A 124053-nucleotide genomic window follows, 5' to 3' on the forward strand; every position below is an offset into this window, starting at 1 on the left:
AAAGTTATCTTTTATTATTTATAAAATAAAAATATACTAATATTTTAATACGAATTGTCTGGCTTATTCAGTTTAAGGGTGAAGATGCACTTGGGTAGTTATTGATCACTTGAGTAGTTACTATTCATTACATGCAGTTATATATTCAGTTTACTACATTTCAAGCCTTAGCGAGAAATTTAATCCCAAATGAGCCGGAAAATGAGGCTAGATCCACTACCGGGGCTAGCAACTTCCTTTCTTGGGTAGCATAAAATCGGTGTCACTTCCCTGCCCAGGTCCCCACCGCATCCCAGGTTCGACTCCACCATAGCACGATATTGTCCGCTTTAGGCCCCGACCATGCCTTCACGGTTTTGTTTCTGGGAACTCACACGAGAACTTTCCAATGGGTCACCTATCCTAGGATTGTTCTTGCGCGAACTTGCTTAACTTCGGAGTTTCTACGGAACCCGAAGCCAGTGAGCTCCCAAAAGGCCTCGTGCTAAGTAGAGATGAGAATATATGTATAAGGCTTACAGGATCCACTCCCTTGGGCGATGTGGGATGTTACAATCCACCCTCTTAGGGGCCCGACGTCCTTGTCGGCACACTTCCAACCAGGGATTGGCTCTGATACCAAATTATCACATCCCAGCCCGGGCCCCCACCACATCCCGAGCTTGACTCCATCATAGCACGATATTGTCTGCTTTGGGCCCCGACCACGCCCTCACGGTTTTGTTTCTGGGAACTCACACGAGAACTTTTCAGCGGGTCACCCATCCTAGGATTGCTCTCGCGCGAACTTGCTTAACTTCAGAGTTCCTACGGAACCCGAAGCCAATGGGCTCCCAAAAGGTCTCGTGCTAGGTAGAGATGAGAATATACATATAAGACTTACAAGATCCACTCCCCTGAGCGATGTGGGATGTTACAATCGGACTACATCTAGCCCCAAAAAATAGTGGGTCCTACAAAAAAAGTAGCAACCCATATGAGCAAAATTTTATCACTCCCTCCTCTTACGAATACACTTATACTCTCCTTTTATTATTATTTTTAATTCTTTTTTCTTACTTATTTTCTTGCAATTTGGCTAATTAATGATTGTTTTAAATTCCATAAGAATTTCAATTTCAAATTGATTTAACGGTCATGGACCTTGGTGGATGAAATTGTGGATGAAATTTTCAAATAATTTTTTTCAAAATTGTATGATACTAATTTACCAATTGGTGCTAGGTAAATTGTTGTGTTATACGTGAAAAATTAAATTATTTTAGAGGGCGAAGTTGGGGTTTGTTTCTTTCAACGAATGAAATTGAGATAAGAGAATCTAATTCAATGAACAATTCATAAGTGATTAAATCTAACTTTGTCACATTTTCAACTTTTTAGGTTGAAAGGTCCGTAAAAAAAAATTAAGATAGCACATCCAAAAATCAACTTAAGAAAAGTTAACACAAAAAAAAAAAAAAAAAAAAATCATCGCTTAATCAAATTACTACATAAATATATATAGCCCCATATAGAGCCTGAAATATATAGCCTCTTATTATGAGAGATTCTTTTATAAAGCCTCAAAGATTCCTCGGAGCTTTAAAATGGGCTATATCCACCACTTTTTCAACCCCATATAAAGCCCCTCACTGGGGATGCTCTAAGAAAATGCTCTTATAAAAAGAAAATTGATTCTTGAACCCCTTCACACTCATGTTACGTCGAGATACTATAGAAGAAAAAACTGCAAAATTTGATCCAACTTATCGTAATCGATTAGTTAACATGTTGGTTAACCGTATCCTGAAACACGAAAAAACAATCATTGGCTCATCAAAATAGGTCGGTACCATTAATTGATGATGTCATTAATGTTAAGTATTGTGTGAACAAACACTAAAGTTGTTTTCTACTAAAACATCATTTATAAATCACCATATGGACCCTTCTTAGCCAAGTTAAACGCTAACTTTGTCTAGTAAAAAGGGATCAACTTAAAGATTTAGAGTTCCGTAAATGACATGGCTGTGAAAGCTCACTTTAATACTTGTCTATGTCATCACTTAACGCTGGTGATCTAACAAGTGCCTATTTTTCGTAATGTTATATAGTTATTAGAAATGTTTTGAAAGGATGAGACAACTTGGAATCACCTCTAAAGATTGGTGCTATGACTAAATTATACAGAGGGCTCTAATTTACGAGTCCTAAACAAACGAACGACACTACTGAAATTGCATTGTGAAATGAGTCGCAGATCTTTGTATTACGTACTCGTGTATGCTTGATACTTCCTCACAAGATTTCTTATTATGACATGTACTCTTTCCCAAACTAGCTAAGACTCACAACTCCAAAAGTAATATAGACCAAGTAAAAAACACAAATTTATAGAAAATTAAATGGAAACTTAAACCTCCTTCAAGAGTATTCTATACATGCGCTCATACACATCAATAGCCAACGCCTAAACGGAGTAGAAAGTTTGAGGTGGCTAGAAAAGTGATTTCCACACGTCTATTTGTTCTTCATTCACATTTTATTTAGTTTCTGTCATTAAATTAAATAAATAAATAATAAACAAAAATGTACAGCAAAATAAAAAGGGTACAAATAAATAATTTAAATATTTAAAGTATTCTTCAAATGGCCAAGTTAAAATCGTGCACGGATCGAGCCTGCATGAATCTGAAGGGAGAAGATTGGTTATCAGAGATCTTTTTGCAAAGGTTAACTGGGATTGTAAATCTATATAGCTCAATCGAATTGAAGCACACACCCGGCGACAAGATAACAATAAGAATTAAGAAGCAGAAAGAAAAGGCAAGGTGAAAAAGTATTTCAACTTTCCTAGCTAGCTACCAAAGAAACGAAATATATATTTCAACTTGGATTACGAAGTTTGACGTCTTTCGAGGCTTTCCCATAAAACTCATGCATGCTGCGAAAGGCCAAGCTCAAATGACTTGGCACCAACTTTTCAAAGGTAAAAATTAGACAAGGAATTCAGGAATGAAGAGAGAGAGAGAGAGAGAGTGTGTGTGTGAAAGCCCAATCCTAGCAAGCTAGTTGAAACATTGCAATATTATCTACTTAAATTTGAAAGCAACTGGCGGCAAGGTCCACCTACGTGCTGCGAACCTTTAAATGAATTGATGAATGAATATTTAATTGTGATGAGAAATTTGAAAAAAAATAACCAAAATTTGCATCTCATATAGAATTATGGTCACCTTTTATATTTATGATAGTTATAACCAAAAGTTGATATGAAAGTGGCAAGCAAGATGTTGTTGGCTGGGGAAAGAACAGCTCTTCATCGATGCCATCTTAGGCTTCTTGATCGTCCTCAGCCTCTTTCAGCAATATTCCGGTGATGGCTGCCTTCTTCGGCGGTGAAGATTTTCTTTGTGACATTTTAGCGACCCAGGTACTAATGTTGTTCCTCCCGTATTCAAGTCCACTGCTTACTCCCATATTGCTCCTGAGAAGAGCCATATATGTGCTATTAGAGGGTACGAATTTGGAACAATAGATTGTTAGGAAATTTTGGAAACTTTGAATAAAAGTTTGAGTTCAAAATAGAGCAATCTGTTTTATGACCAGGCAATTGCCAATCTTGTGTCCAAAAGGGTTGTTTATGGTGAAGGTTTAGCTGTGAGGGTGTTAGAGATGGTTATTAGTCATTAACGGTATATTAGTATTTTTATATTAACTTTTAGTTATAATTATCATAAACTTTAAAGGATGACTATAATTCTATATGGAGTACAAATTTTGGTTATTTTTATATAATTGTAATGTGTTAAGAGGATGAATCTCACATTGTGAAGTTAAATAAGTTTATAAATAGGGTTATAAATAGAAATTGTACTTACCACTCCAAAATTCTTATTGTGCACTCCAAACTTTTTATATTTGTGGACCCTAAAAATTACATGGACTAGGTCGAAGTAATTTACGAGGTAACTACATTCTTCTATGAATGATTGCTGATGCAGGCATGCCAATTTGCTACCAAGCTTAGTCGGGCGAATAAGATGGATGTGATAGTGTGATGATGAAACGCACTGCCGACTTCTACACCAAGTGACTTCGGCCGAGGAAGGAACACTCTCAGCCTTGAGTCCTAAAACCTAAAGACAAGGTTATACCTTTTGTTATGAAGTTCAATCTTCTGCGCCAGGTTCGGCCATCTCAACTATATTTGTGAGAATATAGGTGCACCAAATCGGTATCAAGCTGTAGGGGCAAATATATTCAAAGGAAATGAACATCTTTACGGATAAAGTTGTTCGGCTGTCAAAATGTTGAACTTTGAAGAATACTTTTGAATAACTGATCGTAGAACACCTCACTTCGCCAAGAGAGCTAATGAAGTGACCTACATCGGCAGAAGAATTAAAGACTCTTCGCCAACTAAGACTTGGTGTAGATAGTCAGTCAAACGAGGAGTAAGTGATGTTTAACCAAATTAAAGAAACTCCTAGACCAAGCTGATTATATGAGTCCATTGATGTTTAACCAAACTGAATTTGGTGCCAGTTTGTCAACCTAGTGATGTTTAACTAAACTAAATATGTGCTGACATGTTAGTGGATCCGTTAGTCTTTCTCAAGGTATGAGAAAGTTTCGCTAAGGCAAAGATTTCACGTAGAACGTTGATTTGTGTGGAGTTGAAGGTCCTCTCTACGTTGCAAAACACTTACAGTAGTTATATATTTGCTTGGCATGGCCTGATACTTGTGTGGTATCTAATTCAATTTTTAACTTGGAGAACAACATCCTGATGACTCAACCTCTGCTAAAGTGACTTGAATGTGATCCATCACTTTGTGTGCCATATCCTTTAGCCACCTACCTAGGAATTTTTTCAAGATAGGACAAAGCCTATCACTCAGCATATTCTTTGCGTTGAAGCCTATATATCACTTTGTGTTGCTACTCATATCGCCGCCATATGCCGACTCCAAAATCAATTTGAACTATACTGCTTACTGCCAGTCAACATCCCAATTATCTTTCGTAGAAAATGTCAAAATAATTCCAATAAACTCTCACAGATATTATCTGTTAACAATAATTGAAATTATCTTAAGACTTAACAATCATTCACGGGTCTAGAACACAAAAGTTGATAATGCAAAAGCGGATCCAAATAATATTTAAAAGAAAAATACGATTATGATGAGTGCACAATGAGATTTTTGGAGAATCAATAACATTTTTCTTATAAATAATTAGTTCACTCTCTCATGGTATCAGAGCATTCATTCAGCTTAACAGTTCACGTGCTTCCATTGTCAACATGTTAGTCTTCAAAAACCTTACATGATGACGTGCTAAGAAAAATAAAATACATCGGCAAACTAAAAAATCATGCATAAACTTATAAGAAGTTGAGTTGCTGTCTTATTGTCATTTAATTTTAGACTGCAATTTCAAATTCCTTAGCAATGCACCTTGAAACTTCATTTGTAGGGTATCCTATCCAAATTTAACAACTTTGATTTTTATTTTTTAAGAAGTATCATACCCCAAGCTTTCGTAGAAAACAACATGCAGAATCATGTAAAACCTAACAAAAAACTCCAGGACATGGTTTACACCTAGCAACCCATATGTATTCAACTGAAAATGGATGTGATTGATAGTTGTTGATCTATGAATCGGATTGATGATGATTTGCTTCATGTTAAATCATGAACATTGTAATACAATTCAGCCAATTCATCGAAAACCAAGCCTTATATTTATACAAGTGAATGAAAACCGAGAATAAATAGATGAGAAAATTAAGACATGATAAAAAAGATGGATTGTTATTGATTCTAAAAACTCATCTTACATTCTTTCAAGTGAATCCTCATACTTGTACACAAACCGAGTTAAAAGTAATTATTTAGAGTGTCAAGAACATATCTCTAGAAAATCATTTTTATAACCTAATTACATAAAGCATACTAGAAAATCAATTTGTGGACTTAGCGCAAAATCGTGTACGGTAGCGCTCTAGGATTCATACAGCTAACCCGACCTAATGGGATAAGGAGTGATTGTTGTTACACTAATCCTCCACATCTAATCACATTTGTTTAGATTATTAAAGACATAATGGAGACAATTAGCACATCGAACAAAATTTCAGGTGTGCAATGGATGCCAGCAAACAAAACTGTGAATGATTTTGCTTTTCCTTGGTAGCTAGTGGAATGCATGGACTAGGTTTTGTCTCATTTATCAGTCCTTGAACACATTATTATAATGTGAAGGTAATATTGGAGGCCTATATATAAAGAAATCTATATGTTCAATCATTCCCGGCTCATAGGATCTCAACTCTCTACAGACTGAGCAATTTTGAAGACACATTGCCTCCACAATGGTTGCTAGTGCTAGCCTCAAATTCTCCTCCTGCCTTTTCCTGGTGTTGCTTACATTTTCCAACTCTGAGTCTCGTTCTCCACCTCTTCCATTATTAAACAAGATTACCACAGAGCGGGCATTGATGAAGGATGCCAAACAGGTCTTGAAGGCTAGCATTGCAAGACAAGCTGCAGCTGCTGGAAGTCGATTACCGGAGTCTAAGCGAGTCAGCCCGGGTGGACCTGACGGCAAGCATCATTAATGAGTCGGAGGCAGATTCTCTGCCCTCCCGCTTCCCGTGCCCTCCTATTTTGTGTGGTCACGGTTAAGCCACATCAATATTTTATATTGTTTTTTTATAAAGATAATAAGACAAAAAGGAATAGTAATATAAAATGTTGACGTAACTTAACTATGACCACACAAACAAGAGGGCACGGGAAGTGGGAGGGTTGAGAATCTGCCTCCTAACGTGTCATTGGGAAATATTCTTGCAAAGGTAATGTTAGGGAGACTAAATTTGGAGACAAAATTTGCAAACTAAATGATGTGTCACTAATAAAAATGAGTACGTTTATCAACGATTAAGTAATAAACCAATCATCAATTTCCATATTCTTTAGTTTCTAAAGTTTTGTCTATAAATTTAATCTTTCGAGCATTACCTTTCTTGCAAGGTGACTTGCATAGAGAGGTTTTTTACCCTTGATTTTGTTTCATATTATGATTCCACAAGTCTCGTTACTTCTGTCGACAGAATGGATGTTGACCGAATAGTGATTCCTACTTTCAAACCTTCTGTGACCACTAAATTTGGTACCTGAAACTTGTATCTATCAACACTAAGTTGAGTCATTTCTTATTTGCATGAGATGCACAAACTTTTAGCTTTAGTCACTTATTGAATTCTTTCTCCAAATTTAAATATTGAAACTTGTGGAATCTAATCCTAACATGAATATCCATTCATGGGGTAGATAAAAGTTAAAAAAAGTAGGAGGAAAATTAATATAAAATGGCTGTTATATGAAATTGTACGGATGATGTACCTATATATAACCAACTATTATACATATATATAGTTTATCCATCAATCATAAGCAAGCCCCTCGACCATTCAGAATTTTAATTAGTTGTGCGGCTAGTGCTACGGATAGGATTAATCTATTGTTTACAAAAGGGGGTCATTATTGGACTCATCAATTAATCAATCTTGAAAAGTGATTAATTAATTAAACTACCATCAATCGTGACAAGTAATTAACACTAGTGCCTTGTCAACATAGCAAGGTGATTATATACCTATTATGTGGGTTTTTAATCACAAATGATCTCTGAAATTTACGTAAATTATTATTTTGGTTCTGAAGTTGAAGGCCGATTAATGTAATCCTTGAACTTACTATTGCACATCAATGCCATCGATACCATCCAATTCTGTTAATTTTTCTTGTTCGTTTGATGAAGTGACAAGCCATTGGGCTCACATCCAAATATCCTACCATCCAATTTCATAAATTGTTTTTTTTGTTAGTTTGACGACATGGCACAAAGTTGGACTTACACATCTAATTATAAGGTGCGACTTGAATCAGACTTTTTTTAATCATAATAAGTGGTGGATTGGCTTGGTTGATAGAGTCTTCCCATCAGCTTACTTTGTAAGGTGTTCAAACCATCTTTTTTCCCTTAGTATAGTTTAAATTAGTAATATTGCTAGTAATAATAAAAACATGGTCACATAATAAATTTATATGTAGATTGGCAGGTATAGACTATGCCAGCTAACCAAGAAAGTGTGTCCATAATAGTTTAGATTATATATAAATATATTATATGATATATATATAAATATATTATATGATATATATATATATATATATATATATATTTCAAAATTGCCTATAACTTGGTAAAAATCATTTCAAGGATGAAAAACCGAAATAGAGATTGACATTGATGGGAATCATTTAATGGGTAACTAAATTTAAAACTTAAAACATGAATAGATAAGCTTCTTGACTATCTCCATAAAAATGGAATGAGATGGATGGAATCATATTAACTTATATTTAAAAAGATTATTATTATTAAGGGATGGGGAGGATATAAACTATAACAATAATTTAGGAGATGGAGAAATTTTGAATCCATGACACATAGATGAAAACCCCACACCCAATCCACTAAAATATTGGAGAACGTGCATTAAACAAGAAACCATTGATGTTTCAATGTATTATTAATGCATGGTGCTCTAGTACTTATCCAATACTCATATCCAAATTGGACGGGAACTTAATTAGGTGAATGCATGAGTCCCTTGATTATCATATCAAAGTTGGTAACTTAGCTATATTATCCATCTTTCTAGACAAAATGTGATTATCTCAACTCCTAAAATGATGTGACCTTTCTGCCTTCTTGTGTCATCCTTTTATATTTTGCTTGCCATTCCCCTAATAGTTCTACAACTATTTGAAGAACGTTTAGTTTTTTATTTTTTATAAACGAAGTTGGCTCTTTGTATTTTTAGTTTGTTTACTTTTGTTAAAGAGAACTTCATTAAAAAGGCACAGCAATTAGAGAGGAAAAGATTCATGTAGGAACAAAAATATTAATGCAATTGGATTATAGAATATAGGTTCACATGACACATTGGTTATGTGTGTAAAACTCTAATTAACATACATAAGCAAGACCTAAGAATCTATACGTACACTAAGCTAAGCAATATGCGAGGCAGCCTTGGCATAGTTAATACGTAACCACGGGCAGGGTGAAATTTCTCATAGTTTCTTTGGGCCCAAAAATGGTGAATAACCGTGATTTGTCACCAGTTGTCTCCCTTTTTCTAGAAGAAAAAAAAAATCCATAGACTACGTAGGCCAGGGAAAGGGCATCGGCGCTTCGCCCCGTCAAACGATAATCCTTAAAATGCAGTGTCAGCAAGATCCACTTGCTTGTGGCTATCCGGACGTGCGAAAAGCCGAAAGGGTTATGTCTTTGTGATTTTTCTAGGGTCATTCTTATGATGACCTAAGAGATAAGGGAAAGAGTAGATGTGACGAAAAAACGAAGTGCTGACAATCAGTGAGAGGAGAAAGACTGATCTGTGGGATTTATAAAACTTTATATCAGACAAGACAGCTATTTCTTGCACTATTCAATTACACATGAGAGCTTTAAATAATCTAATCAAACAACTCTAAGAAAAATTCTCCCACTTTTTCTCTGTGCTTCAATCTATATCTATTTATAAGGGGAAACTTGTTATGCTCAAAGCTACTTACCTTTCTGTGCTTTAATATTAGTTGTCATACAATTTTAAACCTTTCACTGATCAGCATGCCTAGTGTTCTAAGGGCAAGCTGCTTGTTGCTACCATTCTTGGTCATTCTTTCGATGCTTGTAGTGAGCTCAGAGGCGCGTCTTTCTCTCGTTTTCTCAACTCTTCCAAATAAAACTGATAGCCATCTCTTTTTTCGTAAACTTGTGTTTCATGTACCCAAAAATGAGTTTTATCGGAGGTTTCTTGTCGAGGTGAACAGAACTGCACCCGGAGGACCAGATCCCCAACATCATTAGCAACTTAGGATTTTTTATTGCCAGAAATTACACTTGAGTTGCCAAAACTTTTCTCGAAGTTTAGTCGCCAAATTATGTAGCAGATGACATGGTTGTGTTCTTACGGCTTGGGATGCAAAGTTTTGGGATTTGTTTTGCTAAGTTCTGGCAAAACCCTTTGTTCGTTTGAGCATTCAAAGATATCATCCCTAGTACTATTCTTGTTTCGAAAATCTGAATTCGCCGTGCCATGACCTTGCTGCCGGTGATCTGATCTCACTCCAAGCCTCCAATTGTCTTTTTGTTTTGTTTTGATTTTGATTTTTAACTATTTACTTAATGAATTCTGTTTATCAGCTAGGAAAATGTTGTATTGTTATAAGTAAGTAATGCAATCACTTCTTTCTTAAATTTCTGCTTTACTAGAAACCCAACCTGATAAACTCTTTGAGTGCAACATGACCCACCGCTAACATTACCGATATTATTCTTAACTTACCACTTGATAAGTGTGGAATTTTATCATGAAAGGCCTCCGTAATATTAGTGAACTTCCTGCGTATACACTGTAAAATATTTTGTTATATCTCGAGGGATACTACTCTCCATATTCTTTACCAGTTTGTAAGTGTTTTATTATTAACCACAGTACGAAAGTAAGAGCCTGATGAGTACTTCAAACATCCTGAAATATGACATTCAACAGTGTGTAAGACATTAACTGGAAATGGTTTTTCAATTCCTTTTTTTCGTTAAAAATTAGAGCTGGCAAATTAACCAATTGAATTCTTAAAACCCAATGGGTTGATTTGCAAGATCTGATGCAAATATAATCTGCCTAAGCAGCATGCTGAAAATAACATTATGTACCTAGCCTAGGTTGCACTCTCTATCGGAGATACTAATCAAGTAATAATCAGAAACCGAAAAATTAGTATTCTAGTTGCGATTTATGAATTAAAATCAATGTGGTGATGGGAGGTCTGTTTCCTTTTGGTTTGATAAATGGTTGGATGAATCTATTAGTAAGCCTTGTTTATCTTCGGTCATTTCACCTAAGGTTCTTCCTCGGGTTTCAGATGTTATTGAAGCACAAAGTTGGTCTTTCCCATATTATTTTATAAATTTATTCTCTTCTAGGTCCAACAAATTTTACGTCTACCTTTGCCCTTAAATGTCGAGGATGATAAATTGATTTGGGAGCCCTCACCTACCGGGAAGTTTACATTTTCTTCTGGTTATCAGCTTATTTGAAGGAAACGTAGTGACTGTGCTTGGGCTAAGGTTATTTGGCGACATTTTATTCCGCCATGGCTATCTATTTTGGCTTGGCGGCTTTTTCATGACAAACTTGCTACTGAGGGTGCGCTTCAACGACGTGGTATTTCTTTGGCATCCATTTGTTGTTTATGTCGTAATTCTAAAGAATCTACTGCTCATTTTTCAACGGTTGTCAGATATCTAGGCAGCTTTGGAGGTGGTTAGCATGCCATTTTGGTACCTCTTTGCCTCTTTCAGATTCTTTGGATGTTTTTTGGGATATCTATGTGCGTAAGCCCTTTTCCCAAAAGTTGCACAATCTCTGAATTTTTGCGGGTCTTTCTACTATTGCAGTTATTTGGAAGGCTCGAAATAAGTTTATTTTTGATGGCCGATCACTCAGTTTTCATCGTCTCTGCATATCTAATCAATTCTACGATTGTTCATGGTGGAAAGGTTATTCCTAGTTACTCTCAGGATTTTGACACTTGAATCATCTCTTCAATGGGGATCCGACCTATCTCTCGCAAGGCGCCTACTATTCTTCCAGTCCTTTGGTCTCCTCCTTGATTTCCTTGGATTAAACTTAATACAGATGGTTTATCTAAAGGAAATCCCGGTCCTGCTGCTTGTGGAGGAGTTTTCAGGAATTGCCATGGTCATTTTCTTGGTGGTTTCTGCCAATGGATTGGTTATCGCAACTCTTTTTTTGCAGAATTATCTGCAATTATTATTGGTGTAAAGTTTGCATATCAACTGGGTTGGCATTGTCTTTGGTTGGAAAGTGACAGCTCTAGTGTTATTTATACTCTTCAATCGTCTGATTTTGATCCTCCATGGCCTCTTCGTACGCAATGATCTATTTATTTGGACCGCATTCAGAAAATGACTTTCTACTCATCTCACATATATCGGGAGGGAAATTTTGTTGCAAACAATTTTGCTAACATGGGCTTGTCTTCTCCAACTTTAACTTGGCATAATTCTCCTCCGTCAGCGGCTTGTGTTGCATTGTTTTCGGACTATGTTGGCTTGCCTGGTTACCGCTTCTCAAATTAATGTACATCTTGGCATCCAGGTTTGTCTTACTTTTTCTTTTTTTTTCCCCCTAACTTTGTGGTGTTGCTCAACTTGTTTTGCAGGTTTAGACCTTTAGGTTTGGTTTCAGAAGGGTTAGGTTTCATGTCCCCCTTCTTTTCTTTGTATCTTTCTTGTTTTCGTTTCTAGAAGGGTACAGTTTATGTCCCCTCTTCTTTTTCATGTATTGTTTTTGTTATCTCTGTTTTATGAGGGGTAAGATTTATGTTCCCCCTCCTCTGACTAGGTGTAACGTCTTTTTTCGTTATCAATAAAATTTCCCTCGTACCTTCGAGGTTTCCCAAACCAAAAAAAAAAAAAAAAAAAAAAAGATTTAAAGACAATTGAAACAAGGAAAATGTTGGAAAGACCACAATCTTTCTGCCTTTACTTTTGCAAAAGGGCTAACAAAATTCATTATATAACTACGTCAGATTACTGAGTTTTTTTTATTTTGACTTGGTTTTATAGTGAAATTTTAATTTTTTATGGTATTAGAGTAGGTTGGTCCAAGTGTGAAGTCCAACAGCTACATATGCCCCACATCACACCGTTTATGTTGTCCACTTGTTATACTTGAAAATTCACGACACCTAAGGGGACGTGTGAGAATGTGAGAACGAAATTCTAGGGACATAAAATGCCTTTCCAATTGGGCATTACATATAAAATGGCTTTGTAATTGGACATTTCATGCAATTTTCCATATAAAATGGCTTTCTAATTGGGCACTTTATACTTTCTTCCTTACAAAATGGCTTTCTAATTGGGCATTATGTATTCTTCTCTGTAAATACTTTTGGAACATTAAATGGCTAGAATTCCCATCTTTACGGGGGCTTCTGCATAGCTACAGCACAAGTATAATACACTAAATATAAAGACCCTAATGAGCCGGATGACTTTGAGGAAAAATATTGGCCAAATGGTGCAGATCGAACATGAGGTTGCTTCGGCTGAGGTGATGAACAAGAACAAGTACTTCATGGGTAAGCATCACTATTCTTTTTATCTTCTATGTGAAGAAAATATATATACATGTAAATGTAGAAAGAATGGAATGTGACACATCTGCATCTGTATGGAGATAAGTTGGAATTAAGGGAAAAATAAACCCTTTTTTTTTGGACAGGGAGTATATTAAGCGGGGGCGGGCGGTCTCCAGCACGATCGAAAGGCTTCTGCAGAAACTTGGATTAACATGGTGAATGATTTTCAAAAGGGTTCTTTATCGACCCGGGTCTGAATTCCATTAATTTATGGTATTGATGATGTTCATGGCCACAACAATATCTTCAATGCAACAATATTTCCTCACAATGTTGGTCTTGGAGCTACCAGGCAAGTAGATCAATAGGACACTAACATTTCGATTAAATCGTCATCATCCTAGTCTCAGTGTCTTGATCATTGATTGAATTAAGATTAAAAAAATGCTTTGCACACGCTGCAACCTTTTTACTACGTACCAACAGAAACCACTAACAGTATGAACACAACATCGTGGTTAAAGGATCGCAATATTATTTGTTAATTTGGAATCCGACAATGATTAATGATCTTTCAGTAAACTATAGTGTCGTCCATTTAACTAGTATCTGTTCGAAAGCTAAAAGCATTTCGTTAAACCTTTGTCATCTCAGATTGGCAACGCATAGACTAGCTCACCTCTCCACCTCATGCGAACTAATCGTATTCGATTCTCGCCAAATGCGAGTTTGAATCATATTATTGTTAGCTTATTGTGAAGCTAAACTCACATTCTCCTCCTTAATGTAGATAATATCGCTTGTTTTCCAAAAAAAAAAAAAAAAAAAAAAAAAACATAAACTACTCGATAACCTTTTTCATCTTCTAACCCCTATTTAACCGCATGCTATTTTACAGGTCATGGTTCCATTTGACTATAGCATCGCATTAGGATGCATTTGTTGTATCGGACTATCTCGGACTGGACTAACTTCAGAGACTAAGCTAGACTGACTTAGACTAGACTAAGTTAGATTGATTTAGTGATACGTTTGGTACAATGTCGAACTAAAAAACAGAATAATTAATAAACTATAATATTATATTATACAATACACATCTACTAATATTTTATTACTAAATCAAGCTTTTTCTTTTTCATTTCTGAAGTAGACACTCCACCTCTCGCTCTGGAGAGTTCTTCCCTTTTCTTCCTCTTTAGTTTCGTTCCCCATCACTTCTTTTCTCCATCTTTTTTCCTGCAACACATCCTTCAAATCATTTTTCTTGCAAATCGTCCCCGTGCTACTCTCCCCTCCCTCTTTGTCTCTCCATTTCTCTTTGTCCCAAAGCTACTCTCTCCCCTTCTCTATCTATTCTTTTCAAAATTTTCTAGGGAAAAGGAAAAAAATTTGGAAATTTTCTGGGAATTTTTGGGAATAAGGAAGAATTTTGCTATTGGGATTGTTGTTGTTATCGTTTTGCATATATGTTTTTCAATTTTGGTGTTGAGATTTAGGCAGTGGGTGGTGTTGGGTTTTAGATCTGGACATGGGTTGGCAAACGGAGTTGCCCAAAAGCATTCTTGCAAATTTGCAGTTCACAAGACTTGCTGCATGTGATTGTCCTACGCAAGTTTGGAGACAGGATTAGCAATCCCATGGTTTTTGGGGAGCTTAGCTAAGACTGGCTAGGCCCTATTTTAGTCGGGACAAGTGAGAGCTAATCTCATTAACTCTAAGACCTATGGGGAACAAACAGGGGACTGGTCCAGTCTAGTGAACTTTAGTGAAGGAAAACAAACACCCCCTTAGGTTTTTAACTTGTTTTAGTTGGTTTAGAATTAAATCATCCCCCTAATAAAGGTAGGGAGCCCACATTTTGTATACCACATGTAAATCATCTCCCTAATCAAAGTAGGGTCCAAAATACAAGTGGGTCCCACCAGTGGCGAATCTAGGAAATAATATTAGGAGGGTCAGTACGCGCGCAAATTTTTTTTTACCAGAAATAGCATGCATATCACCATTTCATTGAGTTTTGGTAGGCCTAAAGTCATTTGGAAAAGCATAATGCACACTTGTTAATGCCTCATTTGCGAGGGTAACTAATATGTTCCAAGGTTGCTCCCATATGAATGCTTAATAAAGAAACACACTTATCTTGAACACACTAACATTGTTCAATCATTGCATCCCATTAATATGTTTGTCCAAGAATGATGATGTTTTATTATTCACTGAGATCATCATTTCATTCACTCTTCTTTTAGACATTTTATCAAACAGTTGAAAGGCATGTATGAGGCCAACTCTAATCTTCAAAAGTGCAGCACCCAAAGTATCCATGAACATTCACCGAAGTTCGGAGGGTCAGCTGACCCCCGTGCCCCTCAATGCATCTGCCACAAGGTCCCACCTTTATTAGAGCTATGGTTTAGATGTGATACACAAAATATACTATCTCTAACATTTTTTATAAAAGGAATAAATCAGTCAAGGATGTTAGGACCGTTTAGTGATATCAGATTGGAGTGCACCAATAAGGTAAATAATGGAGACAATTTACATGGTTCGGCAATGTGTGTGTATGTTCATGGGGGTAACGAGACAAGTAAGAGCCTAACGAATAGATCAAACAGCATGACATACGAAATTCAAGAAAACTAATGCAAAAGATTATTTTCTGGACAAATACATCATATATGTAAGTAAATATAAGATTCAAAAGGGTGCAAGTATTCATACACCAAAATTTTTCTTCGACTTTTGGACTCCGATGAACTTCTAACAATCTGTGGGAAGAGGGTACTGGCAATACCTTTCGTTCTTCATGCAGAGAAAGAAGCGTTCGTACGCTGATGCCATTTTCGTTGCAGTGAACATCGAAACCACATATTTCTTGCAAGCCAGGCCCTTCCTCTTTAGCACACTAGATCCGTCTCTAATCGCCAACTCCAATGTCTCTATGAAAGACCTGACATTGGGCGAAAATGTGTATCCGAATTGTTCATCCACAACCACTGTCCCAACAATGCTTGGATAATTCGGTGTCAAAACTGGCTTCCCAGTATGCATTGCTTCGATCAATGTAAGATCAAGCCCTTGAGGCCTCAATGTCGGATTCACAAACACATCAAGTGCACTGTAAAACTGAGACAGCTCCAACGGCTCCAATGCCTCCTAAAACCTTCACATTTGGGCCTAATTCGGCGTACCTTCTTCCCCAAGGACCTGCCCCTGCTACAAGTAAATAAACATTGGGATGGCGCCTCACAATCGAAGAAAATGCCTCATAGAGAAGCGGATGCCCTTTGTCCCTCACCAAACGCCCTGCAACTCCCATCACAACACTGGCAGTGGAAGGCACTCCATGTCTTTCGCGAAACTTTGCACCCGCTTTTTGGTGTGGGGTAAATTCTGTTTCGTCAACCCCGTTTAGTATGACATGTACATTTCTTTGGGGGAGTTGATAGATGTTCATTAGAACCTCACCGGCACTAGTGCTTATGCAGATGTGTTGCGTGTAGCTTCTAAAGAATCGAATTTCCTCTACGAGCCTCAGCATTGCTTCTTGAAGCTCTGCCAGCTGCCCCCCCCCGCCCCTCTTTCAGATTCGAAAGAAGTTCTTGCAGTGGAGTGCATAATTTCGTACGATATCCCATGCCAAGTGACAGCCACATTCGTCACCGTTTTCGCATGCCAATGCGGCAGCGAAACGCTCTCGGTGTGCACATAATCAAACTCTGTAATTGCATTGGCTTTATTGAAAATTTCAAATGCTAAAGATACGTTGACAGAGCCATGATCGTTGGCAGCAAAATACACATGAAGGTTACGTCCCACCGTGCCCTCCTATCAGAAGGCACGGTGAAGACATGGATTTCGTGGCCCCGGGCAGCAAGCTCATGGTACAAAGTCGAAGCATGGCGCTCCATGCCGCCTGGGGCAGCACCAACTGGCCACGTCTTGGAGAAGACGGCAAGCTTGAGCTTTTCGGATGTTGGTCCAAAACCAAGCTTGTTCCATGGGAACTTAGCATCTCTAAGATCACCATTGAACTGGGGAAAATCGGCCCGAAAAAACGGTTCTTGAACATTCCGAAGGGATGCAAGGAAGAGGAAGAAGGATGTAAAAAGTAGGATTAATGTGAAAATTGTTGAATATCTGAAGGAGAAGAATTTGGAGGAAGAGGTTTTGGGAGTTTGGTGCTTCAATCCCATTGCTACGAATCTCTCAAAGAAAGTTTGGTTAGTTTTTTTTTTTTGGTGATCAAGATTTAAGAATATGGTTTAATTATTGATTAATATTATATTAAGTAGGTATTGCAAGTTGTACGAAGACTTTTTGATAATATGGGATTTAATACAAAGTTTCAGCCCTTGATGCCGTCCACGAACTAGTTCCATTTGTATATAGTAACTGCAGCACATGATCCTTGCTGCTGAGATCTTGTCAGCTCTTCACTCTCCAAGTTTTTGGGCCGTTTGAAAGTGTTTTTAAAATGACTAAAAATACTTTTAGAGAAAATGTTTTTGAATTTCAAAAGCACTAGAAGTGCTTCGTGCAAGAAGCATCAGTTACGTGCTTTCAACCAACCCATTTTTTCTTATATAAATATATATATTTACACTTAGAGGTGGAGAGTAATATATTAGTTTTGAACTCATTATCTACAAGATTCGAATCTAATACCTCTCACTTACAAAAGATTCGAATCTATAACCTATCACTTACAAATAAAGAAAAACACTACTTGACTATTATACTAAGTTGCATTTCATTTACAAGTTTCTAGTTGGCAAGTAATTGGCCGCCAGTTGTCCCTTAGATTTTGCTTGACTACTGAGAAAACAAAATGCAGCAAGAAGAAAAGGGAGTGATTTCTACTCCCATATATTTTAAGAAAAACTAATGAAAAATGTTTGATAGCGTTGAGTTTTAATGATAAAGAAAAAATAAAGGGTAAAATGAATAGTATCATATTGACTTTTTAGTGTAAAAATATGATTTTTCGTTAAAATGAACAGTACCGTGGGTTTTTCGTTAAAACTCTCTATATTTTAGTGGCATTTAGGTTTAAATCCAAAAAGACAGATTGATATGTTTTTCATATTTGTTTGTGTCCATTTTACCCCTTGATGTACATAAAGGATTTTAATTAAAATCCCTAATTTCATGCATGAATAACTTTCTCCTAAATCAAAATTTGAACATTCAAATATCTCAAATCTACCAAATATTTAACTTTGAAAATGATTCTAAACAATTTTGTATATTACAAACTAGAGAATACAATCCTAACTACAAGGTAATTTATCAAACAGAAAATCAATCTATGTAACAGGTAGTCTGGAAAAACATATGTTATCTAATTTAAAGAACAAAACTAAAATTTTAGGAGTTAATTACATTAATTAATTTATTACTTACTTTATGGGTAATTTAAGTATCAAAAAGCTGATGTAGAATCCCTATCATTGAATATATTTCAATAAGTGGACTATTCCTAACAGTGGTTAACAAAATTAGATTTGAATCAAGTTTTCCCAATATTTTACTTACCGAATTTTTTGTTCTTACAATTGAAATTTGAGGATATACATGACTGCGACAAAGTGACATGATGAAAACGATTCTATTTTGTTATTTTTTGAGAAACCTTGGTATGAGAAAAATTTTATCCTTCTAAAAACAAAAATAATAATGATACGAAGAAAAGAACTCCCCGCGGGTGGTGGGGGGGGGGGGTTTTGGGCGGGCTGCCAAACTTGCAAAATAAGTCGAACAACACCATAAAGTTAGGAGGAAAAAAAAAAAAAAAGTGAGACAAATCTGGATGCCAACATACACATTAATTTGAGAAGTGGTAGTCAGGCAAGCCAACATAGTCTGAAAATACAATAGCACAAGCCACCTTCGGAGGAGAATCATGTCATATTAAAGATGGAGAAGACAAGCCCATGTTAGCAAAATTATCCACAACAAGATTTCCGTCGCGATATATGTGAGATGCATAGAAAGTTATTTTCCGAATGTGATCCAAACAAATAGATCATTGTGTACAAAAAGGCCAAGGAGGATTAAAATCAGACAATTAAAGAGCAGAAATAACTCTAGAACTGTCACTTTCTAACCAAAGACACTACTAACCTTGCTAATATGCAAAAAGCTCCTCCATAAGCAGCAGGACCGAGATTTCCTTTGGACAAACCATCTGTATTAAGCTTAACCTAAGAAAACCAATGAGTAGACCAAAGGAGACATGATGAAAACAATGATTGAGTTAAAGCGCATAACTTCTTTTTGTTGCTTCAATATCCCTTTAGCTACCCTCCATGTAGCGCATTAAAATGAATTAAAATATCCCTTAGCTAGTATTTTAAAAGATAAATATTTTGTTACGATAAAACTCTATGATTTTTTTTGTTCCATAAGTATTGTAATTATACATAAATTAGATTTCATATTCTCCTAAAAAAATCCTAATTCTTAAATCCCAAAACTTGTGATGTATATATAAAACGGTTTACCCTACGAATGAAATCAACTAATTCAATTCAATATTTCTACCCGCTATAAGTTTATTTTAAGTTTCTTTCTTCTCGTGTCTCATCCGAATGTTCTCCAATTTTACTTAGTCTCTCCTTATGGCTTCCACTTCTTCCTCTTCCCTTTCAACCCTAGTGTTGCCCACTTTTTCAAAATTTCTAAGATGAATTATCATTTTTGGAGGAACAAATGCGTCTCTTTCTTGTTGAACACAACATTTGGAATTATGTTCGTGACACCTCCGAGTCCCCCCGTCTAGATTATTGCAGCTTCTGACCATCAACCCGAAAGGGCTAATCATGAGTAAGCTAACTTGTTAACCTAGGTTATACATTTTTCATTTTTAGTTGAGCGACATGATTAGTAGGTTAGAATTTGATTATTAACGAAAAAAGAAGTCGGTAGAAATTAAATCTCTGCCAAGATGTATAAGCCTAAATACTTTTCATCATTGCGGTAAAGCCTCGTCCGCAGATTATACATCCTGATTAGCCATTTTTTCAACTCATATTTTTAGTGAACGTTTAAGTGATGACTAATTAATAATCCGCTAGTACTATTAGTTTAACTTGTTCAGTAAGAACAAATAATAATCTCAAAACGACAACAATTATGAACAATACGACACACATTGGGAACGCACTAGCATCAGTACCACTGCAGAGAGCCACTGTCTAGTTCCACGAACGTACGATAACCTCCCCTGCCTATGATCCCCAATTTCGCCAAACCCTAATAGGAAACCCTAAAAGTAGGAATCTTTGTCCCAAATTCCCAGCACAAATCGATTTCTATTTCTGGGTTTTTCATCAAATTTAGAAATTCAGGGTTTTTCAGCAAAAAATTTGGAAACTTAGGGTTTTTCATGTATTAACTTTTAGGGTTTTCTTCCCCAAAACCCTAGCTTTTATTCAATTCCCACTAGTGCAGACCAATCTTGAAGAAATCAAATTTAGGGCTTTTGAGAGCATTCCCTATTATTATGGTTTCAGGACCATTGGTGGGCGACGAAGCGAGCAACAAGGCTTATTCCAGAACGACCCAGAACAAGTCCAAGAATGCCAACCATGTCCTCCACCACTCATCACCGCGGCCTCAGGACCTGACGCAACTCCGCGGCGCGCTGGCATCCAACGATTCCACGAGCCACAATGGCCTGCTGCCGGGCTTTGCCGAACCGGTCGACGGTCCACGTGGGTACGCCAAGTTCGGGAACATGGTTCGGATTCGGTTGGGTTCTCAGTCCAAGGACGATAGGAGAGAGATCAAGGAGAAGCTGACGGGCGAGCTCGAGCAAGTTAGGTGCTTGATGAAGAATCTTGAAGCTAAGGAGGTTGAGCTTAGTGAAAGGTATGGTCAATCACTGGTGGCTAATCATGCAGTAGATAATGTTAAACCTACAATGAGGGCCAATTCGGAGGTGGGTTCTGTAGGACTCCGTGATTCTGGGAAGTATCGGGGTTTGAGTGTTTCGGTTGCGGAGAATAAGAATGGGGGTGGTCAGTTTGTGGAGAAGGAGAATGTGAAGAAGAGGCCCAAGACAAACCAAGGTTCGGAGTTTCTGATTGGGAAGGAAAAGTTACCTCCTTCAGAGAGTAGCAAGAAGTTGAAACCCACTCAAGGGGGGAGAGATGGGGGTGGGGGAGAGCCCTGGTTCAGGTCAGGTAAGAATCGGAGCAAAATGTATAAGAATTGTAGTGCTTTGCTTGAAAAGTTGATGAAGCATAAGTTTGGCTGGGTGTTTAATAAGCCTGTGGATGTGAAGATGCTTGGTCTTCATGATTACAATACAATTGTTAAGAGACCGATGGATTTGGGCACGGTGAGGACGAGGCTGAACGAGAATTGGTATAAGACGCCAGCGGAATTTGCAGAGGATGTGAGACTTACATTTAACAATGCAATGTTGTATAACCCGAAAGAGCAGGATGTTCATCTTATGGCGGACCAATTGTTGAAGTTGTTTGAAGTGAAATGGATGAATGTAGAGGCTGAGTATAATCTCAATCTGAGAAATGAATTGGGTAATAATTCAAATTTCACAACACCTGTTTCAAGAAAAGATGAAGCTCCCGCTCCTCCCCCTCCTTTGGCATCGAATATGAGGACTCTCGATAGAGCAGAATCCATGACAAAGCCTGTTGACCCCAAGTTGAAACCTGTGAGTTCTGGTCATCCAGGTAGGGTATCAGTTCCAAGGAAACCAAAAGCCAGGGACCCCGACAAAAGGGATATGACTTATGAGGAGAAGCAGAGGCTCAGTGCAGACCTCATGACTTTGCCTTCTGAGAAACTAGATAACGTTGTGAAGATTATTAGGAAAAGGAACCCAGGGCCTTTTCAGCAAGAGGATGAGATTGAGGTGGACATTGGTAGTGTTGATCCTGAAACTCTTTGGGAACTGGATAGGTTTGTGACTAATTACAAAAAAAGTTTGAGCAAAGTTAACAGAAACGTGGAGCTTGGTCCTCAATCAATAGCAGAGCCCTGTGATACCATCCAGGAGATGGTAAGACAATAAATTTGTTCCCTACCCTGCTTCTCACTTTTAAGTTTTTCTGCCTAATACATGATCAACTTATCATCTTTGCAGACTGTAGCACCAGCCACTACAATGGCGGCAAAAGAAGCCAACGCAGGTAATAAATTTTAACTCTTAAGCATCAGTGGCACTTTGGTTAAGGTCACTCTTGAATCCTATGACGTTCTACTTGTTTAACACTTCCTGTTTCATTTGTAGAAGTGGAAAACAACAGTAATGCATTTTCCCCAGTTCAAAGAGAAGAGCAAGGTGATAATGTGAGCAGATCAAGTGGTTCTAGCAGTGAATCTGAATCCTCTTCAAGTGGTAATTATCGATGTTTTTCCGTTACTATTTATGTAACGTCCTAGTTCTGTTTGATGTTGTTATGAGTTTATTTATTTTGCTATTTTCTATGCAGATTCTGACAATGAAAGTTCCTGCGGTGTTGAATCAGATTCAAATCATTGACCTAGGACTTGAATTGATTTACTTGAGGTAGGTGGCATTATCTTTCTCTTGGCTAACAATTTATTGTTATTTTTATTCAGAGCCAGCTTGTCGACTACTGAATTAATTTTGAATCATACATAGATAATAACAAGGCAATTGTAATATTCAATCTTTGGCGTTCCATGATTGTTTATAATCGAGTTTCTTTAATCTTGGCAACCCTAAAGAAGAAAATAGAATGGTAACTTTGTATTATGCCAGTTGTCATTTCAACAATTATGGTTGTTTTTATTCTCCCCGCCCAAATGGCTATTTGTCAATAAATAAATGCTGACAGTAGTTTACTCTAACTTTCGGTCAGACTTAGACCTGTAGGAAACTGTTTGTTTCTTCAAATTTTACATAATATGTTGAATATCTTTGTTCTGTGTTTCATACCATTTCCTGTTTGAGAAAACTTTCATCACTCTAGCACCAGTGAGGCTGTCGCCTTGAATTTTTGTTTTGCAGTGGCTGTCCACTGGATTCATGAATTTTCTCCAAATACCATGAAATTTTTCGAACTGTGAATGTCTGATGGCGTTTTAAATCTTACTTGCCTTCCTTTGTAAACAATGAACAGATATCGTGGTCATTTTTTTATTTACACTGCTTTTGCTTATCCATGGACATGCGTGTGTGAATGCAGTGTTTGTGAGTGCACGTCTGCACTCATGTGTCAAGAAAACTCTTGCTGGTTTGAGAGCAAGACATACGAGTCCTCTATAATATTCATTTTAAAAGATGGCCACAACCTCTAAATGTTAGTGCATGTGCATATAACAGGATTCTGAGTTTTTATTACATGAATCCCTCGGAAGCTTGTCTTGCACTAAACGTAGATAGCTTGCGTGCTAGTTACATCTTTAAATGCATGTATACATTTAAGATATTCGATTTTAGTGGACAGAGAGACATTTGCATTCTCCTTATCTGTTGTGTTATCAATAAATTTGGATGATGTTAAATCCCGATTCACGAGCATACTGAGTTTGCAGCAGTTTTCTAAAACTCAGGTTAAGTGATTCTGTACATGCATGAGATATTCAGTCATTCGCTACTTATTTTGCTTCATTTATGACGAAGACGTCTCACACAAGTTTTCTCCTATTTCTTGACATCTCAGATCTTTTGAGAAGTTTTTGTTTGGCCCGGGATATAGTTGGTGTAGATCAAAGCGTCCAACGAGGGTCATCATCTTAATTGCTGCTCCTGATCAGAGTTCGTCAGAGGTGTATATTGGCGTAGGAAAGTTAATTAAGGAGTGTGCTATTCACACATCTCTTTTTACTTCTCACACACCCTTTATTAATTTCTGTCATTTGATCTTCTTTAATTCAGTCGATCCGACGGCCGCAAATTAAGGTGTGTATGAAGTAAAAAATGGTGTGTGGATAGCACATCCCTTAATTAATTAGTAGTTGTCGCGTATGGAAGAATATGAAGTTAGTAGAAGGAACTATTCTGAGGGCAGGAAAAAGTTTGTATAAAAAATATTTAGAGTGCAAACAGCAAGCTACTTGCTTATCATTTCCTCTTAAAAAGTGATGTTAGAAGTTGTTTTTATGGTTGGGCTTCTGACTTGTCTTCCACCCCAGAACCTTCCTGCACTAGTTTTCGGCATCGTAGTGCACACCCTTCTGGTTTCTCTGGTTTTGGGGTTGCTCTAGTTATGTATTCCGTTGTCCAAGAACCAATTTTCATTTTCTAGTGGCGGAGCAAAGTAAAATTTTTGTCGATTTTGAGCTACAATTGTGAAAGCTTGTGCGCCAACGAAACTGATGAGTTTTTGAATGATCGAAAACATCAAAGAAAAACTATGTTTAGTTTTGTTTCTAAAACTTCTAACATTTAACCTTGTGCGCATGGACAGATTCTCTCTTGAGATCAAAATATCGTTGGGCGGTGTCACTTGTTCAATAAACGCTTGTCAGGTGTTTGTAAAGTGAATTACTTGTTCAATAGACACTTACCACATGACGAATTAGAAACAAGATGTCTACATTTAGGTGAAGTTGCGTTTAGTGTGGAGGTCACGCCGGCCTGGATGGAATCCACGTTGAAATGAGCAAATGGCGAGTCCAAGTGGGATCCTTGTTCTTTAGCACACAGCTTTGTCCATTTGCACCCAAAACTAAAAACTACTAAAACTTCACCACACAATTTTTAATCCTCCAGGTCACCACGAACAATCAGTTCCGGAAAGGAGGTTATCGAGAAGAGATTCTCCCTTGCAACCAATTCATATCCCCAGGCAACACTTGGCACGTTCAAGAAGCAAACCACTCATCCAATAGGGACTTGCAACGTGGTGATCACTGATCACAACGTGGGAATAAGAAATGTTCAAACGACATTACGATGATTCAAAGTTCAAACAACATAACCCCTCCCATAACATGTCATTGGGAATTATTTATAGAAACCTTTGTCTATTAGAGCTGCTTACTCCAATGAAAAAAGCAAAGCCGGTGCCCGTGCCTGTGCCGCTGGCAGCACTAAAAATACATCACTACTTGGACAAATGCAAAATTTGGATGGGTTACCATCGGGACGGGTGGATAACCCCCATTCCCCAAGGCATTAATACTACATTACACTAACTCTGGTTGGCAAACTTGATACCCTTCTCGATGGATGATTTGAGCTCAGGGATCAAGCTTTGCAGTCCTTCCTGTTCAAAGTCCGAGAGATTACCCAACCCCAAAACTTCCTCGACTCCATTCTTTCCAAGCCTCACCTGAAAAAACAATGCAGAGGATGCTTAATTGCTTATGACAAGAAAGGTGAAGAAAAATATAGCATCATCAACAATTTCAACCAACTAGACAAACAAGAGACGCAAGATTACAAATGGCAAGCATATGGATGAACCCATTACGGAGATATACAATGCAACGACCAACATATGCTATATCTATTGAGTGCTACCCTCCAATAGCACGTGTTACAGTTCAAGCTTCTAACTCATGTAACATGCATACAAGTATGCAACCGCAATGGTTGAGACACATCGAAGGCCACTATTAACTAATATATTTCAACCACCATATAGTGAAATCAGAACAGCCATCAATAGCCAAAACGGGAAGTGCACCGTCCAGCAAAAAGATGTATACAAAACTGTTTCTCGGTGGTAGACACTAGGAATCACAATCAAGGCACAGACTAGTAGGTATGACTACAAACATAATCACATTTGGAGACGTTAAGTAGCAGGCTGCAATACTCAAGCTGAATAGCACTCATCCGTATAGACAATTACCAGTATATTAAAAAACAAAAAATAGCTCGAGGAAAAAAGAAAGTTACAAACTAAATGTTTCAAAAAAAAAAAAAAAAAAAATCAAAGGTGAGGATATGAATCCCTAATTTGTTGATCTCACTAACCTTAGAAGCAAAGAAAGGAAGTTCAGTGATACTGGATTGCACAAACGAACATTCCACAACATCGGGCACTCCATTAAGTCCCTTCAGACAAGCATCAGCGAAAATAGCGCCAGCATAACTGCAAGATAAACGTAAGTTAGTCCAGCAAAATACATAAATTTCTTCTTTGTTTCCCGATGAAAATAGAAAATTGAAACAAAGAAATCAATGGAGGAATAAGAAAAGGGAAAAAACATTATGGAAGAAGCATGTAACACCTTGGAATAGCTATGGATCCACAATGTTTTAACACAGATAAAAGGGTATTACAAAACATTCGCCACATACATTTTCACATTTAACTTTGTACATTACATGAAATATAAATTTCAATTTGAAAATAGGCACATATAATGATGATATATAAAGTCGAAGCATCTGTGCAAACAAAGTGTGCACGCAATGGTTTTATCCTAACACTTACGCCATTGACAGTGTTGCAGATCCCTTTCCAGCCTTTGCTTCCACAACTTCCGTTCCTCCATCTTGTGTTCTCTTTGTCAAAGCCTTGATAACATCATGAGGCAAATTGGCTGTCGGGGTAGCCTAAAACATTACAAGACAAAACAGTACAAAATAGCCAACTCTGAGTCAAGACCAACCAAAGCAAATACCACACAAAGACCAATACATTAATCTCATACAATCAAACCGAAGGGATTAAACAATTTGAGTGATACCTGAGAAAATAGTGGCAGAATGGTGATGCCAGCATGGCCACCAACAACTGGTACATTAACCTCTGCAAACACAAACCCATGTTCTATATTTGGTACTGAAGAAAACCCAATCTTGCAAAAAAAATCAGCTCCTAAAAACCCTCAAATAGTACAATATATATGCTTTAATTACATCTAGCTAAGTTGGGATTTGAGAACATCAATCTTTTGCTAAAATCCGGAACAGAAGCACAAAAATAACACAAACATAGCTTAAAGGAAGGAGCTTTTAGAAGGCGGGTCAATAATGTATATACCAGCAACATTAGCATTGGCCTTTCCAGCATAGAAAGTCTTGGCCCTGACCACATCAAGAGTAGTGACACCAAACAACCTCTTCTCGTCGTACTTCCCGGCCTTCTTCAACACCTCGGCCGCAATCGGGACTGTAGAGTTGACTGGGTTGCTAATCATGTTGATCAGTGCCTACCCAAAACAATCACCCAACAACCCAATTCGATCAAAATTTCAAGATTTGGGAAATAAAATTCATAGAAATGAAGAGCACGAAATGGATACTCACATTGGGGCAGTACTTAGCGATGGCGGTAGTGAGACCCTTGACGATACCGGCATTAATGTTAAAGAGATCGTCTCGGGTCATCCCGGGCTTTCGGGGCACACCGGCGGGGATAATTACGACGTCGGCTCCCTCCAAGGCTTGTGCGAGCTGCTCTTCACCGGCATAACCCTTGACCTAATCATCGCAATCAATCAAATCCCCAAAATTAATATAAAAAAAAAGTTCAAAACTTAAGACCGAATCGGAGGCAATCCGATCGACGAAGAAAAAGCATTAGAGAGGGTTCGGAGAGTACCTCAGATCTGGTGTTGATGTGGCTAACGTCAGCGGCGACGCCGGGGGTTCCGGCGATATCGTAAAGGGAGAGGTGGGAGACGAGAGGGTTGAGCTTCATGAGGAGCGCCAGGGGCTGGCCGATGCCGCCGGCGGCGCCGAGGACGGCGACCTTCCGCTCGGGGACGGAGGCAGAGGAGTAGCTGCGGCGAGCGACTCGGTGTACGGATCTGGCGATGGAGATTGAAGGCCTCATTTTTTCTTTTTCTTTTTTTTTTTTTGCTTCGGGAGTGTCGAAAGCTCGCTGCTTTGAATTGCTAACACTGAAACAACAACTAATCTACAGAGTGAGAGATGCGTACTGTATATATTTATGGTTGGCTCATAGCGAAGCGTGTTATTGAATATTACTTTTTATTTAATTTTTAAGGGCTTTTCAGAAGGTAAATGCATTTTTCAGGCATGAAAAGCAAAAGTTTGTAGCATATTCTATTAATATTCCCTTTTTTTTTTGTTTATCTGCCTTTTGATCTGCAAAATAAAATAACATTTTTATGACAGTATTTTCATTTTTCAATTTTATTTTGGTTGGAAAATATTCACAGTTTCACGTGATTTTTTTACCATTTTTAATTTTTAAATTTTGAATTTAGTACATTTTTGCTCACCACCGTAATTATATTGTATGCTTTACATTTAATCATCTGTCCAGGGTCGTCTTTGAAATTTCAGAGATCCAGTGCGAAATTTATAAAATGAACCCTCCTTAAGATAGTATTAAAAAAAATGAAACAATGTATTGATGTTAGAAAACAATCACTTAAATCAAAATAAATTTTAGCATTCACTGATTGCAAATTTACAAATGTCATTAATTATAAGTAAAAAAACTAAAAATATAATCTTCACTAGATATTCAAAAACAATTCAATCTTAAACAACCGAACATGAAAAAAATACTTCAAAACTCTAACTTTAAAATTCACTTGAATACATAACCTTATTATATAATAAAACTGTAAAACCACCGTTTTTTAGGATGTTATTATATTGACAATCAGAATATCTCATTGTACTAGAAATTTTTATATTGGGTGATGCTAAGGATACTAAATTTGTAAACAAAATTTTGTAAATAAAATGACATGTAAGTTAATGATTAAATTATTATTTAAGCATTGATAACCGTAATCATTTCTTATTAGTGACTCATCATTTAATTCACAAATTTAGTCTCCCTAGCATTACCTTTTTATATTTAGAAAGGAAAAAAATTTACTTTTACAAGGAAAGCATAATGATATTTTAAAGTACTAACAAAAGCAATTTTCTAAATATATAACATTATTAAATAACACTAGATGGCAAAAATTTTGGGGACTTCTTTAAATTTGGGACCTTGTGCAACTACACACCTAAATAACACTAGATGGCAAAAATTTTGGAAGCTCCTTCAAATTTAAGATCCTATGCGACCGCCCACCCCCCACCCCTTTCCCTCTCCCCACCTCTGCATCTGTCCCCCCACCAGGCCCCCACTGCATCTGTCACTCCGAACTGTATACATCCGGTTATCGGGGGTTCTCGACTTTGCAGAGAGGGGAGAAGAATTTTAGGTGGTTGCCAAAGTTCCATGAAGCTGTGTGCAAACGAATAATCTCATTAACAATCACTTCATTTGAACGGTTGGTAAACGAAATTACAATCCATAAACTCAAATAACTTCACTTGAAGTATGAATTCTCACAATATGATTTCCGATACAGTCTTCGGGCAGCTGCAGTGATTCATCGGTGAACGCCTTCTTGGCACAAACAACCAGTTTAAGCCACCTTTCCGGCGTTGTTTGGTGAGATTTCTGATCACGTATACACAAACTGAACACCACTCCGGTGGAATAGCGGATGACCATGTAACATTGATTGGTTTGGCAAACAAGAAGCCTCAGTGAAGTGAATGATCAAGTTCCGATTTGCTGTTGGAGCATTGTGTTTCTCTTATCCAGTCTAGAATGTCTGAGCAATCTTCGCGTCTGATAAAATGCCTTCATGCATAAACAAAACTGTTTAGTATTTAGTTCTCTGTGTCAACAATTCACTTAACGGCAAGACTTCTTTGTTCGTAAATCATACCTATTTTTAGGTCGATAAGCCTTTAGTTCGGCAACTTCTCGATGGCTTGTTAGCTCTTTCTTCATTCTCAGTGATTCAGGCACAACCAAAATTTCACTGTTTTCATGGTATGCATCATAAATGAAGTCAAGCACCGTTTCCTGCAGGAATTATCCGTTATGCTAATAAGCACAAGGTTAAGCATCACACTTATAAAATTAAGCATTCACTAATTCATTGGGTTCGGGTAAATAAAAAGCCTTGCACAAAGCCAAATCTTTAATTGACATAGTACGCGAAAAATAATATACGAATAAGACCTGGGAGGGCGGAAAGCTACATCTTTCTCTTTCTGAAAAATACTGAAAACAAGATTGGAAGACATACCAAGGGTTGGGAAGCATCAAGCCAGTGATAGATATGCTCGTTGCGAAACCACGTTAACTGCCGTTTTGCAAAATTTCTGCACAAGAATTTTAAAAAATTCTGTGACTGAATGTAATGTGTGAGAATCTTGTAAACTCTACAAAGCCACAAGGAGTATTAAGCTCTCAATGTAACACCAGGTTTTCCACACAAACACGCACGGAAAGTTGGAAGTTCATTTTGGAAATGAATAGACCGTAAAATAATTCTATAATCATAACACAAAATTAGAATCTAATCCGAAACTTCCAACTGAGATATAAAGAAAAGATCAAGCAATGAATACCAGTACTGAGGATAGTTGTGCCGGTGATTTTCCTCCTTGTATCACCTAACCTTTTATTACGTAATTCCCATTTTACCACTCCTCTCTCTGAAAGTATTTACTAACTGAAATTTAGTTTCAATATATCCCGCCAACACGATTTGTTACAATGTACACTGAAAATGTCACTGAGTTTGGAAAAGAATATTATGCCGGCAGTTAAGCCTTTTGAATCTCTTTGATACATAAATTTGAAGAAAAATTGCATTACCTAGATGCTTTCTGAAATTCAGATAAAAAGTTGTAGAACTCTCTTGCAGAAGTTCCTCCTTGCTGCCTACACATCAAGAGATACTCCATAGCCTAAAATCGAACATTTCTTGCTGTTACTACTATCACACATAATAATAACATGACGGAAAAAAAGTGCCATGTGATTTTAATGAAACAAAATCAGACAACCATTGCTTAAATAATTAAAGAACATCATACTTGTCTGTAACCAATTGCTCTGGTTGCTGAATTTGAATTTGGAAGAAGGCCCGAATCAAGAAGCCAATTAGCTTCAGACAAGATACCATCACTTCCTGCAGAAATTGTAAAAAATATTAAAAGTAAAAGAGAGAAAAAAGAAGTACTTCGTCCACATTGAAATTGTAATCCTAACTGATCAAGTTGTGTAAAACAAATGAATTGCCTGATTTTGAAAACTCGAAGATGAATGATCAATTTGTACTGATGTGTTAAATATCATTTACCTGACAGCATATCTTCACATCGGTAGTCGATTGACTTATAAAGATCAACTCTCTTGCTTGAGAGGAAAAAGCAAATAAAATCATAGTCCAGTTCCTTTGATTTTACTTCCTCCACTACATCAGTAGAAGGACTAATGTCATTTGCGTCAACTGCACTAGAATCACACTGTTTCCGGAAAGAATCATACGGTACTTGAAATGCAGATGGAGGTGATCCGGTAGACTGTCATTGCAGGACATGCATACGTTATATGCATATAACATCAGTAAAGTGGAGGGGCATAAGCTTCTAAATGCAAAACAACTCAGCTTAAGATCAAATATTGAGGCAAAGATATGAACAATATATTGATGCGTGTCTGTGTCAAAGGAATGCATAATATTAGAAGCAGAAAACAAAAACCAACCTTAATAATCTCAAGGCTGCGTCTTAAGCGATACCAGTCATTGGCAGCCAAAAGTTGAGCCTTTGGGTCACCTGCTTTGACCACTAACTCCACAGCTGCATCCCAGTCATTATTTTTCTGTAGGACCTCTAACTCAGAATACACTTCTGATGCAATCTCTAAAGAGGCTTTGGGAACATCTGGTTTTCCGTATATGAGCCTTAAATGTACATCAAAAAACTAATGCTATCAGTACAACCACAAAGGAGACAAAAATAATTAAGCTTATTACTCTTAATTACAGAGATTTTGTTTTTCTTATTCAGCTTCAAGCAACCAATTTAAATGTTGCCAACATCATCAATCAACATGCAGATGCCATTGCAAAATATATTAGTTCACAACGCAGGGCAGTTATGTTAATGTGTACTCGTCATTCTAACTTTAAACATGCCAAAAACTTCCTAACATTAAAATGATAAGAAAGACAAAGATAAAAAGGGAAAACACATGTATATACAGATACACATATTTACGCAAGAAGATGCTGGCACATACCATCGCAAGTACAATCCAGTACCACCAGTAACTATGGGAACCCGGCCATTATCAAGAATACTTCTTGTAGCTTGCCTGGCATCCTCAAAAAACCGTCCAACAGAATAGTCTGAAGAATAAAACATGTATTGAATTGGCAGAACAGAAATACCCAAAGTTCCAAACCTAGCAAGAGAAAACTCGACATCATCCAAGCATCCCACAAGACCCAACTTTTCATTTTAGCCTCCAAATCCTAGATTAAAAAACATAACATATGCTACGATACAGTACTATCTGCCCTATATCCTACAGCCTCCAAAATCAGTAGGCAACACACCTTCAGATGGGTGCAATATATCAACAAGATGATGCGGCACCTCCTGCATCAAATGAAAGAAAACACACAAAGTTAATTTAATGTGATCAAATGTATCCACCAAATAAACCAAATTTGTTTGTCAAGTTGGACTTACTAATAACAGACCAGTTGCAAATAGCAAACAAAGGGAGAGGTTGTCCAATCAATCACTCACAGTAAATTTGATATCAAGTTAAATTTACGTACTTAGTAATTATATTGTTATACTAGTTCTTTTTTTCTTTCTTTCTGTCATATTTTGGATTAGAAAGAAACTCACTTTTCTAGCAAACTACTTCGTTTTGCTAGCATGAAAAAAATTCGTAAGGACCGAAGGGTTTCTATATATCTATGAAATTCTTCATTAAAGATAAGATAACTAAATCTATAATCCAATTCCTGAAATGCTGCGAGAGATAACATGTACTGTGGACATTACGCGATTTCTTGGAAATGATGGTATGTATTTCTATAGTTTGAAAGGATCAAAATTCAAATCAGATATACGGAATCCACAACTATCATATTACGAATAACAAAACGTAAAATATAAGCACGAAATAGCACCACAGTTACAAATATTAGAAAGTTAAGTAGGACATGACCTAATTTATTTTTCTTATTACACTAAACCATTAGCAATATAGTGCATCTGAAACCAAGATACCTTAGAATTCAAGATTTTCATAAACTCAATTTCATAAGCAGAATCATGCCTGCACTAAATGTACAAGTTTCTCAATCAGGCAAGCACCTGTCTATCACTTAGTGAAGGCTTGGCAGATCCAATATCAAGACCTCGATATACCTGCGGCACAAAAGTTATAACAAACAAAATCACTTTCAGCAATATAGCACTAGCTGCACTACCTGTTAACTGTTATAATCATCAACATAAGTCGATTCAATCGAGGCAATGTCACACAGAAAGAAGATTCGATATTTTGAGTTATCTCCCGTTTCAATGCTTATTGTTACTTTAGTCCATATTTTTATATAGATGTATATTTTGTTAGGATGTGTATTGTTGTTTCGGTTCCTTAACTTTCTCTCTGTTCTTTTCCTGCATTTTCTCATCAACCAAACAAAATGGTTTATCACTAAATACCGAATAACCTAAATTACTTGCAAGTTAGTATCTTTAGAATACCCAATTAACCACTTTGCTGCTTAGTTCGAAAGAAGCTACATTTTCCCAGCATCCAAACAGAGAACAACAAAGACCAACAACTGGGTATTGAATTTTTGCCCAAACCTGGACGGAGTCGGCGCTGATAATCTCGCCATTCAGCCGCTTAGCGAGCTCCAGAGCGAGGTGGGTCTTCCCGGAACCAGTGGGCCCAGATACCACTATCACCTTCTCCTTCTCTTTATTCTTGGTGGCCGAAACAGAGCAGGCGGTGGTCAGACGCCGGCGGCGGAGAGTGAAGGTCAGCAGCTCGGCCTGGAAGACGCGCTTCTTCGACGAGGTCGGAAGACGCGGGTAAAATGTACGGACGCAACTGCTGGTGATTATCATTTTTTAGGTTAGGGAGGAAGAGACAGGATTGGATTGGGATTGGATTATTTTTGTGTCTGGTCGTTTGGGTTTAGAGAGGGTTCTGGGTCTCAAGCTCTAAGCTTTGCTTGTGAACAGAGCTGGGGATGGATAAAGTGAGGGTGTTGGGGTTTATTGGACATTTCCAGTTTTTTTTTTTTAATTTATTTTTTATTATCAAAGTTAAACTGTTCATCAAGTGTGCTAAAAAAAACAAAAACTTGTTCATTAAGTATGCTTAAACTGTTCATCAGTGTCTTTTTACACTGATCTATACCGAGAAAGAGAGTAAATCCGAAACATCGAGGAAGAGGTTGAAGAGGAAATTCATATCATCAGAGCAAATTCATCACTTGCAAGTATAAGATTTTAATTACGTGTAAAGAGTTATACTTTCCTGTAGACAAATTACAATTTAAAATTAGAGTATGCTTAAACGTCTATATTTAAAGTAGTGACGGAGTCAAAATTTCATGTGGGGAGGCGGTGAAATACTTGAAATTTGATCCTACCAACTGGCGGTTGCATGTTGTTACTTGACCTAAAAGACTTGAAGCTCAAGGTACCATTTACAAATACTTCACCAGCAAAATGTCTTTTAACAATCAAACACTCACTTCCCACGCCCACCATCTTCGTCTCCTTCCCCAAATGACAAGGCAGCAGCCCTCCCTCGAGCGGAGAATCCAGTGCCTCTTCCCGGTTGCATTGGCCTCGCTAGGAACTGCACGGCTAGTCCTCGACACGTTAAAGAGCAATGGCAGCTTTGTCTTTCAGATGTATGGTAGGCCAAGAGGCCAAAAATCGAGACCGATCGGCGGTTGTTGTGTCACCGGAAGACCGGATTGACGAGAGCTGCAATGTGTTTGAAGGGAAGTGGATGTGGGATAATTTGTCACATCCTCACTACACAGAAGAGAGCTGTCCCTACTTGGTAAAGCAAGCTACTTGCCAGAGGAAAGGGAGGCCGGATTCTTAGTATAAGAATTGGAGGTGGCAACCAAATGACTGTAACCTCCCAAGGTAAAAGCTCTATAATTTGCATGCATGTGCATTCTAAGTTTTTAGCGCACGCCGTACAATCGAGACTATTACATTGTCATCTGGTGTAACTAATTCACACATGTTGTTATAGGTATATCTATTTATTAATGTTATAACCATATAAATGAATTTGTAATATTACGTGACAGTGTGACGATCACACTAAACACGTGTGTTAAGGCATTTCATGTCTTTTTATTTTCTTAGTGAGTGGTTTTGGCTTTGAAAAATCAGGTTTGATGCGTTGAAGCTAATGCAGATTTCAGGGGGCAAAGGGCTGATGTTTGTTGGAGCTCTGTACAAAGAGGGCAGTTTGAACCCCTGAACTGCATGGTTCAATCTATATAATGTCACTACATACAAACTGGCCTTACAACTTGGCCTTACAATCTATCCGTAATGGTTTATGGGGAACGCCGGTGACAGCTTTTGGCAAAGGAACAGAGATCGGATCCTAAAAATTTGCCAATTGCTTTCACTGGTGCCTACCTGGGGTTCCTGATGCATGGAATGAAATGTTGTATGCACATCTGTTGAAGAGCCATCAAAATCTTTTGTAACACGAAATTAACAATCGAGCCTTCGATAAAATGCATGAAATGTACACTCGTAGGTTAATATTGAGGATTAGTTGTGCAGCATTTTGCAAGGGAGGAAAAGATGTGACACCTGCTATTTGTATTTAACTCTTCTGTTGATCTTCTTCAACCAACAAACTACAAACGACTTGAATTTGGTGACGGTAGACACAATATTTATAATCCGTTTGTTCATCCTCTTCAACCAGCAAAAAACCGGTGAAGATAAAATCCGGAAACAATACTGACCAGCTAGAACTCAATACCGTGATGCTTAACTAGTTTATTTTATGTACAGGCATCATCTTCAATTATATATATTCGGTTTGGTATGTAACTTTCCACCATATTTACCTGCTAAGGCAAGCAGCCCTTTAACCGATCCAATTATTTACAGGGACGAGTTGGTTTACTTACAGGAGCTCCCATCCAAAATCACAGGCATCATCAATTTCCGACTTTTCCATGTTCGAGAGTGCTCCTTGGCTATGGCTGGAATCTATATCACTGTCTCCGAACCAAATTGCTAGCTGTTCGTACTCCTTTGCCAACCTCTTGTTTGATGTAAAAGCATCCTGGATTCTTTTCTGTATTTAAGAAAGAAAAAAGAAACCTGATCAGTTAGGTTCGTGTTGCTAATCGGGCACATAATGTTCTAACAGAGTTTCATATTTTCAAGAAACATTTCGGGTTCTTTTCTTTAAATAATTCTTTTGGGGGATAAGTCATTGATTCTCAAGAAATGGGTGACTGCAATCTAAATCCGTGTTAAAAGTTCACTGTAAATATGCCTTTTAAATATGAGAACGAATGGAGAATTATATTAAGTATGTTAAACGCCAGTCTGAAATGACGGATGTAGTCTTCTTTATCTTCTAATTCAATTCAACAGAAATTTTGGAAAACCGTATAACATGCATTCAGAAAATTGAGGCGATTTGGAATAATCTTCAGCTTTCATATTTGTTACCTAAACTTAACATTACAGAAACAGAAATGGAGGATTGGAGTAAAGGAACGTACCTTGCATGATCTTAGTTTTCTTGCTCGGCTAGAGACAGCATGCAGGACGCTATCGTCTATAATGACACAGCTCTCCTCCAGCTTTACCTTGTTGTGGAAACCGACATTCCTCTCCTCCAGCATTACCTTATCATGCAAATCAATGGTTTCCATAGGAAAGTGAGAAGAATCACTGCTTGATTCATCTGAACATCCTGTAAAACAATTAACAACATTAGAGAAAAGGTGACATCATAAACAAATCATAAAAGCATCCAATCTAGATCAGTTAAAAAGCTAATAGATAGCGTTAAGGCTCCGCATGATTCCAACATTAATCATAAGTCTCAACACCATTGCTTTTACTACAAACAAAACTTCATATGAATGTATGTCAGCATTCTCACTTCTGATATCTCCAGGAAGGCAATACACTATGAGCCGAGGAGTTTTAAAAGTGAACAATGGGAAAGAAAATAAAAAGAAGTATCAAATGCACATTCTGCGACATACCAATATCTAAAGACAACCTAAGAGCACCATACTGAACAGAGTCGCAGATTTGAACTTGCTGCTTTCTAAATGGTACTGTCAGAGGCATGATCTCTGCCGTTCTGGAAGTGCCTTCTGCTGTAATACAGAAGTTATCAATACTGGTTTTATAAAGAAAGCAAGAGTACATCTATAGCAAGCCAGCCAAAAATACTAACCTACTGATTCGGGTGATATGACACTGCTGGAAGAAGAAAGTCCCATACCGAGGTCCTTATTCTCACCAGACACGGTTGAAGGTGAAGCAGATGATGGGAGCCCATTAGAATCCTTTGCATTGGAGCTGCTGAAGGATGCAAGTTCCATATTCTCTATAGCGTTTTCCCCAGATACAACTGAAGAGGCAATTTCAGAAGTAGTACTTGAAGCACCAGATACATCCTCAGTTTCATCTGAAGACTCATTACAAACAGTCGACTTCTGCTCGGACTCAAACTCCAATCCATATCCAGGGGTTACAGGTGCAACCTCAGGCAAATCAGCACATCTATTTTCATGATTGCTATGAGAAAATACCCCGTGTGGGGACGCTGTCGAGTGTTCTGCCACAAAAGGAGAAGTTAACTCCTCTAATATAGGTGCAGACACTTTTACGGCAGTTTCTTCATTGTTTGCAGCTGATTCTTCATTGGTAAAAATGTCATCAATCTCTGGAACAGACAAGTCAGACTCCACTACCTCAAGAGTATTCATGGAAGCAGGAGAACTAAGTTGACCTGCAAGGTTATCTTTACTGGAGACAAGACTCGGCTGGCATGGATCGATTACATTGGGGTCTGTACGTGTTAGATTTTCAGTTGCATCTAAAGAATTTTCATTTGCCAAAACTTCATCAATATTTTCCACAGATAACTCGGACTCTAACACTTCGAGAGTATCCACTGCAGAAGAACTAGGTTGATCTGCAAGGTAATATTTACTGCCAACAAGACCCAGCTGTTTGGTCACATGATCCATTAAATTGGGCTCCATAGGTGATTGCTTTTCAGGTGAATCTAAAGAATTTTCAATATCCAAATCGCCATCAATGTTTCCCACAGATAAGTTGGACTCTGACACCTTCAGAGTGTCCACTGAAATTGGAGAACTAGGTTGATCTGGAAGGTAATATTTACCAGAGACAACACTCAGCTGGTTTGTTACAGGATCCGTTGCATTTAGCTTTGTAGGCAATTGATTTTCCGTCACATCTACAGAACCTCCACTGGTCAAAACTTCATCAACCTTCCCCACAGATGAGTCAGACTCTGGCACCTTGACAGTATCTATTAAAGTTGGAGAACTCGGTTGATCGGCAAGGTGATATTTACTAGAGACAAGACTGGGCTGGTTTGTCACTGGATTCATTACATTGGGCTCTGTAGGAGATTGCTTTTCAATTGCAACTAAAGACTTCTCACTTGCCAAAACTTTGTCGATCTTTCCCACGGATAAATCTGTCTCGGCCACTTCAAGAGTATTCATCGTTGGAAGACTAGGTTGGTCTGTAAGGTCATATTCCGTAGAGACCAGACTCAGCTGGTCTCTCACAGGATCCTTTACATTGGGCTCTGTAGGTGATTGCTTTGAAGTTACATCCAAAGAATTTTGCGTTACCTTTTTCCTTGACTTAGCACTAATGGCAGACTTCTGTGTCTCCGCCACACCGTTAGCATCATGTTTAACCGGAGGAAGTAAATCTTGGACGGCATTAGAAATTTTCTTCACACTTTTACCCACTGTCTGCACCTGATTTTCAACATATTTAATTGTGTCCTGTGAAAGAAATATAATTTAGTATTGCGAGAGGAATTGACAACTGGAGTTACTGCTTAGCAGTTAGCAGCAACAAAACTAATCAAAGACAAGAGGCAAACGAAATAGTTTTCATTTGGGCTTTTTCTTCCCTTATTACCTGATTCACTATACCATCCACCTCCTGGCAGATTGTTTCAAATTTCTGGTAAATGTTTCCAACCCAATTTATACTTTTGAGTTTCATAAAATCCATCACGAACACTGAACTGTATTTTAATGGTTTACGTTAGTCAAATATAGAGTAGCATATCTTACCATATGAACTACAATGAGCATCATAAGATCACGTTAAGTCACAGATTACAAATTTTTCAAGTGACAAAGAAATCAGTGTAAAATCGAATACAAAACTACAGGAGATACAACTGTCACATGATAAATTCAGAAACCAAACTATATACGGAACAGAAAATAGAAACGAAACAAGAAACTGATCTAAATTTGACAGGGAATGAAGAAAGTGCATAAAGATCAATCTATAAACCAAAATGTTTCTGTAATTTAGGGAAAAAAAAAAGTAATATGGGATGTACAGAAGTAGGAAACCAAGGTCTACACGAACTACACAAGGGAGTTGAGAGGTTACTGGTCTGAAAACACAAAGAACAGAAGAAAAAAAATCCAAGATAACCATTGCCACAACGATCGATGACTGTATATTTATATAAGCATCACTAGTTTGCATATACAATGTATAAAACATACTTGTTCATAATTTCATATACATGTACAGGCTTTGAATACTCTCATGCATTCCCTAATCCCTATATACTAACCTACATCGACATTCCTCAAATTCAAGACTTTTGCCTGTTCTTTAGCTCTTAAAAACCAATAAGCATTGAGCAACATTTATATTTAACGTCTACACCGCCTTACCAGTGCTTCTTTCGTTCACACTACCTTAGCTGCTCTTATGCAAGGCTCGAGCAACACTAATACCGACCGCGATCAAGCACATTTTTAACCGGGGTTCTAATCTTTAAACTCATGAGAGAACTAAAACCAACAGAATTTAGGGTTTAACATGATTTATTTTAAATAACTTCACATATGTATGAGCCTTCCATCATCTCGCCCAAGAACATAAACAGGGCTTTTCGAACAGTGATCGCGATTAAGCTATTAATTTAAACTTGATCAAACTCAATCATCAATCACCATCATCAAATTCAATTTCAAAACCCAAAATTCACACTGAAATTAAATCATTCTCCATAATTCACAAGTCTGGCAAACAAAAACAAGAACACAGCAGCTCCCTGAATACAACAAAGCATAAACATATATAATTTTACCCAAAAAATTAAAAAAAAAATGGACATAAACATACCTACATGCATATATAATCGTTCCAATTCGGAAAAGAGGGATTTTTTTTTTTTTTTTTTGGGTACAAAAAGAAGAAGAGAAACCAGCAAAAATAAATTAAAGAGTGCGAATTGAGTGGAAAAGCAACGAAATTTAAATGAACAAGGCAGAGAGAAAACAGGAAGAGATGAATTACCGGCAGCTGGCGGCGCCGGTAAGCTCAGTTGGAACCTGGACGCACAGACACAGTGAGAGAGAGAGAGAGAGAGAGAGAGAGGTTTAGGGAGAAGAAAGGGGGGGGGGGGGTTTAAAGAGCGTTTATGTTTTGTTTATCTTAATCACATAAATAAAATAATAAAATATTAAAGTACAATATGAGTCCAACTGAAATTCCAAATATTTAACTACCACAAGGTGGTTGATTAAGAATTTATTTTACACAGTTAAGTTCAGTTTGTATGTTGGTATAGGAAGAGGATCTTCTCCGAGCTCAGAATAAGGATCCTCCTGATCAGTTCATCAGGATCGTTTAAATTTAATTCAACGGCTTAAAACAGAAGACTTTTTAAAAGTTATAATAATTACAACTGTTGAATTAAATTTAAACCGTTCGGATGAGTTGGTCAAAAAGATTCACATCCTGAGCTCAAGAGAGAATCCTCTTCTGTTAGTATATAGCATAAAAATAATTAAAGAATATTTAAATATCTATGTGAATCTTTTCGGTTTAAAAAAAAGTGGAATAACATGAAGGCCACCGGTCTCCTGGATTGGAATTAGTAATAGCAAAAGGTTGGCCGGCTCTCCTCCTCTCTTTTCCTCCCTTGGCTTTTTCTGGCGCAATTGACTGACCTGCCAAATAATTTTTTTACCTTTTTCCTTTCTTCCTTTTCTTTGGGATAATGCGTGCGTCTTTTATTAATATATTAATTAATATTTTTTTAGTTTTATTAATATTTCTAACCTCGCTTTTTTTTCCTATCATTTACCTCATATTTTCTGAACTTTATGCTTATACTCCGTATAGTTCATATTAAAACTAGCTTTATAAAAATTATATATGCAAAAAATTAATTGAAATTAAAGTCGTTTAATCGATTAATTGTTGCAAATATGTAGACAGCTTGTAATTCTTGTACCAAATTTGTCCATTTATTTTTGTATAGTTAGATAACTAAACAATTTCGTATTTAATTGATTTTTTCCAGAGATGTGTTTTTTTTTTTTTCACAACAAGTGACTTATAATATTAACGATTCTGATTAAAAACATTTTACTTTGCAAATCGATCACGAAGTATTTTAAGTACTCCTTCTCACCATTTGAAGAGCCAAGTTAATTCCAAATAGTAATTTAATTTACAGTATCTTGACAAATCGTAAGCATGTGAAATTTTCAGCGTATGCATTTTTTTTTGCCTTTTCTCTTCTGCATATTTTTGTTCTCAATCAACAATGTAAAAAAAAAAAAAAAAACATCTGACAGACTAATTGTGGAGAAAATCACAAAACCCAACGTACGTTGAAGAAAGAAACAAAAACCAACTTCATCATTTTGTTCAAATTAGTCGCTCAGTACTACAATCTAGTAATATTTTTCTTCACTTAAAAATAAGATGTCTTATGTCCGAATCTTACGGATGACAAATTCGATACCAAATTAGGTTGTTTATTATGTGGTTTAGTCAAACTCCTCTTCGCTCTAATATAAAAATTTCAATGTATTAATAAAAAAGAAGACGGAATTAGAAGAGATAAAGTTGAACGGATTCTTGAAAGTTAGCATCCATTTTCTCCATTAATGCAATGTAGACACCAATGGCGACCTTCGAGTAAAGGTGTCGCAAGCTGCTTTACATTCTCCCCTGTCGTCTGTCTTCCGTCAATTTAATCATCACTTGTTTGAAAAGTTGCAATGTATGTAGACGTGGCCAGTTTGGTTAGACATTGGGTACACTTGTTGGCCTAAAGCATCATCCGACAATTCCTTGGTTTGCATTATCCTTCCTTGACGATGAATTTACATTTTCGACCCCTACAATGAACGGAGGCCGAGTTTTCTCGACTGGAACTTTCAAATTTTGTTCCAAGTTGACGGCAAAGCAATCGTACCATCTTGTGGAGATGAAAGGAACTAATCCATCTAATTCCTTCAACTCGAACAAAATTCATAAGTCGGACTACATTTCTTACACCAACGTATTACAACCCTGTGTTCGCTTGAAAGAAAATTACTTGGACTAAATTTTGAGTCTCTCTCTCTCTCTCTCCCCCTTGTTAAATTTTGTCCACTGATCAATTCCTTTCATCCGACAGTTAAAAATTAAGAAATGTGTGTGAGATGAAAAATAAGCGTGTAGATAACACCACCTTAAATTTTTTACACCAATAAGTTAAAAGAGCACAAATAAATTTGAATTTGTAAAGGCATCTTTCGGGCAGCCATCTTTCTCGGATCATAGATTTTTCCAAGTGCTCAAAACACGAGATAGTAACCATATCTCATTAGAAGAAACAAAAAAAAGTCCCAAGAATCATTTCACTTGTATAATTACATATAGCATATGCACCTGTGTTCCGACACACTTGACTAATTATATGCCAACTTTATGCAGGAGGATTGACTAATGCATCTTCAAATTTCTAAATTTTTCGAGTCGCCGACTGATAACACGGTCGATATCAGGAAACAAACGTATCAAAGAATAAAGCTGAAAATTGATGCCCAATTGCTCTCCACTTTCACTTTAACATAAAAGAACGTAGACTTTATACAACCTTCACGATCATGCACATACTACCACCGCGGACGGAATATCTCTGCATCCCGTGGCAAACATCAATCATAAGCCTTCGGCTACCACTCTGTGACATCCTTATCCGCCTCACCCACCACGACACAATTCATATCACCGATATTTGGCATCAAAATATTCCTCTACATCTCCACTTCTCGGCCTCTGCCACCAAGATTCCACTTGCCGCCACAACCACCACAACACGATTCATCTCACCAAGCTTGAGCATCAAAATATTCCCCTTACATCTTCACTTCTGGCCCCCAAATTCCACTCCCGCCCAACAAAGAGAAAACACTCGCAACGAAAAGAATGGGGCGAGAAGACAGTAAGACAACTCAAAATCATGTTGCGCAAAACTAAACACAATGTACAAGGAAATGGGGAAGACAACAGAAAAACCACAGTAAATGAAACAAAACCAATAAGTCAAACAGAGGAAGTTGCCTGAATTACAAATTTCTCAAACGCAGGTGTTAAAAAACAACAATTTTTCAGACCAGAAAAAAAGACAGTAGTTTGTCAATCAAATAACACCAAACCATCTAAAAACGGGAAAAAGAAACGTAACATAAAAGTACTGGGTTGGATGGATGGAACGAGATACGATGTTGAAATTATGCCACTAGAGTTTACCGTCACATAAATTGAAATTCAGCATGTCTACTAAGAAAGCAAAGAACCACTTTCACAACCCAAACAGAGACATCATACTATATGGTAAAGAGCGATACCATGGGGTTTTCAAATGAAAGAACCATAACTTAAAAGCAGAGACGCCATGAATCGCAAAGATAAGGCACTATTCTATCCCCATATAAAATGAAGTCTTCCTGTCCATCGAACTACACACACCTCGCAAAAGCCTCCTTTCAAATAGAGCACCATAATGACTAAAACAGAATCAACCATCCGTCAAAACTGAAATTCAGTCAATCTCCAATCACTTCCATTCAATCCAACAAAAAAAACAGCTAAATCGTAGAGGCATGAATTATGTACTAGAAACACCGTTTTTACATCAACATTTTCTATGGTCAACAACAAAATAGGGCTCCTCAATAAACCACCAAAAGTTTAACGAGTGCCTCTACAAAAAAGAATGACCATATACACACTGACCATCAATAAATGCCTACAATGCAAAATTATAAAATTTGACTTCGATGAACATCCCATATATTTACTGAAGATGGGGATGAGGAAGAAAAGAAAAAAAGCAATCTAAATACGACCTGGTTCGGTACTGAGGTGATTCTGAAAAAAAACTAGGAGCTGTTTTTGTGTTTGGTAAACATTTAGCTTCAGCTTTTTTTCACAGTTTTGGGTGAAAAAAGCCAAAAACAAGAAGCTGCAAAACCTAGCTTTGAAAAATCGGCTTTTTTTTCACATCTGTTTTACATAAAGTTTACCAAACACTATAATACTGTTTTTTTTTTTTCAAAAGCACTTTTACAAAAAAATTTACCAAACACTCTGCTGCTTTATTTCACAGCCGCTTATTCTCACAGCACAGCAGAATCAGCTTTTTTTCAAAGCACAACAATACCAAACCAGCCCTACATAACATGTACACCAGGAAAAAACCCACAATATTCAACGGAATAAAGAAACTCATGGATGAACAAATCACAGTCAAAAGAGACAATATGGCCAATACAGCTTATCCACAGGGAAACCAAAATTGTTGAAGAGAGGGTTAAAAACCAGTGAAAACAAAACAATCTTTTTCAGCAAAAAGAAAGCTTGAGACAACATCACCAACAGAATTTTACAGCAAACATAAGTCCTACGTACATTTGCAAGACGCATATCATAGCAGCAAGCCACCATCTTGAAGAGCTCCATACAAACAAAGTCATATCAATTATCAACTAAAGTAAGAGCAACAACCGCCATACATACATTCTCAAAGTAAAAGAACCGTAAATCAGTTATTCTAAAAAAACAAACTATACTTTATGGCCAAAAAACCTACAGATCACATCAGTTCCTGACAGAATACAGAAAACTAGCCTAATTTAGTCACTTTGGCTACCATAACTCAAAAATGACCTACATCTTAAAGGTGCAGATGAATTGATGAAGAGGCGATAAAATCACAGCTAATACAATCATCAAACCACAGCATATAGTCTGCAATCACGCAATCACCAGAACCATATAAAGCATCTGCGCCAACAAGCGGTCATACACCTGATTCAAACATCAACCAATAACTCAATCCATCTTTCAATTGAACCATAAAAAACACAAACACGTCAAATCAATAAACATGCAAACAGGTCAAATCAATGACCACGCAAAATGTATTTCACACAACTTTAAAATAAATATCAAAACAAGACATCCTTGCTAACTTACCAAAATATTTGAAAATAGTCGAACTACTAGAGAACAATAAAATGATAAGATAATCCAAAATTGACCAAAAAAATAGTACAGCAGTATCAAAGTTTAGAAGATGAATTCATCATCTTACAGCATGCTATACTTAATTGAGCATAAAACCATATAAATAAAACTAACAATCAATAGTTGACTTACATCAATAGAATACTGGAATGTGGAAATATTTTGACGGTTTCATTGGTAACTTGTGCAAAACTTTGCACCAACCAAGTAAGCATAAAATCTTTCCTCAAATAAATGTATGAAAGCAATCACTTGCACGATCCCACTACTTCATTAACCCTCCAAATAATTGTCTCACAAAATCTGTACCCACACATTATTAACCACAATTTCTAAAGCCAAAAATTATATCACCCCTTCAAATATAACAACTACAATGATATGAATGCTTTGTACCTTTCACATAGTCTTTTAATTTTTTATTTAAAATGAATACACCATCCAAGAAACTCAAAGAATGAAAAGCAGCCAGTGTTCTAAAAATATGACTATGGGAACCATTAACCGCCACTAACAAATAAACAGTTGTTCAAAGAAAACAACGATTTAGCTCAAGTATTTGATACTACACACACTGGAATGGTACACATTACACAAACATTACATACCCATTTCTACTAATGTCGTTAGTGTTCCTCTCTATCACTCAAATTTATTTTGATAAGTTGCTCAATCAATCCCATCAATTCCCAACAAAAACTATACACAAATAAAACAAAATATAAGAAAAGTCACAAAAGAGATATTTGAATTCCTCCTCAAGTATCAAGTTTCCACCCACATTGATCAAAGGGAAAAAAACATGCATACAACTCCATCCGCACTACCAAACAAAAAAGGTTTCACTATGTGAACTGGAGAAGCATCTTGTAAAGATAAAAGATTCTAACATCCATATTCCTCCAGAATTAAGGACTAAAAAGTAACACTTGACACAAAATTCAAATTTCAAGTAACAGAAAACTGTAAAATTCATTTGGAAACTCCATCGTTTAAGTTCTTGACTAAATATGCCCGAACATCATAAATTATAATGCAATATCCACATCTAATATTTCGGCTAAAATTAAAGCTTTGGATGCAACACAAAAAGTACTATTAAAACATTTCATATAAAATAGAAAAACAAGAGAAATACTGCAGCAAAGGAAAACATATTCGTCTAATCTAATACAGAAAAACTTGATCGCCTCTCAATCAACAAAAGCAAATTGATTCACGCAGAAGCACGAACAGAGACGCGAGGTATCCTATGCACACATAAACAAAAGCAAAAAAAATAAACAATACAATTAGTCAAAGGCACAAATTTTGTAAAGAAACAACCAAAACAACAAGAAGCAACCATACACAAGTAATTTAACAAAGCACCAATAAATTCAATCAATACCACCAAACTAGAAACATAATAGCAAAAGATACAAGCAATGAAAATACCTCAGAAATAAGGTGGCACATTTGGGTACATGCCACCTTGAGGAACCCTTGGAAGGGGTGACGTTCCAGCTTGCTGGTGGTGCTGATTCTGATAGGCCGACAGGCCGTAATGCCCACCCTCCGGATACCTACCAGATGGTAACCCACCTGAACTCGGAGGCAATCCATATATAGACGACCCGGTACCCACACCACCAACTGGACCACCACCGCCCGACCCAGCACCACCAAGTCCACCACCCAACCCACCGGCACCACCTAAACCATAACCCCCAGGCCCGCCATAGTTACCATAAGGCCCACCCAACCCTCCATATCCACCACCACCACCACCCAAACCCGAATTCACCTGGTTTCCAATACCAGACAACCCAGGCCCACCCAATGGATGGTGACCCAATGGAGGCTGGCCCTGAAGCCCACTGTTATACCCACCATAAGAACCAATTCCACCTGGGATGCCGTACTGCCCAGGAATCGAAGACGGCGGTGCCATCCCCATCCCATCTCCGTGCGCATTGGAACCACTCCCGGGTCCTTGACCCTGCGCCGGCCCGTCCGACTTGCTCTTCTTCCCATCAATCGCCAATTTACAAAGCAACTGCCTACCCTCGATGTTCTTCGCCGGATCAACAAGCGCCGCCTGAGCCCCCTCCGGAGTCTTATACACAAACAGCGCATACCCTTTGCACTTCCCAGTCTGCTTATCAAACCCTAGCGGGCCCTCCTCTATCTCTCCGTACAGGGCAAAATGCGCCAAGAGCTTATCCGACGGCATGTCATAGGGAACATTGGCCACATAAATCTTCCGCAACGATACGTCAGCGACGTTGTTGGAGGCGGTGTTGGAGTTCGAATTCCCCGCGGAGGCGAGCTGCGTGACGGTCATGCGGCCGTCGATCTTCTTGCTCGGTTCTTTCAGAGCCATGAGAGCACTGTCAACGTGGCGGAACGTGACGAACCCATAACCCTTGGATTTTCCGGTGGTTTTGTCGAGGATAACGATAGCCTCCTCCAGCTCGCCGTAGGCGGAGAAGAGGGATCGGAGGCCCTCGGTGGTGGTGTCCCAGCCCAGGCCGCGAATGAAGAGCTTGCGCTGGGAGGCGTCGGGATCGGCAATGGAGCGGACGGCGTCGAGAACGTCGACGTGGCGGGAGAGGGCGTCTTGGAGAATGTCGAGGAGTTGATCGGGGGTGAATCGCTCGATGAGCCTGCGAGCGTCTTCGGGGGAGAGCTTAGGGGCGGAGGCGGGATCCGTGTCCAGAACGACGCCGTTCTCGTCCAGCTTTCGCTTCTTGGTTGAGTCCATTGGCAGAAGAGCGAGGATAAACCCTAACCCTTGGGAAGAGAAACGCAAAGTGGGGAGAGAGAGAGAGAGTTGGGAGTTTCTGACTGTGATTCCATTAGATGTGTTTATATACTGGATACGTTGGGCTTTTATGAGCAAAAATATTCTAGTTAAATGGGCTTTGGCGGGTTTTCTAAAAAAAAAAAAAAAAATGGGCTTTGGCGGACATCTAATTGTTTATTTCGAGCTTATTTTTAGGGAAGTGTTATTGTTATTTTAAAAATTTTATTTTACGTTCTTTACAAGTGTGTTTTTCTTTTCAAATATAGAAAGTTTGGAGTGTAGAATGAGATTTTTAGAGTACCAATAACAATTCCTTATTTTTTACTACGTTCTTTAAAATTCGATTTTGATCTTATTTTACTTATTAAAACTCAATATCCGCTTCAATTTATCTTATTTATGTTTATTCCGTTAAATAACCATTAAGTTTAGGCTTTTATTTTCCGATTTGGACGATGCCCCGCCATCAGCTCTTCCTGTTCTTTTGTCTCTCCTCATCTCCCTCTTCCCATAAACGAAATTCAAATTCCTCATCTGCCAAGACCCGTTTGGCACCTCTACTCTATGTCAGAGAATTATTATTAAAAAAAAAAAATTCATGGATTTTTTATGCTACCTTTCTGATTAAGAACACAAGAAATAACGAAATCAATGGAATTAATGACAAAGTGGCTGGAGATGGAGGGAGAAGGGATGGATGTATGGAAAATGATTAGATATAGGGGTGGAGAGCTATTTAACGGAATACATAGGAACAAATTAAAGTAAAGCGAATATTGAGTTTCAATGGATAAATTGAGATCTAAATTGAGTTTTAAGAAACGTAGCTAAAAAAAAATATTCTAAAAATGTATTTTTAATCCTCATTAAACGTATTTGAATGAAAATAACATAAACAAGGCAATATGGAGCAAATTTGAGTTTTCAAGAATAAAAGTGACGACTTTTGAGTTTTAAGAGAACAAAGGAGGATCAAATTGAATTTCAAGGACTGTAACTACAAATAAGCCTTTATTTAATCGGTTCATGTTAAAATGGAATTATTCTAGAATATTTAGAGGGTTCTCTAAACTTTAAATTCATGTCAATGATTATATCGTTACGTTGATGATTATTTTCGTCCATTTTGTACCATACAAATTTCTGAAATTTCTAAAGATGTGTTAAGTTTCACTTCCTCCTAATTGTTCTCATTACTCGATTATCAATGTTCCAAGTCAGTGCAAATTTTCTTTTGCAACATTTTGTTGACGTATATTCACCTTAAAATTAATAATATTTAGTGCATGTAATGGATTCAACAAAAAAATAATTGTGATGAAATTAATCATTGAGAAAATATTGCAAGTGGTTATTTACCACAGTAATGGAAAGATGTTGTGCCCTTACATGACGGCGTAAATTTGAACTTCGTCACTAATCAAACATATAACTTACTAATGTTACCGCTTGACTCAAACCAAATACTAAAAAAACAAAAAAAACTTAGGATGTCGAACTCAAATTAAAAGATCATCGGACAAAATCAAACGATGTTAAAAAATAGGATTGTGGGATGTAGGACATCATTGCTAACGCTTTTGACCTTTTCATTTGATGGGCCGAGGCCCAATATATTTCCAGCCGAAAGGGTGGGCACCAATCCGCTATCGCTCTCAAATCCGCGTTTTGTTTCGAAGCGGGTCTCTCTGGTCTTCCTCCACCCTCCGCCTTATCTTTCCACCTTGAAATGCCGGTCTTCCACCTGTAAGTTCCTTCTTCTTCCTCTCTCTCTCTCTCTCTCTCTCTCTCTCTCTCTCTCCTGGAAAATTTACCCATTTCCTGAAATGGGTTTCTTCTATAACGTGTTTATCTCCTTACCAAATGTCTAATGTCTACTTGTTGAATTATCTCCATAAAGTTTGAGCATTTCATTGAAATTTGAGGAAAAGCAAAAAATGTGAACGCTTCAATCTTGTTTTTTTATTGTTCTTGTGTTAGTGGAAAGTGAAAGTAGTGAGTGGAAAGTGAAAGTTGTGAGTGGAAGTTTTTTTTTAACCAAAATTGGTATCTTTCGTGGCCTCAGTGTGGATTTGGTAGGTGATATTTCATTGGGATTTATACAAATATGATTAATGTGCAACAGAAATGAGTTTTTATAGTGATTTTAGTGGTGGCATTGCATATTTGATACTGACCGGTTAAGATGGATTGTAGTTCAGTTCGTTAAGAGCATTCACCTTGCACCTGGGTACGGAGTTTGATTCCTCCGTTTCCCAATGTTGCTTGTAGCTCAGTTCGTTAAGAGAATTGATGAGGAAGTCAATTCTCTCTTGCCTGTATGGGAAATTCTTGACGGTATTTTGTATACAGTTACGTATACGTTCATTGATTTATGGTTGATTAGTTTTATAAAATGAAATCAGCTCCAGATTGATGTGTTTGAGTTTCTGTCAGGAGATTGGCTGCTCCGCCATACTCGACTCTCAAGTGTGTTCCACTGTTTGGTTGTGTGGGGGAAGCCACTCACTTGGCACAGAACCCAGAAAATTGGAACTATTATTTGCCTGTTTTGAGGAATCGTTCTCCCTCGGTTGTTCTTGTAAGTTCCTTCCCTAGACTTCATTGTCTGGGAGCCGCGCGCAGCAGTGCTGACATGGCTGAAAATTGTGATATTATGGACATCTGTCATTCTTTACTCGACATAAATACACATGAGAAACAAAGTTTAAGCAAGGAGGTTCCATCAGTTAATGACAGCGACTCTCTTAGCAAGGAAGAAAAGGAGAGACAGAGACGGAAAAAAATAGGACAGGCCAACAAAGGGAGGATACCATGGAATAAAGGCAGGAAACATAGTTCAGGTAAATAGAAAGTAGAAACCGAGTGTAAATTTTTTGTTGGATTTTAAACTTTCATACGTTTGGTTGAATCTGAAGTTGTGATCTTTCATATAATGTAGAGACTTGTGAGCGAATCAAGCAGAGAACAATAGAAGCATTAAAGGACCCCAAGGTGAAGTCATGTAAGATTCATTAAGTTTTATGATATTTTTCTTCAAATATTTGTGCTTTTGAACTAGCATATAAGAGTTCACATCATTTAAAAGGCACAATACAGTGTTATTCCTAACAATGTTAGAAGGTTTGGCTTTCTTGTTTGTGGATTTCCCTTTTGAGCTAAAACTACTGCACAACTTATGCACAGAGAAAAGAATGTTTTTAATTCAATCAACTATTTTTCTTTCGAAAATTGCTATTTCGTTGACACTCATTATTTTCAGGTTAGAAAGAAGATGTCTGAGCATCCCCGTCCTCATAGGTACTCAAGTCTTTGTCACATATACTCATACGAAACATACGAACTTCATAATTCCATGGGTTGTTGATATAATATCAAACCAAAAGGAGGTTTAGGCTCTGAATGAGTGGAGAGTTATTTTTAGCTTACTGCTCAATGTCAATCGTGGCTTTTACACTTTAAAAGATATCTATTCAGAGAGATGGGGAGCTAGACAAATGCTGTGATTGATGACTATATGGAAGGAAGTTAGGAACTTAGTGCTGTAAATTTTTCTGGAGTCACCATGAACTTTAAATGCCTTCTAACTTTTGATCCTCGTTCAAATAGTTATTAGGCCTTTATGGGCCACTGGATTTCATTTTGATTAATGTTTGTGAAATGTTATAAGAATTACAACGATATAATGTAAAGGACGACATGCACCCTAAAATTTATGTTTATTTCTATCTCAAATGCTCCTTTGAGTAGTTAGACAAGTTAATAATCATTCATAGATAACGTTCTATATGTCCTTGCAAGTATTTTCTTACTTTTGCATTTGGGTGGAGAGAGAGAGAGAGAGAGAGAGAGAGAGAGAGAGCTTAGTTCGAAGTTCTTTTAGGCCTGCTAGCCAATTAAACATGATCACTTTTGTTTCACATACAGTATAGAAGTCAACAGTTGTAGGCTGCATGCAGCGCACAACTGCTGAAAGATCCATTTGTATCCTTTATGTCTTGCTCTGTGGGTGGCTGAGTCCCCAAAGAACATACTAATGTGGTACATAATTTGACAAAAAATTGACTTTTATGTAGTGCCGAGTCCAAGGCAAAGATGCGTTCTTCACTTAGACGTGTTTGGGGACAGCGTTTGAAGTGGAAACAGTTAAGGGAGAAGATTTTTCTTTCATGGGTAGAAAGCATAGCAGAGGAAGCTAAGAAAGGTGGGAGTGGACAGAAAGAGCTCCACTGGGATAGCTATGAGAAAATAAAACTAGAATTACATCTCCAACAGCTTCAGCATGCTGCAGAAAAGAAAAAAGCAAAGGCAAAAGAGACGGCAAACAAAAGAGCAAAAAAAGCAGAAAAAGCTAAAGCAAAAACGGTGGCAAGGCTTGATCATGTGAGGAAAGAAGATGGAGTAATTAATGAAGATGATGAAGAGTTGACAGTTCCTCAAGGGCTGAAACGTAACAAGAGATTAATGAAGGTAATTGCTCGTTAGCAGAAATTAAGTAGTTCACTGTTCACCCTCAGTCTTGATTTCTTGGATTTAAACTTTTAGGGGACCTTGCTTGATCGGCATATTTATTCCTTTTCTGTAATGTTTTATAATGTTTTCAATGTTGTTTGTTCGTGTCTTACTGTATTCTACTCTTTATTCTTAATAGCTTGACAGAAAGACTTTAATAGATGGTCAAGTTGCTGCTCAACGGGATATAACCATGTCACATATCTCATCTTTGGAGAAACTGGACCTAGAGCTTGTAAAGAGAGAGAAAATTCGAAAAGGTGTTTCGTTCGCAGACCAGATCAGAGCTGCCAAAAACAAAAAATTGGAACTAGCTATGGTAGCCTCATCCTCTATTCGTGCAGTGGACAAGAAACCAGGGTAGTATTCTTAAATTTCTGCATTTCTAGCGGCAGATTGAATAGCGTATGAGGCCAACCTTTTTTCTTTTGTTATCGCTTTTAAACAGATACAATTTGCTTGTTTTATTGTAGATTAATGTTCATTTTCTGAGGGCTTGTAGGAAGAGAAAATATTCGGATTCTTGTACACATTTTTCCAACTAGTGCAAGAGTCCCCTCGTTTCTTTACAAGCTTCATGCCAAATTTCTAATATTACAACGAAGAGTTCTTCGAGCTGCAATGCAATCTTTTCATGAGAAAAATGTGTGTTTGGAGAACTGTCCTTACCGGAAACTTTTTCTCCGGCCCTCAGCTTTCTCAAGCATGAAATATCCGGCTTGCCTTGCCAATATCCATGCAGGTTGCATTATGGTGTTTAGACAGTTCAATTAAGCTGCAGATATCTCACAACTTATAGGATGTCGCATGATTTTTCTCTTTTAGTTTTAACATTGATCAAAAGCTCGCGAGTGTAGTCGATGGATTGTAATTTTCAGATTTGGTTTTTCTTTTACGTTTTGGGCACAAATTTATTGATCTGCATGGTTGTGTTGTGGATGCAAAATCAACGATAGAAGTGAACTGTAGTCTGTTTTCAACTTGGACACAATAAGGAATTTGTCATTCGTTTCTTCTTTAAGTATCTTTAATATAGTGAATAGTCATATCCATGTCAATTATCTCTGTCAAACGAGACCTATAGGTCGTAGATTTGTTTCTGCAGCTGAACTAGGTTATAATGGTAGTGTGGTGGGGTGGTCGTAGTGGTGGTGTGCGGTGGTAGCAATGCTCGAGGGCCATGGAACCACTTGCTCATCCCCAGGGCAATCTTAATTACAGTCAACGACTATTGCAGCGTAAATACAGCATCTCATCACCCGCAAGTCACCATCCTACTTATTATCATTGGATGAGCATCATCATCACTTGAGGGTGATGAGCAAAAATATTCGCCATCTTAATGACTACTGCTAGGATGATAGGTCAAATATATCTCAGTGGTGAAAGGAAGAAAAAAAAAAAAAAAGAGTAACGTCCAATCTTCCAAGAAAAATCATTTCACCAGGAAAATAACTTAGAACGTGGATTTTTAATTCATATGAAAAATCTTGATGTGGAACAGTTAATTAGCGGACCAAATTATGGAATACCCCTATAAGAGTGCATTTTAAGGCTTTTTAAGGTTGGGGTCCCCGCTGTCCGATTTGTGCACCAATACGCGGCTAGATGAACACATTCACTGCTTCTCTGTTCTTAGTATGGATCCAAGATTTGGTTAGGCGTGTTTAACAATACTTTTAAAATAACTAAAAACGCTTCAAGATCACCGAAAGAGCTTTCAACAACATTTCACAAAAAATCACTTGATTATTTTAAAAGAACTTTCCATGTGCCCGGGGCCTAAATAAGCTTGTTATCCTTGTTGAAGGTTCGGGTCACGACTCACCTCAACTCAATTTGTCAAGCAATCACTTCATGGTGCAATTCCGTCTTCATTGGAACTTGACAAGTTTCAAGGTACAACCCGTTCCTCTATTTGTCTCCAATCTAACCCCTTGATTAGGGTGTTGGATTTTTTCTCAAACCAATTCAGTGGCAACATTTTACGTGGTTTTGGGAGGTGGTACGAGCTGTAGATTTTTCGGATGGTCTTACTTCCAAAAGATATCTATAATGCTACCAAACTTGAAGAACTTGCATTACCTCTAAATTCACTATATGGAGGCATTACATTAGTGAATCAATTGAGCGGCGTGCTCCCTCTCCATCTGGGGAGGCTCTCCAGGTCAAAAATCGTAACCCTCAATTTCAACGACCTACAAGGTTAGTTGCCCTAATCTTTGGTGAATTGCACCAACCTTGTAGAACTACGTTTGGGACGAAATAACTTGGAAGGAGACATTACCAAGCTTAATATCTCCAAACTTGTTCAACTTACTAAACTTGACCTATGTAAGCGCAAGTTCATTGGTAAACTCTCTGTCCTTCCTCTCTCTTAGCAACAACCGATTGAAAACCGTCACGGGGGCAATGAAGATATTGATGCGTTGCAAAAGTCTTCGAACGCCCCTCCTTTCATAGTCCTTTAATAGTGAAGGAATGCCATCTCATGATGACATGGTTAGTTTCGATTTTTAAACTTAGCGCGTTGTGAGCTCACTGGTCGAATACCTGTATGGTTAGCAAAGCTAAAGAATCTTTGGGAGGTACCTTAACAAAACCACAGGGACAATTCCTAGCTGGTTGGGGATAGATCTACCAAGACTTCCTCATATAAGCTTGTCAATGAACCTTGTTTCAAGTGAATTTCCGAAATAACTTTGTGGAGTACCGGCGTTGGTACATGAACCTATTGCAGCTCAAACAGATCGTTATGATCTCGAATCGCCTCTTTACATTACACGGTCGCAGTGATAAATCCCTATAGCTTACCCCATAGATTGTCTTACTTTCCTCCGTTGATAGGTCTCTCTACCAACAACATTACCGGTAATATACCTACTAAGATCGGCCAACTACGGCTTTGCTAAGAGTTGTATCTAGACGACAACAACTTCTCTGGCAACATTCCAGACCAAATATCTAGCCTTAAGAACTTGGAGGGTTTGGATCTCTCCAAAAATCATTTGTCTCGAAAAATCCATCGTCTCTCGCAAGCCTTCAACAACCAAGCCGTATCCCATTAAGTGAGTTTGCTATATGAATCATAGAACGTCACTATACTTGGTTTTGCACCAAATCTTCCGCTAACTTCAATTACTCTAATATCTTTTGTTACTCTTTCTAAGTCTTCTAGGTCTTCCTCTACTCTTTTTGCCATGAGTCTCTCGCAAGCCTTAAATTTCTATCCCGAACCCACCTCCGCCGCCATCGCACGAACCAGTTATGATGACCGTGTCTGGGTGGATTGTGGTAAAGCTTTGTTGTCTCGTGCACTAGTCTCGAAGGACCAATCCCAACAAGCACTCAGTTCCAAAGCTTCAACTCCGCCGCATTTGAGGGGATTCCAAAACTTTGTGGTGCTCCACTTCCAAACAAGTGTCGTATTGATGCGCATGTTAAGAACCGAGAAGAGGTCAATGAGCACCAACCTCTATATTTCCGCTGCGTTAGGGTTCTTTGATCGTAAAGACGACATGAAGACAGCATAATTAGAGTTCATAGCCAACGTACAAAATGGGCTATGTCATGTTAGCTGCGCGCATGAATAGGATGAAAAGATGGGTTTGCTCAATAACATCATCACAGAAGCAACACAGGCAATCATCACAGTAGACTGCAAATTAACATGTTCCATCTAAACAGGATCACCAAACAGTCTGCTTTCTGTCATTATGTTTACTAACTCATACCGTGTACCAAAGTAAAGACACGACTAATCGCATAAGATATGACCTCGAAAATGTAATAAAATTCAGATGAATGGCAATCAGGTTCCGACCACAGCAATATTGCCAAACAAAATATCATTCAAGACCACACCAATATGCCAACCCACGGCCCATCTCGAGCAACCTCCTTGCTTATCTACATCATGCCTACAAGACTCATCATACCATATAGCTAGCCTCAAGCTTAGTAACGGTTTGGACCAGGATTGGCTCCACCGTCCCTGTCTGGCGTGTAGTTATTCTGGTATTGTCCAGCACCATTCCATCCAGCATTAGATGGCGGACCCATGTTGTTTGGTGGCACCCCTCCCGGGTTATTGGGAGGCATCTGATTGTAGTTGTTGGGAGGCGCCTGATTGTAGTTGTTGGGAGGCGCCTGATTGTAGTTGTTGGGAGGTGCCTGATTATAGTTGTTGGGAGGCCCAGAGTTCCAGTTGCTGCTTGGCGGGGGATTATTGTAGTTGTTTGGTGGACCCATGTTGTGAGGCGGCATTGGAGCCCTGTTGGGGGGTGGAGGACCCATGTTGGGAGCCATCGGGCCTGGACCCATATTGGAGGGTGGAGGACCCCTGTTGGGGGGTGGAGGACCCATATTGGCAGGTCCAGGTCCTGAATTTGGCCCAGCTTGATTAGGCATAGGAGATGGACCGGTATTTTCCCTCCTCCTTTCAAAGTTCCTTGATCTGTCAAAGTTACGAGGTCTGTCATTACGCCTATTTCTCTCATTTGCTCGACTATTGTTTCTTATCCATTCCTCATGGTACTTGGGATCATATGGCACAGCTTGGCCATTAATAAAAGGTTCACCTGCCAAAACAAACAAGAAAGCAAACAAATCATGTATAAAAGAATTTTTCTGGTTAACTCAGTTGAGAACAATGTAGAAAAAACACATGCTGCAGTTTAATATTACTATCACAATCGGTGACCAAACCACAATTCTTGGAGTACAGAAATTATGAAATGAAAATTTAACATGGATCAATTTTTTTCGGATGCAATCAACACAAGAAACTGATTTTTGTATGAAAAACTCTCTACACAATATTGACTAGGGTTGCAGAAAGCCTTCAACACGGGTTTTTGTATTTCAAGGGTTCCACATAGCACTAGCACTGCTACAGCATTAACTGCCTAACAGGATAACTTTCATCAGTAACATTCTAAAGCCTCAAACTATCCTTTGTCAGAAAAAAAAGAAAGAAATCAAATCCAAATTTCAGACTGCCAGAGATATTCCAGAATGATATTTACAACTTAAAATAATCAACTGCTATTAATAATTTGTTTTTCATGGAAATGCAACTTGAAGAAACAAGCATATCAGTACCTCCGTAATCTTTGTTCTTAACATCCAAGTAAGAATCAGGAAGTACCCAACGGACTCCAGGCAACTCTGCAAGAATTTTAGAAAAATACATATATGAGAACCCAGACAAAAGCACAAGGAAATAATAAAATCCCAACTGAGAAGCAGAATCACCTTTGATTTTGAGTGACACCTCTTCAGATACAAGTGCCCCAAATGCATAATAGCACCTAGTTGAAACTGAGTAGATCTTCATTCTTGCTTCTTCCTCACTGCAGTTCAGCCGCCAACATACAAGCAACGTAAACTTGGTTATATAAATTGTCATTACAAAACATAAATCACAGAGAACACAAACAATAGGAATACAATACAATCCTACTTGCTTTTTGAAATGTGAAAGCCATGAATCTACCAAAAACTTAGGTCTGTAAAAAAAAGTGATCCAGACCATGCTATAACAGATGTGATTAAGACCATACTATTTACGAGAACACTAAGATCATGCCACAAAGTGGTTATAGTTTAAATTTTGAATATAAAAAAAGAAGCTAATGAGTTTTTCTTTTGTTAGAACTTCAAACCATATTGTTACACACTAAGAATAATTGTACCCCCAAATTCGGCTGAAATATAATAGTCCAATTGCAATTACAAAATGATTTCGCATCTTACGACAGCCGTAGTGATCCCAATACTTGCATACAACAATAAGCCATTATCTTTTACAGCACACAATATAACATATAATGTTAAACACGATAATCGGGCAGGTGCGTAACACAAAACAGAACTAGTTTCATACAACCATATAATGCCAGAATGTAGCATGTGCATAACGGAGAAACAACCTCTTGTATTTTCTCAAGCAAAAGTTTCCTCATGCAATACGAATCAAATTATCCCAAAACATTACCGTAATCGAAAAGGAGAAAATTCAAAAGCTACACCTTCGTAAAAATAAATACAGATATACACTGAAACTGTATTAAAGAAACAAATACACTAGAACAGCCATATAATTTCTTAAACTCCATTTCCAATTTCTAACTTCTCATAATCCAAACGCATAAAAATTTAAAAAAAAAATGGTTAATTTAGACAGAAAACAATGGAAGTGTTACCTTCCGACGACGGTGGCTAGGGTTTTGATGTAGCTATTGATGATCTCATCCCTAGTGATGTCACCCTGAGGGGGCTCCATGACAACCAACCAGTGCTCGAAGTCACACCCATCGAGGAGGATCGTCTCCTTGGGAGGCCGGTTCGACCAGTTAGGGTTTGGGTCTCTGAGCGACGACGTGGTCGATCTGGTGGACAAGCACCGGACGACCGCAGGAGAGAGCCTGCCGGCGGACGCCATGACTCCGGCGAGGGGGCGGAGGCGGTGGAGGAGAGAGAGCGAAGAAGAGCGAGATTGGGCGGCGGTGGATAGGGAAGCGGCGGAGGTGGCGGTGGAGAGGGAGCGGGAGAGAAATGATGCCATGGCTTGGGTCTTGGGAAGCGAGCGGTAGAAGAAATGGGTCGCCATGGTCGATCGCGACGAGGGTTTGGGGCTCTGATAAACCCTAGAGTGAGAGTGGGAGATAAAGGCGTATCAGGGTTTTTCCGGAGAATTTATCGCACCGACTGAGTGATGCTAAGTTTCTTAAATACCCCTCGATTTTCTGTTTATCACTATATCAAAACGGCATTCCAATTATCTTCTCATGGTCATTTGAGTCATTTCAACTTTTTCTTCTTGTTTGACAGCGGGGCATAAGTCCAAAATAAAAAACGAAACTTTTAACGAAAAATTCCCAGTACTGCTCATTTTAACAAAAAATGAATCATGGTACTATTCACTTTACCCTTTATTTTGTCATTTTCGTTAAAACTCACAGTTTTCAAGTCATTTTCATTAGTTTTTCCAATAAAAAAATTACATAAGAAGGAGGAATTTGCTAAAAAAAGATCAGATTTAAATTGCATAATAAACCTAAATGAGTCAAACCAAGGAACAAATGAAATATTTCATAGTAAATATGTCAAATTTCACAAGACCAACTTTATTGCATAAGAGCACGGCAATACTAAACTTTTTAGAAGATGATTATCCATTTGTGCATTTAGTGCATTTAAATTCAAGTGCACTGTAAGTACATAATCCGATTCTACAATAATCTTCTTAATTTCATTACTTCGTACAATTTGTAGCCCAATAAAAACACCCTGAATTACCAACGAAACTGATCATCATCTTGCGACGCTCGTTAATATTAAGCTTTACCCAATTCTTAGGAGGAGGTTCCCACTATTTGAAAGAAAAATAACAATACCCACGAGCAAAACACCTTTCTTACTTCGGCAAAAGCCCAAATCACCCCAAAATGCCTAACGAAATTAAAGAACACAAAGAAAAGAACAAGTAAAATTTGATTGATACGGAGCTCTCTAGATTAGCCAAAGTGATGAGGGAAGGTCAAAGAAGTAAGTTTACGTTTCATTTTCCAAAGCGACGAGGGAAGGTCAAAGAAGTAAGTTTACATTTCATTTTTCGTTTGTTTGGCAATACTCTTAAAATGACTAGAATCGATTTTAGTGAAACTGTAAAATGATTGAAAATGCTTTTGATAAAATTGTTTTTGAACGAATCTTTAGTAAAAATCCAAGTGGATCATGAGAAAACATTTTAAGTGCTTCATGCTAGAAGCACATATCTAATCTTTTGAAACTCAAAATCAATTCCACAAAAATAATTTTTAGTCATTTTAAAAGTACATATAAACAAGTCCTTAGAGTTCAATTTAGGTTGCAAGAGAAACTAGGACAAAACCTGTAAGCCTTCCCTTTCTTACTTGGCAAGTCCTATAGAACCAAGATGGGCTTGGCTGCACGTTTATCCAAGAGGATGACCTTTTTTATTTCAAAGTTTGGCCACTCAATTTGTTGTAATTGACTAATTGGCCAAATATAGAAAAATTCCCACCAAACTGGCATGATATGGTGATGCAGTTAGTGTGTGGAAGATAGTGAAGCAACCAGCACCAACCCTGCTCAGTCAATATTCTGCTCACCTGAACAAACTTCCCAAAAGGAGTCATGCACTTTGTTCTTTTGGGTTTTCTCCAAACCCCCCATGAGAAGTTATGAGAATTTTATATGCATATCTGAAACACAAGTCACGTGGTGTATCATTTTACGTGTTATAATAAGAATGAACGATATAGCTGATATGTCTAATTTTTGAAGTATACTAATAAAAAAACAAATCCATGAGTTTGATTTGAGTGAAATAGTAATGTCACGTAAGTGTGTTTCAAGTGTTTCGAAAAGTTACTCCAGAATTTATGTTTGCCAACAAGAAAACAGAAGGAAAGCAAAAGTATCAAAGCTTTGGCTTCTCCTCTACCCTAACTTGTACAGCAAACAAACAGTTTGGTGCGTTAGCTCATCTCCTCCATTTCATCTACACTACCCCACAAATATCACATTCTCTCTCTCACTTCCACTCTTCCCCCCACAACATGGAGTTGCCTGTGAAAATGCCGGTTTCCGGCAGCCTGAGAACGCCTTACAGACTTGAAACCAGAAACTTGTGCTACAAATTATCAACCCGATTCGATGAGATGAAATTCGTGTGTTGCAGGGAGAGCTCGAGGAGAGTTCCGAAATTCATTCTGAAGGATGTGAATTGTGAAGCAAGGCCTGCAGGGATCACCGCAATTGCTGGCCCTAGTGGAGCAGGAAAAACCACACTGCTAGAGATTCTTGCTGGAAAGATATCCCCAAAGAAAGTGTGTGGTGAGGTGCTGGTGAATGGTCAGCCTATGGACACGAAAAGTTTTCGCAGAATGTCGGGCTATGTCACACAGGACGATGCCCTATTTCCGTTACTTACAGTTGAAGAAACCCTCATGTACAGTGCTCTGCTGAGGCTTCCTGGTGGGAGGAAGAATGCTGCAGATAAAGCGAGGAAGCTGATGAAGGAGCTCGGGCTGGTACATGTCGCGGGTTCAAGAGTCGGCTGGGGATCAAACAATGGGATTTCGGGTGGTGAAAGGCGCAGGGTTTCGATTGGAGTCGATTTAGTTCATAATCCAGCTGTGGTTTTGATTGATGAACCAACTTCAGGGTTGGATTCTGCCTCAGCTTTCCATGTAGTCTCATTGCTCAGAACAATGGTTTTCAATCAGGGTAAAACTATTGTCCTGACAATTCACCAACCAGGTTTCCGAATCCTAGAGATGTTCGATCGCGTTGTTCTGCTTTCAAGTGGAACTGTGATCCACAATGGATCATTGTGTCTTCTACAAGAAACGCTCAATTTAGCTGGCCATCGCATCCCCAACCATGTTAACTTGCTCGAATTCGCCATTGATGTTATCGAGAGCTTGGAGTGTGCACAAACTTCAGAAACCTTGCGCAACCAATGTTTCCGGCCTCTAGAACAAAGGTTTGTATGCTCTGGTATCTTAGCAAAGAAGCTTCCAGTCTACCCAAATTCGCGTCCCCGGGAAGTTGTAATACTGGGGCAAAGATTTTGTAGCAACATATTTAGAACCAAGCAATTGTTTGTCACTAGAGTTATACAAGCCTTGGTAGCTGGATTCGTACTCGGAAGCATTTTCTTTAATGTTGGAACGGAAAAAGGGAGCTTTGCCTTGCAAACACAAACTGGATTTTTCGCCTTCAGCCTCACATTCTTGCTGTCTTCCAGCACAGAAGGCCTACCGATTTTCTTACAAGAGCGAAGAATACTAATGAGTGAGACTTCCAAGGGAGCCTATCGAGTTTCCTCCTATGTCATAGCAAACACCCTCATTTTTCTCCCTTTCCTTTTGATGGTTTGTTTTCTGTTCACCGCACCGGTTTACTGGCTAGTCGGATTGAGGAGGGACATTGATGCATTCCTCTACTTCTCTCTGGTGGTCTGGATGGTTCTTCTCATGTCCAATTCTGTTGTGGCCTGCTTCAGTGCTCTTGTGCCCAACTTCATCATGGGGAGTTCCCTGATTTCCGGGCTCATGGGATCTTTCTTTCTCTTTTCGGGATACTTCATTTCAAAGGACAGGCTCCCAAGCTACTGGATATTCATGCACTACTTGAGTCTTTTCAAGTACCCGTTCGATTGCTTTATGATAAATGAGTATGGAGGAGAGCAGGGAAGGAGATGCATTCAACAGATTCGCAATGAAGGATGCAATCTTTTCGGGGACGGATTCTTGAGACAGCAGGGTTTAAAAGAAGCACAGAAATGGAGCAATTTGGGTGTGATGCTGGCATTCATAATTGGTTATAGAGTGCTTTGTTTTCTCATTCTGTGGTGCAGATGCTGCAGAAATAGAAACTAGCTAGCTAGAGATATATATATATATATATATATATATATATATATATATATATATATATATTTACCTATATATCTGCACAAAAGATATACAATCACTTATGCAATTTCTCGTTCAAATTTTTTTAGGATGATCAAACATTCAAACTATTGTATCATCTTCGTACGAAAATGTTCAGCTTTTACGAAATATTAACATCACATCTTATATTGAAGTTTTGGATTTTCGCATGCCTTCAAAACCTACTGGTTCACTTCGAGACTTCGAGTCCAACCGGAAGTTCTACTTTTGATCCCGTTTCAATGTCTATCAGTAACACATTACCCTGTGGGAAGGCTTGTAGCGAATCAGCATAAGTTTGAAGAAGAAAATGTCTTCATCGTCGCGTCTAATTAAATCTTTTAACTTAGCAGCAGAAAAGTGATGCATAAACAGATGCTCATGAGACGAAGAAGAGTTTCGCGGGTATGTTTTCCGCCACATGCCAGGGCAATGTGGGAGAATAGTCCAGTTAAAAGATGACATGTTTAAATTTGACGACTAGTTTTTATTTCTTGAATGCATTTCGATCCATATCTACAACAATTCGAAAGAAACTGTCTGAAGACGAGAACGGAGCACTGCCACACAATACTTGGACTCGAAGTAAAGCATGGAAGAATTGTATGTAGTCAAGCCTTCTTTACAGACCCGAAAAAAATGAAAGTTCGATTGACAAGAAACATTTACACCTGAAAAATGATTTGGCTAGTTCTTAGGAAGACATTCGTATCCACGTAAAAATATATATTACTCCTTGTTTCCCTATATAACCTAGAAGAATTAAATTGCCTACAGCCTGACCAAACCAGAGAAAATTTCGAAAAAATGGATGGATCCTGACTGCCCTAATTGCTTCGGTCATATATAGAATTGAAGGTCATAGTAGCAAATGAAGTGGCGGCAGCTTCTGATGAAGATGATGAATTGATAAACTTCCCTGAGGTGGATATCGTGTGAGATGGACCTCTTTTGTTGGCCTTATCTCTCCCACCTTCTGTATGCTCCATAAATTCAGAAAACAGCCCTGGTTTGGATATCTTCCCCTCATTCACATCTAATGCACCTGTCAGCATTTGAACAACGGTAGACATGGATGGTCGGAGCTTAGGCATGTCTTGAGTGCAGAGAAGGCCAACCTTTAGGAATCTGCAAGCCTCCTCAACGTCGAAATTTCCATTCAAAGATGCGTCTACTAATTCCACCAGCAGCCCCTTCTCATGGTGTTCCCATGCCTGCAACAGGAACTTGGATGTGATAAGTCTGCTCAAGATTCTAGTAGTAATTGTGAACTTGTTAATCACTACACATGTTCTGACAAGAGATGATGAGGTACCAAGTTACTTTTAAGAGATTGTGGATCAAAGACTAACCAAGGAAATGAAAATAAAGAGACCAATCGTAAAATACGTGATGGGTTTTCTCTAAACTAGGCACCTAAAGAAGCTCGATGGAGTCATCAAGAGACTCTGGCACAGTCATGAACACAAAACACGTCCCATGAGTTTTAACATATTCTGTTAGTCTGAAAACCATGTTCTAGTACTAATATTGATACCCTCACAAATTCAAGGAATTTTCCATGTGCAGTAGTGTAATCAATCGCACCATTGCTGCAGGCCAAGAAATTGGCAAGCTTTTCTTTCAAGGCTAGTGAACGTTAACTACAGATTAAATGCCTAGAGGCTTTCGTATACTATTCTTTTTTCGAGGATTATTACCCACGTGTAAAAGCTATATACCAGTCAAAAGGCTTCAATTTAGTCATAAATACAATATCATGGAAATGTCCATACCCGTGCAAGAAGATATTGATCTTTGGGTGGTAACTGTCTGTTAGTGTTAGACCTCCCACAAACAATTTCCAACAGTAAAACACCAAAACTGTAGATGTCTGCTTTTCTTGTCACTTGACCTCGTATGGCATACTCAGGTGCCAAGTAACCTCTGCAGGAATCAAACAGGGAACCAAACGTGTCAATATGATCACAAGTAACTTGATAAATGTGAAATAAAATAAAAAGTACAGAGAGAGAGAGAGAGAGAGAGAGAACAGGGAACAAAACATGTCAATATAATCACAAGTATTTTGATAAATGTGAAAAAATATAAAGTAGAGCGAGAAGTTTGGTGGAAACTTATGGGCAGGACTTCAATTTGTTACATTCTAGGATAAACTGATAGAAAGAGAATAGCACTGGAAATGGCAAACTTACGTTGTTCCAGCAACACGAGTGCTAACATGAGTCAAGTTGGGGGCGATAAACTTTGCAAGACCAAAATCTGAAATTTTTGGTGAGAGGTCTTTATCAAGGAGAATATTGCTTGCTTTAATGTCTCTGTGAATAATATGAGGGCTAACATCCTCGTGGAGATAAGTGAGCCCCCTTGCAACACCAATGCAAATTTTACACCTTGTAAGCCAAGTAAATTGGATACTGCTGTAGCCTCTACCTATAAAGTACAGAAGGATGAAGTCCTTACCCATACAAATCATTCATTCAAATAAGGAACAAGGAACAAGTAACATTGCTTACCAAGAAGTGTTTGTGCTAGGCTATTATTCTCAAGATAGCCATAAACCAATATTCTGTGATCTCCTTCTGCACAGCAACCATATAGCTTAACTAAGTTATCATGTTCAACGGTCCCAATCACCTCGATTTCTGTTAAAAATTCCCGCAATCCTTGACTAGACTCTGCTGACAATACTTTTATAGCCACCAAAGTCCCATCCTTGAGTGTGCCCTGATCAAACACATTTTGCAATAATTTCTTAGCCTATAGAGGTAAAAGTCAACGAAAAAGTCTTTAGCTCAATTAAGTGCTCAAGACCGAGTATTCCTCAACACTCATAAGCAAAATAACTTTAGGCGCAATTACCTTGTACACGGAGCCAAAGCCTCCCTGACCAATTTTATTTTCTTCACTGAAGTTCTCAGTGGCAATTTGCAGTTCCCTATAACCGTACTGCTTCACATTCAAAACGCCTGAAACCACTGTACCCATTGGAATCTATTAGAAGCGTTTAGGTAGCTGAAGATAGAATGGTAAACCCCCCCAAATTCAAGTTAAAGCTAAAACTTACTAACAGCGTTTAGTTCAACAGCATGCAAGTTGAACAAAGTAAACAAAAGAAGATTTCATCCAAAAAAATATTGAGTGCGTAATAAAAAGCAAAATCAAGTAAAACATAACTAGTTGATTTAGCATGACCATTTGACTCAGTGAAAAGGCCGGGTTGTCCAGATTCTGAAAAGAAGCCCGGTCATCCATAAAAAGAATAATTGAAAGGGAACAATTATCTGAATGGAGGGAACTTCGTAATTTCGGCTTTGAGTAGTTGCAGACTTCAACGGATTCATAAATCAGTAACGCTAATAAAATGAAAGCGCTTAGCATAGAAAATGCTCCTCCCATTTGGAAGATCCATGTATGACCTAGAAAAGTCCTCCATCCATTTCACAATTGCACTGAGCAGCTAATTTGACAGATGGCATTGTGCCTAAGTAACTAATATTGGCACTGTAAGTATGTGCATAATCTCTATAAAAGGAATGACAGGATAAACACGTCCACAGTGTACCTTCGTCGATTTCAACAGGCCGGTTAACACGGGAAGCTTCCTTCTTTCTAAACAAGAAAGTGAAACAAGACATCACCAGCTTTTTATGTTGGCCAATATCACCAATCAATCAAAATCCTTGCCCTGTCAAAGTACAAAAGTAAAAATAAACTTTTTGTGATGTAACTACAACTGCATGATCTGTTGGATTTAGGAGGAAGACAGATGAGTACTCAGGAATGCATTAGTCATTATTCGCTTAGACAAGATGAGACTCTCAGAAAAACTAAAGCTTATGAACTCGAATTGCAAATCAACGTGGCCTCTTTAATCTACATGTACTATCTAGCAACTGGAAAAGATGAATACCCGCAGCATTGTAAATTGTTGCCTAAATTATGATTAAGGATGCTTGCATATGCAATAGCACGTGTTTACTGAAACTCCCTCTTCTAGAAATCTCTGTAATTTCAGTAGCAAAGTTTTGACTTGAAATTTGAGTTGCTGCTTATAGTTTGTTACAACCTATATAACGGAAGAATCAAAAAGGGAATTTTCGAAAAAGGAAATCTCTTAAAAACATAAACGGTAAGAGGAAGTTTGCACATCCTCGGTACCCCATGATAAGTTTTAACCATAGCCTAAACCTGTTTTCTTTTGAACATTGAGGCCTCCTTACTTAAGGTATCAAAAGACAACAAAAAAAATCCTACGCATCTGAACTGCCAAACGTTAAGGGGAAACACTAGAGAGATACCCCAACACAGTAAGGTCTGGGAATGCACCCAGTAACGCCGTAGACTCTTACGCCCTATAAGATCAATCAGAAGTTCAGTTCTCTAGTAGAGTCCCTCAGTCAATCTACTATCAACACTTAGGCCAACTACCAAAGTAATTCAAGGAAAATATACCGGTTTTCATATCTGCCTCCATAACGACCAAACGCAGAATTAACACGAAACTTCCAGCATCCCACAACATTTTAAGCCGAAAAACTGAATTCGTTAATCAAATACTACAATTCAGCACAGGGCATCTTAGCAACTAGTAGAGAGTAGAATTGGAAAGGAAGTTTTTGGCAGGCAATCAAATGTGATTTTGTAGTCAACTATCCTTCTAATTCTCAATGCATTCAATTATAATACAAACAAAACAGAAGACATCTATTGTTTCGACCAACTTTCAAATTAAAAAGTCAATCTAAGAGCCACCAAAATTGAAATTGCAGATGAAGAAGAAGAAAAAGAAGAGAAGAATTTGCTTCAACATTAATTACCTTATAAATGTTCAATCCAATTGCACTTGGGGTTTGCTTATATTTCAACCTTGAAGTATCAATCTGCAGAACAGAAACTAAAACCAGCATAATATAAGTTTTTGGATTGATCAAAATATGATCTTTCCATTTTTTTTTTACAAGCATAGCAACTGTAAAGAGAAACCCACCATTCTTTTGGGTTTAAGAACCCAGCTGAGGCCACAAACAGATCCAAAAGTCTCTCTCTCTTCTTCTTCTTTCCAATGGGTAAGTCAAAAGGTTAAAAAGTCTTGGCTTTTTTCACATTTTCTCAGCTACCAAACAGAAAAGTACACGTAAAACCCAGATAAAGTATAAGGTTTTCATAAAGAACCTCGATTGCGGTGACTGCAACAGAAATAGAGAGAGATGAAACAAATAAAAGCAAAACTGGGTTTCGTGATGTTTATATCTTTGGAACTTCCGAGAAATGAAAAATATCGTCTATGGAATTTTGGAATTGACTATTCTTTCCTTTCTGCTGGCATTGACTTCCAGTCTTGCAAGCTGTGCAAGCCTGCAGGGTTTGGAACAATTGAGATTCGTATGGAGTACGGGATTGGAGATTCGTACCATTTATTTTAAAACTAGCGGTTCTGATTTTAAATTAAGAATCTCTCCCTTCTCTCTCCAACTTAAATTTCTAGATTTTTGAACTCTGAACACAAAAATATCGATTTGGTTTGGAAATTGTGTAGGGTTATGGAAATTCTTTGTCTTAATTTTGGGTTTATTTTGTAAACCATGCTTAGCTTATTTTCTGCTTTGAAATAATATCATTTGTTCAAAATAAGGCTTAAAATAGTTTCCAACTTTTTAAATATAATAACCAAGTTGTATTTAAAAAATAAAATCTTGTTCGACTCTTCAACGCATTATTTTCCTAATTAGACTATTTTATTCAACAATATTGAATTTAAGTCGTACAAATACAATGATTAACATAATTAAATATTAATATTTGTCATCCGTAACATTTAAATTTAAAATCTTTAACGTACAAAACAAATGTAGATGAATACGAGTAAAGTTGTAAACTGTAATTCCAATAATGTGACATCCCACATCGTTCAGTGGAGTGATCCTTATATGTTTATTCCTATTTCTACCTAGCACGAGGCCTTTTGGGAGCTCACTGGCTTCGGGTTCTATCGGAACTCCGAAGTTAAGCGAGTAGCGCGCGAGATCAATCCCATGATGGGTGACTTACTTGGAAGTTCTCGTGTAAGTTCCCAGAAACAAAACCGTGAGGGTGTGCTGGGGGTCCAAAGCGGCCAATATCATGCTACGATGAAGTCGAGTCCGGAAAGTGGTCCCGTCCAGGTCAAGATGTGACAAATAATCTATTTACTATTGTTAGGAAAAAGATCCTTACCAATGCGGGTATCTAAATCATTATTTTTATCATCATTTGAAAATTATTTCTAAATTTTTATTTGATTTGTAAACCATTTAAAGATTCATGTAAGTCAAATAAGTCGCTAAAATTGATATCCTTAAGAAAAAGGCAATGGTGATAAAAGTCAGAAGAAAATTTGACAAAAACCCATGTAAGTGCTTTGACGAACGGTAAACTGAGAAGACACCAAAAAACAATTGGAAATCAAGCTCAGGACCAGTGATTCCGCTCCTTTAGTCCCATCAAAAGCGATGGAATCCGGTTTGCTGCTCTGGTTTCTTTGTGTTGCACGGCAGAACTGGGCGAAGGATTATAATTTTTTATTTTAAATTCAAACCAAAACGTCGTCGTTTTAATCCTAATAAAAAAAATTTTTAATTCCTAAGTGGGACAACAACGTTTGGCTTTATTGAGTCGAAAAATAAATAAATAAATAAATAAATAATTATAATAGGTGGAACCACTGATCACCCATTACTTGTTCACACTCGCACACCCTGTCCCTTTCCCATTTCAAAACTAATAGAGCAGTAAAATGTGCCCCCAAGTATAATTCACAATTAAAGAACTTGTATTAATGGTCATTCAATTTTAATTCAACATTCTTCAATTTTATTTTCATGACTATTAATTCTTCTACTTGTTAAAATATATAGCTATAATCATTTTCGTTAACACCGTCAATAATTCTGTTAAATTCAGTCAACACGCGATACTGATTGTAAAGGCAAATAATGAAACATATTATTTTCCAAGGGTTGAAATCGATTGATCGCAAAACTCATCCCCAATTGAAACTTCCTCCATGCACAATCTCATATTCCTCAAATTCCCACCATGTTGACCAATCCTATCGGAGCAAATTGGATCAGTTTCTTCTGGAGAAAAAGTGAGAGCTCAAAACCAAAAGGCTCAAGTGAAATCTCCATCTTCTCCGATGGCTTCTGGAGCTTCATCTTGCGGAACATGTGTACAGGAAATGTGCTCACTCCATTTAATGAAATTGGGTTCTTCCCTTTATTTAATAGAAAAACTAATAAAAATGGTTTAAAAATTTTGAGTTTTAATGATAAGGATAAAATAAAGCGTAAAGTAAATAGTATTAGAATTGACTTTTTAATGTAAAAATATGATTTTTAGTTAAAGTAAATAATATCTGAATTTTTCGTTAAAGTTTTCTTATTTAATTCCATGTCTTTTGGATAAAGTAGGTCACAGGCATTGAGTAGTCGGGGAGATTTTGTTGCGCCTGGTTTTGGAGCAGTCGATCGACTTCAACCATCCGAAGATAATATGTTTCTTTATTGCCCTTACAGTTAGTCTCATGTGCAGCATACATGATGAATTTAACAGAACTATTAACAGTGTTAACGAAAATGATTATAGTTATACATTTTGATAAATTGAGGGACCAATGGTCATAAAAATAAAGTTGAAGGACTATTGTTCCAATTAAGTTAAAGTTGTTTTCTCTTTACAATTATACCCCCTGATTTTGACTTTTTAAATATATAGGCAATATAAGTAATTTTGTACATATGAATATAAATTTGAGTCTGCAGCTGCCTAGTTTATATTAGGGTTAAGATTAATATTTAGCACATAATTCTATCTCTTACTTAAATGTGGATATTGGATAAATTGTGATTGTTCATTTAGATCTTTGTTCAAATGAGTAATAAAATGAAGAATGTATGTCTTTGGAGTTTACCTTCAAAAAATAGGTTTAACTACAATTTACGCTCCTCAAATCTGGAGTGATTTTTAAAATGGGTCACGAAGTTTTAAATATCTCATAAGGCATTAAAAGATATATTTTAAGTGCAGTAATTTTAGTCTTCAGCCTAACTAATTTATTAAATTGATGACAATGTGAGCTTGAGACCCTTATATGTGCCAACTTGTAAGCTACATATGTACCGAATTGACAAAAAAAATCTTTAATTTAATGGATTATTAAACTTTTTAAAAATTCGATTACTACGAGGATTTAATCGAAACCGAAGGGTGATTGGCATCGAAGATTTGTTTTTTTTTTTTGAACCAGTCAACGACCAACAACGACCTTTTGCCCCTTCAAATTTTGCCATTTCCTCGTAAATCCGCAACTGCGACCAATGGTAGCCTACCGTGAGCAACATCATGACGTCCTTTTCTACATTTATCAAAATTATTTGGGTAATATTCTTTGACTAGATAATTTAGACATTTGATAGTTAAACTATTTGAGTAATTAAATGCGTAAGAAGTATGATTGAAGATATCTTAACAAAACATGTCAAATTTGTAAATCACATTATATTTTATTTTGAGGGCGGATTCGTGTTTTATCACACAATTTTTTTACACATATTTTTGTGGAGCTAGCATTTTAACAACCGGAACCGTTTATCTTTTAATATCATTCATAAATCTTTCTTGAGAAAAGTTAGACAAACCCAAAACCATTAAGACATTCATTTTTAGTTAAGAAAATAGACGAATACAGTTCTACGAAGAACTAAACTTTTAATCTAAGCAATCATATAGTCTCAAATTTGGGTGATTTTTTAGAACATGATCTTTGAAAGAAGACCTTAAAGATAGACGATTTGGATCATAAATACATTAAAGTATTACAGATCCCCTGATGCATACTTGTCAAGTTGTCAAACATATCAGGTACTTCTTATTTAGTGTGGGTTTATTTATTTGTTTCGTTATCCTTTGTTGGGAAGATGACAGTTAACGGAAACTTTGATAATTCAACCCCATCACGTCAAACATAAATGTTTGCGGATTGTTTAATCCTGTCCTTAGGAGGTTGGAAATGAGCATTTGTAATTTAGTTTCCACAATTTCCACACAAAAAATTCAGTTCTCTAGAGTGTTCAAGCATGTGCTTTGAAACAAAGAGGCAATCTAATAATCATTTCGTTTTCAGTTTTCAATTCTGTATAAATGATAGAGAAAAATAAGAAGAGAAATGTGCAACGTAGAAATGTAGAAGAGTGAAGGTGTACGAAAAAGAACATAAAAGCAAAATGATTATCAAACGCAAAAATGTAGGGTCCATGAGCTTGTCAACCTAAAGCAACGAGATACCACAAAATTATACATGAAACTCTCTTTTGGTTGTAACACAAACTCTTCAGCACACGGTGAAACTCAAAAACCTAGCCAAAGAACTATAATATTTCAGTCCTCTACGCATTTATTTATATACGAACTCAGTTAAGCACGAAGGATTCATACTCAAATACGAAGCCAGCTTTCCGCTTTTGGTAGTCGTGGACCGAATATATGGGCGCGCATATTATACACGAACATAAGCTCTAAGGATGAACGAAAAGCATCACTTTTGCAAGCTCTATCGCTTTCTCGCGACCGAGAAACTTCTCAACAATTCCAAGAGCAAACTCCATTGAAGTTCCTGGTCCTCTGCTGGTGATGAGGTTGCCATCAACCACTACCCTGTTCTCGATTTCACTTTTATCCGACAGCTTGTCGCACATTGCGGGGAATGCTGTGGCCTTTTTACCCTGGATCAAAGTCAAACAAAGTTCATAAATGGATAATTAAAAAAAAAATTAACAATAGCAAACGCTAAAGGGGCAGCACATATAGAAACTTAATTATGTATGCCGAGATGGACAAATATCCAATTTGAATGGAAATAAGTTCTTTTGATGAGTTTGCAACAATGCAAGAAGCAGATCGTTTCGGTGAATTGATCATGAATAGATCGAGTTAGTACACCATTGAATTATACAAGGTGCAGTCAGAATTTTCAGGTTGTTCAACATTAATGGTGGTACCAGAGTTAGTTGAGTGGCCATTTTTGAGCAAAAAAAGGAAGTTCTCTAAACACCGTATAAAGGATACCTTGAGTAGGCCATGGGGTTCCAAAACTAGAGCTGGGGAGGCACATATTGCTCCATAAGGTCTCTGGGATTCCCTCTGCTTTTTTAACAAATTCACAAGCTTTTCCGATTTTGCAAATGCTTGGGCACCACCAAGTCCACCCTGAAAAAAAACATAAGAATGTTGTTGGACTAATGAATAGGTAGAATAATGGTTAAACAGTAGCAAGCTAGAACCCGACTTACAGGTAAGACAATTAGGTCATATGAAAGTTTGGCAGCTTCATCAAGGGACATATCCGCCTCCAGTTTAACTTTGCGGGAAGCAAGAATTTCTAGTTTATCCTCTACAGAGGCCACCACAACATCTGCTTTGGCTCGTCGTAGAATATCGACAATCATAACAGCTTCCATTTCCTCTGTGCCATTCGCAATAGGTACAAGAATCTAAAGGATAACAAAGACAAAAGAGGTTAAAATGCACATTATATAGCACCTTAAACCAAGTAAAAAAAATCTTACTCTGATATCACAACCTTTAGTTGCTAATTTGCGTAACACTTACAGAAACTCGAAAGAATCCTAGAGATATTTCCATATGTAAGTCACTATCAAGTAAAGCACTCTAATATGGCTTCTCTTTTTCAGGTTGCTTACAACAAGATTTGAACTTGGATTTTACCCTTTCCTACCTCGTCTGAAATGCAACTTGAGATAAAAGCCTAAAATTATTCAAAAGCAGTTCAAAGCAAGCAGACAAAGAAATCCACACACAATGTTGTTCTCAAATTTCATGCATCTTTGACGAGTGAACCAACAAAAGAACAACAAATTAAAGTAACAGCATCCGACACACAATAAAAGACATACTGTACAATAAAAAAATTTACCTTTGGGGTATCATGGGGAGTCCACTCAACTGGGTTTAACTCAGTTATGATATATTCATCACCATGGTTGGAACGCATCACCTGCGTACAAAATGCAGTTGCATACCCATCAGAAACAAAACAACATTCTAAACTGCAGAAGCTTAGCCTCCAGCCACTTGGGCTTTGAATAAAGGGTAGCGGCCTAGCAGTTGAAGCCAGATCACTACAGATCATATTTGTTTTCATTTAACCAAACAATGAATGGCTTCAAAATCACTTGACAAGAATTAGCAGAATGACACCGCAAGGCAGGAATTACCACCTCCACCCAATCAATTATGCGGTGGGCCTTTAATAAAATACAAGTTGTGTACAGGCAGATCGAGCATACATGTTAAAGAATCAAGCTTAATTTATAATTAAGTAACCTAAGCCAAAGCCCAACACAAAGGCTTTCTGAACTACGAAGCTAAGCTGAAAAGGGTCCATACTAGACAGGCACTTCAACCCCACTAGTATAACTATATAGTCACCTCTTCAGCTCAATACTAACCATATCATGTGTCTGAATTCTCTATCCTAAGTTTTCTTATATATGAACCGTGTGCAGATAGTTCTATTTTTCTTTTTGTCAAATATGTTTACAAAATATAAGTTTCATCCTCCAGAATCTTTTCTCCATTTAATCAAAGCTATCAGTTTATCCAATTTTTCACAAACTGCTTGCTTATGGTAAATTCCAATGAATTTGCCGTTCTCAGTCTTTCCCTTATTCATCTCCATTGTACTAACTCCACATCTTCTATGCATTCATTTTTTCCCCCTTAGATTGGGGGAGGGGATTGGAGAATAATACAACCAATCAATAAGTAGTACATTGAGAAAGCATATACCAGTGGCCCAGAAACTTCATCAGCTTTTTCTTTCCCATATAATTGCTCGACCAGTGCAACAGCAAACTCCATGGTAGTACCAGGTCCACGACTTGTCACAACTTTGTCATCCAGCTGCACTCTTGACTCAACAGCGGTTGCACCAGATGCTAATTGCTCCATAAAAGATGGATAACAAGTTGCCTGTTAAAAGACAGTAGAGCCCACAAGTCCAGATTTAGTCATTTCAAAAAATAAAATAAAAAACACTAATTACAATTTTAATATGTATAATAAGTAATGAAATATTGGAGGTGCTCAAAGATCGTACCTTTAGTCCCTTCAGCACACCCCATGACGCAAGTGCCACTGCAGGTGAAGCACATATAGCAGAGTAGAGCTTCCCATTTGCGGCCTGCTGCTTGACCAAACTTTCCAGGACCTCACTATTCTTAAGATTAGTAGCACCTGGCATGCCTCCCTACAGCATAAAAACAGATATAATCAAATTCCACCGACCTAAAAAGTAGCACAATGCATTGAGAAAACAATGAAGTAGGACCGAAGAAGCTGGTGAATGACAGAAGCAATAACAGATAAAAATCCATAGTCCGCCCACCCTAACATATTATGGATTATATCAACTGTTTGGGCGCATTTGGACATTGCTTGGAAACTAAAATCGTGCAATTAAGTAACATATATAATGTTATGCATAACCCCATCTTAACTTGGACATGAGCAACCAAAACTCTACACTAAAAAAAGCTAAAAGACGGCTGCTTAACCAGGTCCGTCACAAGGTATCCGGAAACAAACATTCAATTTACCGGGCATCACAAGGCTAAAAAATTAAGGGCTTTTCACATGTAATCCCTTGATAACATTACACTTTAGAGAAAAACACTTCAAATTCAATAATTAGAAGAAAAGCCAACTTCCTTTGTAATGACTAATGAGAGAAGGGCACCAAGGAATTTAACAACTAATAATCAATTAGTACATGGAGAGTGAGTGGACAGGTTAGGGGCTTTTTGTATTAAACTTATAGTTTTTGGGATTTTTTTTTTTTCAAATTTATTAAAAATTTAAGTAGTTCCACAATATTCTTTTGTTTTCTTGTTGGTGGGGAAGTAATAACAATATTAGCACAAGTTCCCCATTTACATTTCCATTTTGATCAGCTCTTTCAAAAGGAAACAAAAGCAGCCACATTTCAAAGTCTTCATATACAAACAGTAATATACGTACATACATCCATACACACACATATATACATACATACATATATATATATATATATATGCATACAACAAGAGGGAGAGAGAGAGTGCATGTACAGGTAGAGTAATGAGATCGAAGACGCTTTGGCTACAGTTCGAAATCAAAGCATCAGCGATGATCTTAACGCCGTGGCAAGCATCCACACGGAGCTGCTTCTCCACAGAAGCCACAGTAACATCGGCTCCAGCCCGCCGCAGAACATCGACGGTGATCACCGCCTCCATCGGCTCCGTGCCATTGGCAATCGGAACCAAAACCTGCTCCCATTTTTCACAGTCAAAATCTCACCCATAAAAATATCACCGAAATCATAAAGAGAGAGAGGGGTAGCTGATCAGTGAGGTGATTAATGGCTGATTAGTGGCGGTGATTACCTTCTTAGCAGGAGAATCGGAAGCCATGGCTGCAGAGACGGAGAAGGAGAAGAAGCGCTTTCTGAGAAGAGGGATGGCAGGTCTGAGCTTGGAGGGCAAGAGAAATGAGGGAGGAGGGGTTACGTGGCACACGAGTGCCATCTGGCCTTCCCGAGGGTTCTGCGTTGTTTCTAGAAGATTGGCTTCGGGGGATTTGTGTGTGCAGATTTTGGATATGGAGGAATTCCAAGTCTTTTTGCCTTGTCGGCTTTTCTTTGGGCCGACTGTAGAAGTCCAATCTTATCTCTTATGAGTGTTTATCTCCCAATTTTTAATTTTATCTTCATGATCCCAAAAAGCCCAATTAAAGGAAAAAAAAAAACATGAAAACACCCGTTCGTTGCATGAGCATGAGAAATACGAGAGTCGAACTCTTGTTATGAAATTACAAGACATTATTAGCGAGTCATGGGGTTTGGACACGTGTTAACAAAAAAAAAATATAAGAATACAGGAACTAACTAAAATTTGAGTGTATTTTTACTCACCATCCTCAAATGATGATAATGCTTACCACTCTATTTATTATCATTTGATGAGTTTAAATTTTGAGTTTTCTGTTTGTCTATTACACATATCTTGAAATTTAAACTCATCCAACTGTAACAAATAAAGTAGTGAGCATCACCATCGCTTGAGGGTGGTGATAAAAAATATTTCCCTAAAAGTGGGATTAGGATAATTTTTGTCATTAAATGGGTTGACAAAATAATATAATGACATTGATTTTTGGTAGCATTTATTTTAATTTTTTTTACTTGAAAATTTCAATTATTATGATAATTAAAACACTAAATACACTAAGCTAGTTCATGCAAAACCCAATATTGGGTTTGTTCCACGGATTTTATTAAAATCACTTTAGACTAAGTGGAAGTAGGAAGTTATAAAGGAGCATGTGAGGAGTCATAAACTCACATTAGCAAGGGTATTGTCTTTTTCCAAATCTAGATATCTAGTAAGATATACTAAGACATAATAGGATTCTCTTCGAATCGCTTCAATTTGAATTCTCCACATCCCTTTCATTCTATCTTTCAACCAAAAATCAAAAGGTCAAGATTTAATTTTCTTTTCCATTGTTCATCTTGCCTCTTCATCTTCTTCCTCTTCTCACTCTCCTCTTACTCTCTTCTCCATCTCTCTTACTCTCCTCTCTCTATTTTCTCCATCTCTCCCTTGGACTCCCTTCTCTTTCTATCTTCTCCATCTCGCTCTCTCTCTTCAGCTTAGAAGGAGTTGGAGGATCTGTTTGGAACGCATCCGGAGGGATCCCAGTCCCACAAAGACAATGTTTTCTCCTTAAGCAAATAGATTAGGAAAGTTTGAAGCACTACAACCGTCCTTTACATCGGTAAAAAGATACTCTTTGAATGCTGAAAGTTTTGGTGGTCCCTAATTACTCACATCAAACTTACCTAATTATGTAATTAACAAATGATTGCACATATCATAAATTTACCGTTGCATTTAAAAGAGAACTCATCATAACGGTCCTTCTCATTACAAATAAAAGTAGCACTGAACCCAAACGAGCAGCCGGAAGCTATAAATGCCAACAAATAACAAGATGTACCGTCTAAACACTCATCCGAGCAGATCGAGCACGCAAACACAATCTTCAAATGTCAAAAACCACAGCATCACGAGAGTCTAAAATACCGGCGCCACCGAAAGTACAAATCTTTTTTTATCACCAAAAATGCTGATAAAAGCAATCCGATTAATCGGGGTGACAAAATATTATAAACCCCAATATTGGGGGTTTATGGGTTCAAGAAATGCAAAGAGACAAAGCATAGTGGCGGAGAGAGAGAGAGAAGAGAGGAGAGAGAGGAGAGAGGGGAGAGTACATGCCATCTGGTGTACATGGAGCACTTTCCGGGTTATTTCTGCTGGAGATTTTTGCTCTGTTGTTACTGCTAGACTGTAACTGATAAAAAGCAGACCCCTTTTTCCTCTCTCTCCTCTATCTCTCTTCTTATCTCCTCTCACTCTAACCCGCTGCCTCTTTCTCCTCCAATTTCAAAACCCTATTTCCAATTTCCTGCTCTGATCTTCTTTGCATGTCGTTTGGGAAATGCATCGAAAGGTGAGTTTGTTTAAATTTCATTGTTTCTCCCCTAATTGGTCATGGGCTTGTTTTTCAGCTGATTTATCACTAATTGGAAAAACCCTTTTGAGTTTTTCACCAATTGTTCAGACCCTAACACCAATTTTGTGCATCTGTCTTCTCTGCATATTGATCAGGAAATGCATTGCATTGGTGAGCTGTCTTTCTGGATTTTTGTTGCTTTGTTTGTTTATCTGGTTTGTTCTTGTTGTGTGAATTTGTTCAATGGTGTTTCTGGGGGAGTGAATTGTGGTTTCTTCTACCAGGAAATGTGATTTTATCAGGATTTATCAGATGGGGTTTGATCTGCATAATCATGGGATTTTTTAGGATTTTGCTTTTGATGTTTCATTCATTTCTGGTATTGGGTTTAAATCTGTTGATGGTTTTCGTTTTCGTTGGTGTGTATGCGGTTTTCATGCCGTAGGATTCAATGCATGGATGGTGTGTGTGTATATATATATATATCCTATGGTTGTCTAGGAAATCTCTTTCTCTTCGTCTATCTGTCTCTCTGTCTCTCTCTCTTTCTAATGTGCCATAGGGGATTTTCTACCCCTGGCGAATTTCTCATGGGATTTATTATGATTACTAATTTTCGATCCCAGCTAAATAGTTCTATACTCTTATTGCAAGTGCATATAGAGGGTGTTAATAATGAAAACCAAGCTAAATTACGGTATGCAAAAGTTTAGAAGAGGTTGCATTCTTTCTGGGGGAATTGAACCATCTGTGTGCCTTTATGGGGTATGGGGTTCAAGTTCTTGATTGAGGCATTAGACTGTTTTGTGTCGTTGTATGTGTTTATTTCCTGACTACGTTCATATTGGACAATCGACAGCCTTGTTATGAAAAAATGGTTTAGAACATGGACTGTTAAGGGTGTTGATGCACAAAATCGGGTTGATCTTGGATCAATGTAAATCCGACCGTAAATCACAAAAACGCACAAGCACACAAAGATATATCATGGGTCACCCCAAGTTGGGGCTACATCCACACTGGTGTCGATTCGGTTTCACTATCTCAATGAAGGTTACAATGTACATGGAGACTATAGAGGCTAGGGTTTGCTTCTCTTAAAGTGAGGGTGAAGGATCCCTTTTATAGAATAAGGGTTTCCTTCACCCCTACATACATCATGGGCTAGGCCGTGAGGCCCAAATACTAAGGCCCAATATATGGTACAACAAAGGGAACAAATCTTCTATATTTATTTTCCTCGAACTCAGCTTTAGTTTGGTGTGAAATGCATGGCAACAGCAGGTTAGTAACTTATACCGTCTTATTTTTATCTATAAAAAGCAAAACATTCATTGTATTTATGATTTTGTTCTGGAGAGGAAGGTTGGTAGGCAATTATGTTGATTTATCAATCATAGCACCGTGCACTACCAAAATCTTGAATTTGATGTTTGTTTTAGGTTCCTCATCAACATGCATTTAAAACAGGACAATTGCTTGATAGAAAATAGACAATTATGTTTTCAAGTTTTTACGCAAAGGGAGCTGGTTATTTACAAAACTATCTGCCTACATATAAACCAGCTCCCTATATGGCTTATACGCCAGAACCATCTACCCTGTAACTACCAAATCTTATCGCTCTGAAAATAACTGCATATCATTCTTTAATACATATAGTGAGTTGAGTTACAAGTAAGCATTTTAGACATTTTCAGACTTTATGCAAGTCCAGTAATATCCTGGTTTGTTGTCAAGTTTATTTTATTTAAGCATGTCATTCTTTAATACAACTCCGCCTATGTAAGTTTATCTTACATTGCCGGTCCCAAGCCCGGATAAAGGAGGAGGGGGAGGGCGTCGGGTAGTCGACAGCCAGCACTCCTAGGTTACGTCGAATCTTATGATGTCATTCTTTAATACACATAATGAAGCTCACATTTTGGTTTGGAAGGTTAAGAAAGTGATGGTCACATGGAGTTGCATGATTCGCCGTGTTTTGGGTGGTTTGGATGGAGGAGATTCTGCAGGAGCTGGTTTTGCTGAGCTTTGGGATAGAATTAGGTTTTTGTCAGCCTTCTGGGCCTCGGTTTCTCCTGGGTTTACGGGAATTTCTTTTCCTGAAGTTGGGTAGATTGGAAAGCGGCTTCCTTTTAGTTTGTGTTAGGTTGTTCTTCATCTCTGTGGAGATGTCTTTTTCTCATTTTGTTTCTGTTTGGGGGTTTTTCTTTGCCCCCTGTATGTTGTTTGACTTTTTCTGCTTTTTTCCTCTTTTAATATATCGTCTCTTTATTAATAAAAAAGTGTGTTGACTTGCTGTTTAATTAGTAAACTAATAATAATTTTTTTTTTTTTATATATACATTAAACAACTCTCAGATTATGTGAGACTAAATATTTGAAAGACTAGCTGTCTTTCACGTGTACGTATGAGAACATGAGTCTCGGATGAGATTCGGACAGAATATGTTGTAAAAGTTCTTCGTATTTGTTATTATAGTAATTAATTAGTTTGATGTGATTCCAATGTTGTTCATGTGAAGTTAAGAATAGTAAAACACAGTGAGAAATTATTTGGTTGACAATAATAATTAAAAGCATTTCGCATTTAGTTATAGGCAATTACTCTGGTTAGAAGAAAACACAGAGTAGTTCTATGTTGTCACTTTTTTGGTAAAATGTTTTGTAAGTTATGTAACTTATTTTCTAATTATGGGAACTCTACACAAACCCAAATCGACCAAATTTGTTTCATAAGGGCCTTAGGTCATATTTCTTGACCCGTGAGTTCATATATGGATATTTGAGATGTCACCTACTGTGCCCCTCGACCATCCATATTGAGTCCAGCGGTTATGATATAGAAACTGTGTGTGTGTATGTGTAGAAAAAGAGAGAGAGAGAGAGAGAGAATTAGGATATCTTGCCTGACAGTTTGACACGTTATCTTGCCATAATGCAAACAAGAATTACGTGTTTAGGAGAGCCGGTTTTTCTTGTTGTCTTTTCTTTTGAGATGCTTTTGATGCTCATGTTGCATTTTACCTAGTTCCTGGAGGAGTTCTAACATTTATAGTTATGTTAGTAGTCAAATTGGTGCGAATTAGGCCAAATCTGAATATGAATTTGATTATCCATATATTTTGGAATGAAGTTGAAATCTGAAAAAATGTCCACAAACTCAAACTACATTGAGACTTGAATATTTGTAGTATATGTACAAACTTTTTAAAAACAATAGATTATGTGTTTGAATTATCAGAGAATATATAATAATACTTGTTTCTAAAAAAATTATCGGGTTTAAAAAATTCTAGTTAGATTACTGGGTTAGACTTGGATCTGTTTGTCTGTTAGGGAATCGAATCTTAGAGGGATGGATTTGGCTTGCAATTGAATATTGACAGAACTTGTTGGTATCTGCAGTGTAAGAGTTATCTTGTGATTTTCCTTTTGGGGGAAGGGAGTTTGATGGTTTTGTCTTTTAGAAGCTTTAGAGTTAATCAAAGAACTGAAGTTTATATTCAGTTCTGTCATACCCGTTTAATGCTAGTAGATATATTTTGCAGTTTTTATAGTCATTTTGGATGTTAAGTATATGGGATCTGCATCCTATAAGTTTGTTTATATTCAGTTCTGTCATACCCTAAACCCTTATAGGATCTGCATCCTATAAGTTTGTTTATGCTTTTTTCCTTGTTGTTGCAGGTTTTTCAACAATAGTTGGATGGTTTGAGCTAAAACATCAGCTTTGACGTGGAACACTATTTTGTTTTATATGCAGTGATATGTGAATGAAGGCCATGTAGTATTGCCCACCTTTTGTGGTGCTGGATATATGTATTTATATTCAGCAAAGAAGGGAAGAGACTGAACGAGTTTGCTGTCAATTAATGTTAAGAGCCGAAAGCGGAGCATTTCCATGGCTTTGAGGGTGGCAATTACCAAATGACTTTACCTGCACTTCATCATTTATAGTGATTTTTGTCAACGGAAGATTCCAGATTTTTCAGTAACTCTTAAACAGAAAAATATACAGCTGGTAGATATCACCTTTCGTGCTGATGGTTATATGTCTTGCAAATAGGGGAACATAAGGAAGACTGGTAAAGTGGAACTGCAGTGAGTTGGCAGAGATGTTTCTCAGCAAAGAAATTGACGATTTGCATGATGATGGGTTTGAAGGATCGAAAACTGAGCACTGTATATTCACAGAGGTTTTCTTTGGTCAAGACATTGGTCGCACTAGTAACAGATGTCTTGTTACTGGAATGATTAACTTTGAATGTGAGTCAAGTAAGAACACTGATGCAGCACTGTCTCCAAACAGTGAAAACTCAGTTGTAACAAGTCATTCATCCCCTAAAAGTACCTGTTTAGAGGAGTTTTATAATGCAACCAAAGAAATTAGAGAAACCTCCAGACCAGGGTTCTCCTTGGACAGGTCTGCTATGTTAGATAGGAATGGTGATGATGCGGCTGTTAAGAGAATGAAGTTTTCAGCTGATGAGCTTCCTAATACTAAACCTGGTTTAGGAAAGGTCATGTCTGGTCCAGCTTCAAACTCTGTCTCTGAAACAGTGACATTTCGTTTGGTTGAATCTTCTAGCCAGGGAGTCACGTCTAGTTGCTATCTGTTTAAGCAACATGCAGAACTTAACAAACAAGGTGTAATAGGTGACCCAGATGTTTCAAAGTGCAGATTGCCAAACTCAAGTGGGGATGATAGAAAGGAAGTCTGCCTAAGTAAAGCTATTGCTTCGCCTGTTTCACATGAGAACTTCTCGGCCAGGCTTCTGGCTGCAAGTCCATTAGCCACTGTTAAGGATAAGTCCAGAACTACTCTACATGCCGAGGGAAAGCCCAACAGATTTGAATCTCCTGTTTTGGATGTATCCAACGTGGCCTTGAAGACAAAGAATGGTAAGGATCCTCGTCCGCTTCTCCAATATCATGTTGCTCGCTTGCTTGAAGCTGCTGGATGGCATATTGAGAGGCAAAAAAGAGCTAGTAGAAATTATATGGAGACTGTTTATATAACACCTAAGGGAAGGTTAATTCGTGAACTCCCCAAAGCTTGGCGGTTATGTGGAGAACTTTTGTTAGCAGATGGGTACAGTATGCTGCAGGAAGATGATACGAAGGAGTGGGCCAATATCAGTCAGTTCTGGTCAGATCTGTCTGGTGCTATAGTAAGTATTGAGAAGGAGATGCATCATCCACAACCTACTACTGTGTTGGCTTACTGCTGGAGGCTTTTAGATCCTTTTGTGGTTGTCGTGTTTATTGCGAGAAAGATTGGTAGTCTAAGAAAGGGAGAGATAGTTAACGCAACTCAAAGTATAGTTGATTCAAACCATAAGACTGATTCTGCTTTGGCCTTGAATTGTGCCGATAACATAGAAGATCATTTTACTAAGGAAGATGTGTCAGCTCCCCACCGTGATTCCACATTGGCGAGGAAGGGTTTGGCAGTTTCTGAGGGAGATTACAATGCCTGTGGGAAATCTGGTAATGAATGTTCCTCAAAACATTGTGGACAGACTAGTAATGAGGAAGTGAAATTTCGTATGGGACTATCTATTTATTCAGCTAATGCAGAAAGTCATTGCTTGGTGAATGCTGGTAATAGAGTTGAAAATGGGTTCTCTGGGAGAATGACATGTCCTGATTCCTTACCAGTTTGTGGGTCTGGTGGCACCTGCATTCATTCAGCTACTCATCGAGATGAAACTTCCAGAAACTGTAACAATGTGCATGGGGGTTCTGAAGCTGTATCCCCTCACCAAGATAGCAATGCAAATTCCCCTAGCTCTAATAAACAGAGTTCTGGACTTGATTTAGAAACACCTAAGGAAATTATGGTAGACACATCAGTGGATTATTCCGAGGAAAAAGATGAATCCAAGGAAGGCAAGGTTGATGATAAGCTGGAAAGTGCTCAGAAGGGATCACTAGATAACCAAGGAAACTGCATAGTTGATGTTCTGAAAAGAAAAACGCGTAGGAAGTCGAAGAAGATATCTGAAATTGAACCAAGCACGTTATACCGAAGAAACCTTTTAGATTTTACTTCAAGTGGTGCTGATTCACAGTGTATTGATGCTAATGGTACCCAGTCAAAGTTGAAAGAGGCCCAGGATGAATTTACAGGCAATAAAAGATGCAAAGGAAGTCGCAAGATGCCCTTACCTCCCGACTCTTGCCTGCAACAGATTGGGAGGAAAAGTTCAAAGTTGATGAAGATTTCTCTTGAATGCTATGATTTTCAGACTGGAAAAAGGAAATCATTTAATTGCCAAATTGAAGATGATGACTTGTTGGTTTCAGCTATTATCAAAAACAAAGATTTTAGGACAACTCATGCTCAGTGTTCGTCTAGAAAGAAAGCCTACAAATCAAGAGCTCATAAGAAAGGCAAAACTAAAATCCGAAAGAGTAGTTGCAAGTTGCTTCCAAGAAGCCTGGGCAGTGGGGGGAAGCACTTTAAGGATGGAAAGTGGCATTCTGTAGGAGTGAAAACAGTTTTGTCTTGGTTAATTGATGCTGGTGTCATATCTCTAGATGATGTGATTCAGTATCGAAATCCCAAGGATGGCGGTGTCCTTATAGATGGTCTGGTTACGAGGGACGGCATTTTTTGCAAGTGTTGCAGTAAAGTAGTTTCAGTTTCTGAGTTCAAGAGTCATGGTGGGTTCAAACAGAATCGTCCATGTTTGAATCTTTTCATGGAATCTGGTCAATCCTTCACCTTATGCCAGCTTCAAGCTTGGTCAGCTGAATACAAGACCAGGAAAAAGAGCAGCCAAGTCGTGCGAGATGATGAAAATGATCAAAATGATGATTCGTGTGGAATTTGTGGTGATGGTGGCGAGTTGATATGCTGTGATAATTGCCCATCTACTTTTCATCAGACTTGTTTGTCTCTGCAGGTTTGTTTTTGCTAGTCTTGTGTATTTGTGTTGTTTCTCTTTCCTGAAATTTCCTCCTTATTTTATCTATCTACAGAATCTACACATTTCCATGCTATGCTTTTATAACTTTTGCATGATTGGTTCTATTATTTCAGCATCTCTAAATGTTTTAACGTAAATAATTATGCTTCTGTTCAACGTTGACATTTCATTTAGAAAATATATATATTTCCATGATTTCATACAATTAGGTTACTAATTTAAAAACTTATTATTGTTCATTCTTAGAGGATTTTTCTTTTAATTTGCGCCTGGAGTTTTTGGTTGTTTTCTCTTATTGTAAACTAATGATCTGTTTTTGCTTTTGAACTTCAGGAGCTCCCTGAAGGCAGTTGGTATTGCTCAAATTGCACCTGTTGGATATGTGGTGATTTCGTCAATGACAAAGGGGCACCAAGTCCTGATGGATTTAAGTGTTCACAGTGTGAGCACAAATGTAATTTTCTAATTTCTAGATTATCTTTCTTGTAACTAAACTGTTTTCAGTACATGTAGATAAGTTGAAGTTGTTTGGTGTGGTATGTACGTGTCAATATAACATGGTACCTAATATTCTCTTCGATTGCAAAGATGGTATATTGGTGTTCTTATATTTATTAGGAAGTAAAAGGAAAATTAGCCTTCTTATATCTATAGAAGCTAGTTTTCCACAATTTCCTGCAATGGATATTCAACGCTGAAAAGTGATTATGACAGGAAGTGGATGATTTTATAATAATGTGACCTAGATTTTTTCCATATTTTCTTGTCAGTGGATTTTAATTTATATGCTAAATACTCAATTGCCATACTGTTTTACTTTTCTAGAGAGCATTAGAAGCTTGTTGGAGTTGATTAAAAACATAAGTAGTATATATGAAAGTGGATAATAAATTGCCATAAAAAGTGATTTGGTTATGCGTTTTCATATGATATAGTCTGTGTAACGAAGTTCAATCCATTTTTTCCCGTTAGACTACAAGGAATTGATTTTTCTTTTCATTTTATTATTTATTATCTCTGTTCTAATTAATCTCCTCCCAGTTATTAACTTGTTTGTGGCCATCTTATGATTAAGTTGAACTTACCCTTTTATTTATGTTCTTTTTTCTCCTTTCCACTGTCTAGCTTACCTTATAATTCTTTTATAAACAGATCATGATGCATGCCTGAAAGAAAAATGGACATACGGAGCGATACCAGATACTTTTTTCTGTAACAGAAGCTGTCAGGAGGTAATTTTGTATTATCTTATGAATCTTCTAAAAAATTCAATCAAGGAGGATTTGTCGGGTTTACATAAAAATAAATTAATGAGTTTTCCTGGCTCTAAGTTTTGTCTTTGGGTAAAGCAAGGACTTCCTTCGAACACTTGATTTCTTTTTATGTAAATGAAATATAGTGGTTTTCCTTTCCTGAATCGTTGTCCTACAACTTTTTGCGCATTAGCGATGAGCCTTATTTAGCTATAGGGAACCACTGATGAGTCTTGTAGTTGTTTCTTTGTTCCTTGTGATTTGTCTGATTTGTTTCTTCCAAGTTGTTATAAGTGCTATGAAAGAGCAGTGTGATAAAATTTTGCTTGCTGTTTCACCCCAGAAGAGAGCGTCTTGAATTTATTAGTCTTCATTTGCTATTCTTACGGGTTTTCAGTAATTCAAATACTTATATTTTAACGGTTGTGTGTAGGCTTATTCTGGTCTTCAATCTCGCGTTGGCTGCATTAATCATTTTGCTGATGGCTTTTCATGGACCCTGCTTAGATGCATTCATGATGACCAAAAGGATCATTCTGCTCAACGATTTGCACTGAAGGCAGAATGCAATACAAAGCTAGCTGTTTCTCTTACAATAATGGAGGAATGCTTTTTGTCAATGGTTGATCCTAGAACAGGCATAGACATGATACCCCATGTCTTATACAACTGGGGGTGAGATCATCTCTTTAGTACAGAATCGTGATTATTTTCCGACTTGATAAGTAGGGCTCTTAAAGTGTGCCTTTGGAACAGTTGTATCTGAAATATTACTTCCTCTTGCAATATACTGTAATTTGGTTTAAGTGAAAGTTGCTTCTCAGATATCATTTGTATTTTTGAATTACGTATTGCTATTTTTGACTTTCAGGTCAGAGTTTGCACGTTTGAATTTTCAAGGCTTTTACACTGCAGTCTTGGAGAAAGATGATGCGTTGGTATCTGTAGCATCCATCAGGTAGTACTAAAACATTTCCCTTCAAGAAGCTCTTAGAAAAATTGATGTTGCACACCATGTGGTATCATTTGGCTGAACTCTAGGGGTTGTTTGAGTTTTATGTACGGTGTATGAGTTTTATGTATGGTGTACGTCATGTGAGTGGGTATGACCATCAAGCAAAGAGATACTCTTCCAATCCAACTCCACATCCTAACAAGGAAAGAAAACAGGAGATTTATTTGGATGCGTTTCTAGCAAGAAAACTGTTCGAATGTAAGATATTTGTTGGCGTACATCATAGGATTATACGTAAGATATTGGTTGGCCCACATCATACGATTATGTGTATTGAATAGTTTTTCACCTATGTTTTTTTTTTTTTTTTCCTCTTATGTGGAGAGCATTAATTAGGTTGCGTTGCCAGGACCTGGTGCTTCAGAGGTTTTCAACACTTGGCATTGAAATATCTTTTGCATGTATCACCATCATTTTGATTCATCTATGAATTTTGTGCGCAACCACACTTTCTTCCACCATTCTTCTCAGCTCTCCTGTCTTTAACTAGGCAGTGGCACACAACCGATTTTAATATGGATTCTTAACTCTTTACAAACGCAAGTTTTTTTGAGTTTCGTACTGCTTCCTTGTTATTAGTTTTGAACTTCTGACATATTTGCTCTCTTGTTTGTTGCAGGGTGCATGGAACAACAGTTGCAGAGATGCCGCTTATTGCAACTTGCAGTGAATTCCGTCGCCAGGGAATGTGCCGACGCCTCCTGACTGCGATTGAAGAGGTATAGATGTAAAATATGTAGTTTATGGTATTTTCCTTGAAATAATTGGCTTTCATTTATTGTACTAAAGATACACAATAAATCAGGATTTATACCTATTTATGGAACTTCTAAATCAGGATTAAGTAAACTCGACAATTTTACTAATATATTCTTCAAACAATTTTTGTAATATTCTTAATTTCTTAGAAATAAAAGTAGGACCGATCTCTGTATAGGTATGTCCTCCGATTTTAGAAATCACCGGTCCAGCAGATATTAATATGGTTTCTGTCATTAATATGTTTCTTTTCTCCGTGTGGTTGTAGATGCTAATATCTTTTAAGGTTGAAAAGCTTGTCGTAGCTGCCATTCCCGATTTGGTTGAGACATGGACACAGGGTTTTGGCTTTGTACCCGTAGAAGGCGATGAAAAGCGTGGTTTGGACAAGATCAACTTGATGGTCTTTCCTGGAACAATGCTGCTCAAAAAACCCTTGTACGAAAATCAAAAAGCACATAGGCGTTCCAGTAAGTTATTCTTTACCCTTCTCATGCATGTACGGCAACCTGATACATCGCCTTCTGCTAACGACGCTGATGTTAAAACAAACAGAAATGGAAACCAACAGAGTTGCTGCTGATGCGGAGTTAGAAGTCGGCGCTGAAGCTGAATTCAACGATGGTATCCATCCATTCGAGGGAACCGGTTGTCAGATCGAAGAAGGCTGGGAATCCGAACTTGATCCCAAGGAAGCGGAAGTCGGAGTTAAGGGAAGCAAGAATGCGCAAGCAGAAGTAGGTGAAGCCGAAGGAAGCACTTTGCAGGGCGAATTTTCAAAGCTGTCTGTGGAAGAAGTAGCAGAACTAAAATTAGAAAATAGCGACGGGCCGGAAACCGTGGCTAATGTTGAATCCTTGAAAATGTATGATGAAATACAGCAGCAGCTTCCTTTGGACGAATAATCGCAAAAAATTTAAAAATTGCGATGTTGAAATAAAATATAAAATCGATTAAGTTAAAAAGCGTCTGGTGCTCAAATGAAATGTTGGACCGCTGAGAAAACCAATGTTCTTACTCAATTTTTTTATTTTTATAACTTTGATCTCGTTTATTGACATGGTTCGTTGTCTACGATACAGAACAACATCGGTTTTAACCAATCTGAGACTATTAATCCAAAGTTTGAAGTTTACATCTTAAATATATCGTTAAATGGGATCAAGTTAAAGAAAATTGATTAAAGCGAAAATTTTCCAATCTTAAACGTATGAGAGCAGCTTACATGGTATGGATACAACATCATCTCAATGTTTCGTGTTAACGATATAATACCGTGTTGAAGAAATTTGCACATGTCAATGTATCATTGACCATGTAAAGATATAGCGTTCTACATAAATCCCTGACACATATTCTCTTAAGAAAAACTCTTTTTTGGTAGGGGAAAAAAAAAAAACCCCCATTTTCATACTAGAGAATATCACTGAACTAAATATTACTTGGTGATTATTTGTCATAAATGGAAAACAAATTAAGAGAATTTAAGTCTCAGCTTTAATACTAACAAAACCCTATTTTTTTTTAATTTTTATAAAATATTGAATTATAAATTATAATAATAAATTAATTAATAAAACGTAAAATTTGAGCGGTTGAACCAATTTTTCACTTAAGGTACATTTCATTTAATTTTTTTGATAAAAATGTCACATTTTAATAATAAAAATGAATGTTTTGGTTTAACACATAATATCATTGATAAAATGGTTAACTGACATAAAAACGTACCTAACTAGTTTACTACGGAGCTGTTTGACAATTATTTGTTTATTACCTCATTAAAAAACTGAAAACGGGTACCAAATAAAATATGAGTTTTCAGTTAAAAAAATTTAAAATTTAAAGTAACAACGAAATAGTTTTGATAAAAAAAAAAGGTTTAAAATTGAAATTAACAACGAAATGGTATCAAAATGGCTCCTAATTTGAAATAAAAAAACCTAATTCACCAAAAAAAGTCCATGAGAAAACGTTTGTATCTAACCAAATCGGAAATGTATTTATTAATTTTTCAAGCTATCGGAAGATTTAAAAACCGAAATCATTAAGCTCCGGAGTCCGTACTTCACACCGGTAACGGTAACGACCAATAACGGAAACCTTCTCTCTCTCTCTCTCTCTCTCTCTCTCTCTCTCTAGCTCTCTCCGATTGTGGATTCCTTCTCTTACAGATCACTCCCACGAACCCTAGATTTTCTTCTAGGGTTTCTCCTCTCCTTCCCTGAACTGCAAAACGATGCCTTCATCCCCCAAGTTCTTCCACGCACGCCAACCTCCCTCCACTCTCAGACCAACAGTTCTGATCGTCGCCTTCTCCCTGGTCTTCGGACTCTCCGGGTTCATCTTCGGAATCGTCTCGGTTCTCCACCCTAGCCAGTACAGGTGCCTGACCGGCAACGCCAGATCGGTGAAGGTGGTTTGGGAGAAAAGTGGCGGCGGCGGCGGCGGCAGCAGCACTCAAAACGGTCTCGTTTCGGGGGTTGGAGATGGAAATGACGAGAACAAGAGGCATAAAGTCATGGGCTTTGTGGGGATACAGACCGGGTTTCGATCCACTGGTCGTAGACAGTCCTTGAGGAAGACTTGGATGCCGTCCAATACACAGGGGCTTCAACGGTATCGATTTTTTTAAAATCTGTTTTCATACATACCAACAATTGGATTCATATTTCACATGATTTTAATGGAAAATTGGCTGAAATGATCAGTTTACAAATCCCAATTGCTGAAATGATCACTTTTTAGTATCTAATCGATAATGTCGTTAATATTTGATCGATATATGTGGACAAGATTTGATCTTGATAGTTCAATGATTTGGATTTGCAAAACACGATCATTTTGGTCAACTTCCCGATTTTAATAGCATATATTGTTTGTTGCGGTCCTAGGAGAATGATTATTGATTTTAAACTTTGATTTAGATGACGTTATATGCTAGAGTGGCTTGAAAAAGTCGAAAGCTTGGTAATTGTGATTGTGTTATTTGGTATTGATTGGAAAAGTGGGGTTGCAGCTTGGAAGAAGCCACTGGTTTGGCTTTCAGGTTTGTGATTGGTAAAACCAAGGATAAAGCAAAGATGGCAGAACTCTCTAAAGAGGTGGCCAAATATGATGATTTCGTGCTATTGGATATTGAAGAGGAGTACAGCAAGCTCCCCTACAAAACGTTAGTTCTGGAATAATTATAGTCGTCTTTCGTGCCTCTAGTTTATTACTGAAGTATTATGAAAATAAAAATGTTGTTTGTTTCTATTGCAGGTTGGCTTTCTTCAAAGCTGCCTATGCACTTTATGATGCTGACTTCTATGTTAAAGCTGATGACGACATATACTTAAGGCCAGGTTCGTAGATTTGTACAGAATATCCATATCATATTTAGTGTGTCTAATATGTTATTTGATTCTGAGATTTTTTGGAGTAATGTGATCACTTTGCATTGATATTACCAGATCGCCTTTCACTGCTTTTGGCAAAAGAGCGTTCTCACTCTCAGACTTACCTTGGGTGCATGAAAAAGGGCCCAGTCTTCACTGACCCGAATCTTAAGTGGTTAGTGCTGTTTCTTTCATGATCTGGTTGTCTTTTCTCTGGTGATATCATTAAACTTCCTTTTTATATTTATGCCTTTATTAGTCTGTGCAACTACTTGATTTAAGACTTTTGGAATCATTTGGGGGGTGTGATTACTGAAAGTAAAGTGTCCAGTTATCTTGCATCCAAGTTAAATGGTTCACTGATAACCAGAATCATTCAGTTATCTTTTCTTGCTGCAGTAAAATGATCTGATCGATGAAATTATTGCAGGTATGAGCCACTTTCCTATTTGCTTGGAAGCGAGTACTTTCTCCATGCCTATGGTCCAATATATGCTCTTTCTGCAGATGTTGTTGCAAGTTTGGTTGCTCTTAGAAACAATAGGCAAGTTTTAACGCATCAACCAAACTTTACTGATTTAGTTGATATGTACCCTTAGATGTATGCACCGGGAAGTTATTTTTTGTTATATTGTATTTTCAGTCTCTCTTACCATGTATATATGTTGGGAAGCTGATGGCGTGTTTTTAATCAGAGATCTTGAATGATTGAAAAAGTTTCAACTTCACTTTTCTCTTTGATCTAGTTAGTTGGTGTCAGTAATCTTCTTTTACCCTTAGGAAAAATTAAGCCCTAGGCATGACCACTCCATTGTCCCTTGAGACAAGTCCAAGGTGGCTGAACATGTCCGGCTTTAATGCCAACTTCCCATAAGTTGTTTAAGTTGCCAAGTTTATCTATTGGAAAGAGTTTAACTTATAACCATGTACACAGTGCTGGGAGGGTGAGGGGGTGGCTGATTTCAGTTCTCCTTCTATTGTTTTATCTTTAAGAGTTCTTGAATGATTCCTCTTTGGTCCAATTGGTGGGTGTTGGTAATGTTATTCGGTCACATATGGAGAGGCCAGTTAAGTTGTTCTACGATATTTAGGAGACACTAGTATATGGTACAGGTCTATACACTTGCAATTGTGTCATACTCTTTTACTTTCCTGAACAATGAGTGCCTCTTAGATCTGACCACTCTATTATCACTTGAGCGAAGTCCTGGGTGGTTGAACATATCTTAGTTTCTATTATTAGTTGTTTAATTGTCTAGGAGATTGATAGGTTTGTGGGACGGTAGGACCTTGGCTGTATTTGTTTGTCAGGATGTATATATGTGAAAAAGTGGCGAGTGTTGAGTTTTATTGGCTTTTTGTGCCTTTGGGAGAAAGTTCTGGCCATAAAAGCTAACAAGTATTTAATGAATGCTTAGTTCATCTAAAATAAAGACGGGGTGAAGTTTATATGGTCATGGTAACTCTTATTGTTAGCATTCTTCAGAAAGCATTTCTAGGTCAGTGTCCAGGGGTTAATAAACCTAGTCCAACTCCAATTATCACTAAAGCGAGACTTATAAAGGCAGCTTGAATATCAGGTGGTTTTATGCTTGTGATACCACCTCCAATGCCCCTATGGATGAAGTATTATAGTTGGGATTTCTCGCATCATTTAGCATGAAGCATCCATGCTGTGTAGGCTTCTGATTATTGTATCCAGATACATGATTGTCTTAACTCATCTTAGGCTATTTGGTTTGTTGTTTTCCCATTAAATTCAAATATCAAGAAAATAAATTATTCAATTGTCAATAGATCTTTACATCTCTGCTAATCCTACCTTGCAACAAAGCTAATTTTGTATCATCTTCTGTGTAATCACAGTTTTCGAATGTTTAGCAATGAGGATGTCACAATTGGTGCATGGATGCTTGCAATGAATGTCAACCAAGAGAACAATAAAGCATTGTGCTCACCGCGGTGTACATCATCATCTATTGCAGTGTGGGATATTCCGAAGTGCTCTGGTTGGTGTTTCTTCTCCGTTGATAAATTTTAGAGACTATCATAGTAATCTCTGGTAATCAAATGCCATGTGCTAAAATTGCATTCGAGATCGGTGTTCAGACATAAAATATTTCATCTTATGCAGAGAGTTGTGTTTCACATCCCGTTGTCCCATATCTTTTCTTAGCCTTCAGAACCACATGATTTAGCTTGGGAATGAAATGAAAAAATAAATAACCATAGGAAATGATAATACTGTTTTGAAAGGGAAAATTCTTTTAAAAAAACTAGGAGTTATTTTGAATAAGCCACAAATGTTATATCAATTCAAAATGGTTTAGAGTCCCATTAAGCTTTAATCAATCAGTTGACCATTTTGCCCTTCATTGGAGCGTCAATGAGAGGATGAAAACTGAAAGTAAGTGTTTAGCAATTACTTGAAAAAGGAATAAGTGGATTGGACATTTCACATTTATATACACATAAGTGTACATTGTTTTATAGTGTTATTGTTAATGCAGGGCTGTGCAACCCAGAAACCAAATTGCTAGAACTCCACCAGCAGGATAGCTGCTCAAAAACTCCAACAGTGGAATCTGATGATTAGCAGCCTTGCATCGTTTTCTCACAAAGTGGATCAACTGAGGAGTTATTTTTGGGTATGCACATTCTTCCGTTACCTGATGATATCATTCTTTTGTTTTTTCCCATGTGTAGTAAGAACACAGAAATATACACATTTTTTGAAGGGTCCCAAAGAGGGATATGATGAGAAGAGGGTGTAGAAAAAGGGCATGGCCCGTATGGGGTCACAGTTACAGGATTTAGGATGACCCTGTACGGGGTCATAGTTATCAGGGTTGTAATCATTTGTCAACTATTCTAATTTTATATCATTCTTTAGAATTTTAACTTCAGATCTTTTAAACATCAGTGAGCATTGCAGTTGGAACCTAGGTCGAGAATGAAGGTGACTGGAAGTAGAACACTGTTCTCCTTCATCCTTTCTTTACTAGTTTTAACAACGTACACTTTCAGATATCTTGAAAACTTGGGGTGTTTAGTAGGTGCTTTTTCATCATGTGTCATTCCCTCCCTACTGCTCTCTGCAATGTCTGTCCATAGTGTTACCTCAAATCTGAAAACAGCCCCATTTTTCTTTCCTTTGAAGGCATCTCTGTGGATTCCAATATACCCAAACATGACAAGCTGGAAACTTGGACTGAATTTTTCCATTCCATAAACATTGTATAAGAAATAAACCTTTTGTGTCCTTTTAAGGCATCGTCTATAGTGCTTGCTTTCATCCACTGGGGAACAAGGGAAATTCTTCGCCTTCTATAACTCACATTTGCCATTTTTTTCCCAAGAAAACTCCTTTCCAGCTGCTGCCACAACATCAGCTTCAATCTTTCCACTCTTACCCATTGAGACCTCATAGGAACCTTCATCCAGATACAAGGATTCTTCCAATTTTCACTTTCCCTCCATTTGAATTTTTACATCATCATGTCATATCCTCAAGCATTAGACCTCATGTCATACCCTCAAGTTTTCACTTGGATAAAACTCAAGTCGTTGTAAGCTACACACCTCAAGCTCTCCCCCTTTCATCGTCATAGTCAAAACTCATTTGCCATCAAGATCTCTTTAAAGCCTCGTTCACCATCAAGGACGATGTAAACACGTTCATTTGCTAAACTTTCGGTTCTCTAGCTCCCACCCTCGAGCCTTTCTGCCAAGTTCTGTTCTCAGTTTGTCTCCAGTAACTGAATCTTTTTCTGTTTATATCATAGAGTAACGAAACACTTTCTAAGATCCACAGTTTGAGGATATTTTGGGCCTAATATTGACCTATTTTCATATTCTTTACAACAGTCTGTTTGGTATCTTTTTTGGATCCAACTATTCAAATTTGACTTCATATCTCCCAAGATTTGTTAATCTTCAAACTTAAAAAGAAGTTTTTTCAACTCATTCTCAATTTAGGGTTTGAATCACCCTTTAGTGTATGCAAAGAGTAATGTTTGCTTGAATTTTCTAGGAACGGAAATGACCAGACCAGACCAAACCAAACCAAATCAAACTGATCACCCAATGGATGATTTGTTCGATTATGTTACTAGTTTCGAGTTTTAAACCAAACCAATCTGAACTGCGAAGCCTTGAAGTGAACAAAATCAGTTCTTAATTTGAGAAAACTTATTTGAAGTCATTGATTTTGTTTTGAGTAAGGTTTCGGGTTTGTAATTTGCATTGTTGTCTTTGCAAGTACAAGGCACTTGGCTTACTGAACAACAATTGGAATTATACATGGTGGCCAAATGAACATACCAGTTTTGGCCTCACTTCCTATCCTCGAACTCCATCCGAATCTGATTTGTTACTCTCTCCCTCCCTCCCTCCCTCCCAAATGTGTCAAATTTTTATGGTATGGCTGCCCATGTTCTGCTATTGATCTGCCACTTCATCATCAGTGCTTCCCATCAGCTATGCACCATATTATGATATATACATATAAATATATATATATATATGTTTGGGTGTTTGTCAAAGAATAATACTTGGCTGCTGAAAAAAAAGGCAGCAAGTTCTGCTGAAATGAACAAGTGTCCAATCATAAATAGACATGTGCCCATACAATTAAAGAGTTGAAAACGTGAACCAACATCACCCCAACTAACTGTAAAAAAATCGACAACCCACAGAAAAACCCCCACACACAATCTTTCACAATCCATCCTTCCCAAACAACCACCCTTTTCCAACTCCCTCACATCAACGCTCATTTTCGACCTCCTTAGAGATCGAGCTTTGGTTCTTGAATTTGTCCATTGGGATATGGGTGTTTCTTCTCATAGTTTCCAATTTTAATTGTTCAAACATGTGTTCGAGCTTTGGTTCTTGAATTTGTCCATTGCTACATACATACATACATATATAATATGTTGGGTTGGTATTGGTCTCCACTCTCATGGTCCCACACTAAACATGATCCCACTTGTTTAACTTGTTTTACCATTTTAAAACTAGATATAGTCCAGTTTGTTTGGTCCTTACAATACTTAAACCCAAAAATTACATTTGATGAGTATAATATTAGGGGTTGTTAAAAGCTAGTGGAATTAATGATTAGACAAATAATTTGTAACCCTAAATAATTGAGCATGAAATCCAAGTTGAATTATTGAATATAAAACTTGATTAGTGGAGTTGAACAACCAGCTTTTGATATTATTGTTGTTATTATTGGCATTGCTGGTGATTGTTAAATCATATCATTGATGCTTTGAGTGGTTTAAGTCAATTGAAGGCAACAACATATATGATTGTATAAATGTGAAGAATCTAGAAATGATTTCTGGAGTCTTGTTTTTGCTTTATGCACTTCTTGTATTTTTCTCCTTAATTCTCTTTTGATTTAGGATTTTTAGACAAAATAGTTTTTGAGATTGGTATAACTCCTCATTTTAGTCGCGGACATTGAAAATCGATAGAAGTGATCTTTGAGTTTGTTCACCGTATATCATTTTGGTCATTCAGTGAAAAATCTGTCAGTATCCTCGATAAGTGGAGAGGTTGGTATGTCAATATTCTCGTTCATGTGATAATTTAATGGGGATATTGATAAATTTTCATAGAATGACCAAAATGATTCACGGTGGACAAACTCAGGAACTACTTATATCGATTTTCATTGTCAGGGACCAAAATAAGGAATTATGCCAATCTTATAGACCATTTTAGTTTATATATAAAATTAAAAAAAGAAAAGAAAAAAAAACACCCTTTAATTTATTCAATCTAACTAAAAAGAAGATCAAGAATCTAATGACTCATGATTTGAGCACACTATTATTAGTGGCCCCATTGAGATTGTGTTATGATGTTAGTCAGCAAATTTTAGTTCTCGATTGGGTTATTATAGTAATATATGGGCCCATGGGTATGCACTTGGGTTGGGCTACAAAAAATACAACCCAATGAATTTGGGAACTGAAAATGTCTGGGGCCACAGGCCCACAACCAATGATTATTATAGGAGTTTATGATATAAGCCCTTCCAGCTCACGTGATTAATAACATTTATATATAGTTGGATTTGGGGACTCATGCTTTTATACATATTTTGGCAATTATTTTATAGGGCATACTTCGTAATATGTTTCAACGGTCCGAATCATTTATATTTAAGTATATCATTTATAGATCATCTTTGCAAAAATTAGACAAATTCAAAACAATTAATACATTCATTTGTAGTGAAAAGCATGAACGAATACAATTATGCAAAGAAACACTAAATTCAATGGTCCTATGGTTTCATATTTGAGTGATTTTTTATAGACATGATTTTTTAGGCAAGACATGAAAGATAGGCAGTTCAATCGTTGAAATACATTACGAAGTGACTTCCACAAAAAATGTGTGCCAAAAACATATAATTAGTAAGCTGCTTTTGTAATAATAAGGTTGTGTTGTCCACATATTTATTTTTACTTCTGATACACTTTTTCAATTTCGGCCGTTGCATCGAATGTACAAAGAAGACCAATATTAAAGAATTAACAATGATTTATATGAAGTAAAAATGAATGTGTGAATAGTACTATTGATAATATATTGGAGAGACGTGCGGTGTTCCTCAGAATTCCGAACACAAAAAGTCACCAATATTATTGTTTCTCCAAACTCCAGTCCTCCCATATTTAACATATCATATGTAATATATGTACACATATGTTTCTTGTTTTAATGGGCATCACGTGCCTTGCCTCATCCTCCTCACTTCCCTCAGTGACCAGGCCACTCTTGTCTCACGTGCCTTGCCTCATCCATCTCATCACGTTCAAAATGCATGCATCTAAGCTTCCCATATGTAGCTCTGTTCTGACATGCTTTGCTTGTTCTACCTACTATTTCCTCTCTAAGCTGCATAATTATTATTATATTTTTCTTGTTTTAATGGAGATATATATTCTCTGGTGTCTCGATTGTATACAATATCGTGTGGATTGTCTCTCCAGTTGTAATCCATTATGCTTCTTTTTTCTCTAGTTGTTTACGACTATGTGCTCGTAACAATATTGTGTATGTTGTCTTTCTGATTGTATACAATATCGTGTATTTTTGTAGGATTCACTTTAACATTTTTCCATCTATTAGAATGGTTTATATCTATATTTCAATTTATCAATGATAGATCATCCTAACAAAAAATTACACAAATCTAAAATATATTTCTTTTTTTAACAAACGATATTATCTACATTAATGGAGGAGTCTTACAATGGGCTAGTAATAATGTGATTTAAACTCACCTTTAGCGAGAATCAAACCTAATACCCCTCACTTACAAGTGAAGAGGAATAATACTAAATCGTAGTACTAACTGGCGACAAATCTAAAACTATTAAGACCTCCATTTGTACTGAAGAAAATAGATGAATACTGTTTTACAAAAAAATACTAAATTTAATTCAATGATCATATGGCTTCCGATTTGAATGACCTTTGGTAGACATGATATTTGAGGGAAAACATAAAAGATTAGCAATTGGATCATTAAAATACATTATGACATGTGCCTCACAGAAACATGTGCCCAAATATGCATCTCAAAATCCTACCTATATATTGTTGTGATGAATGAATACAATGACTGGACAATATGAGGTTGAGGACAAATTAACAACTAAGCCATGAGGGAAACCCATCAGCCCTTTTCCCCAGAACATTAGGAATAGGAAGGAAGGAGAAGGAATCCAAGGTGAGAGAGACCAACAATGTACAAATTTTTAAGGCATGTGGTTTGCTGATCCTTTTGCTAATTATTTAGGCAGTTTTTATGTACCCTCCAAACACATCACTATCCAATCTAATCCAATCAAAGCCATCATGATCATGTGCCAGCTTGTTTTATTTTTTGTATGAAATTTTTTGTTCAAATTATTGATGATTGTCACATTCTCTAATTAGTGTTTAAAACGGATAAATCGTCAAAAAAGTGAACAAACCCAAATTCGAGAACGATCAGAAAAGTGCAACTCTGTTATGGCATCTACCAAGAAGTTAGAACACAAATAGTTACAAACTCATTTGTGTTTGTGATTGAAAGTTGGATTTGATTGAAAGTTGGATTTGATATCTTTTTATATATATGAAATGTATATATACGGCATCCTCAGTACTAATCACGTTACACATGACATTAAATGATCAAAGTTGAAAACGAATACAAGCTCCAAAGAACAATCAACATAGTGCAATAGTTTTTATAATCAACAGAGAAGGGGAATTGAAGCTATGAATGGCGGAACCTGAAACATGACATTGGTGAATGGTTGGAGAATAATTGGAACAAAAAACAAAACGTGGGTCCAAAGTGTTTGAAGCAGCTTGCTGGTGAAGTGAAAATTATACGGGGACGCAAAAGCCGAGAGAGAGAGAGAGAGAGAGATGTTTCAACTCTTGTGAAACAAAGTAATCTCTCTAATTTGTCTGACACTAATGATTATTGTGTCTGCAATTTTCCGTAGTTAAAACATATCGAATCTGTACTGTTTACATCTGAGGAGGATCGCACGATCTAAGCAAGCTTATAATTCTAATTTTTCCTGCACCCTTCATCAATGGCAAAACCTAGTTGGCATCGAGTACTATCCTATCTGTTACTGCTGCAAATTTTGCAAAGATTAATTGCCCAAGGGAATACTGCAATAGTTTGTGTAACGATTGCAAATTATTAGATACTTAGGCTCGTCTAGTGTCTAGTATTGTATTGCATAACTTAATATATTAAAAGTATGTTGAACGATGAAATTTTGTCCGAGTTTATATGAAACTTATCATTCTCATTCAAAAAATAATATGATCCTTATAACGTATCGCTTATAATTCTTGCGAAATAAAAATCTTTCATTGTATCTTCATTTTTTACTTCACCACACCTAAAATATTATGAGTTATCCATTCCAATATTTCAACCCTAAGGCCTCAATTGGTATAGAGAAGTGCATAAGGTGAAAACGAGGATATTGAAGAAGAAAAGTTATCCATTCTAATCCCCTCAAACAAGGATGCACAAGGTGAAAACGAAGAGGGCATAAGGTGAAACGGTTATGGTGAAGAAGAAAAGTTATCCATTCTTGATCTCCTCAAACAAGGATGCATAAGGTGAAAATAAGGACGAGAAGATTAGAATGGAGAAGTTTTCGTCATGGCTATCCATTCCAATCAAATTCTCTACACCAATGAGGCCTAAGGCATCATACTTTATGTTGAAAAAGAACAGGGGGAATGCTAAGATTCCTCCGTGATACTTTTAAGTGGATTGGATTGTATTGCAAAGAAGGAAGTAGTACTGATATGATCATACACATAAATCAAGTTCTGGATGTTTACATTAGTCAGCATTGTTGCATAGCTTGCAATGGATATTTCAAGATTTTTAACCGCTAAATCTCGATCATTGTATAGTTAACTAAGGTTCTAATGGTTAAAAATTTCGAAATATAGAATATCTCGAAGTATACTAGAAAATCATGTGATACCATTCGAGATTGCGAACTGAGAAAGCCTAATTTCAAGAAAGATAGATAAGAGGAGTGTGGATGCAAATTTCCGCCTTCTTGATCTTGGACAAAATTGCACATATAAAACAATTAACACCTTAGGTCAAGACCAAGAGCCTCATGTGCATGAATTTTGGGCGCGGGGGGGGGGGGGGAGCTTTGGCCGAAGAACCTCCGATGCCAAAGTTAGAATTTAGAGAGAAAAGTGTTTGGAGAGTTAATTTTTGGGAGTTTTGCAAGAGTGTGGAACTAGCTTTTTAGAGAAAAATGGGGTTCAATATATAGAGCATGGCCGGTCCCCTTTGGAGAAAAAGTGGCCGATCCTTTGGGGTATTTTTTATGTGTAATGGATGATAATTTGTGTAATGGGTGATTAATTGGTATAATGGGTGATTAATTGGTATAATGGGTGATTTAATTGGTGATTAATGGATTAAATAGGAAATACATCCATTAATTAACCAATTAACCTAATTTTTATGGAATGTTTTGAAGGTTATGGAATGATTGCTTTGTAGAGAATATGGAATGAGGAAGGATGAAATAATTTTGAATTTGTTACCTTCTTTGGGCACTTTTGACTTGGTTGAGGGATGATTGTTCGCTGCTCGCGCGTAGGAATCCTAGTATACCTCAAGGGTATTTTTGTCCTCCTCTATCCAAAAATCCATGTGTCGCTTTGTGATTATTTTTTGCTCCACAAGGAGCAGAGGCAGAAACAGATAAGTAGATAGGAGATGATGAGATATGGAATAATGGAAAAATGGCTTCTTCTAGCCTTCAGGGAAAAAAAATAAAAAAATAAAAAACACAAAGGAAGGCAGAAGTCCAGATCTCCAGAATTCAACTTCCCCGCAAAAGTTCTTGTTTTCCTCTTCAACGATCACGTGGCTGTCACCTGATATGCAGCTCCATGTCAAACAGTGGTACTGGGCCTCATCATCCTACTATATATATATATCCTCCCATATCTTCTTTAGGGTTTCTTCTGCATATATGTGAATAACTGACATCCTTTTAGGCTCTGTAATCTGCAGCACTGCCAGTTTCCATATTAAAACCCAGGACAGAGCTCCTCCTTTAAATTGAGTAAAGTCCAACCAGTTCCATAGATTTTGTTACTTAAAAACTTTGACACGAAGTTAAACACTTTCTAGGGCTGGACAATGCAGTGCGACAATTTACAACAAAAACACAAAACTTATAACCTAAAAGGAAGTCACTGCAAAATCTAGCGAAAGAAAAACAAATTTGACTGGCCAGACCATACTTTTTGTAGGAGAGTAACATGCATGAAACCAGTTCATTGGCATATAGCATTTCATTTTATTAATGCAAGGTCATGTTAATAAAAATTCATACTACTAGTTTATTTTGAGGAATGATAAACACATGTTCTTTTTAGCTTCTTAGACTTATGTTTATACTTGCCCATTAATTTCGTTAGTTTAGTGCAACGATTAGAAAGAAAGAGTTATGTGAGAAGTTCAAAATCATGTGTGAAAATTACTTTCCTATATCATTTGACTGATACGCAGACAACAGTGAACTCATTCAGCTTAAGTATTCCTCCCAGCAGAAGATAACAGCACTTAATGACCAGTATCAAGGAAATTTCACCACCACTTTCCCCTCTTGGCCTTGTTTAACATTAAAAACCAAATCTCTCTCTCTCATGCGACGAACATGGCTAGTTTCTGACCCCCATGATTATAGGGTCTGCAACTTAATCCTTAAAATCCGTACACTATTACGCAGAGGCTGCGAAGTCCGAGGCATTCAAATTTCAAAGTATGCATAGTTCTCACATGGCTGTCAGAATCATGGAAGTTGAACACAAATTTACATGTAAACATACATTACATACAGGTAACACATACACAAATTTCTCATGAAAAATAAAAAGTCCTAATTCCGTGGGCAACTGGTTTAGATAATTAAGTAAATTGGCTTGATTCTTTTTTAGGATAGCAATACATTATAAGTTGCATGGTGCGGGATGCTTTTTTTCTCCTCATTCGATTTGAAATCCCGAACAAGATTTTTATTAGAGTCAATTGTTAGCACTTTATCTTACGTTTTTTTTCCTTTATTAATGAATACTGTACTTTTAACTCGGAAAAAAAAAAAAAAAAAAAAAAAAAAAAAAAAAAAAAACCTTTGGGTTTAGAATAATCAAAAGCTTTGAATTTGTGGTTTGGCATGTAGGAACATACTTGTTCTCGTGTAGGTAATGGACCTAATGATTAATCTTATGTTTATATAAACAGTTTAACACATTTATATAACTTGTAATTTGGCGAGTTACTTAAGTATATATGTCAATTATAAGTTATAATTAAATACAAATTATTGGATACATCATACACGTAAAGAACTAAACAATATTCTATTAGAACACGGACAACCTAATATCCCAATAAGATATTTAGCTGTTGCATTAGCTAGATCATTGTAGCTCATTGAATTCCTTAATCATGCTAAGATATATTTCTTGTTGACCTAAAGGTGGATGCAATCTGAGTTGAATCGGGTTCACTTTCAAATTACGGCGAAACTAATTAACTGTTAAGTGATGCTTTAATAGTTTAAAAAGCTGCTAGACTCACTCTATTGTACCATTTTTCATCACATTATAAACCCACCAATCATAAAAAGTTAAAAAAAAAAATTGAGATTTTATTTCCCTACCCACTATTATTCTTAAAATAACCTTTAATACGCGTGTCTCCACCACTATTATTCCTAAAATAACCTCTAATACGCTATTTCCCCACCCACTATTATTCCTAAAAAATTGAAATGCTATTTCCCCAACAACAGAGCTCCTTTGACTATAGTCTACCAGTAAATGATGAATGTCTAAATGCTATGATGCTATGTGATTATGCACTCTAATAACCATCATCAATACATCATCAGTTGCTAGCTTCCTAACCTTTAATTAGAAAGGGCATACACACTTTTTTGTTCTGAATTCCTTCTATCCTCATCTTTTATTTTTTTATTTTTTTTATGAATTCGGCTTACATATTGTCCATTTCTTTCGCGTCCAACCTATTATTATATGTCTTTTAAGGTCTTTATCGGTCATTTTATAAATAGACAAACTTGTAACTAAAACTTTCATTTAAAGTAAGCACAAATCTAAGGTACTGAATGAGAATAACAACACTCTAATTTTATTACTCATAAGTTGATGACCATGACATCATATAAGAAGACCTTTTCATTTGTGAGTTTTACGTTCCGTGTCATATGGTGCCATTGTCCCCTTCTCCTCTTGTTATTGTCACAAGAACAAGTTATATTTGATTGGGAAAATGCTTAGCAGGCCCATCTCATAGCTGTAGTCTTGTAGGACGCTCAAGTAGTATTACTTGTATAGTTCCCATCGTGTGCATACGACTAAGTGGGACTAACATTTAGCATGTGATCATGGCCGGTAATTTAATTCTTTGTCGTTGTCAATTCTATAATTTAGGGTTTTGGTTGTTCTGTGATATGTGGATTCGGATATCGATTATGATACATTTTGGTGTTATGGATGTTTTAGTTATTTGTGCAAATTTTGTCCGTTTTATTTTAGCTCCTTTTAGGTTACTATTTTTGTGGACATATTGAGATTTGTATCTTGTCCATGTTTTTTATGTAAAGTTGAAGTTTTATTAATGAATAACATTGTTTATTAAAAAAATTCACCCGTCTTTTAGGACAGCAACTAATTACATAGAACGAGTTCACTCTCACCGTAGATTTAGTGTATTGCAATGTGAGGAAAATTATACATTAAAAATATATTATTAGATCGGAACTCTACTTCACGGTAAATCTGTTCCATATCAGTATATCTCGTTTTTCCGATTCTTCTACCTTATAAATCAAGGTCTAACTTTGATCAACTTGCATATTCTGCACAAGATTAAGTGTTGGCATGACCTTAGTTATATGGTAATCATCGTATTAATTAGAGTATGATAATCATCGTATTTTAAGATTTCAACTAATGTGCTATTGTTTCCTTCTTTCTTTTTTTGTATTTGGGTTCGTTTTATAAGTCACTCATTAAACACAAATGAACGATTGTCATGTTATTTGCTACATCAGCTCAAAATATTGAGATAAAAATCGATGCTCATAAGTATGTTTGGCTCTAGTGGTGAAAGTAGTCAATCTTCCCCAAAACTTTTAGCATTAATTGTCACTACCATAACAAACAAGTTTTGAAAGACTAGTCTAATTAATCATTCAATTTGATCAACCCACTCATGAGTCATGACCACGTATATATAAAGTCCTATTTGAGAATGCACATCATCCAGTTTAACAGTTAAAGACAAAATTAAATGTGCCCTCAATTTTCTTTAATTAAATCACTCATAACTGATAATCATAATAAGTTGATTAAGTCAAAGAGGTATCTTTTTTCCTCTTTCTTTTGCTCAAAATGGGCATCCCAGATCTTACCAATTTAGTGGACTGACATGCACATAAATGCGCATATATATACATATATATAATACGCACATATAAAAATTAAATACCTAAAAACTCCCAACCTTTTAGTATCTTACTATGAAAATGTCAACGTTAAGCTCCAGTTAAAAATATGTTAAATTAACTAGGGCTTACTTTGTACCCAAAATCAATTAAAGGTTATGAAAGTATAGCATTCACCAACTAACAATCACCACTACCCCCATTATGCCATCACCTCCAAACCCAACGCAAAACCATCAACTCCACCCTACAACTCAAGCCACCAACATCGAGAAGAAGGTCATGCATGTTGCTATAATTGTGTGGACTACCACGATGCGGTCACCACCATCTTCACCGCCCACAAAGAAGAATTAGATGTTTTACGAGCCGAGAATCAGCGAAAGAGGAAATCACATGAGCATAAACAAACTCCTTGAAACCTTATTAGAATTCATAACCCTTTTTATGTTAGGATATTGCCTTCTTGATGTAATTTCAATTTGATTGCCTTGTTGATGTAATTTCAATTTGAGTTCATTTTCGGTTCAATTCAATACTCATTTGATCATTGGATTTCATATTTTATATAATCAATGTTTGAAATTGTTGATAATGATATACCCAGTTAGTGGGTTTTAAATATAATCAATGTTTGAAAAACAGACTGGGGCTTAAGGATGTGACATTTTCAATAGGTTAAGTACTTGTTTGGAATGTTTAAAAAAAATTTGAGACCAATTTAAAATAACACTAAAACATTGGAGGATTTTAGGTACTTAATATTACGTAGCATTTAATGATACAAAAATGAATGAATGAATGAATGAATATGAAAATAATGGTTTGAAATAGTTGTGGATTTAAAATCTAACGACTAAAATTCATGAATCATTAAAACCACACCCAAATTTGTACCGTCAAATGGTACTAATTATTAATAATAGAGAAATGCTAAGGAGTTAAGATAATTAATGAAAGACTAATGGGAATATTCACAGTGATTACTGATTGCAGGTATAAGGATTTAATTCTAACCCAACGGTCGACTAAATTGTTTTGGTCAGTAAAAAGAGAGGCAAATTGTCCAAGAAGAGAGGGCTTGTAAACAGTAAGTTTGAAAAAGAGCATGCATGCATGCATTATCATGATGCACGGTTTTGACTGTCACTCAAACTGGGCCATGGTAAAATGATGCGATTTACCTATATATCTTTGTTGTTTTGTCTTACGAATCAAAGTTTGGTGAGAAGTGTGCTTGCTATTATGCACTTGTGCAATTATTTTACTGCGTATGTTTTCAAGCAGTGTAGGCGAGATGAATTCAACATGATATCCTAACATTTAACAATTTAATTCATTAACATTGACGTTTGTGGAAAAAAAAAAAATATTCTCTAAAGTTTATTATTGTGTGAGTAGCATGATAATATTTTAATTTTCAAGAATAAGTGAAGTTCAAGGCGAAGACATATTATGTTACATATATAGTGTAAAAAATGTTTATAATAGCTTCTGTGAAGGTAATTTTTTTTTTTCTAAATAGAAGATCAATGAGAGGAGTGAAAGACAGAGAATCTTCGCATTAGGTAAAATGAGAACGACAAAGGCAGGGATCGAAGTTTGTAAACATGAGCGGAAGGAGGAAACAGAGAGGAATCGAGCCCTACCCTACGTACGTACCTCATTGCCATCCCTACATAAGTGACGGTCTTTCTTATCGGCCTACTGGTAGGGATAGAGTTGGTTCGAATTGTCATCAAAATGTGGCAAGAGGCCAACTAACTAAGACCCCATATGAACACACTAAATGTAGGAACATGGTCAAGCCAATTAGTTTAGCTGGCCGGTTTATATAATACAAACGTCTATATGTACGGAGGGGGATATGGAGGAAGACGTTTGTTTAAATCCATTACTGTTTTCGACACAAACAAGGAGACATCAAACACCAAAACCATGAGCACTCATGCCCATAAAAAGAGCTCAAAGTCCTCCATTATCATGGTGGGCTCAACCCCAATTGTGTGTGTGAGAGACAGACGTAATGGTATCTGAAATTTATCATGCGTTGTGATATGTTATACCAGAATAATGAAAAGGGAGAAATACATGAAACATAGATGCAAATGTGGCATCTAAAGTTTAATTTTTTCCAAAATGTTCTATGAATGATTTAAAACACTGTTACCTTAACATGTTTTTGTTTAATATAAGTTTTGAGAGAGTGAGAAAGAAATGAGTCTTGAATTCATCTTTATTATTTTAAGTTACCCTTGTAAACTGTAGGATAAACTTCATAATCTAAGGGCTATGCTACCTACAAATAGAAGATACTTTACTTGCCAACTGCAAATAGAAGATGCTTTACTTGCCAACTTGATTTTATGGACCATATGATTATTTGAATTGGGAGAAGCACAAAGGGGATCCTAATAAACATATAAATATGGATATACAATGCCCTATGAGGATGCATCTTTGGGCATTGTACATTATATATTGAACCTTCCCCATATATGTTGAACCTTCCCTACAAGATATGATGCTTTCTGTAATTTGTTGGGAAACTAAGTGAACTTATGTTAGTTTTATAATTAAACTCATTTTTATTCTATATTTTTCAAACAAACAAAAATTAAGATATAATGCTTTCTGTACTTTGTTGGGAAAATAAGTGAACCTATATTAGTTTTATAAGTAAACTCCTTTTTATTCTATATTATTCAAACAAACAAAAATTAGAATGCTATAGAAATTCTAGATGTCGTACTTTATGAGAAATGTTAAAAGATAGATTCTCTATCATTTTACAGTTTAATGTTAACTTCTGCATCAATGTTATAAAATATTATGTCAAAAATATAAGATAATAGAAAGTTCATATAAAGTCGTCATTTTGACGGAGTCGGTACTTTATTTTTTCGCCCTTATAAAGTCCACATTTTGAGAGTTAAAATATCCAAAAGTTATACTGGCATTGGAATTGGAGGAAATCAACCATTTTTTCACAAAAGTGTAATTGACACGGAGGCCCCAAAGATCATGTGAGATTAGAGAGATTTTTTAATGTGATAGGAATACAATTTAATATATTAAGTGTCATAAAATAATTAATTAAAAATTTAAAAATATAAATTTCAACCAATTGTATTAATCGTATTTAGTGTAAGTACACTCAAAAGTTCCTATTACACTCAAAAGTCTCTCATTGAATTGAAAGAAAACTACTTGTCGGTGTCAGTACATTGACATGGAACCATCTTAAATGCCACGAAAAAATGGTTGGTCTTCACATTTTATTTTTTATTTTTTTATATGGTAATGCAATGATTTCATTCATCGGGACAAAAATGGAGTTTACACATGATAATATTATGTGGTATGCTAGTCTTACCAGATGAATATAAAAGCTTCATCAGCTGAATACAATGGAGTAGTCGTAAGATAACATCTATCGATTATCTCGCAGTTTTGGGATACTTTTTTCGTTTCATCGTATAAAGACGGTAGAGGGATTATAAGATAATGCAGATGCAAAATTTCGTTATCTTTCCTTTTAACAAAAATGCACCTGCAAAATAATAACAACTAAGACTAAAATTAAAAGCCTCACGCATCCACGATGAATGGGGATGGCTTTGGCCGAAGAATCTTCAATGCCAAAGTTAGAATTCTGAAAAGAATGTATTTAAGAGTTTGTGGGTAGCAAATGACTTAACTTTTTAGTGGGATAATAGGGCTATTTATAGGGGAGTGATCGACCTTATTTGGAGAATAGTGGCCGGCCATATATAGTGTAATTGGGTGAATAATTGCAAGATATGTGAAATACTATCTTATAATTAACATGACAATTAATCCTAAATTAAATAGGAAGTTTTGGGAGTTACATTTTGAACAAGAATTTGATGAGAAGTAATGAGAGGGATTTGAATAAATATCATTTTGATCACCTTTGACTCTTCATTGATTGAGCTGTTATTGTACGTTGCATGCGCATGGGAATCCCGATGTGCCTCGAGGGTAATTTTGTCCTTCTAACCCAAATATCCACATGTCACCTCCATAATTTTTTTTTGGATTATTTTTGGCTCCACAAATGCCCCACACTTGCTGGGATGCTCGCAGAAAAGGGCAATAGGTTAGAGATCTCTAACTTTGATGTAGATTCCCACTTTAATTTGGAATTAGATTCCCACTTTAATTCGTAAGTTTCCGGTTGAACTTGAGCTAGATCGAGTGATTGCTTTTCTCTGTCCATCGTGCTACCTACTTTGATGTGAGGTGAATGATGTTCCTTGCAGGCCTAGCCGCGAATGAACATTTTGCCTGGAAGGTTGCTCATGTTAATTATCAGAGTGTGGCCCCAATCATGAATATATGCTCGTCCTAGGCTTAACAGATAGTGCACACTCATCCGTGTGCTAAGACGAGAGTATACGCTGTCTCAGGGGCCCAGTCGGGAGTGTACACTACCAGAACGCTCAGTTCGTGGCTGGTCGAGGGGCTGCTTGTCGGGACACTGCTGGAGGGGTTTGTCTTCTGTCCTTGTCCTGTTTCGAGACATATCGTCTAGGCATGCTGCATCTCAGTGCGCTACAAGAGCTGATTCACCAAGGTTGTTTACTGCACGAGGGCATTTGTCAACTCTATGACTTGTCAAAACAAGTGTTGTTCATCATTTGGGTTGGAAGAGCTTGGACGGTATACGTCTCATTGAGAAGTGGAAGTGTAATGGACTCCAAGCGTGAGATTTGAGTTAGGATATGTCAAATATGTGGAGAAATAGGGTGAAAATACCTGCGGTTCAATCGTCGGTCCAGAAATCTGAAGTCGGGACTGTTGAACCAGTCTTGGATCGGTTTGGCATGCTAGGTAAGCCATGGGAATGGGCTACCCCAAGTGCGGTGCATGTGGGCGCTGGGCCTGGTCTTAGCTTTGGAACGCACTAAACTTGCGCTAGCCTTAGGCCTGCGAGTATTGGGCTGCTCCATTTGCCGCAGTTGCTTGGGCTTGGACGACTTGGGTCATGTGTTGAGTGGAGGTGTGCATGGCTTAGGCCTGCACTGCTGCGGCAGCGGATTAGGCTGTTTCTGGCACCTAGGCCTACTGTTGCAAAGTGGCATGGACCTGGGCTTGGGCTTTCTGCCTTACTGCTTCTTGCTCACCGTGGGCTTGCTGCCATGTAGCTGACCCACACCCCACTGCACAGTGGTCCCCATGGCTGCCATGGTGGTGGTGCTTTGTGGTGGTAAAGTTGTTTCTCTTGCAGCTGCATTGAGCCTTGTGGATCGTTATGCTAGGGCTACGCCTCAATCTCCATGACTTGGTCTAAATCCTTGAATGTAGGAAGTTATGTTCGTTGTGGTTTCCGAATTTCCCACCATTGTATTTTTCTCTTATGTCTATTCAAAGAATTAAAAAATTCTACGAATAAGAACGTACGAAAAATTTACGAATAAATGAGAAATGAGAAACTTCTAATGCGAGAGTCTTCTTCGAGTGTGTGAATTAAACTCTCAATGAAAGCACCAATTTGGGGATGCAAATTTCCGTCATCTTCTCTTTTGATGAAAATGCACCTGCAAAATAATAACACCAAAGATTAAGGCCAAAAGCCTCACGTGCCCACGATGAATGAGGGGACTTTGGCAAAAGAATTTCCGATGCCAAAGTTAAAATTATGAAAAGAAAGTGTTAAGGAGTTTGTGGGTATCAAATGACCCAGCTTTTTAGTGAGATAATAGTGCTATTTATAGGGGAGTGACTGGCCCTATTTGGAGAATAGTGATCGGCCATATATGGTGTAATTAGGTGAATAATTGCAATATATTATGTGAATCCCGATGTTGATTGAGCCGTTATTGTCCGTTATTGTCCGTTGCATGCACGTGGGAATCCCGATGTGCCTCGAAGATAATTTTGTCATTTTCACCCAAAAGTTCACGTGTCATCTTATAATTTTTTGAATTATTTTTGACTCCACGGATAATATCAATTAACTAGTCCTTAGTCTAATAATACATATTTTTTTCAATTGTTCGAAGATAGTTTAAGTTCAAATTCTTCCTCCACAATGAACAAAAAAAGAAAAGAAAGTTAACATCAAAGAAGACAGTACATACCCTTTTTAATCGGGCAATTTAATTTGTTAATTATTTGGTCATTTTCATCTAGTATGTGAATTAAAATGAAATTAGAAAATTTTAATCAAGATTGTTAACAAGATACACACAGTAATCAAAATATAAATTGAGTCAAACACAAGATTTAATCTAAAGAATATAATCAAAGATGGTCTTTTCTAGCCACACACACACACACATATATATAGATATATATTCTTTTCTAGCCCTACACACACACACACACACACACACACACACACACATACATACATACATACATATATATATATATATACATACATATATATATATATATATATATATATATATATATTATATTCAATTTCCAAATCCGAAACCGTTTAGTAATGTAGCATAACCATGTTAAGTAAGGCTCGGTTCGGCTGGCAAACCATACCAAATTTCTTGTGCCACCTACCAACCACATATACATAATTACCGAAAATCAGTTACCGCTAACCAACCGTCTTCTTGCAGTTGCCAAAAATTGGTTCAGCCAAAATTATTGGCTTGTTTGGTTGGTAAATGGCACAACCGGTGGTTTCCACTTCTTCCTTATTATCTTCCAGTTCCAAGGGTTCAATTTGATTTTCAGATTATGGTGCTTGTTCGGTTGCATTGTGTGGTTCATTTTGGGTTAATCCATGTTGTGGACCAGCGGTTGATTGGCTAGACTCCATCATCCTAAACATAAGCAACGCATATACATTCAAAATCATATATATGTAAGTGTATATATAGTATCAGTAATCATCATGCTATCAATTTTGTTAACAATATTTTCTATATTTATTATGGCATGAATCATATACATATACATATATTTTTTAAACCCTAAAAATAAGGAGTCAAACATGTAAAAAAATACCTAAAATATCTAAATAGATAAAGAAAAAAAAAAAAATATATATATATATATATTGGTAGGTGTCACATCCCGGCCCGAGCCCCCACCACATTTCAGGCTCGACTCCACCGTAGCACAATATTGTCCGCTTTGGGCCCCTACCACGCCTTCATGGTTTTGTTTCTAGGAATTCACACGTGAACTTCCCAGTAGGTCACCCGTCTTGGGATTGCTCTCGCGTGAACTCGCTTAACTTTGGAGTTTCGATGGAATCTGATGCCAGTGAGCTCCCAAAGGACCTCGTGTTAGGTAGAGATGAGAATATACATATAAGGCTTATAGGATCCACTCCCCTGGGCGATGTGGGATGTTACAATCCACCCTTCTTAGGGGCCCAACATCTTCGTCAGCACACTTCCAGCCAGGGATTGGCTCTGATACCAAATTGTCATATCCCCGTCCAGGCCCCCACCGCATCCCCGGCTCGACTCCACCGTAGCATGATATTGTCCGTTTTGGGCCCCTACCACGCCCTCACAGTTTTGTTTCTAGAAACTCATACGTGAACTTCCCCGTAGGTCACCCATCTTGGGATTGCTCTCGCGCGAACTCGCTTAACTTCGGAGTTCCGATGGAATCTGAAGCCAATGAGCTCCCAAAAAGCCTTGTGCTAGGTAGAGATGGGAATATACATATAAGGGTTACAAGATCCACTCCCCTGGACGATGTGGGATGTTACAGTAGGTATGGCATACCGCCAGCATACAAAATCAATTACCAAAGCCATGCCATTAATTGTCGGTTCAGTAAAATGCCAACCGATTATGAAAAAAATGCCAAAACTATACCATACCATTATGAGCCGACCAGTATGGTTCGGTCAGTAAATCAATTTATGGAAAAATTTCCCACCCTTAATGTTAAGTTAAATAATTAAACTTTGACAACTTAATTGAACAATTAAAGGATTTCTAATTTGATTGATTTTTCTATTACTTTTCGACCTTAAAATTACGTTGTTACTTTTATCAATTCCATTTCTTAGTTTTGTCATTTCCTACCAATCAAAATCTTCAATTATAAAATAGATATAGGTTGCATTTTATCTTGATATGTTGCACTACATAGATATAGTATGTTTTGTTTTCTTGGGAATAAAGCAAAGAGTGCAACATTACAAAATGGAGTTCGGCAAGTCTTCAACCATGAATCATGACAAAGGTATACATATGTGTCTAATAAGCCCCTTTAATTCGGCATTCAAAGTCACTTGTCATTCGTTGGTTATTAGGGACATCTCGAAAACGTTTAGGCAATGATTTCTCATTTGTGTAGACTTCTTACCTGGCTTTACACGTGCGAAGGTGTACATTACAAAATTGCTCACTAAAAATTTGAAAGTAAAGTTTTTTACACACGTATTTTTCTAAATACGATCTACAAAACTTAAAATGTTTGAAAATGAACACGTAGTTTGGTCAAATTTAGAAGTTTGAGTGTGAAAAGAACTATATATTGTTAACAAGCATATGACAATTGCATTTGAAAATGACTGTGGAGTTGGAACATATGTTTTGGATTGCCAAACACCATATTTATATATTTTAACATATTTTCCTCGTTGTCTTCAATTTTGTTTATATATAATTCACATAGGTTAGATAAAGTCACAAAATAAAATGTATTTTATGTTTGATAATGGTAAGCAGACTTTTTCAAAAGTGACACTTTATAAATTCTCTGCTACTTCATACTTTTGGCATATGTCGTTTGCACAAAAATTAATATTAAATTATGAATTAAAAGAGCGTCCATAAAGAGTCAAACTTTAAACGAATCTCCTCAACACTTCTCTGTTTGTTTTAAGACGTTTTACAAATTACATGCAAAAATACTCTTATGATTTCTTGTTCTACAATTTAGTGAGTCATAGCCTTGTGGTGCCATAATTTTGGCTCTCCCAGGCAAGCCGTAGATTCAGATTTGGTGGGATTTTTCAGTATGACAGTATTATTATAACATTGTGTTACTAATTTGCGGGATTTTTAGATTATAAGAGTATTTCTAAAATTTGAGTTCAAAAATCTTCATCAGCAATAACAGTAAATAAAGACATCATTAATATTTTTCAACCGAAATGTCAATTCTTATGTGACACGATGGAGATTGACAGCAAATGTTCATTTCTATTTTTAGTTGTTAGTAAATACTTTTATCATTATTATTTTTAAATATTTATTATAATTATGAAAATAAAAAATAGTTTAAATTTGATTATTTTCATAATAGTTTAAATTTTATAATGGAGAAAAAAATTTATTTTAAAAAAGGAGAAGTTAATAAGTCCAAATTAGCACTAATAGTCGAAAAAGGCATCAACAATGTTTTTTAATCGAAAATACAAATTTAATGTGATTGTCATGGATTAAGAGCCCTTAACCTTTATTGACAGTTTAAATCTTTTTGAATTAATTAGTAAATAAATATTATTAATTCCATGCAAATATATATATTACATATAGCAGGCGTGAATTAAACTAATTAATTAACACTACAATCTAAGTAGTAAACTCATCACCGTTCGATTCATAAGAGTATAAATTTATAATATCCATAAAAAATATAAAAACAAAAATAAAAAAATCTTTGGATTTGGGATGAACACAAAATGCATCCATGTCATGTTATCATATAGCCTGCTGCCTACCTGGCATGAAATAGATCGCCCGGTCATCATTCTCCGCCTTCTCTGCAAAGTCACTACGGATGATGGCCTACTCCTCTGCTGTCACCATCCGACTGCTCCCCTTACCAAAACGACATCGCCCCATGGATGAGCATATTCCCCCGTATCACACTAAACGACGTCATCTCCCGCCGTTTGGTTGCTTAGCTGGACGTCACTGTTTGGCTCAAGGTTTTCCCTGAATGGGCCAGCTGGCACGCCACTCTCTCCAGCACATGGCCAGCTACTTCTGTCGAGACCCTCACATAATTACTTAAACACCCCTAAGTCATTGGTTATTCTCCATAATGCCGTTGCTTCGCCCCTATTTTTTTGGGGCAGACGTTTTTTCACTTTTAACTGTGTTTTTCTCTCGGGCTTATCGAAGAGGAAGGGAAGACATCCCATCCGGATCTCTTACAAAGTTTTAGGAATTCTGAGATCTGAATTTTTAAAATTTGATTTAACGGTTATAATTATTATAATTTTTAGAGAATTCTTTAATTGTAACTATTAAATCAAATTTTAAAGGTCTAGATTTTTTAATTCTTAAGATTTGGTAGGAGAGATCCGGATGGGATCTCTTCCCGAAATGGAAAAGAAGGGGGAGCCAGGTGGCGGCCCAACATTAAAGGGTAAAAATGTAAAATAAGGGATAGTGGAGGAGGGTATTTTGAAAATGAAGGATTCTTTACCTTTTTAATCTCTCTACCATTCCATACCCTTCTATTTAAACGGTTACGGTTAAGTTACGTCAACATCTTATATTCATTTTTTTATAAAAATAATAAGATAAAAAGTAATATGTAAGAGGAGATGATAAAAAGAAATGAGAATAGGAAAGTAAAAAATTCTACACCTATGAAAACTTGGTAGCAGTCATTAAATCTTTGTATTGGTTGGCCTTCTGGCTTGCGTAAGAAAGTAAAAAATCTGGAGAGTGCAGGAATCTAGGATAAATAGGTTGACTCAGAGAAATAACGACGTGCATGGATTTTATTTTATCATAAAAAGTAGTGAATTGTCACGACAATCTATTATTTTGGTGATCGAAAATATTTATAAAGGCATATCAATATTTTTTTAGCTATGATCGGGTAATTACCAATGTTATAAATTGAATCTAACATGTATTGTGTGAAGTACGAACCTATAATTTATCATCAACTACTAAGGCACTCCCTGATGGTTAACAACGTACACGGATTCGATTTTGTTACATGATATCTTGTTCTAAGTATACAATGCTATGTAAAGAGAAAATTATAAATAACACTGTATTATTAAACACGACAGTAACAAATCTGTTCCATATAAATGGTTCTTTAGAGAGAGATTATGGAAGTGAAAAGTAAATTGTAATTAGGTGTAAAGTAGGACACCATTGCATTGCTTTCATTGGTGGTCATTGTCAATAGTAGTGACAAAGGGTTGAGCTCCAACGTGGTTACGGGACCATTGATCCTTCTCTTTTGTTTGGTTTTCCGTTTTGTTTCTATTTATTTTCTTGTTTCTTTTGTGGTATTACATCAAGATTGACCATGTTTAGTATATGTAATTATAATTCATAACTAACCCCCACCTACAACCAATTGGTTCTTAACACTATATGTTTTCAACTTGCACTTAATCACTTGCTAGCTCAATACGTTTAGGCTTTTGACCTACCCAACATCAAACATTCTCCCAACTATTTGAGTGAGTTGGCCGTTAGATAAAACAATTAGCCTGTTCAAATAGATTGATATCACATTAAGATTTTAGAGAGACAAATGAACAGTCCACTACATGTCGATCAACGTGCTTTGATGCGTGACAAAATCAAGTAGAGGTAAACCAGCGACTTGCCACTATTAATTGGTACAAAATTGATATTGTTTCCAACTTGAGTTTAAAAACATAGTAGATGTAATGTATAGAAGTTAGTCAAAGCCTCTTGTGCACCTTTCTCTGCACTTATTATATTCGTTTTGTTTATTACACCGTTTCAATGTTAGACAGAAAATAGAAAATATATGTAGATTAAAAGCTAGATAATTGGATAAAACTCGTTTATGTAAACCATCCAAAGGAAATTGCATGGATGTATAAGGTGCCACCTTTCAATTCTAATGCCTTAAAGCAATTATGCATGATTGTAAATGGCACACAATAATCCTTAACCAATGCGAAGTCAATCAATTTATTCACAAAAGGGAAAAGAAAGTAAAGGTAATTAAAAAGAGTGAGCCCCAATATGCTCAGGTGTCACCAGTCCTTGTGTTTGTTCCTCACATCCCCTGGAGAGAGAGTACGCCATCACTTCACTTTTTCCAAAGGAAAAAAAAAGAAAGAAAAAAAAACAAATAAACCACGATTTGTATAGTACGTTGTAATACTGTAATGTTTCGGTATTAATAAGATAATTTTATTTAAATTAAAAGTTAAATATTTTTTTTTATTATTCATATAAGATGTTAGAACAATGGTATATGTGTGTCATAAAAATCATTAGTAATATTTTTTTTGTTTGTAAATGAGAGGTTTTATATTCGATTTTCTCGTAAAGTTGAATTTGAATCATATTATTATTAGTTTATTTTGAGATTAAACTCACTTCTTTCTCTTACTGTATATTTGCTAAAAAAAAAAAGAGAGGAGATTTTAGATTTATAGATTGAGAAGAAAAGGAGGAGGAAAACTAGGGTTAAAATAGAAACAAGAGAAGTGGAGAGAAGCCTCAAAACTTGTCTCGTGAAGCAGCAGGTGAAAGAGAGAAAAAACAATCAATAAAAAAGTTCTCTCCTCTCTCACTCTCTCTCTCTCTCTCTAAGGACGGACTTCACATTCATTCGTTGCTTCCTTCTTTTATATCACGAGATCCCCATCCTGGCTTCTCTTTCCCTTCGCCTGTCTCTCTCTACCCCTTAATGTCTTCATCAGAACCTCTTATTCTCCTTCTGCTGCTTGTGGGGTTTTCTGCGTCTGTTTCTGCTAGCAGTCATTGTTCTTCTTCTCGGAGCAGCTTCACACCCACACATTGCTGAGGAAGACGACGACCCAGAGAGCAAGAACCGAAATTTACTGATTGAGAGAGAGGAAATCGGAAAAAAGATACGAACTTTACCTTTGTTTTCGGAAATGTCGCATTCCGGGAAGCCCATTTCGGAGCAGCTCGGCCTCGACTCGCTCAACGATCGATTCCGTGACTCGCTGAGTTGCGAAGCCAACAAGCCCGATTTCCGGGAACTCGATCTGGGTTCGCCCGTTTCGCCTCTTCGGACTCGCCTGAGCGGCGGCATCGCCACTGCTACAAGTAGTAGCTCCAGCTCCTCAGGATCGGTTTCCGGCCGAAATGGGCCCAACCAAGTTGCCAGAAGGGCCGATTCAACCCCTAACAACCACTCCGGCGAGCTATCCGGCTCTAGCGAGAGCAGTCCCACCGCCGCCGAAAGCGTCCGATCCGCCGGAAACGCTCGCAGTTTCAAACCGGGTAATACAAGATCCGATTCGGGTTCCACCCACCCGCATATATACTCGGGTCAGAGCTCCGTGAGCTCTCCGCCGCCCAGTGTTTTGCCCACTGGGAACATATGCCCATCTGGGAAAATCTTAAAAACGGGTATGGTTCCGAACCGGAGCTCCAGAACCGACGTTTTGGGTTCGGGTACGGGGAATTACGGTCATGGGAGCATAATGCGGGGCGGTCAGGCTGCTAAAGGCGGTGGCACTGAAGCGGCGAGTTCCTTGAGTTCGAGGGCGAGCGCCGTGAGTTCGAGGGGTAGCGGCGGTGGCGGGGACTTGTTGAAGCGAACAATGGTGAGTGTGGATCCCGAGGAGTTGAAGAGAGCTGGGAATGAGAAGTACAGAAGAGGCCATTTTGCAGAGGCTTTGAGCTTGTACGATCGGGCAATTGCATTGTCTCCGGCCAATGCTGCCTACCGGAGCAACCGGGCGGCGGCATTGACGGGTTTAGGACGTCTGACGGAGGCGGTGAGGGAATGCGAGGAGGCGGTGAGGTTGGATCCCAATTATGGCAGAGCTCACCAGCGTTTGGGGTCTTTGTTTCTTAGGTGAGTTGTTGGGAAGTAAAGCAGTAAAGCTCAGTTATTTTCTCTGAAACTGATGTGATTAGTGAATTGGGTTAGTGTTAATCTTGTTAAATAGTTGGTCAACTTTGTTGAGAATGCCTCTATTTGCTTGTTCTTTGGATCTGCTGTGGTTTGCCCTTGTTGTATGTTGATTTTCACAAGAGTTAATGTGTGCATACAATATCCGCGATTCAATCTAGTAATTGATTGAATTGGATAAGCGTGAATAGTTGTATTGCAGTTTGCTAATTACTCGACATCTAAGCTTATCGGAAGCTTCTTAGAGGTTTTCGGTGTAGTTTCAAACTTTCTGGGTTCATTTTGTTTTACATTCTTAGGATCCAGTCTTTTAGCTGTTTTATGGAGTTGTAGGTGGATTGAATTTTAATATTTCTCTCCAGCTTAATGTAGCAGGAAATTTACTTGACAGAATCCTATCTATCGCAGGTTAGGGCAGGTCGAGAATTCCAGGAGGCACCTTTCTTTTCCAGGGCTGCAGCCAGATCCAGCTGAGTTACAGAAATTGCAGGCAGTAGAGAAGTATCTAAAAAAATGTACAGATTCCCGTCGTGTAGGAGATTGGAAAAGTGTATTGAGGGAATGCGAATCTACCATTGCTTCTGGAGCTGACTCTTCTCCTCAGGTAAATGTCGATTCCTGAGTTTCTGTAAGTTCTGTATATGTGGATTGTATTATTTGATTTAGTGAAAAGATAAGCAAAATGCTGAACTTGTTCAAATTGAATTTACAGCTCTCTATGTGTAGAGCGGAAGCACTTTTGAAGCTCCACCAAATTGATGATGCTGAATCAGTCATATTGACTACACCTAGATTAGACACTCATTCCAACCTTTCACAATCTAAGTTCTTTGGGATGCTTTCTGAAGCTTACACTAACTTTGTCCTGGCCCAAATTGAATTGGCATTTGGAAGGTGAGTTTAAAGATTTTAGGCTTCATCCGAAATAAGATGGTTAAGGGTTTTGTGGAGAGTGAGAATAGATGATGGATGTGTTGCAGGTTTGAGAATGCAGTTACTGCAGCTGAGAAAGCAGCGCAGATTGATCCCCGAAACATTGAAGCTGCAGTGCTGCTGAGTAATGTGCGCTTGGTTATGAGAGCTCGTGCCCGGGGTAATGATCTCTTCAAGTCTGAAAGGTTCACAGAAGCTTGCGCAGCATATGGAGAAGGTCTGAGGCTCGATCCTTCAAACTCTGTTCTCTATTGCAATAGAGCAGCCTGTTGGTTTAAACTTGGGATGTGGGAGCGTTCCCTTGAAGACTGCAACCAAGCCCTATGTATTATACCCAATTATACAAAAGCCCTTCTCCGACGGGCTGCCTCAAACAGCAAGGTAAATGCATGTCTAAACCTCTTCATTTTTTTTTTCCGTTCATATAATTTTCTTTTTAAAAAAATGCAACTTAGTCTGTTATATTTTTGTGTATTACAGCTAGAAAGATGGGTAGAGGCTGTAAAAGATTATGAGGTCTTGAGGAGGTTGCTTCCTGACGACAATGAAGTTGCTGAATCTTTGTTTCATGCTCAAGTTGCATTAAAAAAATCCCGTGGGGAAGAAGTTTCTAATATAAAGTTTGGCGGTGAAGTGGACGAAATACTAGGTCTTGAGCAGTTCAGAGCTGCGATATCTTTACCAGGTAGGCCTTCCCATCTATACTTATGTCATCTTTTAATTTGTACACCTGCATCAGTGCACAAGTGCCTAAAAATCGCATTTACAGGTGTCTCTGTGGTCCATTTCAAAGCAGCCTCTGATTTGCAATGCAAGCAAATATCACCTTTTCTGGACACGCTTTGTGGTCGCTACCCATCCATGAATTTCCTCAAGGTAAAATTGATGATCGATGTTTATCATATACTAGTTTGACTGAAATTTGCATGCTCCTGTGATTACTACTAAAGTACATTAAGAGAATAAATGTTTTTATACTTATTACGGTCATGGATCATAGGTTGACATTGAAGAAAACGTAGCAGTTGCGAACACCGAAAATGTGAGGATTGTACCAACATTCAAGATTTACAAAAATGGTAGCCGAGTGAAGGAAATGGTGCGCCCCAGTTGCGATATGTTGGAACACTCGGTCAGGCATTATAGCTTTTAGAACTCATGACTGTACTGTAATTCTGCATCTCAGCCAGATTTTTGAGTTTTTCCTGTTGCTACCCCGCACCCCAGTTTGTTAGGAACTCCCAGTCCGTTCCGCCTCCCACCATATAAGGATTACCAGATACCTGTGCCTGTGACATAATCGGAATCACCAATAATGTCATTAGCAGCCTATGCCAGTGGATCCCAGAGAGGTAGCGTAGTGTTCCTTGTTCAGTTTTCATTTATTCATTCATTCCTCATTGCTCTCTGGCTCCAATTTGTTCCTCCTTTCTCCTATGCCCTCTTTCCCTCCCATTTTCTTTTGCAGTATCTTCAATCTCGTTTCATTTCTCATTCCGATGTAGGCTGGCCTGGTTCCTGGATCCCCACTTCCAAGAAAACAAAAATGAATCTGTGTACTATTGTTTAATTTGCCTTTAGTTATATTTGAGAGCGAGAGAGAGAGAGAGAGAGCGAATGAGCGAGCGAGAGAGTGAGAGAAGTAGATAGGTAGGGAGGGGGGGAGAGAGAGAGAGAGAGAGAGAGAGAGATATGAGGGTTGCTGGGTGTAGAAGGGGATCATCTGTACATGTATATGTGATGATATATACAAAAAAAGGAATGGAAATCAGGAGGGAGATTGGGATGTGTGGTGGGTGCTTACAGAGTTTGTGAATGAAGGATGGATATGTTATTATTGTCGTTTCTTTCTCAAACCAATTATTCAACAATAAAATTTTTATATTTTCCTTGTTTCTCACTGTACATTGTTTCTATTCTGTATCATCTTCTCTCTCACCTTGAATCTGCATCTAAAATAATCCAATCATGTTGTTGAGTCAATGTATGTGTTCTGCTCGCAAGCGTTTCTTGTAGAAGTGCTCGTTATAGAAGAACATTGAACCTATGAAGAATCCGAGTGTTTGACGGCAACATTTGGAGGTGCTTCTCCAAAACGGAGAAATTTTTAGTTGTGACGGGAACACAAGTGGTACATCACGTGTTTTAATAGGAGTAGTGAGAAATTTTATTTTTGAAGTTATTAACTTTTTAGCATACATATTCCATCATTTCTATAGTAACACGTAGTGTACCATTATGTGTATCAATCACACTGAAAAATCTCTCCTTCAAAACGCGCCTCTATGACCTAGTCAAAAGTGCTTATAGCTGTAGAAAAACGATTTTAGTTTTTCCAGTGGCAGTCCCAAACAGGCTCTTATCTCATTTGTTTCTCAACAATCTAGGGATGTATGACACATGGTAGTTTAATTAACAAAATTCAAGAACTCTAGGGAGTATTAATCAACATATTAGCGTTAATGCTAGTCTCGACTGCCTGGCACCTTCGCAGGTGAGATTGGTGTTTCGGATTATATAATATTTTAAATTTTTTAATCATTAAATCTCGATTATTGTATTTTAAATAAAGATTTAACGGCTAAACCCTCCGGATATAAAAATACTCTGGAGTACGGTACAAATTTAGGTGGGCTTAGTTTTTGGTACTGAGGTGTTTTTATAAAAAATAGGAATAAAAAAAGTTGAGCTTAAAAAAATGTTTGGTAAATACTTAAAAATAGCTTATTTTCACAGTTTTGGGTGAAAATAAGCTGAAAACGTGAAACAGCAAAAATGAGCTTATTCTCACAGCACAACAAAAACAGTTTTTTTTCAAAGCATATCAATACTAAACCAGTCCTTAGGTAACCATGTTTGGAGTGTTGGAGGAAACTGATTTTGTAGGAATAGTTTATGGGGGTT

The 124053-nt window shown here is 37.2% G+C and overlaps 15 protein-coding genes across 30 annotated transcripts; 7 read left to right on the forward strand and 8 right to left on the reverse strand.

The window, feature by feature from the left end:
• The first annotated feature begins 9547 nt into the window (after positions 1-9547).
• On the forward strand, positions 9548-10326 carry LOC137743914 (CLAVATA3/ESR (CLE)-related protein 6-like). The gene has a single exon (XM_068483843.2). The coding sequence runs from the start codon at positions 9697-9699 to the stop codon at positions 9934-9936; it is 240 nt and encodes a 79-aa protein (XP_068339944.1). The 5' UTR covers positions 9548-9696; the 3' UTR covers positions 9937-10326.
• Positions 10327-15961: 5635 nt separating this feature from the next.
• LOC137741682 (UDP-Glycosyltransferase superfamily protein) lies at positions 15962-17443 on the reverse strand. Its single transcript, XM_088679078.1, is given in 4 exon segments — positions 15962-16400; positions 16402-16817; positions 16820-17059; positions 17062-17443. Coding segments are annotated over 4 exon segments (1431 nt in total). The 3' UTR covers positions 15962-16007.
• Positions 17444-20390: 2947 nt separating this feature from the next.
• On the forward strand, positions 20391-24537 carry LOC137742392 (transcription factor GTE4-like). 2 transcript variants are annotated; one of them, XM_068482249.2, is made up of 5 exons: positions 20391-22281; positions 22366-22411; positions 22513-22620; positions 22715-22791; positions 23912-24537. In XM_068482249.2, the coding sequence occupies exons 1-4, from the start codon at positions 20755-20757 to the stop codon at positions 22762-22764; spliced, it is 1731 nt and encodes a 576-aa protein (XP_068338350.2). In that variant the 5' UTR covers positions 20391-20754; the 3' UTR covers positions 22765-22791; positions 23912-24537. The 2 variants fall into 2 exon arrangements, with proteins under 2 accessions (XP_068338350.2, XP_088535288.1); XM_088679162.1 differs by having other exon boundaries at positions 20401-22281; positions 22516-22620.
• Positions 24538-25121: 584 nt separating this feature from the next.
• LOC137741739 (malate dehydrogenase, mitochondrial) lies at positions 25122-28193 on the reverse strand. The gene is made up of 7 exons (XM_068481458.2): positions 27752-28193; positions 27457-27630; positions 27191-27359; positions 26895-26956; positions 26639-26760; positions 26176-26293; positions 25122-25525 (listed from the first exon to the last, which is right to left on the reverse strand). The coding sequence occupies exons 1-7, from the start codon at positions 27983-27985 to the stop codon at positions 25385-25387; spliced, it is 1020 nt and encodes a 339-aa protein (XP_068337559.1). The 5' UTR covers positions 27986-28193; the 3' UTR covers positions 25122-25384.
• An 898-nt stretch (positions 28194-29091) lies between these two features.
• LOC137742786 (tRNA dimethylallyltransferase 9) lies at positions 29092-34218 on the reverse strand. 2 transcript variants are annotated; one of them, XR_015953640.1, is made up of 12 exons: positions 33829-34218; positions 33328-33381; positions 32553-32595; positions 32234-32342; positions 31697-31895; positions 31290-31512; positions 31024-31118; positions 30803-30894; positions 30228-30303; positions 29862-30001; positions 29477-29773; positions 29092-29368 (listed from the first exon to the last, which is right to left on the reverse strand). XR_015953640.1 is itself a non-coding variant. In XM_068482737.2 (11 exons), the coding sequence occupies exons 1-11, from the start codon at positions 34090-34092 to the stop codon at positions 29674-29676; spliced, it is 1395 nt and encodes a 464-aa protein (XP_068338838.2). In that variant the 5' UTR covers positions 34093-34218; the 3' UTR covers positions 29370-29673. The 2 variants fall into 2 exon arrangements, 1 of the variants encoding a protein (XP_068338838.2); XM_068482737.2 differs by lacking the exon at positions 29092-29368 and having other exon boundaries at positions 29370-29773.
• A 1586-nt stretch (positions 34219-35804) lies between these two features.
• LOC137742175 (uncharacterized) lies at positions 35805-40768 on the reverse strand. 5 transcript variants are annotated; one of them, XM_068481961.2, is made up of 6 exons: positions 40591-40768; positions 39181-39289; positions 37445-39041; positions 37248-37364; positions 36756-36949; positions 35805-36319 (listed from the first exon to the last, which is right to left on the reverse strand). In XM_068481961.2, the coding sequence occupies exons 2-6, from the start codon at positions 39274-39276 to the stop codon at positions 36146-36148; spliced, it is 2178 nt and encodes a 725-aa protein (XP_068338062.2). In that variant the 5' UTR covers positions 39277-39289; positions 40591-40768; the 3' UTR covers positions 35805-36145. The 5 variants fall into 5 exon arrangements, with proteins under 5 accessions (XP_068338062.2, XP_088536104.1, XP_088536105.1 ...); XM_088679978.1 differs by having other exon boundaries at positions 37248-37361; positions 40591-40765; XM_088679979.1 differs by having other exon boundaries at positions 37248-37361; positions 40417-40673.
• A 2088-nt stretch (positions 40769-42856) lies between these two features.
• LOC137742393 (UBP1-associated protein 2C) lies at positions 42857-48448 on the reverse strand. 2 transcript variants are annotated; one of them, XM_068482250.2, is made up of 2 exons: positions 47044-48448; positions 42857-45387 (listed from the first exon to the last, which is right to left on the reverse strand). In XM_068482250.2, exon 1 carries the CDS (start codon positions 48350-48352, stop codon positions 47045-47047), a length of 1308 nt encoding a protein of 435 aa, XP_068338351.2. In that variant the 5' UTR covers positions 48353-48448; the 3' UTR covers positions 42857-45387; position 47044. The 2 variants fall into 2 exon arrangements, with proteins under 2 accessions (XP_068338351.2, XP_068338352.2); XM_068482251.2 differs by lacking the exon at positions 42857-45387 and adding an exon at positions 46553-46856 and having other exon boundaries at positions 47044-48436.
• Positions 48449-50009: 1561 nt separating this feature from the next.
• LOC137743529 (uncharacterized) lies at positions 50010-53919 on the forward strand. Of its 4 annotated transcripts, XM_088678886.1 has the most exons (8): positions 50075-50140; positions 50591-50745; positions 50831-51237; positions 51336-51388; positions 51657-51694; positions 52471-52864; positions 53046-53266; positions 53409-53528. In XM_088678886.1, exons 2-8 carry the CDS (start codon positions 50687-50689, stop codon positions 53449-53451), a joined length of 1215 nt encoding a protein of 404 aa, XP_088535012.1. In that variant the 5' UTR covers positions 50075-50140; positions 50591-50686; the 3' UTR covers positions 53452-53528. The 4 variants fall into 4 exon arrangements, with proteins under 4 accessions (XP_088535014.1, XP_068339544.2, XP_088535012.1 ...); XM_088678888.1 differs by lacking the exon at positions 50591-50745 and having other exon boundaries at positions 50010-50140; positions 53046-53311; positions 53409-53919; XM_068483443.2 differs by lacking the exon at positions 50591-50745 and having other exon boundaries at positions 50010-50140; positions 53409-53919.
• A 2676-nt stretch (positions 53920-56595) lies between these two features.
• Positions 56596-59607, reverse strand: LOC137742419 (multiple organellar RNA editing factor 8, chloroplastic/mitochondrial). The gene is made up of 4 exons (XM_068482278.2): positions 59113-59607; positions 58163-58260; positions 58010-58075; positions 56596-57486 (listed from the first exon to the last, which is right to left on the reverse strand). Exons 1-4 carry the CDS (start codon positions 59517-59519, stop codon positions 56864-56866), a joined length of 1194 nt encoding a protein of 397 aa, XP_068338379.2. The 5' UTR covers positions 59520-59607; the 3' UTR covers positions 56596-56863.
• Positions 59608-61404: 1797 nt separating this feature from the next.
• LOC137743934 (ABC transporter G family member 10) lies at positions 61405-63532 on the forward strand. The gene has a single exon (XM_068483864.2). The coding sequence runs from the start codon at positions 61495-61497 to the stop codon at positions 63319-63321; it is 1827 nt and encodes a 608-aa protein (XP_068339965.2). The 5' UTR covers positions 61405-61494; the 3' UTR covers positions 63322-63532.
• Positions 63533-63958: 426 nt separating this feature from the next.
• Positions 63959-68885, reverse strand: LOC137742425 (cold-responsive protein kinase 1). Of its 5 annotated transcripts, none has more exons than XM_068482287.2 (8): positions 68369-68885; positions 68199-68275; positions 66944-67066; positions 66241-66356; positions 65895-66105; positions 65574-65811; positions 65154-65304; positions 63959-64592 (listed from the first exon to the last, which is right to left on the reverse strand). In XM_068482287.2, exons 3-8 carry the CDS (start codon positions 67014-67016, stop codon positions 64206-64208), a joined length of 1176 nt encoding a protein of 391 aa, XP_068338388.2. In that variant the 5' UTR covers positions 67017-67066; positions 68199-68275; positions 68369-68885; the 3' UTR covers positions 63959-64205. The 5 variants fall into 5 exon arrangements, with proteins under 5 accessions (XP_068338388.2, XP_088536506.1, XP_068338389.2 ...); XM_088680380.1 differs by having other exon boundaries at positions 66241-66347; positions 68369-68788; XM_068482288.2 differs by having other exon boundaries at positions 68199-68261; positions 68369-68762.
• Positions 68886-72631: 3746 nt separating this feature from the next.
• On the reverse strand, positions 72632-77124 carry LOC137742219 (protein DJ-1 homolog B). The gene is made up of 8 exons (XM_068482016.2): positions 76863-77124; positions 76545-76745; positions 75536-75685; positions 75226-75408; positions 74351-74431; positions 73707-73907; positions 73483-73623; positions 72632-73139 (listed from the first exon to the last, which is right to left on the reverse strand). Exons 1-8 carry the CDS (start codon positions 77001-77003, stop codon positions 72933-72935), a joined length of 1305 nt encoding a protein of 434 aa, XP_068338117.2. The 5' UTR covers positions 77004-77124; the 3' UTR covers positions 72632-72932.
• Positions 77125-78514: 1390 nt separating this feature from the next.
• On the forward strand, positions 78515-89926 carry LOC137743389 (increased DNA methylation 1-like). Of its 2 annotated transcripts, XM_088679761.1 has the most exons (10): positions 78515-78993; positions 79152-79167; positions 82687-85910; positions 86268-86388; positions 87087-87166; positions 87621-87862; positions 88059-88145; positions 88822-88921; positions 89230-89431; positions 89517-89926. In XM_088679761.1, the coding sequence occupies exons 3-10, from the start codon at positions 83115-83117 to the stop codon at positions 89864-89866; spliced, it is 3978 nt and encodes a 1325-aa protein (XP_088535887.1). In that variant the 5' UTR covers positions 78515-78993; positions 79152-79167; positions 82687-83114; the 3' UTR covers positions 89867-89926. The 2 variants fall into 2 exon arrangements, with proteins under 2 accessions (XP_088535887.1, XP_068339372.2); XM_068483271.2 differs by lacking the exon at positions 79152-79167.
• Positions 89927-90923: 997 nt separating this feature from the next.
• Positions 90924-95242, forward strand: LOC137742760 (putative beta-1,3-galactosyltransferase 14). Its single transcript, XM_068482707.2, has 7 exons — positions 90924-91580; positions 91981-92133; positions 92226-92308; positions 92417-92516; positions 92772-92885; positions 94208-94350; positions 94852-95242. Exons 1-7 carry the CDS (start codon positions 91201-91203, stop codon positions 94935-94937), a joined length of 1059 nt encoding a protein of 352 aa, XP_068338808.1. The 5' UTR covers positions 90924-91200; the 3' UTR covers positions 94938-95242.
• A 23542-nt stretch (positions 95243-118784) lies between these two features.
• LOC137742349 (TPR repeat-containing thioredoxin TTL1) lies at positions 118785-123049 on the forward strand. The gene is made up of 7 exons (XM_068482198.2): positions 118785-120159; positions 120625-120820; positions 120929-121110; positions 121197-121530; positions 121630-121834; positions 121919-122025; positions 122150-123049. The coding sequence occupies exons 1-7, from the start codon at positions 119228-119230 to the stop codon at positions 122300-122302; spliced, it is 2109 nt and encodes a 702-aa protein (XP_068338299.2). The 5' UTR covers positions 118785-119227; the 3' UTR covers positions 122303-123049.
• Positions 123050-124053: the final 1004 nt, after the last annotated feature.

The sequence above is a fragment of the Pyrus communis genome, chromosome 11 (genome assembly GCF_041283825.1).
Source record: "Pyrus communis isolate YQ-2024b chromosome 11, ASM4128382v1, whole genome shotgun sequence".
Lineage (NCBI taxonomy): Eukaryota > Viridiplantae > Streptophyta > Magnoliopsida > Rosales > Rosaceae > Pyrus > Pyrus communis.

Coding starts and splice junctions, on each gene's coding strand:
- LOC137743529 (XM_088678886.1), top strand. CDS start 50,687: ATGAGGAAGTCAATTCTCTCTTGCCTGTATGGGAAATTCTTGACGGTA. Junction 51,389..51,656: donor AAGCATTAAAGGACCCCAAG/GTGAAGTCATGT, acceptor CATTATTTTCAG/GTTAGAAAGAAGATGTCTGA. Junction 52,865..53,045: donor GTAACAAGAGATTAATGAAG/GTAATTGCTCGT, acceptor TATTCTTAATAG/CTTGACAGAAAGACTTTAAT.
- LOC137742786 (XM_068482737.2), bottom strand. CDS start 34,092: ATGATAATCACCAGCAGTTGCGTCCGTACATTTTACCCGCGTCTTCCG. Junction 32,343..32,552: donor TATATTGCACCCATCTGAAG/GTGTGTTGCCTA, acceptor TTTATTCTTCAG/ACTATTCTGTTGGACGGTTT. Junction 29,774..29,861: donor GCTTATCGACCTAAAAATAG/GTATGATTTACG, acceptor TTATGCATGAAG/GCATTTTATCAGACGCGAAG.
- LOC137742392 (XM_068482249.2), top strand. CDS start 20,755: ATGGTTTCAGGACCATTGGTGGGCGACGAAGCGAGCAACAAGGCTTAT. Junction 22,282..22,365: donor GTGATACCATCCAGGAGATG/GTAAGACAATAA, acceptor TCATCTTTGCAG/ACTGTAGCACCAGCCACTAC. Junction 22,621..22,714: donor ATCTGAATCCTCTTCAAGTG/GTAATTATCGAT, acceptor TTTTCTATGCAG/ATTCTGACAATGAAAGTTCC.
- LOC137742175 (XM_068481961.2), bottom strand. CDS start 39,276: ATGGATTTTATGAAACTCAAAAGTATAAATTGGGTTGGAAACATTTAC. Junction 39,042..39,180: donor TGGATGGTATAGTGAATCAG/GTAATAAGGGAA, acceptor TTTCTTTCACAG/GACACAATTAAATATGTTGA. Junction 37,365..37,444: donor CATATCACCCGAATCAGTAG/GTTAGTATTTTT, acceptor TCTGTATTACAG/CAGAAGGCACTTCCAGAACG.
- LOC137742393 (XM_068482250.2), bottom strand. CDS start 48,352: ATGGACTCAACCAAGAAGCGAAAGCTGGACGAGAACGGCGTCGTTCTG.
- LOC137743389 (XM_088679761.1), top strand. CDS start 83,115: ATGTTTCTCAGCAAAGAAATTGACGATTTGCATGATGATGGGTTTGAA. Junction 85,911..86,267: donor AGACTTGTTTGTCTCTGCAG/GTTTGTTTTTGC, acceptor TTTGAACTTCAG/GAGCTCCCTGAAGGCAGTTG. Junction 86,389..87,086: donor TTCACAGTGTGAGCACAAAT/GTAATTTTCTAA, acceptor TTTTATAAACAG/ATCATGATGCATGCCTGAAA.
- LOC137742349 (XM_068482198.2), top strand. CDS start 119,228: ATGTCGCATTCCGGGAAGCCCATTTCGGAGCAGCTCGGCCTCGACTCG. Junction 120,160..120,624: donor TTGGGGTCTTTGTTTCTTAG/GTGAGTTGTTGG, acceptor TATCTATCGCAG/GTTAGGGCAGGTCGAGAATT. Junction 120,821..120,928: donor GAGCTGACTCTTCTCCTCAG/GTAAATGTCGAT, acceptor TTGAATTTACAG/CTCTCTATGTGTAGAGCGGA.
- LOC137742760 (XM_068482707.2), top strand. CDS start 91,201: ATGCCTTCATCCCCCAAGTTCTTCCACGCACGCCAACCTCCCTCCACT. Junction 92,309..92,416: donor CGACATATACTTAAGGCCAG/GTTCGTAGATTT, acceptor TGATATTACCAG/ATCGCCTTTCACTGCTTTTG. Junction 94,351..94,851: donor GGATATTCCGAAGTGCTCTG/GTTGGTGTTTCT, acceptor TTGTTAATGCAG/GGCTGTGCAACCCAGAAACC.
- LOC137741739 (XM_068481458.2), bottom strand. CDS start 27,985: ATGAGGCCTTCAATCTCCATCGCCAGATCCGTACACCGAGTCGCTCGC. Junction 27,360..27,456: donor TCGCTAAGTACTGCCCCAAT/GTGAGTATCCAT, acceptor TGTTTTGGGTAG/GCACTGATCAACATGATTAG. Junction 25,526..26,175: donor TTCCTTTCTTTGCTTCTAAG/GTTAGTGAGATC, acceptor TTGTTTTTTCAG/GTGAGGCTTGGAAAGAATGG.
- LOC137742425 (XM_068482287.2), bottom strand. CDS start 67,016: ATGTCTTGTTTCACTTTCTTGTTTAGAAAGAAGGAAGCTTCCCGTGTT. Junction 66,357..66,943: donor GCCTGTTGAAATCGACGAAG/GTACACTGTGGA, acceptor CAATGGGTACAG/TGGTTTCAGGCGTTTTGAAT. Junction 64,593..65,153: donor ATCAATATCTTCTTGCACGG/GTATGGACATTT, acceptor TTCCTGTTGCAG/GCATGGGAACACCATGAGAA.
- LOC137742219 (XM_068482016.2), bottom strand. CDS start 77,003: ATGGCACTCGTGTGCCACGTAACCCCTCCTCCCTCATTTCTCTTGCCC. Junction 75,686..76,544: donor TCGATCTCATTACTCTACCT/GTACATGCACTC, acceptor TTTATGCTGTAG/GGAGGCATGCCAGGTGCTAC. Junction 75,409..75,535: donor GTGTGCTGAAGGGACTAAAG/GTACGATCTTTG, acceptor GTCTTTTAACAG/GCAACTTGTTATCCATCTTT.
- LOC137743934 (XM_068483864.2), top strand. CDS start 61,495: ATGGAGTTGCCTGTGAAAATGCCGGTTTCCGGCAGCCTGAGAACGCCT.
- LOC137743914 (XM_068483843.2), top strand. CDS start 9,697: ATGCCTAGTGTTCTAAGGGCAAGCTGCTTGTTGCTACCATTCTTGGTC.
- LOC137742419 (XM_068482278.2), bottom strand. CDS start 59,519: ATGGCGACCCATTTCTTCTACCGCTCGCTTCCCAAGACCCAAGCCATG. Junction 58,261..59,112: donor CTAGCCACCGTCGTCGGAAG/GTAACACTTCCA, acceptor GCTGAACTGCAG/TGAGGAAGAAGCAAGAATGA. Junction 58,076..58,162: donor GGTGTCACTCAAAATCAAAG/GTGATTCTGCTT, acceptor AAATTCTTGCAG/AGTTGCCTGGAGTCCGTTGG.